The sequence below is a fragment of the Oncorhynchus clarkii genome, chromosome 1, assembly GCF_045791955.1.
Source record: "Oncorhynchus clarkii lewisi isolate Uvic-CL-2024 chromosome 1, UVic_Ocla_1.0, whole genome shotgun sequence".
NCBI lineage: Eukaryota > Metazoa > Chordata > Actinopteri > Salmoniformes > Salmonidae > Oncorhynchus > Oncorhynchus clarkii.
In genome coordinates this window covers 55177652-55321830 of record NC_092147.1, presented here as the reverse complement: position 1 = coordinate 55321830, position 144179 = coordinate 55177652, and the positions used below count along the sequence as shown (strand labels likewise).

General features: G+C 42.2%; 2 protein-coding genes across 5 annotated transcripts in view; one reads left to right on the top strand and one right to left on the bottom strand.

Annotated features, from left to right (window-relative positions):
- Positions 1-569, bottom strand: part of LOC139409036 (eukaryotic translation initiation factor 3, subunit 6 interacting protein) — a 10518-nt gene extending 9949 nt beyond the window's left edge. The window contains exon 1 of one of the 2 annotated variants that reach the window (XR_011634355.1): positions 130-498. Coding sequence is in view for 1 of the 2 variants with exons in the window: in XM_071153698.1 (XP_071009799.1) it covers positions 130-159 (30 nt within the window). In the remaining variant the exon portion in view is untranslated. Of the gene's footprint in view, positions 1-129 lie in introns of both variants that reach the window. The other variant, XM_071153698.1, reaches the window with a different exon arrangement.
- Positions 570-24130: 23561 nt separating this feature from the next.
- Positions 24131-111159, top strand: LOC139416612 (SPARC related modular calcium binding 2). Of its 3 annotated transcripts, none has more exons than XM_071165493.1 (14): positions 24131-24759; positions 46413-46575; positions 51154-51260; positions 56738-56837; positions 57797-57841; positions 63501-63551; positions 64206-64280; positions 70989-71175; positions 71322-71378; positions 72131-72213; positions 105973-106072; positions 106312-106559; positions 106780-106817; positions 108160-108919. In XM_071165493.1, exons 1-14 carry the CDS (start codon positions 24685-24687, stop codon positions 108181-108183), a joined length of 1353 nt encoding a protein of 450 aa, XP_071021594.1. In that variant the 5' UTR covers positions 24131-24684; the 3' UTR covers positions 108184-108919. The 3 variants fall into 3 exon arrangements, with proteins under 3 accessions (XP_071021594.1, XP_071021584.1, XP_071021602.1); XM_071165483.1 differs by having other exon boundaries at positions 24423-24759; positions 63468-63551; positions 108160-111159; XM_071165501.1 differs by lacking the exon at positions 71322-71378 and having other exon boundaries at positions 24427-24759; positions 108160-108909.
- Positions 111160-144179: the final 33020 nt, after the last annotated feature.

The following is a 144179-nucleotide window of genomic DNA, read 5'->3' as shown; positions in this document are numbered from 1 at the left end:
TAGCTAACTTAGCTATCTATGTATCGCTAACGTTACCTATCTAGCGTTTACGTTCCAATATGTCGGACCGCACTATGATCCCAAGATAAACTATAAGAAAAGAAAATAAGCAGTTAGCTAGCTACGTACTTCTTCGGTTTCATCGGTTGGGTAGGACATGATGTTATGATATGTTCAATCTCATACAAAACAGCTGCTATATAGAAATGTGTGCTTAACAAAACCGCGCTGGAAAGGAACCGGAAATCGATTTGTAGCTCGAGCAAATAGTAGACAGTCACGCTTCGAACACACCAACAGTTTTGGCATATAGTATGCAGCGTCATCTGGATATGTATTTAACAAAAATGCACCTTCTGCTGCTATTTCTGTCAAGCCATCAACGCATACAGTTTGACGCATACGTTCGATAAATCCTTCGTATGCACCACACCGAATGCACTGCAACTGCTTCTGCAACGCAATGCTGCAAGGCAAACGCAGCGTTTCATTTGACACAAATGTAATTCTGGTGAACCAAAATGAACACTGTTGGTGTCTTCGAAGCGTCAGCGCTCGGTGAGTTTATCGGCGGTTGGCATTCAATGTTATGGTGCATTAACGCCACCTACTGTACTGGAGTGTGGTCCAGAGACAGGGAGAAAATCCGATCTGATAACAAAGTATTTGAGACGATATCTAATGAAGTTCTACTCAATAGACTCTTTAAATGAATTTCCTGTATCCCTTCTTCCTCATATTAGATCTCAGCCTCTCGCTTCCCTATGATACTGCCCACACTGTAGCAATACATGCTCCACAGTCTGTTTCCTGGCAATAATCACACTTTCCTGTAGGATGCTTTCCTGTCACATTTCATGTTTTGTTCAACTGGCTGTGTCAACCTTTATTCTTGTAAAAATAGCATCCTCTCTTCTGTCCCTCCTGCCAGGACTTTCCTCTGTACTTCAAATAAATGCCTTCCCTTAGTATCTCTATTCCACTGCTCCTGCCATCTCTGCCCCGTCATAGTCCATATCAGGCTTTTTGCTCATTGAAACTACAACATCAACATCCCCACTACTAAGTGCTTGTTTAGCCAGTACATTAACTGCCTCGTTGCCCTCCACTCCCACATGGCTGGGACCCAAGTAAATCTTATCTGTATACTCATCTGTCTAATCCTGCAATGGGTTTGTAGTACCTCATAAAGCAGGTATTGTCTGCTACATGAGCTAAAGGACTGCAGACTAATCAACACTGCACATTCATCAGAGCAAATAACTACCTACTCTGTCTGGCTTGACTTCCTCCACCCACTGCAAGGCAAACAGTAAAGCTACGCCTTATATACAGATAGATGAGCTGTAATACATTTCCTGACTGCCACCCCACATTTCTCCACTACAAATGCTGACCCAGTACATCCTGTCATTGGATCTTTTGAACCATCTGTAAATGGCCACAAAATCCTGATACACATTATCCAGAGATATATTAAACAAATCAAATGGATCAACTATCTTTCTGTAGTCTCTACAACACTTCTAGATCAACTACTGGAGGCGGGAGTAGCCATTGTGGATTTACAGGAATAGCTACCGTTGGACTAAACTCCCTTACATACTGGATAAAGGATCTCATACTGGATAAAGGATCTCCCACGGGTGTCGCCCTTCCAATTGTATCACAGAACCGTCGCCAACATGACCTCTTGGCCTGACGGATAGTTCTCTTCACCAGGGCCTGGGCCTGCTTATACTGAATCAGATGTTGGAAGTTATGCGTACTTTTCAATACTCTAAATGCCCTGTTCCTACTCCTCACCACACTCCCCCATGGGACTGCTTTCCTCCTCCTCCGTGAAAGGTATAGCCTCAGTAGCTGCCCCAACTAAAGCTGTTTTCACCCAGTTATTCATACTATCCCCATCCCGCTTTTATCCACTGCCATCACCTGCTCACTCAGCTCCTGAAACTGATCCCACTTTGCCCTTCCAAACACCCACCTGCCTACTCCATCCACTGACCCCTCCTTCCTTCACCCCCTATCCTTGGGATATCCCCACCCGAAACCTTAACCATAAACATTACCTTAACCATTTTAAATGTCAACTTCAGTGGGGTGGGCACATCCCAAGAATCCCTGATAGCACAGACCAATAGTAGACAGCAGAATGCTGGGATTGTGGCGGAATGAAATGAGCATCAGATGAGCTGGAATCGATTGATCATATTAAAGTATTAAGATGATTGAATACACTAACAACTCCCCAAAGAACTCTGCACATGGCAAGTGAATTATGTTAAATAGTGTGTCACGCTGTATAATTATAGGAGATAGGCGCAGGAATATGTAATCTGAGGTTTTATTTCTCCACTCAAAATAAAGTACGTCATGAAAACATCAGGGACGAAGCATGAAATAAACAAGTATATATATATATAACACAGGGATGTAACCCAAACAAAAGAGCAAGGTGTAAACCTCTAAATAATACATGGGACGAGACCCGTAATAACAAGTGCACAATAACATGTAGCACAAAAGCCTATACAACAGAGCACATGTACTCACAAGACCAACGGACATGGGACAATAATCAACAAGGGCAATGGGGAACAGAGGGCATGCTAATCAGGGGAAATAGGAACCGGATCCGTGACAAAGTGGCTGATAGAAATATTTTCAAATGCAATAGTTTAGTGTTTTTATGTGACATTACAATGCCTTTTTTCAGTTACTTGTAGATTATTTTTAGACCTTTTTTGGAAGTACGTAGCTGGTGTGACTGAAGTACAGTGCCTTGCAAAAGTATTCATCCCCCTGGGTGTTTTTCCTATTTTGTTGCATTACGACCTGTAATTTAAATAGATTTTTATTTGGATTTCATGTAATGGACAGACACAAAATAGTCTAAATTGGTGAAGTGAAATGAAAAAAATAACCTGTTTCAAAAATGTATAAAAATAAAAATGGAAAAGTGGTGCGTGCATATGTATTCACCCCCTTTGCTTTGAAGTCTCTAAAAAAGATCTGGTGCAACCAATTACCTTCAGAAGTCACATAATTAGTTTGATTGCACACACGGGGACTTTATTTAAGTGTCACATGATCTCAGTATATATACACCTGTTCTGAAAGGCCCCAGAGTCTGCAACACCACTATGCAAGGGCACCACCAAGCAAGCGGCACCATAGAGCACTCCAAACAGGTCAGGGACAAAGTTCTGGAGAAGTACAGATCAGGGTTGAGTTATAAAAAAATATCAGAAACTTTGAACATCCCACGGGGCACCATTAAATCCATTATTAAAAGATGGAAAGAATATGGCACCACAACAAACCTGCCAAGAGAGGGCCGCCCACCAAAACTCACGGACCAGGCAAGGAGGGCATTAATCAGAGAGGCAACAAAGAGACTAAAGATAACCCTGAAGGAGCCGCAAAGCTCCACAGCAGAGATTGGAGGATCTGTCCATAGGACCACTTTAACCCTCACACTCCACAGAGCTGGCCTTTAATGAAGAGTGACCAGAAAAAAATCCATGCTTAAAGAAAAAATAAGCAAACAAATTTGGTGTTCGCCAAAAGGCATGTGGGAGACATATGGGAGACATTTCCAAACATATGGAAGAAGGTATTCTGGTCAGATGAGACTAAAATTGAGCTTTTTGGCCATAAAGGAAAATGTTATGTCTGGTGCAAACCCAACACCTCTCATCACCCCGAGAACAACATCCCCACAGTGAAGCATGGTGGTGGCAGCATCATGCTGTGAGGATGATTTTCATCAGCAGGGACTGGGAAACTGGTCAGAAATGAAGGGATGTGCTAAATACAGGCATATTCTTGAGGGAAACCTGTTTCAGTCTTCCAGAGATTTGAGACTAGGACAGAGGTTCACCTTCCAGCAAGACAATGACCCTAAGCATACTTAAACACTCGAGTGGTTTAAGGAGAAACATTTAAATGTCTTGGAATGGCCTAGTCAAAGCCCAGACCTCAATCCAATTGAGATAATCTGTGGTATGACTTAAAGATTTCTGTACACCAGTGGAACCCATCCAACTTGAAGGAGCTGAAGCAGTTTGAAGAATGGGCAAAAATCCCAGTGGCTCGATGTGGCAAGCTTATAGAGACATACCCCAAGCAACTTGCAGCTGTAATTGCAGAAAAAGGTGGCTCTGTTTTCATTTTTTTTTTGTCTTAGTTCTTGTGTGTAACGGTATTCGAGAGAAGAAGGTCAGGACTAAGGCGCAGCGTGGTACGTGTTCTTAATTATTTTAATAGAACACTGAAAAACACAAAAACAACAACGTGAACGAACAAAACCAAAACAGTTCTGTCTGGTACAGATACGAAACAGAAAACAACTACCCACACCCATAGTGGGAAAACAGGCTGCCTAAGTATGGTTCTCAATCAGAGACAACGATAACCAGCTGCCTCTGATTGGGAACCATACCAGGCCTAAACATAGAAACACAACATAGAATACCTACCCACATCACACCCTGACCAAACGAAAAATAGATACATACAAAGCAATCTACGGCCAGGGCGTGACAGTACCTCCTCAAAGGTGCGGACTCCTGCCGCAAAACCTGAACCTATAGTGGGAGGGTCTGGGTGGGAATCTGTCCGCGGTGGCGGCTCTGGCGCGGGACATGGACCCCACTCCACCATAGTCTTGGCCCACTTAAGTGGCGCCTTTGGAGCGGCGACCCTCGCTGCCGACCTCGGACTGGGGACCCTTGCAGCGGCCCCTGAATAGACGGGAGACTCCGGCAGCACTGGACAGGCGGGAGACTACGGCAGGGCCGGAGTGAAGGGCCACTCTGGCAGCTCCTGACTGACAGGCGGCTCTGGCAGCTCCTGACTGACGGGCAGCTCTGGCAGCTCCTGACAGGAGGGAGGCTCTGGAAGCGCTGGACAGGAGGGAGACTCTGGAAGCACTGGACAGGCGGGAGCACCTGGAGGGAGGAGACGGAGAGACAGCCTGGTGCGTGGGGCTGCCACAGGAGGCCTGGTGTGTGGAGGAGCCACCGGATGGACCGGACCGTGGAGGCGCACTGGAGGTCTTGAGCACCGAGCCGTCCAAGAAGACGCCGTTCTTCCCGAGGCAGCGCAGCCAAGCATTTTGCTACACTCGCATTAACATCTGCTAACCATGTGTATGTGACAAATAAAATTTGATTTGATTTTATTTGACCTGTCCTGGCTGGATACTCCCTGTAGCCCGGCAAGTGCGGCGCGGTGGAACAGACCCCACTGGGCTGTGCTGGCGAACCGGGGACACCGTGCGTAGGGCTGGTGCCATATAACCCGGGCCGAGGAGACGCACTGGAGACCAGATACGCTGAGCCGGCTTCATTACTCCTGGCTCAATGCCCACTCTTGCCCGGCCGATACGAGGAGCTGCGATGTAGCGCACCGGGCTATGCCTGCGCGGCATGCCTCACGGCATAACACGGTGCCCGCCTAGACATACAACATAGGATACCCACCCACATCACACCCTGACCAAACGAAAAATAGAAACATACAAAGCAATCTACGGTCAGGGCGTGACAGTTTGTTTCACAATAAAAAATATTTTGCATCTTCAAAGTGGAAAGGCATGTTGTGTAAATCAAATGATACAACCCCCCCCCAAAAAAACATTTTTATTCCAGGTTGTAGTAAGGCAACAAAAAAGGAAAAATGCCAAGGGGTGAATACTTTCGCAAGGCACTGTAAATGATGATATTTGCACAGTGAAACTCCATATTTGGTGAGTAATTATGTGGGTTGTGATAAGTGCCAGAATTAAGCCTCTTGAAGCTACTGATACCTCTCGCCAAGTCACCCAACGTCTTCCCAGCACCATAAAATACCGTCATAAATTAACGTAATAAAAATTAAATGACATGCAGTCGTGGGTGAATAGGGAGTACAGGAGGGGACTAAGAACCCCTGAGGGGCCCCAGTGTTGATGATCAGCATGGCAGATGTGTTGTTGCCTACCGTTATCACCTGGGGGTGGCCTGTAAGGAAGTCCAGGATCCATTTGCAGAGGGAGGTGTTTAGTCCCAGGGTTCTTAGCTTAGTGATGAGCCTTGTGGGAATTATGGTGTTGAACGCTGAGCTGTAGTCAATGAACAGCATTCTCACATAGGTGTTCCTTTTGTCCAGGTGGGAAAGGGCAGTGTGGAGTGCGATTGAGATTGCGTCATCTGTGGATCTGTTGGGGCAGAATGCGAATTGGAGTGGTCTACGGTTTCCGACATGATGGTGTTGATGTGATTCATGACCCTCCTTTCAAATCACTTCATGACTACCGACATGAGTACTATGAGGTGGTAATAATTTAGGCAGGTTACCTTCGGACTGTGGACTGTCAATGGAGACAAGTTTTTTTCTAAGGCGCCAAACTGTCGTTGAGGTAGACGAAAACAAACCGGTTCAACATGTCGCGAGAGAACATCATTAACCGGAGCCTGGAGCACAGTAGTGGTAAGGCCAAATGGCATGACCAGATACTGGTAGTGACCGATGACTCATCCCCTTCCCATATCCGCACCAGGTGGTAGGTGTTCCGTAGGTCCAGCTTGGAGAACACAGTGGCCCCCTGGAGTGGCTCGAAGGCCGAGGAGATGAGTGGTAGCGGTTCTTTACTGTGATGTTGTTGAGGCCCCGGTAGTCGATGCACGGGTGCAAGGTTTTGTCCTTCTTCTCCTCAAAGAAGGATCCTGTGCTGGCGTGGGAGGCAGAAGGATGGATGAACCCTGCAGCTAGGGAGTCCTTAATGTAGGTTTCAATAGCCTTGGTTTCCGGAGCCGACAGAGAGTACAGTCTTCCCCAGGGCGGAGTGGTAGCTGGGAGAATGTCAAACCCGGTGCGGCGGAAGAGAAATAGGGGTATGTGTGGCAGAAGCGAAGTGGACCGGGCCTTAATTTAACCTGTCTGGGACTGGGGTTGAAATTGCAGGGCGCCAAATACAAATCAACAGAAATCTCATTAATCAAATTTCTCAAACATACAAGTATTAGGCACCATTTTAAAGATATAATTCTCGTTAATCCAGCCACAGTGTCTGATTTCAAAAATGCTTTACAGCAAAAGCTCCACAAACGATTATGTTAGGTCACCACCAAGTCACAGAAAAACCCAGACATTTTTCCAGCCAAAGAGAGTCACAAAAAGCATAAATAGAGATAAAATGCATCACTAACCTTTGATGATCTTCATCAGATGACACTCATAGGACTTCATGTTACACAATACATGTACTTTTTGTTCAATAAAGTGCATATTTATATCCAAAAATCTAATTTTACATTGGCGTGTTATGTTCAGTAGTTTAGTAGTTCCAAAACATGCAGTGATTTTGCAGAGAGCCACATCTATTTACAGAAATACTCATTATAAATGTTGATGAAAATACAAGGGTTATGCATGGAACTTTAGATACACTTCTCCTTAACCTCTTGGAACTCCCCATACCGGATCCGGTATCAGGAATACAGACTCAAGCTCATTACCATAACGCAACGTTAACTATTCATGAAAATCGCAAATGAAATGAAATAAATATGCCATCTCTCAAGCTTAGCCTTTTGTAAACAACACTGTCATCTCAGATTTTCAAAATATGCTTCTCAACCATAGGAAAACAATAATTTGTGTAAAAGTAGCTAGCTAGCGTAGCATTTAGCGTTAGCATTAGCGTTAGCATCCAGCACGCAACATTTCAACAAAAACATAAAAGCCTTCAAATAAAATCATTTACCTTTGAAGAACTTCGGATGTTTTCAATGAGGAGACTCTCAGTTAGATAGCAGATGCTCAGTTTTTCCCAAAAAGATTCTTTGTGTATTAGAAATAGCTCCGTTTTGCACATCACATTTGGCTACCAAAAAAAAAACGAAAATTCAGTCCTCAAAACGCGAACTTTTTTCCAAATTAACTCCATAATATCGACTGAAAACATGGCAAACGTTGTTTAGAATCAATCCTCAAGGTGTTTTTCACATATCTCTTCAATTATATATCGTTCGTGGAAGCATGGTTTCTCCCCTCAATCAAATGGAAAAGTACAAGCAGCTGGCGTTTGCGCACCGAATTCCACGCAGGACACCAGGCGGACACTTGGAAAATGTAGTCTCTTATGGTCAATCTTCCAATGATATGCCTACAAATACGTCACAATGCTGTAAACACCTTGGGGAAACGACAGAAAGTGTAGGCTCATTCCTTGCGCAAATACAGCCATATAAGGAGACAATGGAAAACAGAGCTTCAGAGATTCTGCTCATTTCCTGCTTGACGCATCATCTTGGTTTCGCCTGTAGAATTAGTTCTGGGGCACTTACAGACAATATCTTTGCAAATTCTGAAACTTCAGAGTGTTTTCTTTCAAAAACTGTCAAGTATATGCATAGTCAGGTTAACCTCTTTGATCTCTAGGGGCGCTATTTCATTTTTGGATAAAAAACGTTCCCGTTTTAAGCGCAATATTTTGTCACGAAAAGATGCTCGACTATGCATATTCTTGACAGTTTTTGAAAGAAAACACTCTGAAGTTTCAGAATTTGCAAAGATATTGTCTGTAAGTGTCCATAAGAGACTACATTTTCCAAGTGTCCGCCTGGTGTCCCTGCGTCGAAATTGGAGCGTAAAGCCAGGTGCAATTATTTTTCCATTTGAGAGCAAGGAGAAACCAGGCTTCCACGAAGGATATATCAACACCTTGAGGATTGATTCTAAACCACGTTTGCCATGTTTCAGTCGATATTATGGAGTTAATTTGGAAAAAAGTTCGCGTTTTGAGGGCTGAATTTTCGTTTTTTTTTTTTTTTTTTTTTTTTTTTTTGGTAGCCAAATGTGATGTACAAAACGGAGCTATTTCTAATACACAAGGAATCTTTTTGGAAAAACTGAGCATCTGCTATCTAACTGAGAGTCTCCTCATTGAAAACATCAGAAGTTCTTCAAAGGTAAGTTATTTTATTTGAAGGCTTTACTTGTTTTTGTGATAGTTGCCTGCTAAATGCTAACGCTAATGCTAACGCTAAATGCTACGCTAGCTAGCTACTGTTACACAAATGATTGTTTTCCTATGGTTGAAAAGCATATTTTGAAAATCTGAGATGACAGTGTTGTTAACAAAAGGCAAGCTTGAGAGATAGCATATTTATTTCATTTCATTTGCGATTTTCATGAATAGTTAACGTTCCGTTATGGTAATGAGCTTAGATAAATAGAATCCCGGATCCGGGTTTGGTCGTCGCAACAGGTTATTGCAACCGCTGTGTCAGATTTTTTTTAAACTTTACGGAAAAAGCATAGCATGCAATAATCTCAGTACGGAGCTCAGAGCCCAAACCAACCAAAATAAATATCCGCCATGTTGCGCAGTCAACATTAGTCAGAAATGGCATTATAAATATTCACTTACCTTTGATGATCTTCATCAGAATGCACTCTCAGGAATCCCAGTTTCACAATAAATGTTTAATTGGTTCGATAAAGTTCATAATTTATGTCCATATACCTCCTTTTGCTAGGGCGTTTGAAATGCGCAAGCAACTTCAAGCGGAAAGGTCGGACGAAAATTCCAAAAAGTTAGATTACTGTTCGTAGAAACATATCAAACGTTGTATAGATTCAATCTTTAGGATGTTTTTATCATAAATGTTCAATAATGTTCCAACCGGAGAATTCCATTGTCTATAGAAAAGCCATGAACGAGACCTAACTCTCTCGTGACCGTGCGTCACGAGCCTGTGACACTCTGCCAGACCACTGACTCAAAGATCCCTCATTCCTCCCTCCTTTATAGTAGAAGCCTCAAACAAGTTTCTAAAGATGGTTGACATCTAGTGGAAGCTGTAGGAAGTGCAATTTGACCCAATGGACACTGTGTATTCGATAGGCCAAGCTTTGAAAAACTACAAACCTCAGATTTCCCACTTCCTGGTTGGATTGTTCTCAGGTTTTTGCCTGCCATATGAGTTCTGTTATACTCACAGACATTATTCAAACAGTTTTAAAATCAGAGTGTTTTCTATCCAAATCTACTAATGATCTGCATATCTTAGCTTCTGGGCCTGAGTAGCAGGCAGTTTACTTTGGGCACGCTTTTCATACGGACGTGAAAATACCGCCCCATATCCCAGAGAGTTTCAGCATGATCAGAGGTGAGAGGTCACTTGCTCGGGTCTACAGGAAGTATTATTAAAGAGATGCTTTACATTGAAATACAGATAGAGATGTAGCAGTCCCAGAGTTAGTGATCCAAGGTCAGTTTTGCATTTCACCTCCTGAATGAATCGCCACCTAACCCGCTTTTAAGATAATCTTCGGGCCAACTGGGGACCCAAGGCTGTTTAGGAGACACCACTAGAGACATTATTTTGTAATGGTGATGAACTGAGATAATATTAAGTTTTGCATTGTAATTCATTAATCATATGCTGTCTCCCCTGCTCCTCCTCCTTTTACACTCTCACACCTCTCTCTTCACCTCTTTCTTCCTCATTTTTTTTATGCACACCAGATGTGAATTGAAATACAGATTGAACTTGTATTTATAATATTACAAGTAATATTTGTAATGCATGTATTACATATTTATAACACTTGGATAATGAACTTCTTTAAATAAAGCATTTCACATTCTCTACTGGTTGAAATTAAGTCTCTTATTTGATGAAATAATACACCTATCCTGTGTCCTCAGATCAGTGCAGATGTAGGAAATTAGATATTGAGAGGAACTGGTTTTAGAGTATTTACATGATAGATAGGAAGAGTAGTGTACTGTTTTTTTGTATTGAGTTTCTGTATATATTAATTACAAATCAGCCTTTATTAATCAAATCAAAGTTTATGTGTCACAAGCGCCGAATACAACAAGTGTAGACCTTACAGTGAAATGCTTACAGGCTCTAACCAATAGTGCAAAAAAGGTATAAGGTGAACAATAGGCAAGTGAAGAAATAAAACAACAGTAAAAAGACAGAGTATATACAGTAGCGAGGCTATATAAGTTGTGAGGCTACATACAGACACCGGTTAGTCAGGCTGATTGAGATAGTATCTACATGTAGATATGGTTAAAGTGACTATTCATATCTCATGAACAGAGAGTAGCAGTAGCGTAAACGAGGGGTTGGCGGGTGGTGGATGGCGGGACACAATGCAGATAGCCCGGTTAGCCAATGTGCGGGAGCACTGGTTGGTCGGCCCAATTGAGGTAGTATGTACATGAATGTATAGTTAAAGTGACTATGCATATATGAAAAAGAGAGTAGCAGCAGCTAGTTAAACCATGTTTCTAGTCTATTGCTTAGTTACAATGTGTAACCATTGCTGTCCCAGGACCAGGATTGGTAAACACTGTGGGGAGTATAATTGCAATACATACATGCTGACACAGCATCATTCAAAGTCTGGAGTTTGATACACCTGGTATTGGACATGGCTGAAAAATAATGTCTCACTGACATTCATACCTGAACCGCACCATTATTTGCCAAAATAGAGTACATGATCAGTGAATACAGTATATTCAATGTGCAGGCTACAATGTAGGGATCGCATGCCTGGTAATAACTACATGTATATACTACTTGCATCCTTTGCACAATAAAGTTGTATTATATTCTACGTATTCCATTAGGTGTCATTAATGCCATTCAGACTGTTTTGAAATCGATACAACAGGCTATGATAGCTGAGGTTCACAGCTAGGTTCTGAACTAATATGTATACCAAATGTTTAAGATCGTCTACATAGCTAGCTACACATCCATAGGCATACAGGTATTTTTTATCCTCCACTACACATTAAGCAATAAAATAGTTAGCTAGCTATGTAACTTCAGCTGCAATGGATGTCAAATATCAGCAGAGAAAGATGAAACTTTCTTACATTCAATTTGCAGTAAATGCTTTAGCTAGCTAGATTCTTGACATCCACTATATCACAAAGACGACAGCCTGTTTTGCTGGTTTTCTCAGGAGTACCTAAAACATTAAACAACACAAATTACAATGTCAGACTCTGTCACGGATTCCCCCTGTACTGCTGCTCATTCCGTTCCCCAGCTCCGGAGGTCTACGTCACCGGCCTTCTATGCGTCACAGAACTGGATCATTACCACCAACCCCGGACTGTCTTGTCTCAATACGCACACCTGGTTCCCATTCCCCCTGACTCATGTCTATATATGTGCCCTCTGTTTCCCATTGTCCTTGTTGATTATTGTTCCATGTCCATGTGCTCTGTTGTATTGGATTGCGTGTTACCGTGTTAGTGTGCACTTGTTATTACGGGTCTCGTCCTGTGTATTTATTAGAAGTTTACACCTCGCTATTTGTTTGGGTTTACAGCCCTGTGTTATACAGTTTATATATATATATATATATATATATACAGTTGAAGTCGCAAGTTTACATACACCTTTGCCATATACATTCAAACTCAGTTTTCACAATTCCTGATATTTAACCCTATTAAAAATTGCTAGTCTTAGGTCAGTTAGGATCAGCACTTTATTTTAAGAATGTGAAAGGTCACAATAATAGTAGAGAGACTTATTTATTTCAGATTTTATGTCTTTCATCACATTCCCATTGGGTCAGAAGTTTACATACACTCAATTAATATTTGGAAGCATTGCCTTTAAATTGTTGCAGGAATTAAATTCCTCCGTTTTAATACCCAATTAAAATTAATCACTCTGTCAATTCATAAGAGTTTGTAAGACCCTTATTTGTATAAAATAGACAGAGACCAGCCTTTGAAATCAACCAGCTGCGTTTATTCTCGTGAGTACTGTTCATGATACATTTTACCACAGATTATAAACTGAAAATGACGTCAGAGTTTTCTAAATGTTCCATCTCTTCTTGACACTGGTAGAAAGGCTGTATAGTTCTCAAGCCTTCCCAGAAGGGCTAGAGCCAAGGCCAGCCTGTGTAGATAAGCATTCTAGCCAGTCTGGCGATATAGTTCATTCATTTCTACCAAGGAACAGACAGTCATTGTTCTAATTCTTGATTATATTTACACACATTATATTCAGTACTAGGATTAAAAATAACATTTATACATATACAGTAACATAATAGTATTCTGATTAGTCAGTCCTGATTGAAATGTATACATAATTAGTCATTATTGATAAAAATTCCCTTAACAATTGTTTAACTTGGGTCAAATGTTTCGGGTAGCCTTCCACAAGCTTCCCACAATAAGTTGGGTGAATTTTGTCCCATTCATCCTGACAGAGCTGGTGTAACTGAGTCAGGTTTGTAGGCCTCCTTGCTCACACACGCCTTTTCAGTTCTGCCTACATATTTGAGACCAAGCTTTACATCCTGACTGATGTCTTGAGATGTTGCTTCAATATAACCACATCATTTTCCCTCCTGCAGCAAATACCCCCACAACATGATGCTTCCACTCCCATGCTTCACGGTTGGGATGGTGTTCTTTGGCTTGCAAGCCTCCCCCTTTTTCCTCCAAACATAACGATGGGCATTATGGCCGAACAGTTCTATTTTTGTTTCATCAGACCAGAGGACATTTCTCCAAAAGTAAGATCTTTGTCCCCATGTGCCGTTGCAAACTGTAGTCTGGCTTTTTTTATGGTGGTTTTGGAGCAGTGGCTTCTTCCTTGCTGAGCAGCCTTTCAGGTTATGTCGATATAGGACTCGTTTTACTGTGGATATAGATACATTTGTAACTGTTTCCTCCAGCATCTTCACAAGGTCCTTTGCTGTTGTACTGGGATTGATTTGCATTTTTCGCACCAAAGTACGTTCATCTCTAGGAGACAGAACGTGCCTCCTTCCTGAGCGTTATGACGGCTGTGTGGTCCGATGGTGTTTATACTTGCGTACTATTGTTTGTACAGATGGACGTGGTACCTTCAGGCATTTGGAAATTGCTCCCTAAGATGAACCAGACTCGTGAAGGTCTACAATTTTTTTTAGAGGTCTTGGCTGATTTCTTTTGATTTTCCCATGATGTCAAGCAAAAAGACACTGAGTTTGAAGGTAGGCCTTAAAATACATCCACAGGTCACCTCCAAAGGACTTAAATGATGTAAATGAACCTATCAGAAGCTTCTAAAGCCATGACATAATGTTCTGGAAATTTCCAAGCTGTTTAAAGGCACAGTCAACTTCGTGAATGTAAACTTCTGACCCACTGGAATTGTGATACAGTGAATTAAAAATGAAGTAATCTGTCTGTAAACAATTGTTGGAAAAAGTACTTGTGTCATGCACAAAGTAGATGTCCTAACCAACTTGCCAAACTATAGTTTGTTAACAAGAAATTTGTGGAGTGGCTGAAAAACTAGTTTTAATGACTCCAACCTAAGTGTATGTAAACTTCTGACTTCACCTGTAAATAAGGAAGTGTCTTACTATTCTCAATGGTTGGTCCTCTTGCCTGTTCTTTGAAGGTGGAAGGAGCCACAGTTATACACCTGAGAATGTTTACTGCACAACACAATCCATCAATCAGATTGATACACAAGTGTAGGTGTGCGTTATAGGTTGTCTAATTGTTCCTTTTTTTCATTATGGGTGACACTTAATTAAAAGTGTCTGTTTTGTTTTTGTACAGACATCACCTTTACCTAAACAACACCTCACCTGAGAAGTAGAAATCAAAGGCAGAGAAACTAAGAATTGAATAACTGCAGTTATAGCAAGGAAATGGAAGGATACTTTCATGTGGATAGCTCTTAAAAGAGTCTTTGGTTGTGCATAGTGTAGTCTATGGTGTTGCCAGGGAACAGCACCCTCTTCGAAGAAGTAGTAGGTGAAGATCTCTTTCCTGCACAAAGATTGCCTCCCGTGCTGCTTTGTCGGCCCCGATCCTTGAAACATCCTGCAGAGCAGCAGACCTCCCCTCTAGCATCCCGCGGCGAGCTGCAGATCCCCTCCTGGTCCTCGTGTCCATCCTGATGAAGTTATGCAGGACACAGGTAGCCTTCACACACCTGAATTCCCCCAGGAGGCAGTCCCAGATGGCCCTGGTCACTCAACCTTGCAGTGCCCCTATATGGTAACTGTAGGCAATATGATTTCTCTTATCACAAATCATGATAACATTGGATAAATAGATGCATGTGCACACACATCTGCATGTGTAGCATGTAACAACAACAGGATCACATCAAGGACAGCTCATTTGAGTTAGCCTGCACTGTAGCTAGTTAGCTAATAATACACCATTTTTTGTACATTTTTGTTAAATGTATTTACTTACTTGAAAGGTTCTCTCAACCATGTGGACAATTGGAAACAGAGCAGTAAGGTTTGTTTGTCACCAGAGCGGTTTAGAGAATATTACTATTTACATGTGAATAAATTAATGAAATGGAGAATGGATGAACTATTTAACCATTTAATAACCAGACCTTCATACAAACTTGCTATGCTGAATTCTTGACACACAATCGAACCGCGCTGCTATATGCTGCCAGCACACCCACAAGCAAGCCACTTCTGGTGGCCGGAGTGGCACGTTGCAATTTACCACGTACTAATGTACACATACGGTAAGGATTTCAGGTTAGTCCCATGCACCTCAATAGTGCTGAGGCTGCGGCTGCCCCCCATAAATAGCTACCGCCGCACTACTTCCACCCTGTGTCCTTTTTCGAAGTGCCATGGATCACTGACAAAGACGATTGGAGCGAACCAATAGCTCACATAACCGTGTTTACATACATACAGTGCCTTGCGAAAGTATTCGGCCCCCTTGAACTTTGCGACCTTTTGCCACATTTCAGGCTTCAAACATAAAGATATAAAACTGTATTTTTTTGTGAAGAATCAACAACAAGTGGGACACAATCATGAAGTGGAACGACATTTACTGGATATTTCACACTTTTTTAACAAATCAAAAACTGAAAAATTGGGCGTGCAAAATTATTCAGCCCCTTTACTTTCAGTGCAGCAAACTCTCTCCAGAAGTTCAGTGAGGATCTCTGAATGATCCAATGTTGACCTAAATGACTAATGATGATAAATACAATCCACCTGTGTGTAATCAAGTCTCCGTATAAATGCACCTGCACTGTGATAGTCTCAGAGGTCCGTTAAAAGCGCAGAGAGCATCATGAAGAACAAGGAACACACCAGACAGGTCCGAGATACTGTTGTGAAGAAGTTTAAAGCCGGATTTGGATACAAAAAGATTTCCCAAGCTTTAAACATCCCAAGGAGCACTGTGCAAGCGATAATATTGAAATGGAAGGAGTATCAGACCACTGCAAATCTACCAAGACCTGGCCGTCCCTCTAAACTTTCAGCTCATACAAGGAGAAGACTGATCAGAGATGCAGCCAAGAGGCCCATGATCACTCTGGATGAACTGCAGAGATCTACAGCTGAGGTGGAAGACTCTGTCCATAGGACAACAATCAGTTGTATATTGCACAAATCTGGCCTTTATGGAAGAGTGGCAAGAAGAAAGCCATTTCTTAAAGATATCCATAAAAAGTGTCGTTTAAAGTTTGCCACAAGCCACCTGGGAGACACACCAAACATGTGGAAGAAGGTGCTCTGGTCAGATGAAACCAAAATTGAACTTTTTGGCAACAATGCAAAACGTTATGTTTGGCGTAAAAGCAACACCCTGAACACACCATCCCCACTGTCAAACATGGTGGTGGCAGCATCATGGTTTGGGCCTGCTTTTCTTCAGCAGGGACAGGGAAGATGGTTAAAATTGATGGGAAGATGGATGGAGCCAAATACAGGACCATTCTGGAAGAAAACCTGATGGAGTCTGCAAAAGACCTGAGACTGGGACGGAGATTTGTATTCCAACAAGACAATGATCCAAAACATAAAGCAAAATCTACAATGGAATGGTTCAAAAATAAACATATCCAGGTGTTAGAATGGCCAATTCAAAGTCCAGACCTGAATCCAATCGAGAATCTGTGGAAAGAACTGAAAACTGCTGTTCACAAATGCTCTCCATCCAACCTCACTGAGCTCGAGCTGTTTTGCAAGGAGGAATGGTAAAAAATGTCAGTCTCTCGATGTGCAAAACTGATAGAGACATACCCAAAGCGACTTACAGCTGTAATCGCAGCAAAAGGTGGCGCTACAAAGTATTAACTTAAGGGGGCTGAATAATTTTGCACGTCCAATTTTTCAGTTTTTGATTTGTTAAAAAAGTTTGAAATATCCAATAAATGTCGTTCCACTTCATGATTGTGTCCCACTTGTTGTTGATTCTTCACAAAAAAATACAGTTTTATATCTTTATGTTTGAAGCCTGAAATGTGTCAAAAGGTCGCAAAGTTCAAGGGGGCCGAATACTTTCGCAAGGCACTGTAACCTTCATTATGTAGCACTATATTGGATCACTCCAATATGGTATCACAATACCAGATGAATCGGTGAACTAGGTAAGGGCCAGACAGGGAGTAAAGTCCCGTAGGACTGAGTTTAGGGCAGTCATAGTTGCTGTGTTCCTCCGTCCCGACTCAGGGACGCGGAGGTAACTCCCAGAACAACCGTCCCGACCTCAATCGGCAGGGTCCCCATTTACTTGATAGTACCTAGAAAAGGTGCTAGACGATGCCCAACTGGCAGGGCCCATGATGTAGCGACTCCTCTAGTAGAATGCCTCACTACAGCAGACGGCAGAGGCCGATGTGAGAGTCTTTAAATCAATAGACTTATCCTAGAACTCTCTCACCATACCAAACGAATGGCTGATCAGACTGTCGTATTGCCTGTGTCTGTGTAATGTAAGTGTCCAAGAACCTCATCAGGCACAGAACACTTGGGAAAAAACAACCAGCTCACCCCCATCCACGGGAGGGGCATATACAGACAAATGTAAGGCCCGGTTCACATGTTTGTCAGACAGGACCTTCAGCAAGAATTAGGGGTTAAGATGGAGGGTGACACTCCTCCTGTCTGGACCCATTGTGAAAAACATTCAGTGCTCACTGAAAAAGCATGAGGTTCACTCACACTCGTAGTGGAGGTAATAGCCAACAGGAATGCCCAGCTTCATGGATAAGTGCTTCAAAGACATCGACTCTAGGGGCTTGAGGGGCTTGTGGCTTAGCAAGAGTGGCTTAGCAAGAGCTGACAGCACCACTTCAAGGTTCCAACTAGGCACCGAGCGAGCCTTTGCTGGACACAGACGTTGAACTCCCTTCATACATTTTGAGAGCAATGGGTAGCCACCCATGGGTCCGTCTTGGCTGTTTCATGGCATGCTGAGATAACGTCTAAACTGTAAAAATGTAAAACTGTTTGCATATGTGACTCCAGTGGAGGCTGCTGAGGGGAGAACAGGTCATAATAATGGCCGGAACGAAGCAAAGAGATGTATTGATACCATTTCATTGATTCCGTTCCAGTCATTACCACAGCCCATTCTCCCCAATTAAGATGCCACCAGCCCCCTGTGTATGACTCTCACACCAGGTACAGAATATGCCCCATCACATTTGATAGGATGCATTGGTGGAAGATGCCATGGCACTCCACAACGTGTTCACCACATTGTGCTGAAGGTCTAGATTGGTCCACTAGAGGCCAAGCCCGAAGCTGGAGGTGGTGCGGGTCCGGATACCACAGTGTCCCCCAAGCCTGAAAGAGCAGGTTGGGCCTTAGGGGCAGCTCCCATGGGGTCCCCGAGAGGATGGGCAACAGGATGCTGAACCATGGTGGTCTCGGCCAGCATGGAGCTATCTTGAACAGTTGGTGGCCCATCAAGACGACCAAGTCTAGCGTAGCTGTGATCAGGGGAAATGGTGGGAACGCGTAAAGTGTCATTGCCGGTCAATCGTGAGCGAGGGAGTCCAGACCCAGAGGGCCTGTAGGGTCCAACATTGAGAACCATCTGGGGCAATGAGTGTTCTCCTGAGATGCAAACAGATCCACCTGTGCTCTCCCGAACCTGTCCCAAAGCTGTTAGACCAAAGATCTAGTCCCCCTCCAGTGGGCCTTCTCTCAAAAGCATGTCTACTGCATTGTTCAGGACCTCTGGGATATGTGCTGCTCGCAGCGATGATAAGCGGGTCTAGGCCCACAGCAAGAGCTCCCGAACCATTGGACCAGAAACTGACCTACCAGGTAGGACTGGAACTGTTGGAGAGCTAGGCATACCCCCGAGCTCCTGCACATTGATGTGTTGACCATTCCATGGGAGGCTCCAGCGGACGCTGGCCGCCTGCCTCTTAACACGGCACCCCAACCCAGAGGCATCAGCTCACACAAGTTCTCTGAGGTGGACTCTGATCAGGCTCACCCCCTTTAACAGGAAGTAGCGAGATAGCCATTTCGATAGGGTCTTCAAACATGCACCCATCACCAACAGTTGATGGTGTATGTGTTGGTTTGGGTGCCGGCCGTGGGATTTGAACAGTGAAGCCACCATCAGTAGGATGAATAACTGTTGGCACTCTAACACCGACATGGCTCGTCCGAGCAGGAAACGGTTGAGATAGGATATAATTTTGTTTCTCTCATCTGAGGAGACGTGCCCTCATGAGAGCCGAGTCTATGGACACCCCGAGGTAGATCAGATGCTGTGAGGAGGTCAGGTGACTCTTCACCTCGTTTAGGTTGAGGCCCAGAACTCGAATGTGGTTAAATAGGGTCCTCATGTCTGTTTTGGCCTATTCCCTGGATGGGGCAGACTATCCAATCGTCCAGGTGAGGCAGTTTCACCGAAATACTGCAGTAGGTGTTCACCATGCAATGTGAGAGTCCAGTCAGGTGCCAGAACTATAGCGGTGGCCGGCATTGGAATTGGAGTTCGTTGCCTTCTATCACTGTGTTTAGTACCCATGGGGACTCCGCTTGCCTCTTTCAGTTTGGCCTTTGGGCCTATGAGAAGCTGCCAATGCTGGCAGCAAGCACTTCAGGATGACTGCCGAGTGCCACCTTTCATAGACACAGTCCTCTGCCTATGGGCAGGGACACCTTGCACATCTCAATGTGAAATGGCATTCTGGAAATGGTCATTTCTCTCTGTGGGAAGAAGAGAAGTGTAACAGAAAAATATGGCAACACTGTGAGACCAGCAGTGTAATCTAGTTATTATGAGAAAAAAATTAATCGAGCACCAACCCAGCTACCCACTGTTTGAAAAACAGCAGTGCAAATGCTGCTGGAATGTGAGTTTACAATGGAAACTAGTATAGTTAATGTCTGTACTGCAAAGTAGTGCAACATAACTATAGTAAATACAGATACACACTGAAACCCTCACTACAATAGAGCTGTAATGTTAGTTTCCAGGGGAAACTAGGATAGTTACGGTATTAACTGTAAATACAACAGAAAACTAGTAACCCCAGCTACACACTGTGCAAGACCGTTGTGTAATAGAGGAAAGGTGAGTTTCCAAGGGAAAACTAGGATAGTCACTGAAAACTGGTATGTAGCCTACCGTAAGTAGTGCAACAGAAAAACTATAGTAAACCCGGCTACACACTGCAAAAAAAAATGTTGTGTAATAGTGCTGTCAGTTTCCAATTAAGGGATAGTTAATGTCTGTACTGTAAAGTAGTGCAACATATCTACAGTTCACACAGCTACACACTGAAATAGAGCTGAGAGGTGAGTTTCCATGGGAAACTATGATAGTTACTGTCTGTACTGTAAACTAGTTTAAGAGAAAACTATTACAACCCAGCAACTGTGTGAAAAAACAACATTGTAATCTCACTATGGTGAACATAAACTCAGACCAATACTGGAAAATTAAGCCAACAGTGTAATTTACTGGGTATACAAAATATTAAGAACACCTGCTCTTTCAATGACAGACTGACCAGGTGAATCTAGATGAAAGCTACGATCCCTTATTGATGTCACTTATTAAATCCACTTCAATCAGCGTAGATGAAGGGGAGGAGAAGGATTTTTAAGCCTTCAGACAATTGAGACATGGATTGTGTATGTGTGCCATTCAGAGGGTGAATGGGCAAGACAAAATATTTAAATGCCTTTGAACGGTGTATGGTAGTAGGTGCCAGATGCACCGGTTTGTGTCAAGAACTGCAACTCTGCTGGGTTTTTCACTCTCAACAGTTTCCCGTGTGCATCAAGAATGGTCCACCACCCAAAAGACATCCAGCCAACTTGACACAACTGTGGAAAGCATTGGATTCAACATAGGCCAGCATCCCTGTGGAACACTTTCAACACCTTGCCCCAACAAATATTAGTAGGGTGTTCCCCATGTTTGGTAGACTCAGTGTGTTACTGTGCCTATATATACACTGCGCAATACTGTATGATAGAATAGAATGGGTCCTACAGTATCAGCCTTAGTCTCATACACTATTTGAAGGAGAGGAGATGGCTGTAGCTTTTCCTTCTGGAAAAACAATTAAGCCAACCATGTGATATACAATTTTTATAGTAAACACTGCACAGTACTGTACAATATGGACCTAAAATATCAGTTTAAGAGTATGAGACAATCTGAAGGAACAGACATTTAGTGTGAACTGCCTGACCGTGAAGTGGCAGGGCATTCTACATCACACGTTTATAGTTTATTTCTTGCTATATATGTGGGGGTTCAGGTTGGCAGTACTTAGTCCTGCAATGGTCACCTCTCATTAGATAGCTACTTTGCATAGCTCATTCACCATGGAACACACAAGAGTCCAGGCAAGATGGCTTGCGCCCTCTGAGTGAGATGAAAAAATGGTGCGCCTCGCAACACCTAGCTTACTCTCAGGGGAGAACTGCAAGTCCACCAGAGTGAAACATACACAGTCTCCCGATCTTGCGGGATAGGCATGGTCCCCGAACCTGAAGGCTTAAACCGTGAGGGTTCCTGAAGGCTTAAACCGTGAGGTGGACAGACAAGTCACACAGACAACTAAGACAAACCCTCTGCGCCACAATACTAGTCGGCCAAACCGAGTATCGCCCAGTTTAGAAAACTGTCAAAAGTAATAAAACGAGGACAAAACCCCCAAAAGATGGCATAAGTCAAACCGAATGGGGGAACAGCAGAGCACCGAGATGGAGAGGTTAGCTAGCTGCATCAAGCTAATGAATAGCTGTGGCTATACTTCTGCGCTTATACACTCTAATATAGAGCTCTTACCAAGAAAATCCTCTCGGAATGAGCCGAGAAAAGGAAAAAGATGGAAGTAGTGGGGCGGCAGCAATTTAAGGGGGTCACTACCCGATACAGGGGACTAATTTGAAATCCTTACTCGGAATGTATCCTGCCACACGGAAGAATACCATATTGGAGTGATCCCATATAGTGAGTGCTACATAACATATTTTGACATGTAACGCTGGCAGAGCTGTCTAAGAGGAAAATGAATGGTAGCTAACTGGACTAGAGGAGACTCATCATATTCATAGTCTCTTCTCTGCCCAGCTACTAGTTCAAGTGCATTACATTTGTATAGGCATTGATAGTATACATTCGTATTATTAGATATTAGTTTAAAAATATATATGTACATTTGAACTCATGTTGCAAGGGTCAGGAAGTCCTCTTTAAAATCAAGGTTGTACTGTGGATTGAATTACTTAACTTGCCACCAGGTGGCATGATTGCTTTGAATGTGCACTGACAGGGTAACATTGTTGACATTGTTGCACGGTGACTAGTAACCTATGCAGACATAGGGTTAGACATAGGGGCAGACATAGGGTTACATAGGGTAATGTGCAGACACATTACCCCTTTGGCCATAACCTCTTTTTTGTTATTATTTATTGTGAGTGGTGTAGATGTTTCAACTGGAATTTTAATTTGCATGACTCTTTCCTGTACTCTATGACAGGCCTGTCCACAAGTGGAGGCTGGTGCGAGAAGCAATAGGATGACGGGCTCATTGTAATGGCTGGAATGGAATAAATGGAACAGAGTGGAATGTGGTTTCCATATGTTTTATGTGTTTGATTCAGTTCCTTTTATTCCATTCCAGCCATTACAATGGGCCCGTCCTCCTATAGCTCCCCCCACCAGCCTCCATTGCTGTCAACACAAAAGCGCTCCTGAGCCTCGGTACTTTAATGGCCTTAAAACCCACAGTTTCAGATTTTATGGACAATGTTTTATGTTTTTTTTTGTATTAGGCTATTAAATTACATTTTTGCTTAGCATAATTTTAAAAAGTTTGCCTCAAATCTTACGTAGGCCTGTTAGGCCGAGCCTATTGGCCATAATATTCCATTCGAAATGATCGGTGCACACTGTGCACTGAGTGTTAAAACTTTGCAAATGTGTCTTTTGCCGAATGCCAACACTATAGGTTTGGGCCTACTCGACAGTACATTCTTTGACCGCCATATGACATTTTTTTGCACGCCCTCGGACACTGGCCTTCTAAGCCCAGCTAGTGAGATTCCACACCCAATTTCGCAGCCCACTGGACCGTTTGCGGTTTGGGTAAACTGTCAGTGAGCTTCCATCCATGGAATCTGGCATGATACTTCAATATTCCTCATACAAGGCAGCCCAGCTTGGTCTCATAGACTAGACGTAACATAGTAAATGTAAACCTGAGACACTCAAATGAATAGCTAACCCTAACCCTTTAACCTAACTCCTAATCTAAACCCTAACCTTCACACCCTAACCCCTAGCCTAGCTAACATTAGCCAGTATTCGTAATATATCATACATTTTGCGAATCTGTAACATATTGTACATTTTGAAAATGTGTAACATATTGTATGTTTTGCAAATTCGTAACATTAATACAAATTGTAATTCATAACATGTACTAAATGGGTGTCTCGGATTTACATACAGAATAATACAAATGCTCTGAGACCATGCTGGGCAGCCTGACCATCTTTTATTTGAGGTGTCAGAGGGCTCATGATGCGGGTGACCACAGAGCATCAAAGGGGTTTTCCATTCCTTTCGACATGTGGACCTATCCATATCCCTATCTTTTGCGTGTGCGTGTGCGTTAGAGTAGAGAGAGAAAGAGAGAGAAAGAGAGAGAGATTGAGTTTTCGAGAGGGAGTTCAAGACTGTACACGCGGCTCACTATATGTTCTGTCCTCTTTCATTACCTTTCATACGCATGCGCTAGTCGCTACTCCATACTCACTACGCCTTTACGCAGTCTGGTCCTCTCTTTACTGAGCGAGGCTCATAACACAGCAGAGGACAAAACAGAAAAGGATTCCCTGTTGTGGTTTAGAGGAAAAAAAGAAAAAGAGGGAGAAAGAAAGAAAGAAAATATAACTTTGTTTGCCTTTAGCTACCAGCAGCAGAAAGATAACTTCAAAACGTATAGGCTACCTACCGTCAAGGAACTGCCTGCATCCGATAAGGGAGGAGAGGGAGGGGGTGTGGAGAAAAGTCGAGAGAGAGACAGAGTGTGTGTGAGAGAGAGAGAGAGAGAGAGCACTGAGGGAGGGAAAAAGGTCAGGACACAGGGGGCATTTCGCACTGCGATAAATAAGGATAGTATCAGAAGGTTGCAGAAGTAACGGAATTGGCAGAGATAAAAACGTGTGATAAAATACACGTCTGCCCACAACTTCTTCACAAAGTCAATTGAAAGGAGTACCTTGGTAATTGAATTGAGCGCATTTTCTCAAGAAAAGTATTTGGATACTTAGGACACAGTTGGTTTTGCTGACGCCGAGACAGTAGGCTGGAGGATCACTTTGGATCGTGCGTAATTTTCATTGAGAGCCACCATCAGGATGCGCGTCTGCCTGCTCTTGGTCCTTCTCTGCCTCCTTTGCGCCGGGCACGCTCAGAAGTTCTCCGCTCTCACGGTAGGTATACTTTTGCCAGAATACTCTGACTTTTTGCAGTCGAGCATTTGTCATACTTGTGTATTGGTTTATTTTGGATGTAGCCTTCTTACGCGCAGAATGCACGCTTGGAGCAATGGCTTTATGTGATGGCAATTAAGAAAATACATTTTTTCACCAGTTTAGGATAACATATGGTTCGGATTCTCCACTTGCATATTTTTTAACCCATGAACATAGCCTATTGATTTAAGTGTTGTTTTATCTGGAACTAGATATTTTCTATCTTTTTTTATTTTTGTATTTCTTTATTTAGGCCTGTTAATATATCTATTTATTTATATGTAATCTTTTTAAACTTAAATGATAGGACCATTCATGTAAGGTCCCTCTTAATTTCCGTGCCAAATCATATCCAAATCATCATCCTAAAGTATGACAAAAATGACTGTGTAACTCAATGAAGTAACTTGTAGATAGATGACTTGGACATGATTTGGAAAATTCTAGTTTAGGTACTATTGACTTGCATTGGATTGATAAAATCAACAACTTACCTTGTTTCGTTAGATTGAGTTAGATCATGTAGATGAGACAGATAACATGTTTAGTTGAGCAAAGGAGGAACAAACTACATTGTAAAAATAGTTATTTTTGATACGAAAGAAGATTAGCTGGTTGTCTGATTACGCTAAATACCTGAACATTGCATATTGTATATACATTAAAACATAGTGTGGTGGTGGTTTTGATTATTATAATTTTTTTTACCAGAGCAGTGTTCTCAGGCTTTATGAATGTTAGAGGTACACCAAATATTGACTTGTCCACATGAGTCCATCATTCTAAAATCCGTTTTAGTGAAAAATATCTGGGTATAAGAGTCCATTCTGAAAGCTAGATTACTGCTAACACCTATAGCTAATTTAATGTTATGACTTTCAAAGGTCTGAAATAATTTAGAGAATACTTCAGTTTAGCCTTATTGAATCTTTGGGTGAATTTTGTCTGTAACAATATGCATTTTTCGAAGCATTTTTTTGTGCAAACGCTGCTCCTTCGTGGAACTCTGTCAGCGAAGTCTTTCGTCCTTGCGAGCCTGTGCGCTCTCATTGCGAGTGTAAACACATTGGCTAGGGAATAGCTGGCTGGTTGCTTGGCGGGGAAACTCGTTTAAACCTGTTTGAAGGATGATATAAAGTATGTAGGCTAAAAACAGCCTCATAGTCTTGTAGCCTTATTATAGTGATATTTCGCATGTGCTGCATTCGTTGCCTTTTAGATAGAATAAATAAAACAGGGTTGGGCAAATAAGTTGAAAAATGTCATCCATTAAAAAAACATGCATATATTCAATATAAGGAACAGACAAACTGAAAGAAAATGTATTTTAAGTATTTTAACCTTGTATTAATTAATTTTCTTTCAGTATGCTCCATAGAATCTAATTATCAATATAATACAACTAGGCCTATGATATTTTCTTGAAAATCAATTTAAAATCAATTTATGTTGATTATCTGCTATTGTCAGATTGATTTACAACAGGGTCTAGAAGATTTAACAGAGAAAGCATCAAGGTCTAGGCTACTGTGCCCAATTGCGTAGGATGGGCTGCATACTTTAATCATAGAGGCTATTGTTACTTTGTGTCTCTAAAATCACAATGTTTCCATTTCTATTTTCATGTGACAAAGAGTCTTCTTTAAATTGAAACGACCTTAGCCCTGCCTTTTACCTGATCCAATATTTTTGCATGAACTGTTTATTGTCATACATTTGGTAGCCTATGCTACAAAATATAATATTCTGCCCATATGAACAAATGTATTTTAGGCCACAGCCTAAGGAACAGCTACCTGATTGAATGAAAAGCAGCAAACAGACACAACATTGTTTCAAATTCTTTAATAAAAGACACATAAACAGCTTGCTTCACAGTTTCCTTGCCACATAGGCCTACAAGGAAACTCAATGTATCTCGACGAGTTCTTGGGGGTCTGTACGCAGCATTGTACCTTCCACCAAAAGTTTTGCTCCTCAAAAAGGAATTTTTGTGTGCATGTATTCCGTCTGGCTAAGTGGCTTGACAGAATCTCTGGGTGCATTCTTTCTGCCAAGCAGTGGCATCTTGGCGCATGGACTCTGTCTGACCTGATAGAATCTCTAGGTGCCATCTCCCTGGGTTTGTAGGGTCTGACAGCTCCAGATGGTAGGAGTGGAGTGATTATCTCTGCTGGCATGTCTCTGTGATGCTGATGTGCCTGTTAGCAGCCTGCTCATTGCTCCAGTGCCTGGTCTGCCCAGTGATCCTCTCCAGTTTTGTTGTGCTAGTCACCCAGACAGCAAGCTAGAAGCCAAATATGCAAACATGACTACATCCAACAGCACTGATGACAATGCACTCTTTGGGGATGCTGTCCATGCCTCTCTGCTTTGACTGCCTTACCAGTGCATTTACATTCACAAAGCACTTGTCATTGTTACCACAGGCGAAGCACAGGCCAATCTCAGTTCATCCCCCTCTAGATCTGAGTAATGGTCTGAAGCACCATGCACACAAGGCTTCTGGTGAACTCTAAAAACAACCTAATTGCTGTCCCCTCTTAGCGTGTAATGTTTAACATGTTCATTGCATCATAACCCAGCAGGGGAAACCCAACAACACTACAGTGCCCATTCCATATTACCCATCAGCCCTTGCATGCTTATGAAGAAAAGAGAGGCAAGAGCACATTTTTGGGTGGATGGAGTTTTTTTTTACGACCGTAATCAAGTGTGCTCACAGTGCTAATCTCTGCTCACTTCTGCTCAGGTAGGAATAATAGAAAGTTGTAGAGACTGGAGGCCGAAGTGGCTGCAGAGGAATGTGCAGTGTCAGAGTCTTGCCTCTGTGATTTAGAGGTTGATGTGGCAGCCGCCGCCCTTAGTGCCACTATTTATGGGCTGTGCGAGGATGCCTTAATATCCAATGGGAAACAAATGGCCATGGGTTGTTAACCTGGAGGTGAGGGGTCAGAGAAGCTCTCTCCTCTGCCTGCACATGGCATTTTGGAATGTGGGAGGAAGCATTGCATTGTGCAGATGCACCTCTCGCTCTGCATTCTCACACACACACTGTGATATACAGTTGAAGTCAAAAGTTTACATACACTTAGGTTGGAGTCATTAAAACTCATTTTTCAACCACTCCACAAATTTCATGTTAACAACTATAGCTTTGGCAAGTCGGTTAGGACATCTACTTTCTGCATGACACAAGTAATTTTTTCAAAATTGTTCATAGGCAGATTATTTCACTCATAATTCACTGTATCACAACTCCAGTGGGTCAGAAGTTTACATACACTATGATGACTGTGTCTTTAAACAGCTTGGAAAATTCCAGAAAAGAAGCTTCTGATAGGCTAAGTGACATAATTTGAGTCATTTGGAGGTGTACCTGTGGATGTATTTTAAGGCCTACCTTCAAACTCAGTGCATCACAGGAAAATCAAAAGAAATCAGCCAAGACCTCAAAAAAATGATGGACCTCCACATGTTGGGTTCATCATTGAGAGCAATTTCCAAAAGTCTGAAGGTAATTCAAAATTAGGCATTCGCACATCTGAGTAATCTTTTTTGCAGGTGCATGGCAACAGTTGAACAAGATGAAGGAAACAGGAAACTGTACACTGCTCTTGATAGTATCACTAATATTAATAAGCTTACTTATTGGCCTCACGGCTTTCGTCAGTGCTTTTGTGATTAAAAAAAAAATAGCACCCTTATGTAGACCTAGCCCCACCCACATTCGTTCCACACGTCGAAAGGGGTTGGAGGCAAAGGAAAAACACATAAGTGCTACCAAATATAAAAGCCTGAAGGTACCATGTTCATCTGGACAAACAATAGTACGCAACTATGGGACAACACCATGGGACAACGCAGCCGTCATACTGCTCAGGAAAGAGCCGTGTTCTGTCTCCTAGAGATGAACGTACTTTGGTGCGAAACGTGCAAATCAATCCCAGAACAACAGCAAAGGACCTTGTGAAAATGCTGGAGTAAACAGGTACAAAGGTATCTATATTCACAGTAAAACAAGTCCTATATTGACGTAGCCTGAAAGGCCGCTCAGCAAGGAAGAAGCCAGTGCTCCAAAACCGCCATAAAAAAGCCAGACTACGGTTTACAACTGCACATGGGGACAAAGATTGTACTTTTTGAAGAAATGTCCTCTGGTCTGATGAAACAAAAATAGAACTGTTTGGCCATAATGACCATTGTTTTGTTTGGAGGAAAAGGGGGAGGCTTGCAAGCCAAAGAACACCATCCCAACCGTGAAGCACGGGGGTGGCAGCATCATGTTGTGGGGGTGCTTTGCTGCAGGAGGCACTGGTGCACTTCACAAAATAGATGGCATCATGAGGAAGGAAAATGATGTGGATATATTGATGCAACATCTCAAGACATCAGTCAGGAAGTAAAAGCTTGGTCGCAAATGGATCTTCCAAATGGACAATGACCCCAAGCATACTTCCAAAGTTGTGGCAAAATGGCTTAAGGACAACAAAGTCAAGGTATTGGAGTGGTCATCACAAGCCCTAACATCAATCCTATAGATGATTTGTGGGCAGAACTGAAAAAACATGTGCGAGCAAGGAGGCCTACAAACCTGAATCAGTTACTCCAGCTCTGTCAGAAGGATGAGCCAAAATTCACCCAACTTATTGTGGGAAGCTTGTGGAAGGCTACCGGAAACGTTTGACCCAAGTTAAAGAATTTAAAGGCAATTCTACCAAATACTAATTGAGTGTATGTAAACATCTGACCCACTGGGAATGTAATGAAATAAATAATAGCTGAAAGAAATAATTATCATTTATTTTATTGTGACATTTCACATTCTTAAAATAAAGTGCTGATCCTAACTGACCTAATACAGGGAATTATTACTACGATTAAATGTCAGGAATTGTGAAAACTGAGTTTAAATATACTTGGCTAAGGTGCATATAAACTTCCGTCATCAACTGTTCTCAGAGACTAGCCGTGCACAAACACATACACACACACTGATATATGTGTGCACTCTGTCCTTGTGGAGGCAGAGGGATGGAGCAGTGTTTGGTGTATGTGTGTTTGTTTTAACATCTCAGCATTGAGGTAAAAAGTGTTGTGAGTGTTATATCTGACTTTTGATTCTAATGGAATGAACACCAGTGGGATTGAAATTGACGCCACCTGGGGTGAATAAATGAAGTGGGGTTTTTGTTACTCCACTGTGTTGAGGTAATTTCTCTGTCAGAGTGAAAAAAAACATGGAAGGGGCCTCATGATCATATTTCCCAGTATCCCTTGCTGCAGGTTGCTATTTATAATTGTTTGTTTTAATATCTATGTTTCTGCATGCATATTGATTGATTAATTGTTCTTATACTACCCAAAGATAACACATTTTTCTTAACATATCCGATCTGTAAGTGGTTGGACTTATTGCATCCATTATTGAGATGGTTGTTCCAGTGTAGATGGTTTAGGTAGTCTCATTTATCCCTTACAAGTTCCAATTGTTGGATATCCTAATATGATTTGCCGATGTGGCCTGCAAACCAAGTGTTTCAGACCACTGTGTTAGGGTAAAACTAGGCTGTCGAAGTATGATATTGTCAAAAAAAGTAATATATTGTCATAAATAATTACATCTTTATGATGAAATATTCACTTAGGCACTCACTTGCTGAAGGTTGCAGGACTGAAAGCTGTGAAATGCAACAATAATGTTTCTGTCACTAGTACCTCTAAAATTTACTTGAAAGGAACCCTGGGAAATAAATATACAAATAGGCCTTTACACCCTACAGTGTTAAAACAACACCCCAGAATGAGTTACTGTAACTCCACATGTATTCATTGCTAACCACAGTAAAATTTGGTAACTATTTGCATGAGCTTTCAGAGATCATATCTTATTATTTAACATTGTTTAAGGTTTTTGATCATTAGGCATTTTATCCCACTTTCACAGCCATTGTTGTGCACTGTGCTCAATCCACTAACAGTAGCCTAAGTGTCAGTCTCTCTCCTTGTTCGGGCGGTGTTCGGCGGTCGGCAGTCGACGTCACCGACTTTCTAGCCACCGCTGATCCACTTTTCATTTTCCATTTGTTCTGTCTTTGTCTTATCACACCTGGATTCACTCAAACAATTACTTGTTTATTATTTAGCCCTCTGTTCCCCATGTTGTATTTGTGAGTGATTGTTTATTGTTATTGTCAAGCGCTGCACTTTTGTTTTAGACCGTGTTTTGGCACTAGTATTTGTTATGTGCTGTCATTTGGTAACCGGTATTAAAGTGAGCCTTTTTATTATACTCCGCTCTCTTGCACCTGACTTCGCCTCCCATATACACGCCAACACTCTTGGGGTGTTAGTTTTTCAACACTTTGAAAAGTATTATTTTAACAACCTTTCTGTCAGTTACATTTACACACAAGAAAGTATTACAATTAACACTGTGGTTGTCAAAATTCTGAACTCAAATTTGCTGTGTGGGCACGGTGCAGGGGCATGCTCGGGATATGACTATAACAATGAGACAACTTCTACCATGTAGTAAACTATTGCAAACACAAAACTATTGCAACACAAAACATTCCCTGGTATTCCCTGGTATGCATATATAATCTACTGGACTCAAGTTGGTGGCTGAGTCTCAGAATTACACTTTATTGGTGAACCGTCATAATAGGACCTTTAGAAAACATAACTGATATTGTATTTAGGCTATATTTGGTCACACAAACAATAACTCATTCATTAAATTAAGCCTTCATAAACCCCCTAAGGCCTACATAGATGCTTCACATGGTTAATACATGTAAAGAACTTTGTGAGACAATAGATATAACATGGAATGTTGTGGGGTTAGGTTGTGGTCTGGTGAGACAGAGTGGCTTTAATGTTTTGCCTCAGGAGAAATTGATTAACCAGAAGACGTTTGTAGTTCCCTTTAAGTTAGTCAACTTCGGTCAAATACTATGGGGAGTCGCACACTCTCGAAATATGCACCTCGCTGGAAGCCCCTTCCACAGGTGATAAAGCTTGAGGCTCGAATTCATTCCTTCAATTATTCTGTTCTTCACCTCGGTGTGAAACGGAACGATTCACTTTACTAAACAAACAATTGTAACACGAAACTGTCTTACATTGTGTCAACTTAACTGTCCCTTAGTGGTAGAGCATACTATCAAGAACTTTGTTTGTTGAATTTGGCATGGTTCTCATAAGTTTCCTAATCACAAACAATTAGTTATTCTTTGAATAGTTTGGCCTGGCTATAGCAGTAAGTAAGATGGCTAACGCGTCCAAAACAACTAAGGCTAACAAGCTAGTTCGGGTTTGCGACCATGCACAAATTAATTAAAAGATACTCACGTTTGTTGTCTTGTATGTTTTGTCTCGATGAAGGCTCAAGGTCCCACCTCAGTGATTCGGTCCTAAGTAGATTTTTGAGATCAGGCTAGCTAACAAGCGCTGCATAGCATGCTAGCCAGGTTAGCTAACTTGCAGAGGCGAGCTAGCTACTGAAATCTATTCCGGCTTCCTAACGGTGGAATAGCTTGGGTAGCTCTCTTATTTAGTATATGTAGCTAGCGTTCAGTTTCTTGGTTATACTAAACGGATTGTGCTGCGGTCAAAGAGGCTAGCTAGACTAGAAGCCTCATCATGGTTAAAGTTGGTTAGCGTGCATAACTTCTGGCAAATTAAGCTTACTAGCTTTCCCTCAGCATTAAGGCAATCACATTCCTATTTCCAATTCCTGGAGTTGGAGGGAGTGGAGGAAGTGGGGCTTGCGGGCACCTCCGATGAGAAAGCAGCCTCCGAGCACTTGGCTCGGGTAATCCTCGGAGCGAGGGACCTTAGCACAGGTCTGAGTGACTGGTGAGCCCCTGGACAAAAACATTACTGTGACATCAGTGCCTCCACGTATGGTTACGGCCAAACAGGGTGCTACGTCAACCAATGCCGTAGCCCCTGTGTCCATAAGGGGCCGGGCTTTGTCCAGGCTATACAGTCTCATGGAAACACAACTTAGTTTTGAAGCTTGTCCGTGTTTAAAGCCCCCTGATACCCCCCCCGCCCCCGTTCCATGGTGTTCACCTGGTTCAAAGGGTATATCAATCTCCCAGGGTGAGTGTAATAAATTGGGAGATTCGCTCTCTGTCCACAAGAGGGCACTCTCCCCCATAGGTGGCTCATTACTGGGATTAATAGCTGATTCGTGCCTGTAGCTCACTAGTCCCTATTAGGTGCTTAGTGATACAGGTAATGGGTTTTATAGGCGATTGGTTTGATTCCTGGGAATTTATTTAGCTTTTTCAGAGCTGTATGACGGGAGGCTCACTGTCTGCTCCAATCAATAGCGCCCATGTGCAATATTTCTGTGGATCATGCGAACAGGAACATCGGGGTACAGGCTACAATTTTCTACGGCGTCATCACGTCCACTGTTCCCGAGGCCTTCGTGCCAATATTGAGGGACCATGTGTTGTTCCGCAAGGAGTGGAGACTTCACCCCTGGGTGTTTGCCCAGATATGGGAGAGGTTTGGCAGGGCCGATGTAGATCTTTACGCATCACGAGAAAACGTGCAGTGTAGTCTACTTTTCTTGATGAGGGACCCGAGTGCCCCATTTGGAATGGACGCTCTGGTGCACCAGTGGCTTTGGACCCTCCTTTACGCGTTTCCGCCAGTGGTTCTGATTCAGCCCACGTTTGAGAGAGTGCGCCGGAAGGGATTATCATTGATTCTTGTGTCTCCCCGTTGGTCCAGGCAGCCTTGGTTCGAGGAGATCATTTGCCCTTTAGGCGGGGACTCATGGCAACTCCTGTTGCGCAGTGACCTGTTGTCCCAGGCGCATGGGTTTGGCATGCAAGGCTGGAGATTAGGTTCCTATGTGCCTGGCCCTTGATGGCTAGAGGTTTACCTCCGAATGTTATTGCTACCATTCAATCCCCAAAGGCGTCCTCCACGAGAAGGCTGTATGCGTATAAGAGGCAAGCGTTTGAGCTCTGGTGCCATGATAAAGGGCTGGTTACTTTTGATTGCTCTGTGAGGGACATCCTTATGTTCCTAGAGGAGCTTTTTGAGCAGGGGCGGGCATTCTCCACCTTAAAAGTGTACATGGCCACTATCTTAGAGTGTCATGTGGGAATTGATTGAGCCACACCGGGGGCCCACCCCCTGGTTGTGTGGTTCCTAGACGGTGACGACGTATCAGACGGGTCTCTAAACCTATTTCGCCCACATGGTACTTGACGCTGGTTTTGGAGGCACTGTGTTCCCCTTTGAGCCTCTGGAGTCGGTGGATCTGAAGATCCTCTTCTAAAGAACTTCCTTGCTCATGGCTTTTAGCATCGGCTAAACGTGTTGGGGACCTCCATGCTTTATCTGTACACACTTCCTGTACTCAGTTTGACCCGGGTGACTCTAAGGTGATGTTGTCCATGACTATGAGCCCAGTTGTATAAAACATCTTAAGTTAATTTTCCCTTTATCTTTTCCCTTAAAGTTTCCTTTAACTTTAAAGGGGAACTGCACCCGCTGATTTGGCCTCATTTTTTAGCTTGCTCCTCAAGAAATGCTAGTGGCCATGACAGAAGCCAAACGTGAGTTGGCTTGTGGGTGTGGTTCGATGTGGGTGCTTCTTGGGTGTGCCACCAAGACACATCCATCTGTCAGCAGCCCGCAGCTGTTTCCCTCAACTTAATCACAACAAACTAACTTCATTCAGGTTGGGTTCAATAGCTTTGAATAGGTCAGTAGCCTACAGAGTAATATGAGAAGAATGCATTTGCTGAATTTATGTAGATAGTCTAAGTGTTTTGATCACTTTTAAATGTAGTAACAGGTCCATATATAATAAACAAGCCTTTACGTAATACCGTAGAAGCAGTGTTCTACTAATATAACAATGTCCACCATTCATCTTTCATTGCCATTCACAGCATTCTGTCTGGTGGTAATGGGGCTACCTTGGCAAACATGTCAGAGTGGTCATACCTTCGTGTGTGGTGTCCCATATACAACAGGAGTTCCCTGATCCTGGTGTAGAATACACAGGGTTTCTCCCTCCCGATATGGACTGATACCACTCAATTCAATAATAAAAAAGACAATACAAGTAAAAGTTGTGTCTAGTAAAAATGTTATGCCGAGTGCCAGGTCTCTCTCCATTCAGAGACATCAGTAAGCCTGTCTGTCAGTCTGGACTTCATCACCTCATCTTTCAAGTCTCCATGTGCTGGCTCCATACATGTTTATGTGAATACACACACATAGTGTATGTGTATTATTAGCAATGGCAGTTAGGATAGGAAATAGAGTATCTGACACACAAACAAGTACTATGTTAAAGATTGAACAGGTCAGATAAAACCTACCCAACTATCTGCAGAAATAGGCAGAGTTGAGGCAGATTTCATCAGCGACACATGGAATGAAAATAGTGTTACTGTTACTGGACATTTGTGCTGCAGTGTATTATTAGTAATCACCTCATTGTGAATGTGTTGAGTTGATGTGTTGAGTGCCTTGTCAGACTAAACCTACCTAATTCTGTTCTCCCCATTGATGACCATTGGTGAGCAGGCCAGAGGTGAGGTCTTTGCCAGAGCCCCATTGATGGGCATAGCAGCGTAGATCAGCTCCTGGCCACTCATCAAAGATACTGGTCGGTAGTGCTGAGCGATTAACCAGTGCACTGTTAATCTAGAGAGGAAATCAAATCATTCACAAAATAAATCAAATCAAGTACTATTTGGGATGCTGGTTTGAAGGGAGTCATAGTTTTAATTGAGCAAATATTCAACCTAGTTCAGCGCAGAAACATGGTAATTAACTACAATGACCATTTTTTTTACTATTGCGGCATTTTTCCCCAGCTTAGATGGATCAGAGAGTAAGAGGCGAGTGAGAGGTTTCACTCTTGCCAAAAATCTGTCCAAAACAAGCCCAATGCATTTCTGTGGGCTTATTTTGGACCTACGATTGTAACCTGCCTTCCCACCTTTATGACTCCCATTGTTAGGACAGAGACATGGGCGTCTTGTCATATACAGTATGCAGATTTCAGGATGGATACACTTTTACGGCTGCTACGTTAGGTTAGATACACACAGACCACATAGACCGCATGAGAGAGGAATGTACACAACACAAGAGGAGAGGGATAGAGACAGTTCGTGAAAGTATGCCTTATCTACTTTGAAGAACAAGTAAAATTATTTCATCAGACAGCTCTGCAGGCTAGCTAAATAAGATGACTAAAAACAGTACAGTAAGGGTAGGACATAATGTTCGATGGCCTGGCTGGCTGACTGCAATTGCCTGAGTAGAGATGAGATGATTACTTTATGAAATGAAAAATAATAAACTAATCAAATAAAAACTAAGTAATATACACAACTGAAATATTTTCAAATAAATATTTTGTTTAATATTCAAAATTCAATGTATTTGGCTTTGGAATTTCCATTAAAAAGCTTGGAAATCATTGTAAAGTCATAATTTCATAAGGCATTTAATGTTATTTGACACACACAAACACACAAAGCACTGATTACATTATCAATGGTGGTTCTGATTAGCCTGTGATACTATCAAGAGCAGTGTGCGGTTTCCTTCTTTTCTCTCATTGTATTCAACTGTTACCATGCACCTGCAAAAAAGACAGCTCAGATGTGCGAGTGCATTTGGAAATGTTGGTTCTGATTAGCCTGATGAAACCAACCTGATCTATGCTTTCACCTTTCTATTTCACTTCAGATATATCATGCCCTGGACATTATACAGTGGCTTGCGAAAGTATTCACCCCCCTTGGCATTTTTCCTATTTTGTTGTCTAACAACCTGGAATAATAAGTTGGGAAAAAAGTTTGTATAATTTAATTTACACAACATGCCTAACACTTTGAAGATGCAATATATATTTTTTATTGTTAAACAAACAAGAAATAAGACAGAAACACAGAAAACTTGAGTGTGCATAACTATTCACCCCGCTAAAGTCAATACTTTGTAGAGAGCCACCTTTTGCTGCAATTACAGCTGCAAGTCACTTGGGGTATGTCTCTATAAGCTTGGCACATCGAGCCACTGGAATTTTTGCCCATTCTTCAAGGTGAAACTGCTCCAGCTCCTTCAAGTTCGATGGGTTCCTCTGGTGTACAGCAATCTTTAAGTCATACCACAGATTCTCAATTGGATTGAGGTCTGGGCTTTGACTAGGCCATTCCAAGACATTTAAAGGTTTCCCCTTACACCGCTAGAGTGTAGCTTTAGCAGTATGCTTAGGGTCATTGTCCTGCTGGAAGGTGAACCTCTGTCCCAGTCTCAAATCTCTGGACAAACAGGTTTCCCTCAATAATTTCCATGTATTTAGCGCCATCCATCATTCCTTCAATTCTGACCAGTGTCCCAGGCCCTGCCGATGAAAAACATTGTCACAGCATGGTGCTGCCACTACCATGCTTCACTGTGGGGATGGTGTTCTTGGGGTGATGGGGGGTGTTGGGTTTGCGCCAGACATATTGTTTTCCTTAATGGCCAAAAAGCTACATTTTAGTCTCATCTGACCAGAATGTTTGGGGAGTCTCCAACATGCCTTTTGCCGATTTATTTAAGAGTGGCTTTCTTTCTGGCCACTCTTCCATAAAGCCAGCTCTGTGGAGTGTACTGCTTAAAGTGGTCCTATGGACAGATACTCCAATCTCTGCTGTGGAACTTTGCAGCTCCTTCAGGGTTATCTTTAGTCTCTTTGTTGCCTCTCTGATTAATGCCCTCCTGCCTGGTCTGTGAGTTTTGGTGGGTGGCCCTCTCTTGGCAGGTTTGTTGTGGTGCCATATTCTTTCCTTTTTTTAATAATAGATTGAATGGTGCTCTGTGGGATGTTCAAAGTTTCGGATATGTTTATATACCTCAACCCTGATCTGTACGTCTCCAAAACTTTGTCCCTGGCCTGTTTGTAGAGCTCCTTGGTCTTCATGGTGCCACTTGCTTGGTGGTGCCCCTTGCATAGTGGTGTTGCAGACTCTGGGGCCTTTCAGGACAGGTGTATATATACTGAGATCATGTGACACTTAAATAAGTTTTGTGCATTCTAACTAATTATGTCTTTTGAAGGTAATTGGTTGCACCATATCTTTTTTAGGGGCTTCATAGCAAAGGGATCAACACATATGCAATCACCACTTTTCCATTTTGTATCTTTTATAACTTTTTTTCATTTCCCTTCACCAATTTGGACTATTTTGTGTATGTCCATTACATTAAATCCAAATAAAAATCTAGTTAAATGACAGGTTGTAATGCAACAAAATAGGAAAAACACCAAGGGGGATGAATACTTTTGCAAGGCACTGTATGCATCTAAGAAGTAGAAAACAAGAAACAAATGTCAGTTACATAAATCATGTTTCATAATTGGGTTATCAAATGTGTCAAAGCAATGAAATGGGTCACCTTCTGTATTTGTACAAATGATGAGCCTTTGAAAGCTGTTGCCGCTGACAGGTGAAGGTTACTGGCCGGATACTTGCCAACATGTGGCTGACTGACATTTACTCCTGAGGTGCTGTCCTGTTGCACCCTCTACAACCACTGTGATTATTGTTATCTGACCATGCTGATCATCTATGAACGTTTGAACATCTTGTCCATGTTCTGTTATAATCTCCACCCAGCACAGCCAGAAGAGGACTGGTCACCCCTCAAAGCATGGTTTCGCTCTAGGTTTCTTCACTTTGTGGCATCGGCTGATGTAAAAAGGGCTTTATAAATACATTTGATTGATTGATTGACTGTTCAATTTATAGGAATTCTCACAGCGAGTGCATGTCTGCATGATATTGATGAGGGCTCCCTTGTTGGTATTTTCTATGCTGCATATTCGGTTGCAAACTGGACATATCTCGATCAACTGCAGCAGGCAATCTTATGAGGTGTTGTTGACTGGGAGGGACTGTGACATGGTGATATATTAGACAGCCAAGTGGTAAATTGCATTTTGTTATAAAGAAAGGACAAGGCTTTTTGCTAATATACTTCAGCCAAAATTACTGTACAGTTGGATCTGCTTGGCTGGGTAACTGGCCAATGATTTTATCAAGACGGGTATTTTTGAATACAACTCTTTATATAACACACCTCGCCTGTCATTGTTGATGAAGTCGCCTGTGTCATCAGGGTAGTAACTCGGCTCACTGTCAGAGGCCTGATGATGGCGTGTCCTTTTCGTAGGAGTCAAGGGAGACTCTGGAAACAATGGCAATCACATTACAGGACATGCTATGATACACACCTTTGCTCCTTCTGGTAGGTCCCGGCATGTATTCCTGACCATGGGATCTATCTGACACCCAACTGTGCACTTTGTCTAACAGGAAAACAGGGTCAACAATTGTCATCATCCCTCAGTTATTAACATAGCTTGAGAAATAACGTAATCTCATTTGGAAGCTAATTCTATGCTTTACAGATGTAGACTGACTGGCTCCAGATTGTATTAGATAAACACGTTACATTATGCAACCAACTGTGACATGTTTTGCTATGGCCCTGGGCTAGTTTGAGTTTGTTGCTGCTAGTTAGTATTCTGTTATAGTCAGACATGAGTTAGCTAGTACCACCATAGCTGCATTCAATATTTATTTGTGCCCTAGAGACAAAGGTTGCACCTCGGATGCTAATGTGACTGTTTTGTCTGAATTACACTAACTTAGAGTGGCATGGAAATACGATGGCATTGCTAAAGTAAGCAAATAATTAGTAGAAAAAAACGTTGCCAAATTGTGTTCTCGTCAAATTTACTTTAGAGAGATGGCAATGTTGTAACGATCTGGGTGTAGTGGGTGCGAAGTCAGGCACAGGAAGCAGAGAGTTCAGGGGAGTGCTATTTAATGCACTAATAAGCCACCCCACAAAACACACTGTCCCCCGGTACTCACTGCGGTGGCAGTCAGCACTCCTCTTCTGCCATCCACTGGCTTGTTTGAGGGATTCCTGGACAGCTCTCCAGGTCTCCTTGGAGCGCTGCACCCACTCCTCCACCACAGGAGCCTCGGTCTGATTCGGATGCCATGGTGCCAGGACCGGCTGGTAGCCCAACACACACTGAAATGGTGATAGGTTCATAGAAGACGGAGTGAGTTCTGGGCATACTCCGCCCATGGGATGTACCTAGACCACTCCCCTGGCCGGTCCTGGCAATACGACCGCAGAAACCTACCCACCTCCTGGTTCACTCTCTCCACCTGCCCATTACTCTCGGGGTGATAACCGGAGGTCAGGCTGACCGAGACCCCCAGACGCTCCATAAACGCCCTCCATACCCGAGACATCAACTGGGGACCTCGATCACACCATAGTGCCGGAAGACGTGGGTAAATAGCGCCTCCGCAGTCTGTAGGGCTGCAGGGAGACCGGGCAACGGGAGGAGACGGCAGGACTTAGAAAACCGATCCACAACAACCAGGACCGTAGTGTTCCCCTGAGACAGGGGAAGATCGTTCAGGAAATCCACTGACAAGTGAGACCATGGCCGTTGTGGAACGGGGAGGGGCTGTAACTTCCCTCTAGGAAGGTGCCTAGGAGCCTCTCTGGGCGAACACCGAACAGGAAGAGACACAGAACCTAACGTCCCTAGCCAAGGTGGGCCACCAATACTTCCCCCTGAGACCCCGCACTGTCCTCGCCACACCAGGATGACCCGAAGAGGGTAGGGTGTGAGCCCACCGAATCAGTTGATTGCGAACACCAAGCGGCATGTACTTGCGACCAGTCGGACACTGAGAAGGTGCAGGTTCCACCCGTAATGCCCGCTTGATGTCCGAGTCCACCTCCCATACCACTGGTGCCACCAGCCTAGAGGCTGGAAGGATGGGAGTAGGATCGGTGGGCCGATCCTCCGTGTCATGGAGACGAGACAGCGCGTCGGCCTTCGTGTTCAGGGAGCCTGGTCTATAAGACAGGGTGAACCTGAATTGGGTGAAGAACATGGCCCACCTTGCCTGACGCAGATTCAGTCTCCTAGCTGCCCGGATATACTCCAGATTCTGGTGGTCGGTCCAGATGAGAAAAGGGTGCCTAGCCCCCTCAAGCCAGTTTCTCCACACCCTCAGGGTCTTTACCACCGCTAACAAGTCCCGGTCCCCCACATAGTTACGCTCCGCCAGACCGAGGTTCCTCGAAAAGAAAGCGCAGGGGCGGAGTTTCGGTGGCGTACCCGAGAGCTGTGATAGCATGGCACCCACCCCAGCCTCCGACACGTCCACCTCCACTATGAATGCTAAAGAGGGGTCTGGGTGCACCAACACGGTGGCATCTGTGAATAGCGCCTTCAACCTATTGAAGGCTCTGTCAGCCTCTGCCGACCACCTCAAACGCACCGCACAGCCCCTCTTCAGAAGTGAGGTAATGGGGGCCGCTACTTGGCCAAAACCCCGGATAAACCTCCGGTAGTAATTGGCAAACCCTAAGAATCGCTGCACTTCCTTCACCGTGGTTGGAGTCGGCCAATTTACACACGGCCTTAACGCGGTCACACGCCACCCGAACAGGAAGGGGAGCCACCTTCGGTAGGAGTCGTGACAAATGTTGCCATTTCTGTTACGAGAAAAGTTTGTCAAAAATAGCTAGCAATACTAATGTTAGCTAGCTAAAATACAGTGGTCCCCTCAATCTTAGTTAGCTGGCTAAAGTTATACTGCATCTAAAGTCAATCTGGCGACATCACAATCATGACAAAAGGTTTTCCTACTAATTATTTCCCTTCTTTTTAAATGTTATGTTTCCAAGCCAAATCCAAGTTGTATTGAGGTAGGCTAATATTAACTAGCTAGCTGGCTAGAAAGTAATAGTTGAGAAAAAAGTAACTAAAAAGAGACGTGTTTTATTATCTTCTAATTAATTTGTCTACTAAGATAAATGTGATTTCTTTGAGATGTTTAGTCAGTGAATCAGGCCGTATCCATGGTAACCAGACCCTCTTTCTGCCATGCATGCCTTCAAACTACTGTAAAAACACTTAAGAATGCCACTTACCTAAGGAAAATGTTTGAGGGGCTCTATGCAACACCCTTAAGCAATTCCCTTAGGTAAGGTCAAATTATTCCTCAAGGTAAACCCTTAAGGGAATACTTAAGATGTTTTATGCAACCGGGCCCAGGTCCTTAGCTTTGGGCTATTTCCCATCTCACTGCCCCCTTTTTGTTACTGAAGAGCAACACTGCCCATTGTTTAAAGGGTTGACTATAGGAGATATTTGTGCTGCGGCGAGTTGGGTATCACCACACATTTTTGTGAGGTTTTATTGCTTGGATGTCACTGCTCCCAGTGTAGCCCACCGTGTCCTTAAGGCTTTGACAGGGGAAAGTCAATAAGCAGAGCACCTTGTGTGCAATACCCAGACTGACGCATCTGGCTGGGTCAGGAGTGGGTGGTCTGCCAAGGAACGTTTCATTTATAGTATTCATTGGGGTCGGCCTGGGGCATGATTATATTTCCCCATAGTATGTTGTACCGAGTTGAATGACTGAAAGGGAACGTAATGTTATGACTATAACTACTGTTACTTGAAGGAGGGAAACGAGGTACAACACCTGTTTGGCCCGGCGTCGCCCATTCCTGGGCTCCTTGAAGAGCTGTATAAAACATTTAAAGAATGAATCCTAGCCTCACGCTTATCACCTGTGGAGGGCAGGGCCTCCAGCAAGGCACGGATATCATTGGCCTAGTCAGGCAGGATTGTAGATCCTTCAATCAAAGTTGCGAGAGTATGACACCCCATAGTATATTGTACCTCGTTTCCCTCCTTCAGAGAACTATAGTTATAGTCATAACGTTATGTTCTCTGCCTAAAACATTTGTCGATGCCCTCTTGATGTTATTAGGCATCTGAACAATGTGCCACTTATGTTATTCCTGGGTAGGTTATGTTTTTGTAATTGTACTGTGAAAGGTGTTAGACCTGTCTAGAATTGTGTTCGGATAAGAACTTGTAGAACAATGCCTGCCTCTGGCACAAACCTATAAAGAGAAAAATCATGCTTTAACTTAACACATGGCCTCTATTGCCCCCTTGTCATTCACAAAACTTAGCACCTGCAAACATTTCTTTACTTAAAAAAAAACTCACATAAAAAACTACCAGCGGCCTTTCACAGATTTCTCTTTTCTTTTTCCCCTTCTTATTTTTTACATCTTTCACAGCAATTAAACGCCTTTGCCTTTGATTGAGTTAATAGCCTGGTTAAAAAGCTGTCAATTTCTTCCCTGTCCACCATTCTGGAAACTAATGATCTCCTTTGCATCCAAGCGGTGGTGCAGGAAACCCCCGCCAAGGCGATTTAACACATTTCTGACGGCTCTCAGCTGGGGCCCCCATTGACTGTACGGGGCCGTGGTGTGAGGGGCCTCTCGGGGCAGTAGAAGAGGGGGCACCCCAGCCCAGAAGGCCCTCATTGGGCTACAATGTGCTCTCTGCTGGAGCTTCGCCTCCAGACCACTCCATTCAATCCCAAAAAGCTGCAGAGCCAGGGGAGGTAATAGGATTTGATTTGTATGCTGGTTGGTCTAGAAAAGAAAAATCCTCTCTCTCACACCCACTCCCTTTCTCAATCCCGCCTCGTTATCTTCAAACCTCTTATGGCATTATTTTAGCAGATGCAAAAAGCTTCTTCCAACAGAGATTAAGAAAATAGCATAAAAAGGACACAGAGACTAGAAAGAGAGAGAAATGGGCACATCAAAAGGGTACATGAAAAGGACTCAAGCCACAACAAGTGGTCTGTCTTGCATGAATTCTCTTCTTCTCCTTCTATGAAGAAGTCGTAAGTCACAGTAGAGCGGAGGGCGGAGACATGCACTTAGCTGTAGCAGACCCACTGGGCACACATTGGTTGAATCAACATTGTTCCCACATAATAAAAAAAAAAATGTTAAACAACGTGGAATAGACATGGAATTGACATTTGTGCCCAGTGGGGATGCAGTGGACAATCCATCACATTGTGGCCCAGGCCCTGTTATGGTGTGTGATGGTTGCCATGAGGTTGGAGTGATATGGCAGGGGAGTGTCAGGCCCACTGGCAGTGGTGGAAAATGATGATCTGGTCTGGTTCTCGAGGTGGGCAGCAGCAGTAGCACTCTGGGCTGTGGTGGGGCTCTGGGGCTGCTAGCCTGCTGTGGTGGGCTGGGTCTGGGTTGAAGTCTGGAGGACACACAGACTGATCATTGTCAGAGCTGATCCTGGCCCGCTACGGCTGTGGTCTTGAAGAAAACCATTTTCTGCCCAGTCTTTCTTGCCTCCTGCCCTTTATGTGACGGGGAGCTGTGAAAGAGAGCGGCCGGGTGCATGGAGGTCACAGCTGCAGGGGAAAGCCCTAATGGGAGATGTTGTTTCTGTACGATGGGAAGGGAAGACAGTGAGGGAGGAGGGGGGGAAAGAAGGAGGGAGGGGGTGAGAGAGTTCTCTGACCCAAGACTGTGGGAGACTGTCAGTCAGAAGCAGTGGTGCAGACTATCCAAGAAACTGAGAGATGAGAGACATGGACGAAGAGAAGGGGGGTTAGGGATAGACCCCCAACACACTCAGAAATGGGCATCAAGCCCTCCTCTTTTCTTCTCGAGATGATATTCATAAATTGGATGAACATTCACATGGATGTTTTGCATAGATCAGTAAAAGAAAACCAAGACAGAGGAAGTGGGCTTAAAAGATTCACTGACAATCATTTATCTCCCAATCCAGAAGATAGTATCCCAAGTGGGTAAGAGAGGGGAGAAGGAGGAGGGAAGAAAGAAAGGCTGCAAAGACTGTAGTCGTCACTCAGACACAGGGTGTGTTTGTGAAAACAGACGTCGGGCCCCTGTAGCACGTGCAAACATTTTATTCCACCGTCTCATCTCCTCTACTCCCTTTAGCTTTCCAGATCAATGATTTTTTAAAGAATGACAACGCATCAGTTTAAAGGCAGCGAGGGAAGAAAAGCAAGACAGACAGAAAAACAGGGGCTTGTAAAAATATATATATTTTTTTATTTAATCCAAGTCTTCCCTCGTGGCTCCTCTCTCTTTCTCAATGTGTTTCAACTGGCCTCTCTCTTCTGATTCCTCCCTGGGAGATTTATGATCAGAGATGACAGAGGGGGTTGTCTCCCCCGGCCATGGGCGATGCCGTGATCCAGGCTAGCGCTCTTCCAGGTGCAGTGCAGCCCCTCCAGCTCTCCTCTTCTGAGCAGTGTTAGAGGCCCATCTGCTAACAACCCTAAACCCTCGGCACGTCAAGTCTCTCTTCATTTGTTACATGTCAGACAAAGCTAATTTATTTTATTAGTGATCATCCCGTCCACCTATATGGATGATGTTTCCTTTTTCATCTTTCTAGGCCCACTGCCCTGTCATTTCATCGCTAACAATGGATTTATTTGCTGTGGGTAACTTGTAGGTGTGTGTGTGTGGGTGGGTGGGTGTGTATGTGTTGGAGGTTACAGCTGTTCAGGAGTGTGTATACTGCATGTGCATGTGTGCGTACCTACAATGACAACTTAAACAAAAACTGTTTGTGTTTATTTTGAGTGGTCCAATATTTACATGACTTCAGATACAATAGAATTCAAGTGTCAGGAGAGGACAGTTAAGTCCACAAACAGGCATTTACTATTGGATTGAAATGAAAACAACACCTGTGTGTGTTCTGGAGACAGGAGAGGGCACAAAACAGTGTGTTTTCACCGTTCAATCCACACAAAACCCTCAAGACTTCTATTTTATTTAGCCACTTTCTCATTCAGTGTCTTTCCATTCATTGTAGCAGTCACAGCCTGTTGCCTGCTCCTTTGTGTGGACCAGCGAGGGGGTTTCAGTTTGCGGTGGGCAGACACAATGGTGGCATTGACACAGGTGATCTGATGCGTTCAGCCAGGAGGCTGCATCCTTGTTGCTCTCTTTTCATGCCTCAGTCAAACATCCATCGGGAATCTGGAGGGATTTCAGGTGAATTCCTGCGCAGGTGTTGGCACGAAAAAAAGGCAAGCAGGAAGCGTCACTCAAGTCTGATCCAGCTCCCCTCCCCCTCAACCCCCTCACCCCCGGGACAAGACAAGGCATGGCTACTCCTTGTGACTGACAGCTTCTCCTCAGTCCTGTGATAGAGACGGTTTCATCAGGGTGTCTGTGTGGTTGAATATCAATGAGAGGATGTTATGCTTGTTTTCTTTTTACCACCAGTAACGACTAGAAAAGACTGCTAAAAAGGAACTTTCAATTACGATATTTGGTTTAGGCAATGAATGGACAGCTGTACCTTGTTGGCATAAGAGTCTCACAATATGGTTCTGCAAGGCATATGCCTATACACAGGCCCCAATTACACCGTGTATTTAGGCTACATACTGTGCATCCCTTTGAAATCACACCTGCTGCTTGAGAAGATTAAACTGTTTTTTCAGAGAGGTCAATGATATTATTCAGTGTAATGATTTTCAACATGTTTAACACTCTCTTATTTCTGTCCATTTCTCCACTCTATCTTGCTCTCTGTCTCTCTGTCTCCTTTTCTCTTTACTCTCATCTTCCTTTCTGTCCATATCTCCCTCTTGCCTCTCCCTCCCTCTCTTTCCTTTCTCTCTCAGTTTCTGCGGGTGGAGCAGGATAAGGAGTGTAACATGGAGTGTACTGGTGGTCCCAGGAAGCCCCTGTGCGCGTCGGACGGCAGGACCTTCTCATCGCGCTGCGAGTTCCTCCGTGCCAAGTGCCGAGACCCCCAGCTGGAGGTCATCCGAGGGCCATGCAAAGGTCAGGCCATGAGTCACGCTTCAGCCCCACGGAGCCTCGCAAATGAGCCCCGGGTCACAGCAGAAACTTAATTTCAGCATAATTGATTCTTTGAGCACTGGGATGACAACTGGAGTTGACACAGGCAGGCCTATAGAGAGTATAATGTAAAGTGAATTCCGCTGGTTTGGTCTTATAGGTTTGTGTGTAGCTACTAGTCATGCATTATACAGGACAAGTTCCCAACTCCCCATCAATGTTTTAACCTGTTATGTGTTATGTTTTTTTGTGGTATAATAAGTCTAACTTGAGGGATGATGAAAGGATAATTGGCAGGTAAAAGTGTAGACAGTCGACGTGTAGAAGAATGAACACATTCTAGTTTATTGCGTTGATGAAGTTCTTGAATGATTTGTATTAGATGTGTATATGTGTTGGAGGGTGTGTATCCTGCAACATTGTTCCCCCTTTGCTTTATGTTTCTTTTTACATTATTTCCTTTCCTTTCTATCCAATCACAATGTCAAACTATGGGTGAAGCATCCCCATCGATTAGAAACAGATTTTTTTATCCTCCGTCTGATGGAACAGAATAAATGATGTGCCTGGTGTCTGAATGAAATGCCTTGACAAGAGTTAATGGGGTTGTTTTCATTATATAGATTATATATGCATGCTAGCATAGACATATATGGGACCGATGGCAGATTTGAGATGAAAAGCGTAATGCAATCAGAACCCAACAAGGTCAGGCAGCTCACAGACCCACTCATTGTGCGAGTGGTGGTCGGAAGACCCCATAGAATCCTAGCACCCCCAATTCTGCACCTCCTACTCCTCTGCTGCACTCACTAGAAAGTAACAGGGGAGGATTGCGGGCAGGGGCGGACTTGGACAAAAATTCGGCCCTGACATATTATCCACACCTGCCCACACTTATCCACACCTGTTTGCCTCGCTGTCGTGCTCTCTATCTATCTTGGCATCTTCTATCCTGTCACATTGTGCCTCTTTTTGAATGTCTGCTTAAGCTGTATACGTTATAAATGCCAAGCTAACGACTTAGGCTATATTGCAAATTAGTGCGCTGTTATCTGTTCCCCTGAATCAACACCTACCTTAAGTTTTAATTACTATTACAGGGCTCCAGACTAATATTTTCCCCTGGTGTTACTGGTGCCACTATCTTCTACAGTTGGTGGCACCAGCCCCATGATTTTGTCGGACTCAAGTCATGAGTAATCATCTTATAAAATAATTAATAGTGCTTTATTTGGAAGTGTAATAAATGGACTACTAATGTATTCAAGACATAAGTTGTTCAATCTAACACGTCCAAGCAGGAATGCATGATTCCATTTATTTTGATGTGCTACCTAATAAGGTGATTGTCATGAATTTTGGGTTGACAATTAGACTATAGTTGCTATATTTTACTGTCAAAATAGGACTCCAGAATTTCAAGATTTATTTTGTGTTCAATAGAGATGAATTACGTACATCTTTATGTACACTAATATCAGGATATTAACATTTGGGGTTCAACACCTGAGGAAGTGAAAGCGCAAACGACGTTAAATATGCACTCTGGGATCTTAAGCACAACAAATTCATAACATATTGCACAGATTGGATTTGTAACATATCACATGAATTGCAAAATTCATGATCCACCAGTAAATGTAATGTCCTAAAAAAAAAACACACAGCTGTAGGCTATTACCCATGAGACCTATATATGCCTATGACCGCGCGGAACTCCAAATCTCAAAGCCATATCATGTATCTTGGTTGTAAAATAGATGCTATTGAGTGGAATATTGAGAGTTGAGAAATGTAAATGATTCCTACAGAAAGCGGAGACCCTCCTCTCTGACAGGGACAAAGCATCCAAAGCTGTGTTTTTCCTGCAATTGCATTTTGAAATGTTATACGACCAGAACACATTTTTCACTCGAGCTCATGGAGGGAGAGAGTGGCTCCCTCATCACAGCAGCAGGCTCCAGTGAAACAAGCACAGCGGCAATTCATCTCTATTGAACACAAAATAAATCTTGAAATTCTGGAGTCCTATTTTGACAGTAAAATATAGCAACTATAGTCTAATTGGCACTTTCATTACAGAAATTATGAAGATAATGCACTTTACTGTTTGACCAATTCATGGTTTTAGCCGCCCAAAAAAACAGGACGTTTTGAGTGAGTTGACGATGTATAATGTGCTCTTTCTGCATTTATAGGTACCTTTTAAAAATGTTTTATGATCCATGATCTTGGCTGTCTAATTGATGACAGAGTCGGAGCAGATCTCTTTGCTGATGCCGCGTTTTACTTTGAATGTGAGTTTGCGTGACCTCAGCTCAGTCAGAGAACCGAACCGGCCGTTGCCCACTAAGCAGGCTCATTATAGATTAAGGCTCATTATAGATTAGTATAACAAAGAAATTGTGCAAAAAATTGTAATAAAAAAAAAAAATCACAGGCTTATGGGCCATGTCACCTTTTATATAAAAATATATATTTTAGGGGTGTCAATTCCGACAAACCCACCCCCAAAAATAATTGTCCAGCCCATCTGGCATTTGTCAGAATTGCCAGATGGCCAATCTGCCCTGCTGCAAAAAAAGAAAATACGTAACATGACAAAAAACTATTTTTCACATTTATGCTTGTGCTGGGTTGCCACGGCAACTGCTTTGAGCGGGACATCTGGATGTGGCCAACAAAGAAAGGCAGGAGAGAGAATGGAGGATTCCAGCTAGGAGGGCTGAAAGGGACAAGGGTCCATGAAAGTCCTATTGTATGAGAAAATAACATAGATGCTGGGGAGTCTAAAACCCCATACATTCCTTGGGGCAAGACACACAAAGTGACTTTTCCAGACTGAATCCCAGGCCAGTCGGGACCAGAAATAACCCAGAGGTCAGCAGAGACTAGGCGGCATTGGAAGCACAGAGTTGTGTTTGTGCATTTGGGATGGCGGGTAAGGCGAGACTGGCACCACATTTGTTTTCTATCACAAAGCAGAGCTCAGATGATTCAACTGTCCTGTCATTTTTTCCAGTCGTCGGGTATTTGGTTGGAGCCCCCTAGTAAAGGACGAGAGGTTTGGGTTTTTTCCACTGAAGCTAACTTTAAGTCCCTGTTTCCCTCCCTCTGGAACATTGTCTTGCCTTGCCCCCTCTTCCACGCCTGTGACAGTGGTGCACACACACACACAAACACTCAGGCTGAAATAAACCAGCACGCTTTCTCTCCTTCTCCCTCTAATGGACGAGCAACAAAGAGCCAGGGACAAAGAGCCTCCTCACCAGACTGGAGACAACTTTTAAACGTTTTAGCATGCGTCATTGTTTTCACTTGATTCAAACCAGCCAGCAAGGTTTGCATTATGGGTAATGTGTCACACATAGTAATAGTCAGCTGTGGCATCAACACACCATCCACTATAGCTCCTGACAGGGCAATCTGATCTGAGGCCATTACCATAAGAGAAGAAAAATAGGACCCATTTTTACATCCAAGAACCCTTAAAGGCCAGGAGAGAAAAAAGAAGTGACCAGAATCTAAACTGTTTTGGAGTGGGGTTTAAAGAGAGGGAGGGAAAGAGAATGAGAGAGATGGAGTGGGGTCTAGAGAATGGGGTTGAGAGAGATAGAGAGATAGAGAGAGAGAGAGAGAGAGAGAGAGAGAGGATGCTGTGGGGTTTAGAGTGTGAAGAGATGGAGTGGGGTTTAGAGAGAAAGGAAGAGGTGGACATCCCAACGTTCCGACCTTCCAGAATTTTTTTTCCCGTGCATCAGCCCTTTTCTGAGCTAGGCCAAGACTGGAATGTACTCCAGGAGAAAGAGGGAAAGTGATCTGTCCAGCCCCGTAATGGCTTTACCACTTGGCCATTGGACTGGCTGGTGCAGAGGCCTGTCTGCTACTAATAGATGGCAATGTTGGTTCGATTCCCAGCCACACAAGAATCTGCCACTTCCGAAACAGATTTAATTATTTCCCCTCTGTCTTAGTCTTTCTTTCTCTTTCCTCTCTTCATAATATGAAATGTGATTCAACGTCTCCCTCTGTCTTTTAACCATATTTATTGTCTTGGCTTTTTAGTGAATGTCATAAAACTCACAAGTTTTTCAACTAGTGGATTTTAACAGAGTATTTGAAGCCTAAATGTAGATATGACTAGTTGGATTCTTGTTGAGGTTGAGTGTGTCCGCTCTTGCTGGACATGCAATGATTGTTATGGTATCTGTTGCCCAGACAGTAGGGCTGCAATTCAATTCATAGCGCAGTGCACTGAACAGCCAACAATGATGCTTTTAAAGGCATTTTCCCCAATGTTCGTGTGTATCACATTCATGGTAAGCGCTGCAAATGTGGGCTCAATCGGAAATTACCCTAAGTCAATTACCTTACCTTATGTCAAGCATGGATTGGATTGAATTCCAGCCTAGTTGTTTTTATAAACGGTGTTTTATAGACATATGATTGGTTGAGATATTATATTGTTTATTATATGATTGGTTGGATTATTATTTAGTTTAGTATATGATTGGTTGGATTATTGGACGTGTGATGATTATGATGTCTGTGCTGCAGATACATCCAGATGTGTGGCAGAGAAGAAGTACACGGAACAGCAGGCAAAGAAGCTCTTCCCTCAGGTGTTTGTACCTGTCTGCAACCCAGACGGAACATACAGTGAGGTAAGATAGAGTGCAATTATAGGAGCTAGATCAGCATTTCTCAATCCTCTCCTCGAGTACCCCCAGCCATTTCAAGTGTTTTATATATTTTAACATTCACTTTTTAGTCATTTTTAGACACTCTTTTCCAAAGTGACTTACATGAGCAATTTGGGTTTAGTGCATTGCTCAAGGGAACATCAACAGATTTTTCCACCTAGGGGATTTGAACCAGCAACCTTTTGCTTACTGGTACAGCATGCTTACCTGCTAGGCTATAAATTCCAGAACTTAATCAAATCAAATAAAAAAAAATCAAATCAAAATCAAATCAAATTTGATTTGTCACATACACATGGTTAGCAGATGTTAATGCGAGTGTAGCGAAATGCTTGTGCTTCTAGTTCCGACAATGCAGTAATAACAAGTAATCTAACTAACAATTCCAAAACTACTGTCTTGTACACAGTGTAAGGGGATAAAGAATATGTACATAAGGATATATGAATGAGTGATGGTACAGAGCAGCATAGGCAAGATACAGTAGATGGTATCGAGTACAGTATGTACAAATGAGATGAGTATGTAAACAAAGTGGCATAGTTTAAAGTGGCTAGTGATACATGTATTACATAAGGATACAGTCGATGATATAGAGTACAGTATATACGTATGCATATGAGATGAATAATGTAGGGTAAGTAACATTATATAAGGTAGCATTGTTTAAAGTGGCTAGTGATATATTTACATCATTTCCCATCAATTCCCATTATTAAAGTGGCTGGAGTTGAGTCAGTGTCAGTGTGTTGGCAGCAGCCACTCAGTGTTAGTGGTGGCTGTTTAACAGTCTGATGGCCTTGAGATAGAAGCTGTTTTTCAGTCTCTCGGCCCCAGCTTTGATGCACCTGTACTGACCTCGCCTTCTGGATGATAGCGGGGTGAACAGGCAGTGGCTCGGGTGGTTGATGTCCTTGATGATCTTTATGGCCTTCCTGTGACATCGGGTGGTGTAGGTGTCCTGGAGGGCAGGTAGTTTGCCCCCGGTGATGCGTTGTGCAGACCTCACTACCCTCTGAAGAGCCTTACGGTTGAGGGCGGTGCAGTTGCCATACCATACCATAATCAGGTGTGTTAGTTCTGTTTATCAAATATGTAGAATCACTGGGGACACTCGATGACAGGTTTGGGAAACACTGATAATGTAGATTGGATTTGAATTATTTGGTATTTTTGACAAGGCCGTCAGTCACATTGTGCACTTAAAGGCTTAAGAAATTAATTGAGAATAAAACTTGAGTTATTGTGAAAAAAGCAATATAAAACAAAACAGATTAGCAGTTCAAAGATTCTAAAAACAACCTCACATGTTTCAAGAACATAACTGTTTTACACTTCGAGTTGAGCAACTAACTATTTAGGTACACTTGGAGTGTGACCTGCCATGCAAATCTTTACCAATCTCAATTAACACACAGTTGAAACAATTAACCAAACAATTAACTGCATGAGGTGATACTTATTGAAAGTTGTCTCATGTCAATCAAACAAGTCCCCAGGCTATGTGCGCTAATTACTCAATTTGGTAGTTCTGCTGTCTGTAAAGAAATTGACAGGCTGTTGGTTGATTCTGCTGCTACAATTGGTAGTGTGCAGCATGCTCCTATCATTTGTGCTGCAAGGCAGCTGTCCCGAGTTAGCGGGCATGATTGAATTCCAAACCCAACCCTCAAATATCCCAGGAAATCAGCAACGTCATTTTCACAAAATCTTTGTTTTGGAAAAGACTTAGTGACCAAATTTATCCCACTACTTACAGTTGTTAGTCAATTTTGGGACTATAATTGATATTTATGACAGTTAATTTATCTATCTTTTTTATTGTTCAGACGTTCTAAATATGGAAGGATTTGAATGAATCAATACAAAACAAACACACTTGCTCTTAAATAACTTGCATACTTTAAGAGTACAGGGGCTCTAGTACCGGAGCCTTTCCTTCACTTCTGAAATGTTTTGTTTTAAGAGCATCTTAAAGAGTATTGCTGTAAAAGTGATACAAATTAAATCTGTACACAGGCAGTCCAATGCTGATATGTTGCCATTAATTGGTCTTTCGACCCATCAGATCAGAAAATTGGACAAATTATCAGGCTGCCTGTGTAAACACAGCTAGGGAGTCTGCTGCCAATACAGTTAAGTTTTGAAGGCCTTGAAATCATCCAGTACACAGCCAATAAACACATCTCTTTGCAGTTCCCCATTTAGCCTCAAGAGGACAGCCCCCTGACTTTATCTGAGTCCTCTTGTAGTTCCCCTTTTGGTATATCGGCAACTGCGGGAGTGCCTCCACCGCACTCCCAGAACACTGCAGCCTAGGCACTAAGGGCAGCAGGTAGCCCTTAAGAGTGGTGGGCCAGTAATCAAAAGTTCACTGGTTTGAATCTCCAAGCCAACTAGGTGAAAAATCTGTCGATATGCCCTTGAGCAAGGCACTAAACCCTAATTGCGCCTGTAATTCGCTCTGGATAAGAGAGTCTGCTAAATGTCTGAAATGTAAAATGGAACGGCTGTACTCCTCAGCAGGAGCAGAACCGCTTCCCCTTCTCACGGGTCTTCCATGCTGGTCCTCCAGAGGATACACACCAGTTGCCACCCGCCCACATCCTGTTGAATTATGGCTTGGTGCTGGTAGACGATGGCCTTGACATTGCTTGCTCTTGCAAAAACATCTCAGTTTAAAGCCTTCTACAAAAAAAGCCCCCAAAACCTCTAGGGGTAAATATCCAACCACTGCCTCCATACGTGACAAGGCTTGCCATCCCCTCAAAATAAACTGAGAAAACTTTTTTTAAAGTGTTTGAGCAAGCTAAAACCAGATTGCCGGTAAAAAAAAAAAAAGAACCCCACTTTTCAGAACATACTGAATATACCTGTAATATGCTCTGGTTTGAGCAATTATCTAATTGGGTACACCTGGAATGTGACCTGCCATGCAAAACTAGCCAATCTGCTCATTTAAAACACAATTGAAACAATTAACTACATGAGGTGATACTGATAGAAAGCACTTAAATATGGAAGTATTTGAATGACGAATTAATGAATCAATTCAAAATATACGAACGACCTGGGCCCGGTTTCCTGATAGCGATGGAACTTAGGCTTGCAAGTGTTTTAACGATGCACCTTTCCTACAATGGCTGACAATGTAACATGCGTTTCCCAAAACACCATGCAGAGAGAACGGCTGTTAAGTGGAGCATGTGTCGATACCGATAGGATCGAAAGAAAGACAGTTAAAATCCATTAAAATCTTACCTTAACATTATAATTATTTCACAATACTGACGATGGATAAGCTCCTAGAGAGATATTACCACCTACGGGTGCAAATATTGAGGCGGCTTATTCTAACGCATACCCAATCAAAATACTCAATCACCGATTTGGCACATTATTGCGCACCTGTTACGATACACATCATGAAATTACAGACAGCAGCCTACAAGCATTGGAACTCAATTGATTGAACATGAAATGTATTTCAATATTATTTCCTACTGTTTATATTTTAATGCAGTCATCTCAGTTTTCACTTGAATCCTCTTTCTATACATCGCTTGCTTGTATCAATAAACGGTCATACGAAAATGTATCACCTTTTAGCCAGGTACATTTCTATGGCAATGAATCCTTCAGGACTAACCTGCTGCGGGGCAGGCTAACTCACAGTTAACTCCACTTACCCTGAATGAAATGACTGAACCAATAGTTGAGCACCAATGAAATAACTTGCCCATGGATTGATTTTTCATCATTGTCTCAATGAAGAGTTTCGCGTTCGACTAGCATGTGCGACATGCATGCATAGTTACAAGCCTGCTAGAGGCTTGTAACTATACGAGCAATATCCACAGTTGTAGTATGGATGAAGCCGGAGCTGGAATGTGAAGTTAACTGAAGCTGATCAGCTTTAGAAAACCCTAAGTAGATCTAGATTGCTTCGTAGGATACCCCTATGAAGTTATCAGTGGTCACAGAGAGATGTGATTCTATGTGGTTCTATGTTTAGCTGAGATCTTCTTTGTATACATTTAACGTAAATTCACTCACTTTTGTACATCGCCTTGGTCCGTACAATTGACCGTATTTTAGCGCCCCAAAAACGTAATACTTCCAGATCAACTGTAATGTCAATACCATTGTAAAGCACACTTTCTCCCCTTTCCAACAAAATAAATGACATGACCTAAATGCTGCCCGTTTCTGCATAATTCAAGACGGCAATGAGCCCCGTCGGGTCTTTTTAAAAATGGAGGGTGGGGAAGCGAAACTAATAGTGAGAAGGAGAGATGTTGTGAGGGAAAATTGCTTTTTTTCACTCAATCTGTCCAATTTATCACCTTATCGCCTCTAAAATGTAAATACAACACTATAAAGAGTTTATATAATGTGTGATTACATACCTATTTGAAGGTTTGTGTTGAATTTGAATTAGGTTTTTAGGACGTTGCTAAAGTGATCTTCAGAAGTAAACCGTTTTTTTGAGAGTCGTGATCGCTGACAGTGATGACGCAAAATATGACTAGGTATCCCCCCTTACCCCCGTCACTGTCCATTTCTTGTTTTTAAACGATGAGAGAAGTGCTACACCTGGTGGAGAGAGATTGTAAGACAGAAATAGTAGCTTTATGCGTGCTGTACGAAACGATGTAACGGAGGGTCAGTTTTTTCAACTTTTCTCCAATACTATAGAGTCATTACCATGTCGATCAACACTTAAATAGAAACATAGTTCATACCCCAGATTTTGAAGTCAACACAGTCGCTACAGTCCCATTAGTTTTCTTTGCGGCCTCGTTTGAATGTCGCGGTAGCTCACATTTGTACGGAATGGTTTATGTTATGCTGCAAGGCGAAAATGTATCTAACGACACACTTAGCTGTTCTACGAGCAGTCTGAGGCAGGCGTTAGATTACGAGAATTTCCAAGTGCAACGTTAATAACATTGGTATTGGGAAACAGTTTGGAGATTTAACGATGCTCCTGCGAAGGTTCTAACGATGAACTTAGTCTTAAGATGCCTTTGGGAAACCAGCCCTGCTCTTAATGCGATACTTTGGGATTTAAGGTCTCTGTGTCCAGTATGAAGGGAGTTAGAGGTAGTTTCGCAAGCCAATGCTAACTAGCGTTAGCGCAATGAGATAACCATAGACTTCGAGTCACTGCACTAATATTAGTTAGCAATTGTGCTAACTAGTTAGCAACTTCCTTCAAACTGCAAGTAGAGACATACATTTTTTATTCACAAGTTCAACTGACTGGGGAAGTAGATAAAGGGCCTCATTGCCAAAATCCCAAAGTATCCCTTTAAATAACTATACTTTAAAATACTCCAATGTCTCTAGTGAAGGAGTTTTTCCTTCAGCGTTATCTTGTCTATGTGACATGTTATCCTGTGCTGAGCTCTTATGCCATGCTGTTTTGGTTACAGGTGCAGTGTCATAGTTACACAGGCTACTGTTGGTGTGTCACGCCCAATGGCCGTCCTATCAGTGGCTCAGCCGTGGCCAATAAGAAGCCCCGTTGCCAAGGTAGGTACACTCCTCCCAACCTGGGTCCTTTTTAATATTTTTTGTTTGTTAGAAACCATCTAGTTGTTACTGTAGCTGTATATTCTGTGTGTACATGTCTGTGTACGTGTTTACTTGCACAATTGTGTATGTGTTAATGTGTTAATTTTCGGGCACTTTTTGGTTACAATGTTGTCGCAATGTTGTTGTTGATTGATCAGTTGCTGACAGTGGAGAACCACATCCAAATATTACAGTAATGATGTGTATTGTAATTTAGCTTTAGCAGCATGTAGCTGAGTAACAATGACAATGCTTGCTCAATCCACTTACATAGGGAAACAACTTGACATTCTTTTGATTATGAGACATATTTGTGTGGACCACCATGTATGCCCTTCCCTATGGGAAAGTCAGGATCCAGCAGACCTTGGGCTTTGAGGGTTAGGTGTGCATCCCAAATGTCACTCTATTCCCTATGGAGCACAGTTATTTTGACCAGGGTCCATAAGGGCTATTCAGCATAATGGGAATAATGTGCCATTTAGGACGCAACCTAGGAGTCCGAGGATGTTGCTCAATTCATGGGCTACATGGTGTAAATAGGCCCAGCAGAAAATCATGTAGTGGAGTTGAGCAACAAAGTTAAACTGTATGGAATGTGAGCGTTCCTGGATAAAAGAGTCACAATGCCACATGTCCCTATATTTTCCCTCTTTGGAGCTCAATTGGAAGTCAGTGTGATTTCAGTTGTGAGGCAACTACAGAGATCTCAGGGTGTGGGTTTGGGTTTGCAGTCCATGTTGGTGTCACAGTATGAGGCCAATGATTGAAAGCATGGCGGATATAGGAGCCACTGGTTGATGTACTAGGACTCTTGGGTCATGTTCATTAGGCACCAAATGAAGAAAACGGACTGAAACAGAGAGTGACTACCTGGACTTGTCCAATAAGAAAAGCTAACTGCTTTCCATTTTCAGGGTCAAAACATGAGAGAGCTAGCACAAGAGAACCCGGAAAAGCAGGTAAGTACTTAGTACATTAGTACCTTGACAATAACAAGATCAAACTGTTGTTTTTGGTATATTTTATGTGTGTCTATAGTGGGTGTGCATTCATCCGTGCCTAAGGGAGTGTTTGAGTGAGTGCATGTGTGTGCTTGTGTGCATGCACCTGTGTGTATTTGAATCTGTAATATATGTACATCATACAGGATGGTCACCTGTTATAGCTTGCCTTTCCAATATTTTGACAATTGAAAGAGTGCGAGAGAGCAGCCTCAGGGCTGGAATAAAAGACAGCTTGTTACACAGTAACTAGGCCAGAGAAGAGAGGCTGTGTTTGGCTTGTATAAAGTTTACTCCCAACAGCTAGACCAGGGGTGTCAAACTCAAATACCCAGTGGGCCAAAATGTAAAACCTGAACAAAGTCACGGGCCAACATTGAACAAATTAACCTTTTAATATGGACCCAAACAAGTTTTGCTTTAACATTGAATATGGAACAAGCATCGCTTATTACCATACAATATATAATTTAATAGTGGAGACATGCAAAATCGAATTTCAAATGAAAAAACACATCAATGACATTCATTTATTAAATAAATAAAATTTAAATAAAAATTGTATGCCTCTTTTCTATTTGCAGCCTTCTGATTTAAATACCAAAATAAACTTTTTCCACTGGCTAATAATTTTACAAATAAAATGATAATAAATCAATCAACCATTCAAGCCCATGCCTTGTAGCAAGAAAAAGTGCATAAAGAAAACGTTAATTATTGCACACTGGTCTAATCTGATGTGCCCAAGCCAGATACCTGGCATCTCTTCTTGGATGCTAGTTTATCAATGTCTGGGCTCAAGCTCTGAGCTGAAGAAATCCTCAGTATCGAGCGAAGATGTTCATCAGTCAGACGTCTCCTGTGAGTTGTTTTGGTCATCTTCATCGAGGAGAAAAGTTGCTCGCATAGATAAGTGCTGCCGAACATGGAGAGCATCTGAGCAGCTTGGGTGCGGAGCTGAGGCATTGTGTCAGGGATGAACCGTGGAAACTGTGCGGCGCCCACAGCATCATACTTTGACTTCAGCGTGTCGTTGCACTGGAGTTCAATCAGCTCCATTTGGATGTTGGTTGGTGCATTTTCCACATCAACTGCGAAGGGATTACTAAGCAGTTCAAACTTGCATTTCTGGGCATCGAAGTCGGCAAATCGCCGGCTAAACTCAGCGGCGAGAACACTGAGTTTTTCAGCAAACTGTGCGCATGGGAACACGGCGGTAGAGATCTGCGCTTTTATGGATTGGCAGCAGGGAAAATGGCAAGGGTTTCCTTGCAGCATCTGATTCTCCCACAGGCACAGTTTAGTTTTGAAGGCCCTCACAGCAGCGTACATGTCTGTGATGATGCGCCCCCGCCCCTGAAGCTGCAGGTTCAGCGCATCGAGATGGCTCGAGATGTCACAGAGAAAGGCCAGCTCACACAGGAACTTTTGCTCCCGGAGCTCTGCTGTATCCTTCCCTTTGGTTTCCAGGAATTGACATATTTCCTCACGCAGCTCGAAACATCTGTTCAGTACTTTTCCTCTGCTTAGCCATCTCACCTCTGTGTGATACGGCACGTCTGCGTATTCCGAACCACACTCCTCCAGAAAAGATTTAAACTGGCGGTGATTTAGACCTTTGGCTCTTATAAAGTTAACTACCTGTGTTACTGTGGTCATAACATGTTCCATCTTTAGGGCTTTGGCACACAGTGCTTCCTGATGTATGATGCAGTGGTAAACAGTTAGCTCACCTGCACAGTTCTCTTCCCGCATCTTCTCCCGAACCATGCCCACCAGTCCACTCTTTTTACCGCACATCGCTGGCACACCATCTGTCGTTAATCCAACGAGTTTATCCCACGGCAGCTTTATTTCAGTTACACATTTGGAAACCTCCTCAAAGATTTCCTTTCCTGTGGTTGTGCCATGCATTGATTTGAATCCTAATAGCTCCTCCGTAACACACAGATTTGAGTCCACTCCACGGATGAAGACTGACAGCTGAGCAGTATCAGATGCGTCGCAGCTCTCATCCACAGCGAGGGAGAACGCAACAAAATCTTTTCCCTTTTCCATCAGCTGGTCATACAGATTGGTGGCAAGATCACATGTGCGATCAGCTACTGTGTTCCTGCTCAGGCTCACGTTTGAAAATGCTTGTTTTTTTTCTGGGCATACGAGGTCACAAACCTTCATCATGCACTTTTTTTGCAATCTCTGCTGCCACTATATAACTAGCCTTTACAGCAGCCTCGCTTTGTGATGTGGCTTTTTTAAACATATTCTGTTGTGAAACCAAACTTATTTTCATCTCCTCTACTTTCTGGCTCCTTTGAGTCATGTCCAGGTCCTTGTATTTGTCATGGTGTTTCGTTTCATAGTGTCGTCTAATGTTGTACTCCTTACTTACAGCCACGTTGACTCCACAAACAAGACAAACAGGTTTGTCTTTTACATATGTAAACAGATATTCTGCCTCCCACTTGTCCAGAAAGCTCCTGTTTTCTGCCTTTCTTTTCGGCATTTTTGGGAAGGGTTAGCTCGCTGACAGTTGTAGCGTCTATGTTGCTATGACTACTGTCACAGAGGAGAGAGCGTTTCTGGGTCCTGTCCTGATTGGCGCGCGAAAACAGCAGAGCATTATGGGATTCGTAGTATTAGTGGTGAATGCGCTGTATAATACCGGCGGGCCAGCTCTAGTAGTAATTTGGTATTGTCTCGCGGGCCAAATATAATTACCCCGCGGGCCAAATTTGGCCCACGGGCCAGAGTTTGACACCCATGAGCTAGACTAAAGGGATTTTCACACTACTGAGCCAAACCAGGTCAAGCCAAATCAAACTGTACTGAGCTGGGCTGGTTACGCATCCACCATAGTTGCTGGAACCATAATGAAAAAGACAATGTGGAAAGAAATATCAAGCCTTTAAACTTTGATTCGGGGTCGGCACAATATTGTGAAAAGGGCATCAGACCCCATTGCCTTTTTGCTTGTCTTTACCAGAAACCAGACAGAGATATTGAAGGGCCCTCAGAGTGGCAGAACTCACCAACTTAACTCACCAACACAAATAATTGTATTTCCTTTCAGCAGCAGTGTCCTCAGAAACAACAGATACAATAATCTTCTCAGTCCTCCCTAACATTTTACCTCCTTTATCCTCTGATTCTCTCTCTCTCTACCTCACAACTGAGTTTCATTTTAAGGGCATGCTGATTTGAAATCCTGTGAATCCTGTGAAGGATGTTGTTAATTGGGGGGAGGTTTCCAATTGATTCCAGAACGCGGTGTCGTGATATTCTTTGCTGTGTGACATTTATGTCTGCACCTCTTTTCAGTTAACAGCTTAAACCTAGAGCATGTATGTTGTTTGAGACCAGCCAAGTCATTACCCATACTGTAGGTCAGCTGTTATTAGAGTCAGAGAAAATGTAAATGCAGAGGCCAGAGAAAGAGAGTGCATCCTAAATGGCACCATTTTCTCTATGTAGTGCACTACTTTTGGTCAAAGTAGTGCACTACATAAGGAATAGGGTGCCATTTAGGGTGCACACAGAGAGTATAGTTCAGCTTGATTAGGTTGGATAAACAGGATGGTTGAAACCAGAATAAACCATAGATTTGTGGTATCCCGACACTGAAAATAGCTTTGATTGCGTCAATATTTTGATTCGGCAAGAGATCCATCGATATCTACGCCTCCTTAGACGGCCTCATCAACTGTCTGTTATTAGAAACAAACATCAAAGTGGGAACCAGATATCTTCCATAATTAACACCGTCCACATTTATCAATGGACTTGCGGACTTAATTTAAAGGTCCAATGCAGCTGTTTTAAAAAAAAATCTCAAATAACATCTGGGTAACAATTAAGTACCTCACTGTGATTGTTTTAGATTAAAAAGGTAAAAAGAAACAGAAATAGCTTATTAACAAAGAGCGATATCTCAAGCAAGAACTTAGCTAGGACTGTCTGGCGTTGGGGAGGGGAAAACGAGCTATTTGCAGAGAGGTTTGGATCTCTTTTTCTTATTGGTCTATTAACTAGACTGAACAAAAATATAAATGCCAATTGCACTCTGCCTCCAAACTTGAGACATCCGTGGCATTGTGTTTTGTGACAAAATTGCACATTTTAGAGTGTCTTTTTCTTGTCCCCTGCACGAGGTGCACCTGTGTAATGATCACTCTGTTTAATCAGCTTCTTGATATCCCACACCTGTCAGGTGGATGGATTATCTTGGCAAAGGAGAAATGCTCACTAACAGGGATGTAAACACATTTGTGCACAACGTGAGAGAAATACACCTTTTGGGCATATGGAAAATTACAAGGATCTTTTATTTCAGCTCATGAAGCACTTTACATGTTGCGTTTATATTTTTGTTCAGTATAAAACACAGCAAATCTAGTTTTTGACTGCATTCATACACATTCTGAAAAAATTGGTCACTGAAGACTGACAGTAACTAATGCTGTGTAACAACAAATGGCATGTGATTGTCCTACTGCACATGAAAAAAGGAATTACAGCCATAAAAACCTTACAAAATAATGTTTATTAGAGGTTTATGTTAAATCCAAGTCATAAATATGACTTCCTTTTTAGAATCTCATTTCCTGTGTAGTGCTATGACTTCCTGTGCATTTCTGAATTAATTTGTAACTGAAGGCTGACAGGGTTCAAGTGAATTCAATCCCAAAAGCTTTATTGTCCATTGAATGAACATACGATGGAACATTCTTCAATCTCTCTAGTTCCCTCTAGTCCCCAGTCAGTCCCCACAGTGGTTGAGCCCTCCTCTGTGACCTGCTGTGAGGTTACCCACACCTGCGCTTTACACTAACGAGCCAGAACTCATCTAGCCCCCTTTCCCAGTCCTCCCTTCCCACCTCCCTTCCACCCCACTCAAAATCAAACAAACAAACAGAGCCTAAATGAACACCAAGCCCAACCCTAACCCTCCTGTTAATTGATTCATCTGGAACATGTGTGCGCCTGGATGTTGCATATTTCTCTGGTTGGGCCTTGCACGCCTTCTCCTCTCCTTTCTCCTGTTCTTCAGCTGGCGGTACACACATGCACGTACGCACATGAACGTATGCACGCACACAAACTCATGCATTCCCCACATGCAGATCCACAGAGGGATGGAGAAGTGTATACCACAGAGTAGTGTCAGCCTTTAGCAACGTTCAGATCCCTTCTCATTAACTTTGGGTTAGGTCCTCAATAAGTGTACAGTATGTAGGGCTGCATCCTAGCTTGAGATGTACTATATACATCTGTAACTTTCCCTTACATTTTCCATTGATCAAAGGGGATGGTGTGGGTGTCTGAAGTTAGATATGGGTATTATGTGTCTTTGAATAGCCACTAACATTTTTTAATGATGATGAGTATTATTGAAGCTCTGCAATCTTGATGTCCAACTATGACCACTATATGTACTGTACATCCACTGACACCTTGAGTGCATCTCTTCTTCTCTATCACCCCTCTCACTCTTTCTCTCTCTACCTCTCTTGGCCGGGCAATGTGCAAATCTGTAATGGTTGATTTAGTGTTGTAAAAATCTAGCGTACACTCTCAATTGTAGTTTCCTTGCAAATCTTTTCCATTCTAAACACAGATGAGTCAACTGGCCTAGTGGGGGAGCCGAATTCCCCGACAGACGAGGAAGGTGAGCTCTTCTTCTTCCTTTCTGGGCCCTATTCGATTAGTTCAGAAATGCGTCCTTCGTACTCACCTTCAAGTAAAAACATATCTGAATTGGTTGGGCACTTTAAATAATTCCACTTTAATACTGTTTATGTATCTTACATTACTCATATCACATGTATATACTTTATTTTATACCATCTACAGCACCTTGCCTAGGTAGTTGTTGGGGAATTGTTAGATTACTTGTTAGATATTACTGCACTGTCGGAACTACAAGCACAAGCATTTCGCTACACTCGCATTAACATCTGCTAACCAATCAAATTTGATTTGATAAAATAAATAAATGAGTAACCTTGTTTTCACCTCAACAATACAAGAAAGGACATTTCTTCAGTTTTCGAAAAGGGTCAAGATAGTTTCTGAACTGGGCGCAGCAGGTTGCGTAGTGGTCAGAGTGTTGGACTAGTAATTGAAAGGTTGCAATATCAATTCCCTGAGCTGACAAGGTAAAAATCTGTTGTTCTGCCCCCGAACAACATGTTCCTAGGCTGTCATTGAAAATAAGAATTGGTTCATAACTGACTTGCCTAGTTAAATAAAGGTAAAAAAAAAAATGTTTTACTCGTGATGGATAATGTGTGTTTGATTGAATTCTGTAATCTTCTTTCAGACATAATTTCTCAGTACCCCACCCTCTGGACAGAGCAGGTCCGCAGCCGGCAGAACAACAGGACCAGAACACAATGTGAGTTCAAGAGGCATTTCTACCTATCCAATGATTGTTTTTTAGATTGCATTGTGAACTGAATTGATGAAGCTCTTTCTCTTTAGTTTATTTTAAAAATAGCAATAGAGTTTTGTGAGAATATCTTAGTAGAAGAAAGACTTTCATTATGATTAAGTATTTTATAAGAGTATTGAATGGGATACACCAATCTATATGATATTAGTATATGGGATGAGTATGCTGCATTCACAATTGATGATGGTTTAGAGCTCTGTCTCTGTCTTTTTTCTTTATGCCATGTGCCTGTAATTGTCAGCACATTGCAGTATCCTCTCCATTCCCCTGGCTCAATCTATCCTCTAACACGCATTGTATATAAACTTTATTTTTTCTACTGTGTCATTGATTTGTTTATTGTGTTATTGGCTTGTTTATTGTTTACTCCATGTGTAACTCTGTGTTGTTTTCTGTGTCACACTGCTTTGCTTTATCTTGGCCAGGTCGCAATTGCAAATGAGAACTTGTTCTCAACTAGCCTACCTGGTTAAATAAAGGTGAAAAATGGCATTTTATTTATTCCCATCTACTCATTTGGGGAAAATTACTGCTTGCTGTATGAAACAATGTTATTTTTGGTGTCTATGTCATGATACATGTGTGTGTGCATGTGCATGCATGTGTGTGTGTGTGTGTGTGAATCACTCAGTCTTGATTTTCGACCAATGAAAACGTTGCAAACGCAGTTGATGGTTTTGATTACCCAATGAACTCCCATGAGCTCCTTGTGGGGTATTGGATTTCTATCTATTAAAAAATTATCAAAAGAGAGACACACAGAGAGAAACATAGTAAAGAGAGAGAGGAAGAGAGAGTTAAGAGAGCAAATGAGGTATTTAGGGTCTTTTGTGTGGCTAAAGCACTTGTAAAATGAAAACAAACAAAGACAAAGGGGATATGCATTATCTTACTGTTGATTCCGTGCCAAGAAGGAAGCCACAATGAAGAAGTAGAGGAAAGAAAGAATAAGTGTTGAAAGCCCCAATGGCCCACAGGAGCTCTTTAAAAAATGTGTTGGCATAGAAGTTTAATGCTTTTAAGCTTTGCTGAAGAGCTGTGTGGCATAGGGAAAATTCTGCTACAGGGAGTGATCTGATTGATTTCTGGTGGGACTCTTGGAAAGATATCTTTCTTCGGTGGAGCCAAAGTAAGTCCCTACTACTGTGTTTGGGAATGTTTAAGGAAAAATATGCAGACATAAAAGCTAGTTGCTTTAGATACAGTAGATGTAGCATTTTTCTCTCTGGGAAAATGTGTGTGTGTGTGTAAATATTTACTTAACTTGAGCACAGGGAACTCTGTTCAGTCATTAGCCCTTTAATGCCAGTAAACAGTGCAGTGGGGGGCTGATAAAGCAGTCTGCACACACTGTCTCCGAACACTCATCCTCCTCCTCCTCCATTGCTTATTTTCCTCTCCTTTAAAAAAATAAAAATAAAATTGTATTGGTCACATACACATATTTTGCAGGTGAAGCAAAATGCTTGTGTTCCTAGCGCCAAGAGTGCAGTAATACCTTACAATACAAAACAATACACGTAAATCGCCAAAATTAAGACATATTAGATGAGCAATGTCAGAGTCTGGAGAGCCTTTCGATTCCGGATGCTGCAATTGCAGTACCAGGTGGTGATACAGCCTGACAGGATGCTCTCAATGGTGCATTTGTAGAAGTTTGTGAGGGCCTAAGGTGCCAAGCCAAATTTATTCAGCCTCCTGAGGTTGAAGAGGTGCTGTCGTGCCTTCTTCACTGCACTGTCTGTGTGGATGGACCATTTCAGGTTGTCAGTGATGTGCACACCGAGGAACTTGAAGCTTTTCACCTTATCCACTAAAACCTTGTTGATGTAGAGGGGGTGTGCTCCCTCTGCTGTCTCCCAAATTCCAGGCTCAACTCCTTTGTTTTGTTGATATTCAGGGAGAGGTTATTTTCTTGGCACCACTCTGACAGGGCCCTCACCTCCTCCCTTTAGGCTGTCTCATCCTTGTTGGTAATCAGGCTTACCACTGTTATCGTCTGCAGACTTTATGATTGTGTTGGAGACATGCGTGGCCAAGCAGCCATGGGTGAACAGGCAGTACAGGAGGGGGCTGAGCACACACCCTTGTGGGGCCCCCGTGTTGAGGATCAGCATAGCTGAGGTGTTGTAGCCTCCACCCGGTGTCGACCTGTCAGGAAGTCCAGGACCCAGTAGCACAGGGTGGGGTTCCGACCCAGGGCCCCAAGGTTAGTGATGAGCTTGGAGGACACTATGATGTTGAAGGCTGAGCTGTAGTCAATGAACAGAATTCTTACATAGGTATTCCTCTTGTCCTGATGGGATAGGGCAGTGTACAGTACAATGGTTATTGCATCAGCCGTGGATCTGTTGGGGTGTTTTGCTAATTGTAGTGGGTCTAGGTTGTTGGGTAAGGTGGAGGTGTGCGTGGATCCTTATATCCTTAACGAGCCTCTTAAAGCTCTTCATGATGACAGAAGTGTGTGCTACGGGTCGATTTGTAATTTAGTTTAGTTGCCTGTGCTTTCTTAGGTACAGGAACAATGTAGGGAAGGGCATGAGTAAGTACTTGAGTACTCGAACTGACCTCAACTCGATCTGTAACCAGAGATTTTTTTTTCTAATACTGTAAAACTATTTGGTCTAAATGTTGTCTTGAAGACAAGGTTAATTTGCTTTGACTCTAGTGTTCCATTTGTACATGTGCATTTCAGGGACACAACAACAAAATAAACCAAGCCAAGCATCACACAGTTCTGCTCACTTAATTCCCTTTCCCCTCCATGTCTCACTACTCACTCAATTGTGTTCCGACTGCTCCCTGTACGCCTACAGAAATAACAGCCTATAAAAACGTATCCAACTGATGGGAAACACAAGCTACATTCCTTGCCAAATGATGACAATTTTATCACAAATTCTAAATGGACTGGTTGACTGAAGTATGGATATATGTGTTTCCAACAATGAACTGTAGATTTGGAACATTTGTCATTAGTTGTTTAGGGTACTGGTCCTAGTCAAAATGTTCAAAGTCAAAATTGGCTATATCATAAAAATACATGAACATTTTTTTTTGCTTTTTGGTCTTAATTTAAGGTTAGGCATAAGGCTAACAGTGTGGTTCAGGTCAGGGTTAGGTTTAAATCAGATTTTTAAGAAGCAAACTTGTAGAAACAGGCAGGGTTTATGACTTTGTGTTTGTGGTAACTAATGTTCGTAGGATCGTCACTAACTGCTAGCGGCATTTAGAATTGGTTAGCCCAAACTATTACCCGACTAAACATAGACAGGTTCCACACTGAAAATATGGAAAAAGATATTAGTTTGATGAAGACAAAGAGCGTATTTTCATCAGAATCATTAAGCCTAGGCCTACTCCCCAAACTGATGTCTTGGCCATAATTAATCCCCATGCAGTGTTCAATGTAGAAGGAACAGGCATAATAAACTCAATCTGCTTATCAAAAGGAAGACTTTCGTTTGATTTTGGTTTGTAACCCTTGCCAAATTGAGCCTATTTCACATTATCACTCTAAGAGTAACTGTTCCAGACACGAGACACGAATGGCTTTGCACTATTCTGTTCTATTTTATTTTGATATATTACATGTTTTTTTTACTAGAAAATAGGTGTCTTTACAGTGATCAGGGCTCGGGAAATAAGGGGTCTTGTCTGCAAAATTAACAAAACAAGGCTATTCCATTGCACAGCGAAAGCTTCTACAAGTAAGCGCCACACTGCTGAGGTTACTACCTTTTTGAAGACTGTGTTCCACAATGTTAACCAGTTGATTTTACAGTTTTCAATAAATACATCTTAAATGGCACTTGTTTTATAAATTGACTGAATATATATATATATGGGTCAATTTAGCAATTAGTATGTGTTTTCTGTAATGGTTATGATAAATTAGGCATTGTTGCTCGCTGTTGGCATATTGATAAATGTGCAATTTAGCTTGCTGAAGATAGCTTTTTATTCTATTTTATTTTATTTGAGTGCTCGAGTACTCTAAAAAAGCATGCAAGTACTCGAACAGTCAAAAAAGGTAAAATGCCCATCCCTAAAAGAATGGTGGACATCTTGAAGCAAGTGAGGTCAACAGACTGGGATAGGGAGAGATTGAAAATGTCCATAAACAGTCCAGCCAGCAGGTCTGCGCATGCTCTGAGGACACGGTTAGGAATGCCATCTGGGCCTGCAGCCTTTGCAAGGGTTAACACGCCTTTTGGTTTTGGGTAAGTTCTTTCTTAACAGTGGGAACAACATCCTCTATGCACTTCCTGATGATCTCAGCCACCGAGTCAGTGTATACGTCAATGTCAATCTCAGTGGCAACCCGGAACATATCCCAGTCCGTGTGATCAAAACAATCTTGAAACATAGATTCCGATTGGTCAGACCGACGTTACCACGAGTACTTACTGTTTAAGTTTCTGTCTATAGAAAAGGAGGCGCAATGGAGGTGTGATCTGATTTGCTGAAGGGAGGTCAGGGGAGGGCCTTGTAGCCACCCCGGAAGGGGGAGTAGCAATGGTCAATCATTTTTATTGAGTGAGTAGGGCAGGCGATGTGTTGGAAATACTTTGGTAGTGGTTCTTCAGATATGCTTTATTAAATTTCCCAGCTACAATAACTGCGACCTAAAGATATGCAGTTCCCAGTTGGCACAAAGTCCAATGTAGTTCCTTGAGAGCCATTGTGGTGTCGGCTTGAGGGGGAATATACACGGCCATGACGATGACCAAAAATAATGATCTCAGGAGGTAATGTGGTCGGCATTTGATTGTGAGGTATTCCAGATCGAGAGAACAAAAGGACTTGAGTTCCTGTATCTTATCACAATCACACCATGAGTAGTTAATCATGAAATACACCTCCGTCTTTCTTCCTGTCCGCTCGATGTACGGAGAACCCAGCTGGCTGTATGGACGGGGGTAGTATATCCGTTGAGAGCTATGATTCCGCGAAACTGAGTACGTTATAGTCCCTAATGCCTCTCTGGAAAAAGATCCTCGCCCTGAGCTCGTCTACTTTATTGTCCAGAGACTGAACATCAGCAAGTAATATACTCGGAAGCGGTGGATAGCATACACGCCTCCTGAGTTGGAATAAAAGCCCACTCCATTATTCCTCTTCTCCGTCGCCGGCGTCTTGCAGCAGCCCCTAGGATGAGTGGAAATGCCTCGGGTGGTACAAATAAAGGTTCCAATTCAGAAAGTCAGATTTCCGGTTTAAATGCTGGTGAGTGACTGTTGATCTAATATCCAAAAGTTATTTTTGGCAGTATGTAATAATGTGAGAAATAACAACAATACAAATCAAAATACTGCATGTACTCTTTATTTACAACTGCTACCTTCTGGTTCATCCTCTGTGTGGGTCTAGGGTCTGATGCAGAATATGGATAGGGATGGGAAGGTATGTCAAGAGAAAAGAAACCATGCGTTTGTTTTATAAGTCCAAACTTCAGTTATATCGGGTCAGGGCTTAAATACAACAAGGGTGTGTTTAACCTTTCTGGCACAGGCGTTCCGCTAGCGACCAACCTCGACAACATCCGGTGAAATTGCAGAGCGCCAAATTCAAAATACAGAAATAGTCATAATAAACATTCATAAAAAATACAAGTGTTACACATCGGCTTAAAGATGAACTTCTTGCCGCCTTGTCAGATTTCAAAAAGGCTTTACGGCGAACGCATACCATGTGACTATCTAAGGACAGCCCCCCGCTTACAAAAGCATACAAACATTTTACAACCAAGTAAAGGAATTACTAAAGTCAGAAATAGTGATAAAATGAATCACTTACCCTTGAAGATCTTCATATGGTTGCAATCAAAAGAGTCCCAGCTACACAATAAATTGTTGTTTTGTTCGATAAAGTCCCTCTTTTTATCCCAAAAACTCTGTTTTGTTGGCATGTTCTGTTCAGTAATCCACAGGCTCAAAGGCGGTCAAAACATGCAGACGAATACATCCTAATAGTACCGGTAAAGTTCGTAGAGACATGTCAAATGATGTTTAGAATGACTCCTCAGTTTGTCAATTGTCTAAATAATCGATAACATTTCAACCGGACAATAGCGTATTCAATAGAAAGGAAAAACAACGGCACCCCGGCACACTCGGTCACGCGAGCAAACCAGCACTGCATGATTCTACAGTCCACTGACAGAAAGGTCTCATTCTTTTTCATTTTTCGGGAAAACAAGTCTGAAACAATGTCTAAAGACTGTTGACATCTAGTGGAAGCCATAGGAACTGCAATCTGGGTCCTAACCCATTAGACACTCTATAGGTATTCAATTGAAAATACCCACATCAAAAAAATCCCACTTCTGGGATGGATTTTCCTCAGGTTTTCAGCTGCCATATCAGTTCTGTTATACTCACAGACATTATTTTAACAGTGTTTTCTATCCACATCTACCAATTATATGCATATACTAGCTTCTGGGCCTGAGTAACAGGCAGTTTACTATGGGCACGCTTCTCATCCAGACGTCGAAATACTGCCCCCAAGCCATTAGAAGTTAAATGAATCTTCTCCAGGTGTACTGTGTTTGAGTGTCTATATACCAAGGTGGACCATCTTCACTGCGCTGACTTGAGATGTTCTGATCTGTTCTCGCTGCTCATCCTCTTACCCCTGACCCCTCAGCCTCGTCATGTGACCAGGAGCAGCAGTCGGCCCAGGAGGAAGCACGGCAGCACAAGAACGAGGCGGTGTTCGTGCCCGACTGTGCCCAAGGGGGCCTCTACAAACCTGTCCAGTGTCACCCGTCCACTGGGTACTGCTGGTGTGTGCTGGTGGACACAGGGCGGCCCATTCCTGGCACCTCCACCAGGTGAGAGACTGGCACTGCCCACTTTGACAGTACAGCTACAATACACCTGACTGGGGGCTGGAGATGGAAGTTTTCAACCTGTATTACAGTAGGATATCGATATATCGTCTTATTGGGTACCCTGCTTTGTGTCCTGCTTTGTATAGTGTACGTCCTGAAGCTTCCAAGTGTACAGATGCAACTACATACCAACGTACATGCAGGTACATACAGAATGCCCTCACATCCACATTTCCTATAGAGTCCAATCACACATTAAACTGAGTGCCAGTCACCAGTAGCTAAGCGGTCCATCACGGGCACTGCTGTGTGTGTGATTGAGCGGTTGGTGAGGTTGAGTGTGGGGTTCAGGGGTCGGCGAGGCTGGCAAAGAAGGGGCATGCGTGCGGGTACAGTTATAATGAGCGGGGGGAATGATGCAGAGCTAGGTATCGGATTAACAAGGCCCCAGGCAGGGCCCCAGGCAGGGCGCCAGACAGCGCATTAGTCTGTTCTTGGCCAGGACGCATGGCACAGCAGTGGCAATCGGGGCTTCGCTCTCTAGCGTTTTCCAAGGGAGGGCATGAAAGACATCCCTGTGTCCCACGCTCTCTGTTCCCTCTATCTCACACACAATTTCCTTTCTCTTTCACTCTTTTTCTCCCATCTCACTATCACTGTTTCTCTCTCTCTCTCTCTCTGCTCTCTCTCTCTCTCTGCTGTCTCTACTCTCTCTGCTCTCTCTGCTCTCTCTCTCTCTCACACACACTATCCCTTCCTGTTTTGGGAGCAGCTTCTCACCCTCTCTCCAAGTTGCAGGGAAAGTATTTAGCCACAGTAATATTTCTAGATTAAGTGGGACTTTAAACTGCTGACATTTGATTGCATGGGGAGATGGGGGATGAATTATAGCATTGTTAATTTAACCATAAGAGTGAACTGAACAACATTAATAGTTCTTTACATTGTGTCACAGATATGAGCAACCAAAGTGTGATGGCAACGCCAGAGCCCATCCCACCAAACCGAAGGACCATTACAGAAGCAGACATCTTCAAGGTGGGTCTGGGTAGATGAAGTCTACATGGTCTCTTTCCTCTTTCCTCTCCGGAACACATTGTGGAATCTTAATCCTAACCAACTTGTCTCTGACCCTAACTATGCTATGTGACCTATAACTAATATATTTTATTCTATATGATATTTTATTGTGTTAGAAAATAAGATAAACATTTATTTAATTGTATTTTTTTGTTAACAATCTACACGAAAAGACTATGTGAAAGTGTAAGAAGATTAATAGAAATTAAATAACTTAAATATAGTTGTTGCGTAAGTATTCAGCTCCCTGAGTCAATAGATGTTAGAAACAGCTTTGGCATTGATTACTGCTGAAAGTCTTCTTGGGTGTCTATAAGCTTTGAACAACTGGATTATGTAATATTATTTTCAAAATTCTTTAAGCTATGTCAATATGTTGGGGATCATGGATAGACAGCAATTGTCAAGTCTTGCCATAGATTTTCAAGCAGATTTAAGTCAAGACTGTAATTTGGCAACTCAACATTCACTGTCTTCTTGGTAAGCAACTCCAGTGTAGATTTGGCTTTGTGTTGTAGTTTATTGTCCTACTGAAAGGTGAATTCCTCTCCCAGTCTCTGGTGTAAAGCAGACTGAAGCAGGTTTTTCTCTAGGATTTTGCCTGTGCTTAGCTTCATACCATTTATTTTGATCCTGAAAAACTCCCCAGTATTTGCAGATAACAAGGATACCCATACCATGACGCAGGGACCACCATGTTTGAAAATAAGGAGGCAATTACTCAGTGATGTGTTGTGTTGGATTTGTTCCAAACATAAGGCTTTGCATTAGGCCAAAAAGTGTATTCCTTTGCTGTGTTTTTGTTTCTTCAGTATTCATTTAGAACCTTGTTGCATACAAGATGCATGTTTTGGAATATTTTAATTCTGTATATTTGTATTCTTCTTTTCACTCTGTCATTTAGGTCATTATTGTGGAGTAACTACAATATTGTTGATCCATCCTCAGTTTTCTCCCATCACAGTCATTGAATGTTTTAAAATCACCAATTGCCTCATGCTAACACACCCTAAGCAGTTGAATTCCTGTCCTGCAGGTCAGTTCAGAAGGATGACTGTATCTTTGATGTGTCTGGGTGATTTAACCCTTGTGTGGAGTTCATGTTTTTGTTATTCACCCAATGTTTGCGGGTATGATGGACGTCAACATGATTGGGTTTTTAAAACAATACAGCCGTAACAATTTACATAAAAATACTTAATACTTAGATGTTGTTTTATATCAATTACGAGGAATATAGACAACATACATGATTCATATTAGCTATTTACCTCATCTAGATCACAAGTATAAATAAAATTGCTATTAGTTTAAAACAAAATCCAGACATGTGTGGATTAAATCACATTTATCTTGAACAATTATAAATTAAACAAGATTTATCATCACTATTAATGTTTATTGCTATGAACTGAACAAATCGGATTGACCCATTCTACATTAGGTATTTTATGGAAATGATAAATGAGACCCATTGAATACAAATGAAGGCTGGTCTACACACCACAGAGTTTTAATGTGTGTGTGTTGCAAATGTATTTCTTGCACTTGATGCATGTGTACTGTGTCTCCCTGTCCTTCATGGGTCCACACACTTCTTGTTGCTTAGTTCAGGAATTTTATTAACATCTCACTCACTCACATATATAGTTACAGCAGGCCAAGGTAGGAGAGTCAGACACACACACACACACACATGCAACAACATCGCTCACACTTACTTCTGGTATTGAAGTTGTTGGTTCTGTGCGTCGGGCGGATGTGGCACCAGCATCCTCCTCCTGAATCCCCCTCACGATGGCTGCACAATCTGGGGTCCTTGGGATATGTTACCTCCTCTGGATTTGAGGTCTTACCAATACCTTTTCCAGCTCCACTATGAAAGAGCTATCTCCTCTGGAGCTTCCCTCTGTTCCAATCTGGGTTCAACGCCATCCAGATGACAAACGCATTTTATGCCGAGATGTCCAAGATGTTGAAGAATATCACAAGTGGCCAGTGTGGGGTTCTTATTTTACAGCTGTAGCCAGTCACCAGCTTGTCTAAATTGTCCACCTCTCCTTTTCTGGCTTTTGATGTTCCTAGCTACAGATTCTCCCATTCCTATGGAGCGTACTCATGAGTACCACATTTTTGTCTTTCTTTGGCATGTAGGACACTAGGGACGTGTCAGCCATGAACACAAACTTAGAGGAATTGATAGGCCTGTTCCGTGTATTCAACAGCTGAGGTGGGAGCTCTGGCTTGTTTTTTCGTACTGTTCCTGCCATCGTCAGCTTCCTCTTAAGGAGTTGCAGTCCCAGCTTGTGCGAAGTAAAAAAGTGTAATGTATTGTCATACAAATCATGTATTGTAATAACATTGTGCAGGTTCACACACTACAAAGGGTAAAGAGTGTGTGAAAAGCTGGAGACAGGCAGACAGGCAGGGAGACAGACAGGTTCTTGGTGCTATGTTGAAACAGCAAACCCAGAGAGGAGGAAGACAGACTGAAGGCACACAGCAAACCTTTTTGTTTAATTTTTACTTGTTTTCACCTACACACACACACTTTTATTACCCTCGGGACCAGTGGACCCGAACACGACATGTCATGTAAATGTGTAGGGGGGTGCACAGTGTGCATTCAATGAAAACGTTTTCTTTTACATGTTCTTCACAGAAAATGAGCCAAGGCCAATGAGTCTCAGGTTGAAAAAATTATGAATTGTATAATTTTTATTTTAGTAAACATTGAAAATGGGTCCCAAACAACCCACAGCAAAATTATTAACTTGGCCATGCTTAAAGAGATATTCTGTGTCTGATTTGCTATTGTTACCGATCTACCAATCTTTATGAGGCTTTAGAATCTGTGCTTGAAATTCAATACTTGACTGAGGGACCTTACAGATGTTCTATCTATGGGGGACAGAGGAAGGGTTAGTCATTCGAAAATCACGTGATCCCCTATTATTTCACACAGAGTGAGTCCAGCTTATTACGTGATTCGTTAAGCCAAATGTTATTCTGGAACTAATTTAGGCTTGCCTAAACAAAAAGGGGCTGAATACTTATGCAACAACTACATTTTAGTAATAAAAAAAAAAAATCCACTTTGACCTATTTTGTGTAAATTGTTGACCAAAAAATGGCAATTAAACCATTTGAATCTCACTTTGAAACACAACAAAATGTGAAGAAATCCAAGAGGTCTGAATACTTTTGCAAGGCACTGTAAATAAAATGTCACTAAGTAAAATATAATGAATATGTCACTATAAGGTTTAAAGATGATCACTAGCTAGGTTTCCATACAATTGGCGAAAGATTTTCATGCAAATGTTCTAAAGTCCATAAGAAATGATATGTGCATTATCCCACCAGATTTCCCGCTGATAAAAAGTTGTGTGATGACGTAGTGCACATGAAAGCACTTTTGCGCTTAAAGTTTCTGTGTACCGAATAAAAAAACTGAAGTTCAATATGTTTCCATCCCATTTTACTCTACCGATGTAATTGTGCATGAAGCTAATCACTGTGCACTTAACCACCATAAGTTATAAACTTATGAAATAAATTATGAAGTTTATCATAACTTATTTCATCTGCCTTTAAATGCTTTTCCACATTGTGGTTGTGGTAGAACGTAATATATCATCTCGTGACTCCAGGTTTAATTCGACATGATGCGTTTCAACCTCAATTATGACTTTCTATTTAACCAACAAAAAAATTATCGTCTAGAGTATTCTGTTTTGTCAACATTTGGGAAATTTCACAGCCAAAATTGCTGTTTTTTTGCATTAGGTAATTGATCTGCTAGAAAATGGTTGGATAGAAACCTGGTTACTATAAGTAACATGTAAGTAATATAAGTAATATGTCAGTTTAGGTGACATATTACAACATAATGGTTAGATATGACTATTTTGACATTCTAATGAGACCATGTTGGTTTCACAGCAGTTTACCCTGTCTGCTGATCCCAACACAAGGGGCAGAAACACAGTGCCTGTGTGTGTCTTTGTTGACATCATTAGTGTTTATCCATGAAATGCTTGACGCAGGCTGGCTTGATATTTCCCACAACCCCTCACATTGTGTGTGTGTTTGTGTGTGATAGAGAGGAGACAGATGCTAATTAGTGAGGTATGTAATCAGGGACTAACAGGGAGAGATGTGAAATAGGCCTGTGACAGGAATCGCCAGTTGAGGATGGAAGTGAAACCGTATGTGTGAGAGAGGGAAAGATAATGAAGGACAGGAAGTATGGGGGATACCATGGATAGTTAGTGGAAGATGGATGGACGACAGGGATAGATAGGTGTGGGCAGGGGAAATCCCAAGAGGGACTCCTGGTTGTTTTTTAGTTTTTTTTTTAGTACAGGAATGCCATTCAGTACAGATTATATTGAAGTTAAAGTATCTGCGGTGAAAATATTCAGTGTTTCCCATATGAAATTGTTACCAAAAGTAAGTTGAGTTGGCTACAGGAAAATATTGTTGATACTTGACAGGAAATTACACCAATCACATATTGGTTACCTTACTCTGTAAGTAGTCTTTGGATAAATATATGCTTTAGTTGTCACCTTTAGTTTCAGTCACCTTCAGCATTTTAGTCTAAAAACCAAAGTTAGCATTTGACGAGAGCAGCCAGGTAAACAAAACCAAATCATGGATTGCTGTCACTTCTTGTCTAAAGACTGCTTAAAGGGTAAGGAAAAACATATTCAATGTTTTGAATTTGGGTGAACTATCCCTTCAATTCATCTGTAAACCCAGCCTCTAATGGGATGACAGCCATTTTAATAGTGTGTAAGATTCAGACCAAGGGATCTTGGTCAGTAGTGTGTTTAGCGTTGGGCAGCTTTAGGTATACAATGAAGCAGGAAAAATGGCATAATCTACTGATCTGGTTTAATAAGGCGCTTTTAGGAAAGCCGATTGACACTGCTTTCACAACTGTGTTAAAAGACGTCTGCCTTGAAAACAGCTTTCATTCTTATTCACACTCCAGGCAGCAGGCAGAAACAAATAAAAAATAATAAATATAATATTCTCAAAACCAGACAGCCTCTGATACATGGGCTACATATAGACAGAGGGGCCCTGTTTCACTCACTCGGATGCTTTCTGCTTTCTCAGGTGAGATAGTTTCAGCAGAGAGGTAGAGGCGAAGTGAGAGGGCTCACTCACACCAAAATGTTCGGATGCTGGCTTGCCCTAAAGTAAATTGCTGTTTTTCCAAAGTTATATAATTACTTCAGTCGAAATGCAATTATTCAAAATATTTCACCAGAGAGCATGACTTAATCATTAGCTTATTTAAAAAATTAGCTGTGGAATATTTAAAATCACAGTCATGTAGGCCTATGCCTATTTGGGAAGCCTGCAATCGGCAATTTGGCAGCACACATGGCAAAAGACCTAGCTGAGTATTGAGTTGCGGCTGTCAGTGAAAAGCATCTAAAATATGTGTGAAGATAATGTGTCTTGAGTATAATTTAAAATGTTGAGACAAGAATGGGAGGGGTGTGTAGCTAAAATATGGCAAATCTCTCTCCAGAATGCATACACTCAGCTGTCCAGAATGCGCTCAGCTGTCTCCCTCTAATTCTTGCACCTTCATTGTGTGAATTATTTGCCCTCTGATTGTTTATTTTTGTAAATTCTCCATTACGTGTCAAAAGTAGGCCTGGTAAATGTACCATTAATCCCCATCATTTAGTTACGTTTTTTACATTTTATTTATTTCACCTTTATTTAACCAGGTAGGCTAGTTGAGAACACATTCTCATTTACAACGGTGACCTGGCCAAGATAAAGCATAGCAGTGCGACACAAACACCAACCCAGAGTTACACATGGAATAAACAAACATACAGTCAATAACACAATATAAAAGGCTATATACAGTGTGTGCAAATGAGGTAAGATAAGAGGGTAAGGCAATAAATAGGCTATAGTGGCAAAATAATTACAATATAGCAATTAAACACTGGAGTGATAGATGTGCAGAATGTGAATGTGCAAGTAGAGATACTGGGGTGAAAAAGAAGAAGAAAAAAAAAACAGTATGGGGATGAGGTAGATGGATGGGCTATTTACAGATGGGCTATGTACAGGCTATGTGCAGGATCTGTGAGCAGCTCTGACAGCTGGTGCTTAAAGTTAGTGAGGGAGATATGAGTCTCCAGCTTCAGTGATTTTTGCAATTTGTTCCAGTCATTGGCAATAGAGAACTGGAAGGAAAGGTGGCCAAATGAGGAATTGGCTTTGGGGATGACCAGTGAAATATACCTGCTGGTTGGTGCTGCTATAGTGACCAGTGAGCTGAGATAAGGCGGGGCTTTACATAGCAAAAACTTATAGATGACCTGGAGCCAGTGGGTTTGGCAACAAAATGAAGTGAGGGCTAGCCAATGAGAGCATACACGTCGTAAATGTGGGTAGTATATGTGGCTTTGGTGACAAAACGGATGGCACTGTGATAGACTGCATCCAATTTGCTGAGTAGAGTGTTGGAGGCTATTTTGTAAATGACATAGCCGAAGTCAAGAATCGGTTTTACGAGGGTATGTTTGGCAGCATGAGTGAAGGATGCTTTATTGCGAAATAGGAAGTTGATTCTAGATTTAATTTTGGATTGGAGATGCTTAATGTGAGTCTGCAAGGAGAGTTTACAGTCTAACCAGACACCTAGGTATTTGTAGTTGTCCACAAGTCATTGGCATTGAAGCTCGTCTGGAGATTTGTTAACACAGTGTCCAAAGAATGGCCAGAAGTATACAGAATGGTGTTGTCTGCGTAGAGGTGGATCAGAGGATCAGAGGAGGAGTAGGATAAGGGTATGGCTAAAGACTATAAGAACTGGTCATCTTGTGCGTTCGGAACAGAGAGTAAAATGAGCAGGTTTCTCGGCACAGAAGAATAGATTCAAGGCATAATGTACAGACAAGGGTATGGTAGGATGTGAATACAGTAGAGGTAAACCTAGGCATTGAGTGACGATGAGAGAGGTATTGTCTCTAGAGACATCATTTAAACCAGGTGAGGTCACCGCATGTGTGGGAGGTGGAACAAAAGGGTTAGCTAAGGCATATTGAGCAGGGCTGGAGGCTCTACAGTGAAATAAGACAATAATCAATAACCAAAACAACAATGGACAAGGCATATTGACATTAGGGAGAGGCATGCGTAGCCGAGTGATCATGGAGTCTTGTGAGTAGCTAGGCGGGCTGGAGACACGGCAATTCAGACAGCTAGCGGGCCGGGCTAGCAGGCTATCAGAAGGTCCTTAGGGGGACGTCGTGATGGAAGAGTCAGTTGTAGCCCCCTCGGGCAGTTACGTCGTCAGACCAGTTGTGATGGACCAGCAGGGCTCCGTGTAGTAAAAGGGTCCAGGCCAATTGGCAAAATAGGTATTGTAGCCCAAGAAAATTGGCTGATGGACCTCTTCAGCTGACAGTCCGATATGCTCTAGACAGCTAGCAGGCCGCAGGTAGCAGGCTAGCAGATGGGCATTCAGGGGACGTCGATGGAGGAGCTTGTTGAAAACCCCCTCAGGCGGTTTACATCTGTAGCCCAGTCGGGAAGGATCGGCGGGGCTGCGTATCGGCAGTAAGAGGGGTCCAGGCCAATTGGCAAAATAGGTATTGTTATTGTAGCCCAGGGAGTGGCTGATGGACCTCTTCAGCTAGCCGGGAGATGGGCCTAGCATAGGCTAGCTCCAGGCTAATTGGCTCTTACTTCGGGGCAGAGACATCAGCCAGGAGTAGCCACTCGGGTAGCAGCTAGCTAGCTGCGATGATCCAGGTGAAAAGGTTCAGAGCTCTGGGTTGAATTGCGCTGGTATGCTATGGGTTGAATCGCGCTGTACAGAGTCCGGTATGCTCTGGGTTGAATCGCGTTGCGCTGACTGGCAGGAGTTGTCCGGGCTAAAGGTTAGCTGATGACCGCTAGCAGTGGCTAGTAGCTAGTTAGCTGACTAGCTTCTGTTGGGGGTTCCAGTTCTAAAGTAAAGAAAATAGCAGATCCATACCACATTGGGGAGGCATGTTGCAGGAGAGTATGTTGGAGTTGAGGGTAAAAAATATTTTTAAAACATATACAAAATATATGCGAGGAAAAAAGATATATACACGGGACACTACAAGACGAAGACAAAGACGCCTAACTGCTACGCCATCTTGGATTGTTTTCGTTAATTAACGCATGTAATAATTAGCCTACAGTAATTTACCGTTCTCCTTCTTTGAGTGGAAACTTTGTTTACAGAGTTCACAACATGCTACACTTCTAAAAACAAGTTTTGGTTTATTTCATAACCATCATTTACGAGTTTAGTACATTTTTTCATGTTCTTTTGTTTGGAATCAGAGCCGGCTCTAGCATTTTGGGGGCCCTAAGGAAGATATGGTTAGTGGGCGCCCCACCTCACGGGCAAACATTTTATTGGCCCCCCTCTTAATGGTGTGGAGATTTTAGTTTAGAGTTCATTTTCTGCAATTCTACACATTTTGTCATGGGGACTAAAGAAAAGGTTACAGTTTTAAAGACCCAGTGCAGTCAAAAACATGATTTCTCTGTTTTTAAATATACAGTGCCTTAAGAAAGTATTCACACCCCTTGACTTTTTCCGCATTTTGTTGTGTTACAGCCTGAATTTAAAACGGATAACATTTCAAAAAAAAAAATGTCACTTGTCTACACACAATACCCCGTAATGTCAAAATGGAAATATGTGTTTTGAAATATTTACAAATAAATAAAAATGAAAAGTGTTGAGTCAATAAGTATTCAACCCCTTTGTTAAGCAAGCATAAATAAATTCAGGAATAAAAACTTGCTTAACTTATGGCTTGGGGGCAGTATTTCGACATCTGGATGAGAAGCGTGCCCAAAGTAAACTGCCTGTTACTCAGGCCCAGAAGCTAGGATATGCATATAATTGGTAGATGTGGAAACACTAAAGTTTCCAAAACTGTTAAAATATTGTCTGTGAGTATAACAGAACTGATATGGCAGGCGAAGACCTGAGGAAAATCCATCCAGGACGTGGGATCTGGAGAGCCTTGCAGTTGAGGGCGTTGTAGTTGTCATACCAGGCTGTGATACAGCCCGACAGGATGCTCTCGATTGTGCATCTGTAAAAGTTTGTCAGGGTTTTCGGTGACAGGCCAAATTTCTTCAGCCTCCTGAGGTTGAAGAGGCACTGTTGCACCTTCTTCACTACACTATCTGTGTGGGTGGACCATTTCAGTTTGTCTGTGATGTGTACACCCAGGAACTTAAAACTGTCCATCTTCTTCACTGCTGTTCCTTTGGTGTGGATAGGGAGGTGCTCCCTCTGCTGTTTCCTGAAGTCCACGATCATCTCCTTTGTTTTGTTGACGTTGAGTGAGAGGTTGTTTTCCTGACACCACACTACGAGGGCCCTCACCTCCTTCTGGTAGGCTGTCTCGTCGATGTTGGTAATCAAGCCCACTACTGTTGTATCGTCTGCAAATTTGATGATTGAATTGGAGGCGTGCATGGCCACTCAGTCATGGGTGAACAGGGAGTACAGGAGAGGGCTGAGCACACACCCAGTGTTGAGGTCAGTGAAGTGGAGATGTTGTTTCCTACCTTCATCTTTGTTAGCGATCCGCGACGGTGGCACTGTATTATCCTCAAAGCGGGCAAAGAAGGTGTTGAATTTGTCTAGAAGCATGACATTGGTATGCATGACGTAGCTGTTTTTGTTTTAGTAGTCCATGATTTCCTGTAGACCCTGCCACATACGTCTTGTGTCTAAACTGTTGAATTGCGACTCTACCTTGTCCCGGTACTGGCATTTCACTTGTTTGATTGCCTTGCGGAGCGAATAACTACACTGTTTATATTCAACCATATCTTCAGACCTCTTTCCATGGTTAAATGCGGTGGATCGCGCTTTCAGTTTTACGCGAATGCCGCCATCCATTCATGGTTTCTGGTTAGGGTAGGTTTTAATGGTCACAGTGGGTACGACATCTCCAATGCAATTATTTATAAACGCACTCACCAAGTCAGCATAAACAGTGGGCCAAAAAAGTATTTAGTCAGCCACCAATTGTGCAAGTTCTCCCACTTAAAAATATGAGAGAGTGTAACGGTTTTCTTGACTTGAAGGAGAGGCGGACCAAACTGCAGCGTGGTTTCTATTCATGGTTCTTTAATTAAGACTCTACACATGAACAGACTAACAAAACAAGAAATGTGGAAAAACAAAACAGCCCTATCTGGTGCAAACACAGAGACAGGAACAATCACCCACAAAACCCAACACCAAACAGGCTACCTAAATATGGTTCCCAATCAGATGACTAACACCTGCCTCTGATTGAGAACCATATCAGGGCAAACATAGAAATAGACAAACTAGACATGTAACATAGAATGCCCACTCAGATCACACCCTAACCAAACAAAACATAGAAACATACAAAGCAAACTATGGTCAGAGAGGCCTGTAATTTTCATCATAGGTACACTTCAACTATGACAGACAAAATGAGGAAAAAATCCAGAAAATCACACTGTATGATTTTTTTATGAATTTATTTGCAAATTATGGTGGAAAATAAAAAAGTTTATCTCAAAACTTTGTTATATAACCTTTGTTGGCAATGACAGAGGTCAAACGTTTTCTGTAAGTCTTCACAAGGTTTTCACACACTGTTGCTGGTATTTTGGCCCATTCCTCCATGCAGTTCTCCTCTAGAGCAGTGATGTTTTGGGGCTGTTGCTGGGCAACACGGACTTTCAACTCTCTCCATAGATTTTCTATGGGGTTGAGATCTGGAAACTGGCTAGGCCACTCCAGGAACTTGAAATGCTTCTTACGAAGCCACTCCTTCTTGCCAGGGTGATGTGTTGGGCTCATTGTCATGCTGAAAGACCCAGCCACGTTTCATCTTCAATGCCCTTGCTGATGGAAGGAGGTTTTCACTCAAAATCTCATGATACATGGCCCCATTCTTTTCTTTACACGGATCAGTCGTCCTGGTCCCTTTGCAGAAAAACAGCCCCAAGCATGATGTTTCCACCCCCATGCTTCACAGTAGGTATGGTGTTCTTTGGATGCAACTCAGCATTCTTTGTCCTCCAAACACGACGAGTTGAGTTTTTACCAAAAAGTTATATTTTGGTTTCATCTGACCATATGCCATTCTCCCAATCTTCTTCTGGATCATCCAAATGCTCTCTAGCAAACTTCAGACGGGCCTGGACATGTACTGGCTTAAGCAGGGGGACACGTCTGACACTGCAGGATTTGAGTCCCTGGCGGCGTAGTGTGTTACTGATGGTAGACTTTGTTACTTTGGTCCCAGCTCTCTGCAAGTCATTCACTAGGTCCCCCTGTGTGGTTCTGGGATTTTTGCTCACCGTTCTTGTGATCATTTTGACCCCACGGGGTGAGATCTTGCGTGGAGCCCCAGATCGAGGGAGATTATCAGTGGTCTTGTATGTCTTCCATTTCCTAATAATTGCTCCCACAGTTGATTTCTTCAAACCAAGCTGCTTACCTATTGCAGATTCAAATCAAATCAAATCAAATTTATTTATATAGCCCTTCGTACATCAGCTGATATCTCAAAGTGTTGACAGAAACCCAGCCTAAAACCCCAAACAGCAAGCAATGCAGGTGTAGAAGCACGGTGGCTAGGAAAAACTCCCTAGAAAGGCCAAAACCTAGGAAGAAACCTAGAGAGGAACCAGGCTATGTGGGGTGGCCAGTCCTCTTCTGGCTGTGCCGGGTGGAGATTATAACAAAACATGGTCAAGATGTTCAAATGTTCATAAATGACCAGCATGGTCGAATAATAATAAGGCAGAATAGTTGAAACTGGAGCAGCAGCACAGTCAGGTGGACTGGGGACAGCAAGGAGTCATCATGTCAGGTATTCCTGGGGCATGGTCCTATGGCTCAGGTCCTCCGAGAGAGAGAAAGAAAGAGAGAATTAGAGAGAGCATATGTGGGATGGCCAGTCCTTTTCTGGCTGTGCCGGGTGGAGATTATAACAGAACATGGCCAAGATGTTCAAATGTTCATAAATGACCAGCCTGGTCGAATAATAATAAGGCAGAATAGTTGAAACTGGAGCAGCAGCACAGCCAGGTGGACTGGGGACAGCAAGGAGTCATCATGTCAGGTAGTCCTGGGGCATGGTCCTAGGGCTCAGGTCCTCCGAGAGAGAGAAAGAGAGAAGGAGAGAATTAGAGAACGCACACTTAGATTCACACAGGACACCGAATAGGACAGGAGAAGTACTCCAGATATAACAAACTGACCCTAGCCCCCCGACACATAAACTACTGCAGCATAAATACTGGAGGCTGAGACAGGAGGGGTCAGGAGACACTGTGGCCCCATCCGAGGACACCCCCGGACAGGGCCAAACAGGAAGGATATAACCCCACCCACTTTGCCAAAGCACAGCCCCCACAACACTAGAGGGATATCTTCAACCACCAACTTACCATCCTGAGACAAGGCTGAGTATAGCCCACAAAGACCTCCGCCACGGCACAACCCAAGGGGGGGGGGGGGGGGGGGGGGGGGGGGGGGGGGGGGGGGGGGGGGGGGGCACCAACCCAGACAGGATGACCACATCAGTGACTCAACCCACTCAGGTGACGCATCCCCTCCAGGGACGGCATGAGAGAGCCCCAGTAAAGCCAGTGACTCAGCCCCTGTAATAGGGTTAGAGGCAGAGAATCCCAGTGGAAAGAGGGGAACCGGCCAGGCAGAGACAGCAAGGGCGGTTCGTTGCTCCAGAGCCTTTCCGTTCACCCTCCAACTCCTGGGCCAGACTACACTCAATCATATGACCCACTGAAGAGATGAGTCTTCAGTAGAGACTTAAAGGTTGAGACCGAGTTTGCGTCTCTGACATGGGTAGGCAGACCGTTCCATAAAAATGGAGCTCTATAGGAGAAAGCCCTGCCTCCAGCTGTTTGCTTAAAAATTCTAGGGACAATTAGGAGGCCTGCGTCTTGTGACCGTAGCGTACGTGTAGGTATGTACGGCAGGACCAAATCAGAGAGATAGGTAGGAGCAAGCCCATGTAATGCTTTGTAGGTTAGCAGTAAAACCTTGAAATCAGCCCTTGCTTTGACAGGAAGCCAGTGTAGAGAGGCTAGCACTGGAGTAATATGATCAAATTTTTTGGTTCTAGTCAGGATTCTAGCAGCCGTATTTAGCACTAACTGAAGTTTATTTAGTGCTTTATCCGGGTAGCCGGAAAGTAGAGCATTGCAGTAGTCTAACCTGGAAGTGACAAAAGCATGGATTAATTTTTCTGCATCATTTTTGGACAGAAAGTTTCTGATTTTTGCAATGTTACGTAGATGGAAAAAAGCTGTCCTTGAAATGGTCTTGATATGTTCTTCAAAAGAGAGATCAGGGTCCAGAGTAACGCCGAGGTCCTTCACAGTTTTATTTGAGACGACTGTACAACCATTAAGATTAATTGTCAGATTCAACAGAAGATCTCTTTGTTTCTTGGGACCTAGAACAAGCATCTCTGTTTTGTCCGAGTTTAAAAGTAGAAAGTTTGCAGCCATCCACTTCCTTATGTCTGAAACACATTCTTCTAGCAAGGGCAATTTTGGGGCTTCACCATGTTTAATTGAAATGTACAGCTGTGTGTCATCCGCATAGCAGTGAAAGTTAACATTATGTTTTCGAATGACATCCCCAAGAGGTAAAATATATAGTGAAAACAATAGTGGTCCTAAAACGGAACCTTGAGGAACACCGAAATTTACAGTTGATTTGTCAGAGGACAAACCATTCACAGAGACATATATATTCAGTCTTCCCAGCCTGGTGCAGGTCTACAATTTTGTTTATGGTGTCCTTTGACAGCTCTTTGGTCTTTACCATAGTGGAGTTTGGAGTGTGACTGTTTGAGGTTGTGGACAGGTGTCTTTTATACTGATAACAAGTTCCACCATAATTTGCAAATACATGTATTACAAATCCTACAATGTGATTTTCTACATTTTTTTTCCCTCATTTTGTCTGTCATAGTTGAAGTGTACCTATGATGAAAATTACAGGCCTCTCTCATCTTTTTAAGTGGAAGAACTTGCACAATTGGTGGCTGACTAAATACGTTTTTGCCCCACTGTAGGTCAATATTGTCCTCTGAGGCTGATCGTGGCTTCCCGATCGGCTTCCAATTGGTCAAACCAGCGTTGAATGGTTCTCGTCACTGGTACATCCTGTTTGAGTGTCTGCCTATTAGCCAGGATGAGCAAGATGGTTTTGTGGTCGGATTTGCCGAAGGGAGGGCGGGGGAGGGCTTTGTATTAGAGGTCGACCGATTAATCGGAATGGCCGATTAATTAGGGCCGATTTCAAGTTTTCATAGCAATCGGAAATATGTATTTTTGGATGCCGATATATTTTTTTTACAACTTTATTTAACGAGGCATGTCAGTTAAGAACACATTCCTATTTTCAATGACGGCCTAGGAACTGTGGGTTAACTGCCTTTTTCAGGGGTAGAACAGCAGATTTTACCTTGTCAGCTCGGGGATTCAATCTTGCAACCTTAACTAGTCCAACGCTCTAACCACCTGCCTCTCATTGCACTCCACGAGGAGTTACGCAAATGCAGTAAGCAGCCAAGGTAAGTTGCTAGCTAGCATTAAACTTATCTTATAAAATCAATAAATCAATCTAATCACTAGTTCACTATAAGTACACATGGTTGATGATATTACTAGTTTATCTAGCGTGTCCTGCATTGCTTATAATCGATGCGGTGCACATTCGCGGAAAAGGACTGTCGTTACTCCAACGTGAACCTAGCCATAAACATCAATGCCTTTCTTAAAATCAATACACAGAAGTACATATTTTTACACCTGCATATTTAGCTAAAAGAAAGGTTAACAGACAATATTAACCAGGTGAAATTGTGTCACTTCTCTTGCGTTCATTGCACGCAGAGTCAGGGTATCACGACTGTCTTGGTGTGTTTGGAACATGATAGATCGTTGGTGATGTGGACACAAAGGAACTTGACACTCTCGACCCGCTCCTCTACACCCCCATCGATGTTAATGGGAGCCTGTTTGGCCCGCCTTTTCCTGTAGTCCACTATCAGCTCCTTTGTCTTGCTATCACTGAGGGAGAGGTTGTTGTCCTGGCACCACACTGCCAGTTCTCTGACCTCCTCCCTATAGGCTGTCTCATCGTTGTCGGTGATCAGGCCTACTACTGTTGTGTCGTCAGCAAACTTAATGATGGTATTGGAGTTGTGTTTGGCCACACAGTCCTGGGTGAATAGGGAGTACAGGAGGGGACTAAGTACACACCCCTGAGGGGCTCCAGTGTTGAGGATCAGCGTGGCAGACGTGTTGTTGCCTACCCTTACCACCTGGGGGCGGCCAGTCAGGAAGTCCGAGTTCCAAATGCAGAGAGAGGTGTATAGTCCCAGGGTCCTTAGCTTAGTAAAGAGCTTTGTGGGCGCAATGGTGTTGAATGCTGAGCTGTGGTCAATGAACAGCATTCTCACATAAGTGTTCCTTTTGTCCAGGTGGGAAAGGGCAGTGTGGAGTGTGATTGAGATTGCGTCATCTGACGATCTGTTGGGGCGGTATGCGAATAGGAGTGGGTCTACGGTATCCGGGAAGATACCCTGTGTGTCATTAAGAGGGTGCATGGGCAAGACAAATAATAGAAGTGCCTTTGAACAGGGTATGGTAGTAGGTAACACAACTGTGTGAAGCATTGGAGTCAACATGGGCCACCATCTCAGTGGAAAGCATCGCTGTGGAACGCTTTTGACACCTTGTTGAGTCCATTCCCCTGACAATTTGAGGCTGTTATGAGGCAAAGTGGGTGCAACTCAATATTAGGACGGTTTTCTTAATGTTTTGTACACCCAGTGTAGATGCCATATGTCAAGGTTCATACAGATCTGCCCAGTGGTTCCGGAGGAGATTTCTTAATACTTTTTAATTTTTTAAAACTAAATTTAAATCAATCATGGCGGACCTAGTTCATATGGGTGAGGGGCGTGACCTTTCAATGTTTGCAATTTCAATCACCCGTTATAGCACCACCTTCTGTTCAATTGTCATGCATTGCATGAAAGAGTGTGGACTATGGGCCTTTACCACTAATAATAATAACAATAATGAACTGGAACAAATACAATTGGGTTTCACCAGCTTTACTGCTGAACCCCTAATTAAAGCTGCAAGCAGCATTTCCGGGCTTCAACTGTGGGCCCACTGATTCAACTTCAGGTCAAATTGGATGCTACAGACAACAAACACTATTGCGTTTTATCAATGGCAATTTGAATGCAGAGATACCGTGACGAGATCCTGATGCCCATTGTCGTGCCATTCATCCGCCGCCGTCACCTCATGTTTCAGGATGATAATGCATGGCCCCATGTTGCAAGAATCTGGACACGATTCCTGGAAGCTGAAAATGTCCCAGTTCTTCCACGGCCTGCATACTCATCAGACATGTCACCCATTGAGGATGTTTGGGATGCTCTGTATCGACGTGTACGACAGCGTGTTCCAGTTCCCGCCAATATCCAGCAACTTCGCACAGCCATTGAAGAGGATTGGGACAACATTTCACAATCAACAGCCTGATCAACTTTATGCGAAGGAGACATGTTGCTTGAGGCAAATGGTGGTCACACCAGATACTGACTGTTTTTCTGATCCACAGCCCTACCTTTTTTCAGTTATCTGTGACCAACAGATGCATATCTGTATTCTAAGTCATTTGAAATGCATAGATTAGGGCCTAATGAATTTATTTCAGTTGACTGATTTCCTTATATGAACTGTACCTAAGTTGTTGCATGCTGCGTTTATATTTTTTCCCAGGTCTCAAAAGACTTCCCCTGATGTTGTTTAAGCATTGTTTAGGCAAAAAAACAGAATTAGGCAAAAACTTCAAACTTATTTTTAAAGGTCCTACCAATGTTTTTTGCTGTGCATGACTGCACTTCACAGTGTGTCATCCTGCAGCATAAACCTTTTTTTGTTCTATTTGTCCGAAGTAGAGATCCTGTGTGGTTTATTGTGACTTACCTAAAAGCACCAACCACAATAGCAATTCACACTCCCAATCCAATCAGATGAACACATGAAAAAGACAAAAGAGAGACGTTAGCCAATGTCCACTAAACATTTCACAGTATATTATCCAATACCGAACATGTAATTATGTCGTAGATTGTTACATTGTGTCAGTTAGGGTTGTGTGATTTGGCAACAAAATAAATATGTCAAGCCCTGTGTGGTAGGAATATGTTAATTACCCGGAATGTCACTAGTATGCTTCCCTTCTATGAACCACCCTACTCAATTCTTTACTGTCCAATTTTCAATAGGTCTACTCATTGCTGAAGAATGAATCCTTATCCGACAAGTACTAGATGGTAGATGATTGTGGCTATAACATGCTGGCCTATAGTGCCTCTTTCTAAACCATTGTTAACCTGTTGCGACGACCAAACCCGGATCCGGGATTCTATTTATAGACCTAAGCTCATTACCATAACGCAACGTTAACTATTCATGAAAATCGCAAATGAAATGAAATAAATATGCTAGCTCTCAAGCTTAGCCTTTTGTTAACAACACTGTCATCTCAGATTTTCAAAATATGCTTTTCAACCATAGGAAAACAATCATTTGTGTAACAGTATCTAGCTAGCGTAGCATTTAGCGTTAGCATTAGCGTTAGCATTAGCGTTAGCATTTAGCAGGCAACTATCACAAAAACAAGTAAAGCCTTCAAATAAAATAACTTACCTTTGAAGAACTTCTGATGTTTTCAATGAGGAGACTCTCAGTTAGATAGCAGATGCTCCGTTTTTCCAAAAAGATTCTTTGTGTATTAGAAATAGCTCCGTTTTGTACATCACATTTGGCTACCAAAAAAAAAAAAAAAAAAAAAAAAAAAAAACGAAAATTCAGCCCTCAAAACGCGAACTTTTTTCCAAATTAACTCCATAATATCGACTGAAACATGGCAAACGTGGTTTAGAATCAATCCTCAAGGTGTTTTTCCACATATCTCTTCAATGATATATCCTTCGTGGAAGCCTGGTTTCTCCTTGCTCTCAAATGGAAAAATAATTGCACCTGGCTTTACGCTCCAATTTCGACGCAGGGACACCAGGCGGACACTTGGAAAATGTAGTCTCTTATGGTCAATCTTCCAATGATATGCCTACAAATACGTCACAATGCTGCTAACACTTTGGGGGAACGACAGAAAGTGTAGGCTCATTCCTTGCGCAATCACAGCCATATAAGGAGACAATGGAAAACAGAGCTTCAGAAATTCTGCTCATTTCCTGGTTGATGCATCATCTTGGTTTCGCCTGTAGAATGAGTTCTGGGGCACTTACAGACAATATCTTTGCAGATTCTGAAACTTCAGAGTGTTTTCTTTCAAAAACTGTCAAGAATATGCATAGTCGAGCATCTTTTCGTGACAAAATATCGCGCTTAAAACGGGAACGTTTTTTATCCAAAAATGAAATAGCGCCCCTAGAGATCAAAGAGGTTAACTTTCATGACTGGAATTAATCAAATTGTACAGACGATAAAAGCTCATATAGTGTAGAAGCAACAAGTCTATATATCTAAATATTTGAAAATGTACCTATTCCACCAGATAGGTACAGTTGAAGTCGGAAGTTTACATACACCTTCGCCAAATACATTTAAACTCAGTTTTTCACAATTCCTGACATTTAATCCAAGTAAGAATTCCATTTTAGGTCAGTTAGGATCACCACTTTATTTTAAGATTGGGAAAAGTCAGAATAATAGTAGAGAGAATGATTTCTTCCAGCTTTTATTTCTTTCATCACATTCCCAGTGGGTCAGAAGTTTACATACACTCAATTAGTATATGGTAGAATTTCCTTTAAATTGTTTAACTTGGGTCAAACTTTTCAGGTAGCCTTCCACAAGCTTCCCACAATAAGTTAGGTGAATTTTGGCCCATTCCTCCTGACAGAGCTGGTGTAACTGAGTCAGGTTTGTAGGATCCTTGCTTGCACAAGCTTTTTCAGTTCTGCCTACAGATTTTCTAAAGCATTGAGGTCAGGACTTTGTGATGGCCACTCCAATACCTTGACTTTGTTGTCCTTAAGCCATTTGCTACAACTTTGGAAGTATGCCTGGGGTCATTGTCCATTTGGAAGACGTATTTGCAACAAATCTTTAACTTCCTTACTGATGTCTTGAGATGTATATATCCACATAATTTTCGTGCCCCATGATGCCATCCATTTCGTGAAGCACACCAGTCCCTCCGGCAGCAAATCACCCCCACAACATGATGCTGCCACCCCCGTGCCTCACGGTTGGGATGGTGTTCTTCAGCTTGCAAGCCTCCCCCTTTTTCCTCCAAACATAACGATGGTCATTATGGCCAAACAGTTCTATTTTTGTTTCATCAGACAATAGGACATTTCTCAAAATCTTTGTCCCCATGTGCAGTTGCAAACCGTAGTCTGGCTTTTTTATGGCGGTTTTGGAGCACTGGCTTCTTCCTTGCTGAGCGGCCTTTCAGCTTATATCGATATAGGACACGTTTTACTGTGGATATAGATATCTTTGTATCTGATTCCTTCGGCATTTTCACAATGTCCTTTGCTGTTGTTCTGGGATTGATTTGCTCTTCTCGCACCAAAGTACGTTTATCTCTAGGAAACAGAACGCGCCTCCTTCCTGAGCGGTATGACGGCTGCGTGGTCCCATGGTGTTTATACTTGCGTACTATTGTTTGTACAGATGAACGTGGTACCTTCAGGCATTTGGAAATTGCTCCCAAGGATGAACTAGACTTGTGGAGGTCTCCACTTTTTTTCTGAGGTTTTGGCTGATTTTCCCATGATGTCAAGGTAAGATGGAAGTATGCCTGAGGCACTGAGTTTGAAGGTAGGCCTTGAAATATATCCACAGGTACACCTCCAAATGACTCAAATGATGTCAATTAGCCTATTAGATGCTTCTAAAGCCATGGTATCATTTTCTAGAATTTTCCAAGCTGTTTAAAGGCACAGTCACCTTATTGTATGTAAACTTCTGACCCACTGGAATTGTGATACAGTTAATTATAAGTGAAATAATCTGTCTGTAAACAATTGTTGGAAAAGTTACCTGTGTCATGTACAAAATAGATGTCCTAACCAACTTGCCAAAACTATAGTTTGTGAACAAGAAATTTGTGGAGTGGTTGAAAAACGAGTTTTAATGACTCCAACCTAAGTGTATGTAAACTTCCGACTTCAACTGTAAATCATAAATCAGACAGTGATATGATAACATAAAAATAACCTAACTTTTCAAAACACATTTCCACCACTGTTATTGTTGGAAAAGGTAGCTAGCGTTTATACATTTATCGAGAGCCCTGAAAAGTTAATCATGACGCTGTCACTGACTGACTTTGAGGAGAAGGCAGTCAAACCACATGGGGACAATTTGTACAAAGTGAGAATTCAGTGGAGAGAATGCATCTGTGATCAGTTTTACCATTTTACCAGCTTCCCCCCTTATAGGCCTTAGCTAGGTGGCTAACACGTTAGCTACCTGCCATTAGCTTTTTAGCCTCATGTCTATTCTAGTATTCTAATGGAGACCAATAGTAATGGTGTCTTTGTTGCCATCTTTTTGTAGGCACTAAATCTGCCATTGGTGTGTTGAGCAAAGCTATTGGAAAATTAATGGAGTTTTTAAAGGTTTTTGGATAAGCGCTGAAAATAAGGTCTGTGGTAAACACAGGCTTATGAGATCTGATATGTTTTGTTCTATGTGATAATTTTCATCTGCTAACATCATGTTGGGATTTTTATTTTATTTTAGGTAATAAAAAACAACAATGCACAAAAGGCTTCATAATTCATAAAAGTCATGTTATCTGACTGATATTATCTCATAGAACAAAACGTATAAGATCTCATAAGCACTGGCGCCGACAGAGATGGCCGCCTCGCTTCGCGTTCCTAGGAAACTATGCAGTTTTTTGTTTTTTTACGTGTTATTTCTTACATTAGTACCCCAGGTCATCTTAGGTTTCATTACATACAGTCGAGAAGAACTACTGAATATAAGATCAGCATCAACTCACCATCAAAACGACTCCGAAAGAGAGGGAAACGAGGCGGTCTTCTGGTCAGACTCCGGAGACGGGCACAGCGCACACCACTCCCTAGCATTCTTCTTGCCAATGTCCAGTCTCTTGACAACAAGGTTGATGAAATCCGAGCAAGGGTAGCATTCCAGAGGGACATCAGAGAGTGTAACGTTCTTTGCTTCACGGAAACGTGGCTTACTGGAGAGACGCTATCCGAAGCGGTGCAGCCAACAGGTTTCTCCACGCATCGCGCAGACAGGAAAAAACATCTTTCTGGTAAAAAGAGGGGCGGGGGCGTATGCCTTATGACTAACGTGACATGGTGCGATGAAAGAAACATACAGGAACTCAAATCCTTCTGTTCACCTGATTTAGAATTCCTCACAATCAAATGTAGACCGCATTATCTACCAAGAGAATTCTCTTCGATTATAATCACAGCCGTATATATCCCCCCCCAAGCAGACACATCGATGGCTCTGAACGAACTTTATTTAACTCTCTGCAAACTGGAAACAATTTATCCGGAGGCTGCATTCATTGTAGCTGGGGATTTTAACAAGGCTAATCTGAAAACAAGACTCCCCAAATTTTATCAGCATATCGATTGCGCAACCAGGGGAGGAAAGACCTTGGACCATTGTTACTCTAACTTCCGCGACGCATATAAGGCCCTGCCCCGCCCCCCTTTCGGAAAAGCTGACCACGACTCCATTTTGTTGATCCCTGCCTACAGACAGAAACTAAAACAAGAGGCTCCCACGCTGAGGTCTGTCCAACGCTGGTCCGACCAAGCTGACTCCACACTCCAAGACTGCTTCCATCACGTGGACTGGGAGATGTTTCGTATTGCGTCAGATAACAACATTGACGAATACGCTGATTCGGTGTGCGAGTTCATTAGAACGTGCGTTGAAGATGTCGTTCCCATAGCAACGATTAAAACATTCCCTAACCAGAAACCGTGGATTGATGGCAGCATTCGTGTGAAACTGAAAGCGCGAACCACTGCTTTTAATCAGGGCAAGGTGTCTGGTAACATGACCGAATACAAACAGTGCAGCTATTCCCTCCGCAAGGCTATCAAACAAGCTAAGCGCCAGTACAGAGACAAAGTAGAATCTCAATTCAACGGCTCAGACACAAGAGGCATGTGGCAGGGTCTACAGTCAATCACGGACTACAGGAAGAAACCCAGCCCAGTCACGGACCAGGATGTCCTGCTCCCAGGCAGACTAAATAACTTTTTTGCCCGCTTTGAGGACAATACAGTGCCACTGACACGGCCTGCAACGAAAACATGCGGTCTCTCCTTCACTGCAGCCGAGGTGAGTAAGACATTTAAACGTGTTAACCCTCGCAAGGCTGCAGGCCCAGATGGCATCCCCAGCCGCGCCCTCAGAGCATGCGCAGACCAGCTGGCCGGTGTGTTTACGGACATATTCAATCAATCCCTATACCAGTCTGCTGTTCCCACATGCTTCAAGAGGGCCACCATTGTTCCTGTTCCCAAGAAAGCTAAGGTAACTGAGCTAAATGACTACCGCCCCGTAGCACTCACATCCGTCATCATGAAGTGCTTTGAGAGACTAGTCAAGGACCATATCACCTCCACCCTACCTGACACCCTAGACCCACTCCAATTTGCTTACCGCCCAAATAGGTCCACAGACGATGCAATCTCAACCACACTGCACACTGCCCTAACCCATCTGGACAAGAGGAATACCTATGTGAGAATGCTGTTCATCGACTACAGCTCGGCATTCAACACCATAGTACCCTCCAAGCTCGTCATCAAGCTCGAGACCCTGGGTCTCGACCCCGCCCTGTGCAACTGGGTACTGGACTTCCTGACGGGCCGCCCCCAGGTGGTGAGGGTAGGCAACAACATCTCCTCCCCGCTGATCCTCAACACTGGGGCCCCACAAGGTTGCGTTCTGAGCCCTCTCCTGTACTCCCTGTTCACCCACGACTGCGTGGCCACGCACGCCTCCAACTCAATCATCAAGTTTGCGGACGACACAACAGTGGTAGGCTTGATTACCAACAACGATGAGACGGCCTACAGGGAGGAGGTGAGGGCCCTCGGAGTGTGGTGTCAGGAAAACAACCTCACACTCAACGTCAACAAAACTAAGGAGATGATTGTGGACTTCAGGAAACAGCAGAGGGAACACCCCCCTATCCACATCGATGGAACAGTAGTGGAGAGGGTAGCAAAATTTAAGTTCCTCGGCATACACATCACAGACAAACTGAATTGGTCCACTCACACAGACAGCATCGTGAAGAAGGCGCAGCAGCGCCTCTTCAACCTCAGGAGGCTGAAGAAATTCGGCTTGTCACCAAAAGCACTCACAAACTTCTACAGATGCACAATCGAGAGCATCCTGGCGGGCTGTATCACCGCCTGGTATGGCAACTGCACCGCCCTCAACCGTAAGGCTCTCCAGAGGGTAGTGAGGTCTGCACAACGCATCACCGGGGGCAAACTACCTGCCCTCCAGGACACCTACACCACCCGATGTCACAGGAAGGCCATAAAGATCATCAAGGACATCAACCACCCGAGCCACTGCCTGTTCACCCCGCTATCATCCAGAAGGCGAGGTCAGTACAGGTGCATCAAAGCTGGGACCGAGAGACTGAAAAACAGCTTCTATCTCAAGGCCATCAGACTGTTAAACAGCCACCACTAACACTGAGTGGCTGCTGCCAACACACTGACACTGACTCAACTCCAGCCACTTTAATAATGGGAATTGATGGGAAATGATGTAAATATATCACTAGCCACTTTAAACAATGCTACCTTATATAAATGTTACTTACCCTACATTATTCATCTCATATGCATACGTATATACTGTACTCTATATCATCGACGGTATCCTTATGTAATACATGTATCACTAGCCACTTTATACTATACTATGCCACTTTGTTTACATACTCATCTCATTTGTACATACTGTACCCGATACCATCTACTGTATCTTGCCTATGCTGCTCTGTACCATCACTCATTCATATATCCTTATGTACATATTCTTTATCCCCTTACACTGTGTACAAGACAGTAGCTTTGGAATTGTTAGTTAGATTACTTGTTATTACTGCATTGTCGGAACTAGAAGCACAAGCATTTCGCTACACTCGCATTAACATCTGCTAACCATGTGTATGTGACAAATCAAATTTGATTTGATTTGATTTGATTTAACCCTATTTTCCCCCCATTCAATTTACCCATAGGAACGGCTGAATGAACCAGAGGTAACTCATTTCCTGGGTTTTAGGGCAACAAGCTGGCGAGCTCTATTACTAATTCATTCTATGAAGAGCGTCTTTTTTCAACTGAACACAACATGAGTCATGTGGAGTGGCTAATGGCTAGATTGCTACTGAAATGTAGCACTGTCAAAGCTTCCGCCAGACAGGCTATTGAAATGTTGATAACGTTACTATCGAAGTCTGACACTATCCACTAACAACCCTCTCAATGATATAAAACTGCTTACAAAAACACCAATCAATCATTTGTTATTTTGTTACTAACTAACATTAGCTTGATATCCATCTCCTGTTCATTGTTCATCAGAGATAATACTGCTACAAATACCAACAAACCCATTTGATTGAAATCCTTACTTTGAACACAAACACGTTAACTGACACAACTTTCACATGCTTACCTTGATACCCACTTTGCTCACCATGCAAATGTCAGATTTTCGGTTGTCTGATAAACTTTCACTGGGCAACATACTGTGCAGGCGTCAGCACTGTTTTTACTGTGACACTGTTAGAAAAACACTTTAATTTATTGAATGTGGCCGTTGAAGATGTTCACTAAATTATCTATAACAGACACTTACAAATATAAAAATATGTAACTTTTTCTCATTGTGATAAAATTTGAGTGGATATAGGCAAATGCCAAACATGTTTTAAGCATCATAACATGCACAAGTGGCTGAAATAATTCCCATGGATCCAATAGCATACTTTCTTTTGTTTGTGCTTTAGAAACCTCCTGCCTCATGTTAATGACCCTGTTTCACTCAGTTTAACTGCATCCATTTATGTCACTCTGTAGCAGAAATATCCAATCAGGACAAGTTGCCACAATTAATACACAACCAGAAATTGAATGTAGGTTATTAGTTCATGTACATACTTTTTGCCATATTTTGACCATTATAAAATCATTCACTAAATCTAAAACCAAGGATTAACAACTCTCTAACTTTCTTTTTCCTGAGCTCTTTAAACCTCCCTACTTTCAACCTGCTGTCTTGCCTTCCGATGACCATGTACTGTATATCTAATACCTTTTCCATCTTGCAATCTACAGCAATGAGTTGTAATACAGCAAATCTTTATAGCGCTTGTTGATTTAATGAATAAGTCCTGCCCTTTTTCAATTAAATTCCAATGTGTGTGTGTATGTGTGTGTTTATGTTTATGAGGGACTGTGTGTGTCTGTGTGCCTACATCTGTATTTTTTACTATTTTTAATGATGTTGACTACTTTAAACATCTTCTTCCTCAGAACCGCTGGACTGATCAGAACCAAATGTGGTATTTGCACAATTTTCCAAAACTCTAGCTGAAACAATATGTCCGCTATGAGCCAATAAGCTTGCATGAATGTTTTTTCCTGACCAACAGCGCAACAACGTTGCCAAACTCAACCATATTTGACAGGTTATTGAGACTCATATCCTTGAGCATGTGTGCCAAATTACATCACTCTGAGTCAAACAAATCAAGAGCTATAAACATGTGCCTGTTATAGCGTCACCGTGCGGTCTATATGAATGTGCTTGCATATGTTGAGGCTTCACATTATTTGGAACATGTGTACCAAGTTTCGTTACAATACAAATATCCGTGACTGATTTATATTAATTTGTGACAGACCACTCCCACTTGAGTGTTTATTGGTCAGTTACAGCCATGTTGTTTGACATACAAGCCTGGATTGTAGTGCCTTTACAGACCTTGGTCCATAGATGCTATTTATCAGGTTTTGTGACAATCGGTAATTCGGTGCCAGCGGAATAGCGTTTGAAGTGTTTTTGACAAAATTCTAAATGGTGGAAAATCCATCATGGCGGACTTTATGGATTTTGAGGCAAATTTGTTCCATGTGAGGAAAGGGACATATGGACTACATCTCATGGTCATACGGGGTGCATGGGCTGACCTTTCAAAGTTTGCATTTTCAATCGCTTGTTATCGTGCCACCATATGGCCAATTGTCATGGTATTGCAGGAGAGAGTGTGGCCCTTGGGCCTTTACCATATTGCTAAGTTGCACAGTCCTGAGCCTTTTGATCTCACAGGATTTTGACATTTTTCACCAAAATGTCAGAAAACGGGACATAAAAATAATAACAATAATGAACTGGAACAAATACAATAGAGTTTTACCAGCTTTGCTGCTGAACCCATAATAATAATAATAATAATCAACGGCAACAAATAAAATAGTGTTTCACCAGCTTCGCAGATGGAACCCCTAAATATAGTTGCAAGCAGCAATGCCAGGGTTCAAGCTGTGGGCCCATTGCGCCACCATCAGGACAAATTGGACACGTTTCCCTAGGAGGAGGCTACTTCTGTACTCCTTACCACACGTGTCCAATATCACAACAAAAAATTGAACAGATCACATATTACGCACATTTTGGAAAATATTTTATGATGTTAACCTCTTTAAAATGGCTTCTACTCCACAACCACAAATACCAAATTTGGTATATAACATCTATGGATGCACATCTTCAAGACTCTTGTTCAAACAAAACAGCCCCAATAATCAAATTATCTCATATTAATGATTTTTCCTGTCCAAGAGCGAACTGAGCCATATACAGATCAGCTCAACTTTTATCCCAGCTTCGCTGCTGAACTCCTAATAATCCCCCCAAAAAACAATCGGGTTTGACCAGCTTTGCTGCTGAACCCGTAATAATGAACGCCAACACATAGAGTAGGGTTTCACCAGCTTCGCTGCTGAACCCTTAATGATCAACGGAAACAAATACAATAGTGTTTCACCAGCTTTGCTGCTAAACTCCTAATGAATAACAGACAAATGTTTATAACACGTGGCTATGGATTTAAATTTATCGAAATCTGTTCAAAAAACATTTTGAAACATCAAATGTGACCATAAATGTGTGAAAATTTGCTTATTTTAGGGAATTTAAACAATTTACTTGTGTTACTAAAGGTTAATACAATTAAAAAGTTGTACTGTTTGACGCAAAGTGTTTGTTTTTTTTGCCAGAGAGAGAGAGAGAATATCTTGGTTAAATGTATACAACAGATCAAGAGGGGATGGGGGGGGTCAACATGTTAATAATCCAGGCCATGCAGGAGCCATGAACAGAGTTTCCACTGTTTCACGACCGTTCTACTGCTGTTTATGTAACACCGTGCCAGGCCAGAGCTGTGTTAGCAAGTGGAGTTTACTGAACAGAACAGCTCCATTGTGGAGCAGCCCACGGTCCGAAAAACATTCAAAGGCCATTTTCTCAAAAGTGGGTTTACAAGTTTATCAACTATCAAAGAAGAATTACTTTCTCATTGTTCCTCAACTGCAGTTTATGACGACACACCATTTTCTAGCTCTGAGTCTCTACATTAATCCACTGTAAAAAACACAATTTCAAATTTTGCTACACAACACCAAATTGAGGCATTGGGATACATTCTTTTGAGGCCTGTACAGGGACAGGTGCAGGGTTAATATCATCACACACTGAAAACACTCTCTGCTATTGATGTAGCCTGTTTCAACCTGACCGATCTGTTGCTGACTAATCTGGTTAAAATGCTACATTTTGTGGCACTGCTAGAGCCTGTTGAGCATTTGTGAAATATTGGTTATTACAAGCTGGAGAGAAACTAATGAAGTTATGTGTTGTTAACCAAGTGCTCTTTGCTTGAGTAGGTGACAATGGGGTGGGGAACAACTACAACCATCCCATGAGAGAGACCTCAACCACAGAACATGAAATCCTTCAGAAACAGTAGTAGAGTACTGTATAGCGAGGCTCGTTTGGAAAGATTTACAGTGTGAGATTGCAGCCACACTCTCACACAAACAAACATGCATACAGCATCTATCATGGCACCCTGTTCTATATAACTCTCGTCTCTCGTTGTAAAATGTGTCAGGACAGAGCGTCAAGAAAAAGCTGCAGCTTGTTTTTTTATGAGCTATTGCTTCAATGGCCGTAAACTCGGTTAGTGTATAAAACTGGGAAGGATAATTATAAATGTTGCCTTCACATCACGGCAGCATATTTGCACTTGAACTTCTGGTGTTGAAAGGTTTATGGGGTGAAAAGGGAGAAAGGGACAACATGCGCTGAAAGGTGTGAAGGGATGGGGGTGTTTGGCCAGTAAGAGGGACTGAGGGATGCCATGGGGGCTGGTCCTGGTAGCTGCTGCACTGAGTGCTGACAGGGCTTTGCCCCATGTGGGTTTATTAATTAACCAGGCAGATCACTCAATAGTGACTTCGAAATTGGACGTCTATCCATGCCCTGAGGATGTCAGGAAATTATTTTGAAACAGGCCACTAGGGGCAGCAGTGAGCGTTATTACCATCAAGTAAGCTTGGATTTTACTAGGGCATTGTGGACAGGGATGGTGGATGGGTATAATCCCATGACTCTGGATCAGAAGGTTGCGTGTTTGATGGTTCGAAGGTTGCGGAATTCCATTACTCTGGATCAGAAGGTTGCGTGTTTGATCACAGTGGTGGACACTCGTTTTTTATAAAAAATTTTAACCCTTAACATTTGACATCTGGAGAAACGTGGATAGACGTCTAATTATGGTTGGAATTAAGTAATTATAATCATTAACCGATTCCGGCTGCAACCATTTAATGCTTCAGCCTGGGCCTGATTTGAAAATGTCCAAACTCAATTTCATTTGAATGACAGCAAGAACATTTGCGTCCTGAATGCCCCTACACACACTGTCTGCTGCCAAGAGGGAATGTCTAGCTGGATCTGGATCCTTACCGGAACGCTTAACATTTGTATCAACTGGAAGGACATTTGAAATCCTGGAGGACTACTGAAATTCCACACACAGTTGAAGTCGGAAGTTTACATACACTTAGGTTGGAGTCAATAAAACTCGTTTTTATACCACTTCACAAATCTCTTGTTAACAAACTATAGTTTTGACAAGTCGGTTAGACATCTACTTTGTGCATGACACAAGTCATTTTTCCAACAATTGTTTACAGACAGATTATTTTCACATTGTGATACAGATTATTCACTGTATCACAATTCCAGTGGGTCAGAAGTTTACACACACTAAGTTGAATGTGCCTTTAAACAGCTTGGAAAAATCCAGAAAATTATATGACTTTAGAAGCTTCTGATAGGCTAATCGACAAAATTTTAGTCATTTGGAGGTGTACCTGTGGATGTATTTCAAGGCCTACCTTCAAACTCATTGCCTCTTTGCTTGACATCATGGGAAAATCAAAAGAATTCAGCCAAGACCCCCAAAAAATTAATGTTTTGACCTTCACAAGTCTGGTTCATCCTAGGGAGCAATTTCCAAATGCCTGAAGGTACCACGTTCATCTGTACAGACAATAGTAAGCAAGTATAAACACCATGGGACCACGCATCCGTCATACAGCTCAGGAAGGAAGCATGTTCTGATTCCTAGAGACGAACATACTTTGGTGTGAGAAGTGCAAATCAATCCCAGAACAACAGCAACGGACCTTGGGAAGATGCTGGAGGAAACAGGTACAAAGATATCTATATCCACAGTCAAACGAGACCTATATCGACATAATCTGAAAGGCCACTTAGCAAGGAAGCCAGTGCTCCAAAACCGCCATAAAAAAGCCAGACTACGGTTTGCAACTGCACATGGGGACAAAGATTTTGAGAAATGTCCTCTTTTCTGATGAAACAAAAATAGAACTGTTTGGCCATAATGACCATCGTTATGTTTGGAGGAAAAAGGGGGGGCTTGCAAGCTGAAGAATACCATCCCAACCGCGAAGCACGTGGGTGGCAGCATCATGTTGTGGGGGTGCTTTGCTGCAGGAGGGACTGGTGCACTTCACAAAATAGATGGCATCATGAGGCACGGAAATTATGTGGATATATTGAAGCAACATCTCAAGACATCAGTCAGGAAGTTAAAGCTTGGTTGCAAATGAGTCTTCCAAATGGACAATGACCCCAGGCATACTTCCAAAGTTGTGGCAAAATGGCTTAAGGACAACAAAGTCAAGGTATTGGAGTGGCCAACACAAAGTCCTGACCTCAATCCTTTAGAAAATGTGTAGGCAGAACTGAAAAAGCGTGTGTGAGCATGGAGGCCAACAAACCTGACTCAGTTACACCTCCTCTGTCAGGAGGAATGGGCCAATATTCAGTATTTTCATTTTTGGATTAACAGAACTGATGTTGCAGGCGAAAGCCTAAGAAAAATCCAATCTGTAAATGCCCCATGTTTTGAAAACGCTGCGTTCCAATGAGTCCCTATTGAGCAGTGAATGGGCTATCAACCAGGTTATGCTTTCTACATATTCCCCAAGGTGTCTACAGCATTGTGACGTAGTTTTACGCATTTATGTTGAAGAATAGCCGTAGGCGGCTACATTGCGCAAGTGGTCACCTGATGCCCCCAGAGAGATTCTCGCGTAGAATACAGAGGTAGCCATTACTCCAATCGGTCCTACTGAAAAACAAATTGTCCCGATGGATATATTATCGAATAGATATTTGAAAAACACCTTGAGGATTGATTATAAACAACGTTTGCCATGAGGAAGGAAACCCCTCAGCGATTTCACAATGAGGCCAATGGTGGCTATAAAACAATTTCAGAGTTTAATGGATGTGATAGGAGAAAACTGGGGATGGATCAACAACATTGTAGTTACTCCACAATATTAACCTAATTGACCAAGTGACAAGAACAAAGCCTGTATAGAATAAGAAATAGGCAAATTCAGGTTGAAACACACAAAGAAGTTAAGGGGTTTAAATACTTTCTGAAGGCACTTTAGCTATTGGGAAGAGGCATCTAGAGTCTAGATATTTTAGTGGTTCTGGGTCATTGAGGGTCTACTCAAATGTAAATGCAAGTCTCAGAGCAGAAACAGCCACCGCTGAATTGTAGAGTGCCAAATTCAAATTAAATCACTAAAAATATTTAATTTTCATGAAATCACAAGTGCAATATAGCAAAACACAGCTTAGCTTGATGTTAATCCACCTGGCGTGTCAGATTTCAATAAAGCTTTTCGGGGAAAGCATACCAAGCGTTTATGTAAGCACATCTCTCTCAGTAGGCAAAACATTACAAACAGCTAGCAGCCAAGTAGATTGGTCACGAAAGTCAGAAAAGCAATAAATTAAATTGCTTACCTTTGATGATCTTTGGATGTTGGCACTCATGAGACTCCCAGTTACACAATAAATGATCCTTTTGTTCCATAAAGATAATTTTTATATCCAAAATACCTCCATTTGGTTGGCGCGTTATGTTCAGAAATCAACAGGCTCGAGCAGTCACGACATCGCAGATGAAAATTTCAAATATTATCCGTAATGATCAAGGAAACAGGTAAAACATGTCAAACAAATCAATCCTCAGGTTGTTTTTACAATATATAATCGATAATATATCAACCGGGAATGTAGCTTCTTCAGAGAGAGAGAGAGAGAAAATGGATGCTCCATGCTATTGCGCATACAGCTGGCACCCAGCCATACCCAGCCATACTCTAATTTTCCAAAATAAAAGCCTGAAACTATGTCTAAAGAATGTTCACACCATGGGGAAGCCGTAGGAAAAGGAATCTGGTTGACATCCGTTTAAATGGAGCGAAGGCAGGCTATGGAACATAGCTTTCAAAATAGAAGCCACTTCCTGGTTTGATTTTCTTCAGGTTTTCGCCTGCAATATCAGTATTGTTGTGCAATAATATTGTGCAATATTTTGACAGTTTTGGAAACTTTAGAGTGTTTTCTATCCTAATCTGACAATTATATGCATATTCTAGAATCTGGGCCTGAGAAATAGGCAGTTTAATATGGGTACGTTTTTCATCCAAACATCAAAATACTGCCCCCTACACTCAAGAGGTTAAAACGTTAGAGTCAGTCGAGTCGTCAACACTCGGTTCAGCTGCTGATAAACCTTTGCTTTGCTCTGTCGTCAATCCTCTATTACGCTGCTCATACACCTTTGCTTTTCTCTTGTGTCTTTACCTGGGAAAGGAGGAAATGAGGCTGGGTGCTGGGTGTTTACCTCTGCGCTGGACGCCACCTGTTTGAGATGGGCCAAGCATGCTATTATCTCCTGTGCAGGAGAATATGGCCCCGTAGGCCTGGGTCATAAGAAGAGAAGAAACCCTGGATAATGTTCTCCTTTTCCTCCCGCAGGCGGCAAGTTGGGTTGGGGGAAAGGGGGATGGAGGGGGGTGACTGTGAGAAAACCTAAAAACCCCTGGAGGAAGAGTCCATGAATCTATCGGGCCTCCATGGCCTTCAGCTCTTCCAGAACAACGTTGGCCCCTTATTCTTAAAACATTATGGCCGAACACAGAACTACTGTCATTAGGTTAATTTGCTTCAGTTGCCCCCTCATGTACGTACGTACATATTGGAGAGGTTCTTTCCTGACTGTTCTGCATGTGATGATTGGCTAAGGTTAGGTGGAGGTGTCTGTTGGATGTAATTGTTTAACTTGTTTCAATGGTGGACGAGACTCCAATTTACACAGTGACACATATAGGGCACATACCAGCTGTGTATTTCTTAAATTATTTATTTTTTCAAAGTTCAAATACTCAGTCCATCAAACACATGTTTTATTTAACCTTTTTTAACTAGGCAAGTCAGTTAAGAACAAATTCTTATTTTCAATGATGGCCTAGGAACAATGGGTTAACTGCCTTGTTCAGGGGCAGAACGACCTTTCGGTTACAAGTCCAACGCTCTAACCACTAGGCTACCTGATTATATTATCAGATAATGTTGTAGAAAGAGACCAAAAGGATGGGAATATTTAGATTCTTATAGTCAATAATATCTACAGTTTGTCCTATGAAATGGCACCAGGCGTTGGTTAGTCGCGTCGGGGGATACGGGGCCAGGGCCCCTGGTCTGTAGCCCACAGTTGTGAAAACTGTGATAGGTTTGCTCTGGGAGCCTCCATATACATTATCCTTCTCCATGATTGGGGAGTTCTGACACTTATTGAAAGGGATTAAAAAGAAAACTGTGTCACAGTCTCATTGGGTTTTATTTCCCCCTCTGTCATCTTTATGTGCTACTCATGTTCAAACTACAGTCTCAGTTATTTTACTTCCCTTCCCAAAGGGGTTTTATGGTGGCAACCACCTTTGAGAAATTGAATGGCATGACATGGAATGGAAAGTCATTGTTCTGTGTCATTACTCGCCGATGTTGAAATTCTTTTGTAAATAAAACACATAATAGGTGCATATGCACTTATTCAGCTACCTTTGTTTTCCTTTCCAGGGTGTCCCGGGGCAAAGAAAACTGAATTTCTGACGAGTGTTCTCGACGCGCTGTCAACAGACATGGTGCATGCTGTCACAGATCCAGCGTCTGCCGGCAGGTTAGAATGTCACTGATTGATTTATTCATAGCTCCTTATTTAGAAAAATAAACAAAATGGCAGCCAAGTCACTTTAAAGCTGAGTGATATTCTTTTGCTATGAAGCTGAGTGATATTCTTTAATATCATACAATATAATGAATTTAAATTATGTTAAATTGATGTAAATATCACAGAGTGGGCCTTTAACAGATTAATTCCCTGATTGATTGATTAATCGAACAATCATGGATCCACAGGATGTTGGAGCCAGACCCAAGTCACACACTAGAGGAGAGAGTGGTCCACTGGTACTTTAGTCAGCTAGATAAAAACTCCAGCGGCGACATTGGCAAGAAGGAGATCAAACCTTTCAAACGTTTCCTGCGCAAGAAGTCCAAGCCCAAGAAGTGTGTGAAGAAGTTTGTGGAGTACTGTGACATCAGCAATGACAAGGCTCTGTCCCTGCAGGAGCTGATGGGATGCCTGGGCGTCACCAAGGAAGAAGGTGAGATACCAAATTCTCATTCCCAGAGAATTCCCAACCAGGAATGCTGCCTGACACAAATGGGATTGGTACACCTCATGAATACTAACGTTGTAATAAGCTGCTAAACGATTAATCGAAAATGACTATGAAGTGATTTCATAAATGAAAACTGCTGGTAAAGTTTTACACTGCTCTCATCATGTAAGGCTGATTATATTGTGACACTGTTTTACTCTAGGGACCAAACCAGGTGAAGGTACATCCTCCAGTAAACTGGTAAGTAAACCCTGGCAATTACTTGGGTGAGTATTATATGATGCACTTATAAGGTCAGCAAATATCAGAGTGACAATAAGGAGAGTTGAGATCCAAGCAGTGAAATAATGGGAACCCGTCTGCCCTCTTTTAGGTCCTTAATATCAAATAGTCCAACAGGTGCATTGTTTAAATATTTTTTTATATTAATAAAAAGATAGAGACTGTACTCCGTTGAGATTTTGGAATAATCGAAACCGGAGGCTCAAATGCAACAATATAAATAATTTATTAGGACATCATAATGTCCTAAAAGTGCAAGGTGCATACTGAAATGCACACTGAGGACACTGATGATGGTTTGAAATTGTAACCTTTTATTTATGCATTTTTCTGCACCTTGCACTTTTTGGGCAGTATGATGCCCTAATAAATTATACATATTTTTGCATTTGAACATCCAGTTTGGGGTTCTTGCAAATTTTACCATAATATACAAGCAGCTAGTGGCAAGTAGGTTACTGTGAATATCAGATCAACGACACACAGTACAATAATGTAAAATGTATAATACTACTGTAGTCGTAATAAATGAATGAATGAATGGATGAATTCATTAAATTAATTGATGGGAGATGGGGGTGGATATTACAGTATTTTACTCGGATTGGTGCAAGCAGGTTGGCTGTTAGGTAAAGTGTTTTCACATTACAGCATCTATTAATATTTGTATTTTATATCACTTGCACTTTTAAAGGCCATAGTTAAGGCTTCAAACTGGCAGTGACTACAGTTAAAAGCAGACCAAAAGAACATGCCAAAATGCTCAACCTTTAAAGGTTTAAGACTTGCTCCCACTCCAATCTGTATCCTATACATTTTAGATTGATAGTTGACTACCACACATCAGTTAAATTGGTACAGCAGTCTCAGAAACGGATGCAACAAAATTAATATAGAGACACGCAAAAATATGATAATGAGTCAGAAACAACAATACAATGCACCAATTGGTGGTAAAAAAAAAAAGATGTTGGCGCTCCAAAAATATGGCAGAATAATCTATTCTGTAGGGTGGAAATACAGCAATTATTTTACCTCTCACAACATTTTCCAATACTGCACCTTAATTTACAGTATTATGCAGTATAATGCTTCTACAGTATTTTACTGTTGATACATATATACATTTACCGTATAAATTACAGTTTTCTGTTACAGTGCAGTATGATCTCTTTTTATAAGATCCCAGCAGTGCTAACACTGCCTTTGAAAAGCAGTTTATAATGACTTTGGAGAAAGATGTGTGAGATATGTATCACAGATATAGTTTGCTATAGTGCTTGGTTCTCCCTCTTCGCAGAATCCCTCAAAGAAGCAAGGCTAAGCCAACAACTGAGATTTCCCCTCCCCTTTTGGAGCTTCTGCCAATCGGCAATGGAAACCATAGTATTTGCACTTTGTACTTTAAGAAATGTAAATTCCCTTTGTAGAAATTAGGTATTTAAACAGACTGCTGAATCTGTGAATGATGTAGTTTTTTTTTTATGTCTTTACAAAAAAATATTTAACACATACAGTGTATGTGTCTTTTGTGTCTAAAGAAAGTATACTTTTCGGAGTTGTACAAGTTTTGTGATAATGCATTTTGTGTCCGCTTTGAATTGTTACGTTTTACTGTTGTTGATGTTAACACAGATAGATGTATGTATGGTTTGTTATATGGCTAAAACATTAACTTAGGCCCCTCCGCATTTTTTTTATGTACTTACTGAGCTCTGTACAGCAGTTTGTATTATTAAACATGGATCGTCACACAATTAATTTTGTTCAAAATGTATACATGTTTATTAGAAATAAAGAACTATTTTATGACCCATTTGGGTCCCGCTTTAAATGACATGCTGCTTATAAAGGCTTCATAAAGGGCGGCAGGTAGCATAGTGGTTAGAGCGTTGGGTTACCTAGTAACCGAAAGATTGCTAGGTCGAATCCCGATCTGACAAGGTAAAAATCTGTTATTCTGCCCCTGCCACTGTTCCTAGGCCATCATTGTAAATAACAATTTGTTCTTAACTGACTTGCCTGGTTAAATAAAGCCTCCATATAGCGTTCATAAACACTACAAGTGTAATTTATAACTATGTCTTGTATAAAGTGTTTATTCATGTGGCATAACTGTGTGACATAACCACCAATGCCAGATGCGACATAATCCACTATGTCAAATGTGACCCAATTCAGGAAACTAGGTGAACCGTTTGAACCTAAAAAATATTTTTTTATCAAAATGTGTTTTTTGACAGATCTGCCTTCTCAAACATGTGAACTTCCATGTGCCTTTATAACAAGCTTGTATGCCATCTGTAAATACAAATACAGTGCCTTGCGAAAGTATTCGGCCCCCTTGAACTTTGCGACCTTTTGCCACATTTCAGGCTTCAAACATAAAGATATAAAACTGTATTTTTTTGTGAAGAATCAACAACAAGTGGGACACAATCATGAAGTGGAAAGACATTTATTGGATATTTCAAACTTTTTTAACAAATCAAAACTGAAAAATTGGGCGTGCAAAATTATTCAGCCCCTTCACTTTCAGTGCAGCAAACTCTCTCCAGAAGTTCAGTGAGGATCTCTGAATGATCCAATGTTGACCTAAATGACTAATGATGATAAATACAATCCACCTGTGTGTAATCAAGTCTCCGTATAAATGCACCTGCACTGTGATAGTCTCAGAGGTCCGTTAAAAGCGCAGAGAGCATCATGAAGAACAAGGAACACACCAGGCAGGTCCGAGATACTGTTGTGAAGAAGTTTAAAGCCGGATTTGGATACAAAAAGATTTCCCAAGCTTTAAACATCCCAAGGAGCACTGTGCAAGCGATAATATTGAAATGGAAGGAGTATCAGACCACTGCAAATCTACCAAGACCTGGCCGTCCCTCTAAACTTTCAGCTCATACAAGGAGAAGACTGATCAGAGATGCAGCCAAGAGGCCCATGATCACTCTGGATGAACTGCAGAGATCTACAGCTGAGGTGGGAGACTCTGTCCATAGGACAACAATCAGTCGTATATTGCACAAATCTGGCCTTTATGGAAGAGTGGCAAGAAGAAAGCCATTTCTTAAAGATATCCATAAAAAGTGTTGTTTAAAGTTTGCCACAAGCCACCTGGGAGACACACCAAACATGTGGAAGAAGGTGCTCTGGTCAGATGAAACCAAAATTGAACTTTTTGGCAACAATGTAAAACGTTATGTTTGGCGTAAAAGCAACACAGCTGAACACACCATCCCCAATGTCAAACATGGTGGTGGCAGCATCATGGTTTGGTTCTGCTTTTCTTCAGCAGGGACAGGGAAGATGGTTAAAATTGATGGGAATATGGATGGAGCCAAATACAGGACCATTCTGGAAGAAAACCTGATGGAGTCTGCAAAAGACCTGAGACTGGGACGGAGATTTGTCTTCCAACAAGACAATGATCCAAAACATAAAGCAAAATCTACAATGGAATGGTTCAAAAATAAACATATCCAGGTGTTAGAATGGCCAAGTCAAAGTCCAGACCTGAATCCAATCGAGAATCTGTGGAAAGAACTGAAAACTGCTGTTCACAAATGCTCTCCATCCAACCTCACTGAGCTCGAGCTGTTTTGCAAGGAGGAATGGGAAAACATTTCAGTCTCTCGATGTGCAAAACTGATAGAGACATACCCCAAGCGACTTACAGCTGTAATCGCAGCAAAAGGTGGCACTACAAAGTATTAACTTAAGGGGGCTGAATAATTTGCACGCCCAATTTTTCCGTTTTTGATTTGTTAAAAAAGTTTGAAATATCCAATAAATGTCGTTCCACTTCATGATTGTGCCCCACTTGTTGTTGATTCTTCACAAAAAAATACAATTTTATATCTTTATGTTTGAAACCTGAAATGTGGCAAAAGGTCGCAAAGTTCAAGGGGGCCGAATACTTTCGCAAGGCACTGTACAATTTCTAAATTGCAAGCCAGAGTTGTACCTGACCGGCCTCCCGGGTGGCACAGTGGTTAAGGGCGCTGTACTGCAGCGCCAGCTGTGCCACCAGATACTCTGGGTTCGCGCCGAGGCTCTGTCGTAACCGGCCGCGACCCGGAGGTCCGTGACTTTCAACCATGACTTTCAACCTTCGTCTCTCCCGAGCCCATACGGGAGTTGTAGCGATGAGACAAGATAGTAGCTACTAAAACTATTGGATACCACGAAATTGGGGAGAAAAAGGGGTACAATAAAAATAAAAAATAAAAATGTAAAAAATAGTTGGACCTGACCTAAACTTTCCCCAAAGTAAAAAAAAATAAAAAAAATAAAAAAAGTTGTTAGGGCCTTTTAAAATCAGTTGAAAACAATTGCCTAATTTTCCCAAATTCCATTTGCTTGGTTTTGTTTTTCCAGGTTTTGATTTTCCCTCCTTTTTTTCTGCTTTACCCCAGTTTAATAGAAATACGACCATATTTTGATGTTCTGTGTTCACAGCAATGCTTAACATCAGGGGCTAACTTTTGAGGTCTGGTAAAAAAAAAAACTTTGATTTTTGGATGAGCATGCCATGCCATAATTGGTTAGTGTTTTTTTGTAGTGCAGTAAGCACACGTCATGTGTTTCGGCCGGCAATGGAATGGGTGGAATAAAAGGCCAGTAACACTTCAAAGCCCCATGAAACAACATCATATACAATATACATTCATACTGAGTATTCCCTACAATACTTTTACTGCGGCACCTAGAATAATTATTGCTCTAAGCTAACATGTATTCCATATATAGTGATTTGCATTGGGGGCATTTATTTGACCTTGGAACATGTTTTCAAATCCACATTTATGCAAATGTCACTTAAACATGAAGACATATGAATCTTTGTTTTATTTAGACAATTATTTGTCATATATCATGAATGGTTATTGACACTTTTCTACTATTCCGTGGGGGACTTTTTTTTTCTCAAAAATGTCAGAAATTATGTGACCCTAAAGTACTTTTTTAATGTTGCTGACGAGACGCTGATCATGTGATGAGTTTGCAAATTAAAGGCACACTTGTGCTGCCACTGGACAGCAAAAAACAAGTAAGTTAATCTTTATTTATTGTCGTTTAAATTAGTTTGTAGAAGTTAAGTGATGAGATGGATTACATACCGTAGCTATCTCGATCATTATTTCAAATAATGTTGCTAGCTAGCAGGCTCAGCTAAATAAAAATCCCCCTACATACAGCCACGTCTCATAGTCACATCATGAGATGTGTAAATTACAGAGGAACATAACAATATGAATTCCCATTTAGAGTTTCTTGGGCAGCATAGAAATGCCCTTATCCAGATGGTGTGACAAAGGCATTTCCTAACAGACCTGCTAACTTTCTTTGTTGTTACTTTTAAGGTTGGAACCAACATGCAGTATCTCCAGCAGGAGGAGAGACCATTTCCTCTGCCAGTTCAGGGACAATCTGCTGTTCAATGTAATTGCATTTCTGGACTTTTTGAAACTTCATGTATTCATGTTAGTGATAATTCCCTAAGTGTTATTAACACATTTGTGTTTATATCATTAAGCCTTTTTGTGTGTGTTATAAATGACCAAATATGCCTGACTTTATAGTAAGTACAGCATCTTATGATACAAGGCATTTATGTATGTGTTAAAAATGAGGGGTCTGACTTTAAATGAAGTACGGCGTCATGCGATATAGAGTCTTTATGGATGTGTTATGAATGACTGAAGGTTTCTCACTTCGAACTAAGTATTACAGGACACTACATAAAGTGTCAATAAATAGGTTATTAAAGTTTTGCTGATTTAGGAAGGTTCTCTCATTATCCACAGGTTACTATAGGGTGAGAGGTATTTAAATGGATTGACGAACCTGCATATAGCTTCCGTTTGTATGTGTGTGTGTCAGAACCAAGATGATTTGGAGTAGTCCAACCTGAGACTACCGCACCAGGTATTCCTCTTCTGTTCCCATGCTGGAGACAAGGGAGTGATTACAACCTGTTACAATGGTGCCAACATTTTGTGGCTCATCTTTCAGTGGGGGAGTGGGTGAATGTACTGAGGAACATGTAACTTGGTTCCAGAAGGCAGACACTTAACATTTCTTTAGGTTGGAGGCTTTCATCAACTTAAGTGGTTCTTGGTGTAAAGTCATCCCCAGGCAATTGCACACACAGCATATATAAGCCTGGGATATTAACCATTCAAAGTGGGCCTTAGTGGGAGTGCCTATAGAATTATATAGGAGTAACCTTACTGAGTAAAGTTTTTGTCATCGTCACTAGTTAACACAGTCAAAAAGTCATAATTCTGGCTAAACCCTGCCCATTTCCACAATTTATCTTAAAATTAGATTTTAAACCTTTGTGTAATGTGACTAACATGCCATAACTTTAAAGAGTATGCCATCCTTCAGTACAACATGTCACCCTTTATAAAGCACATGTTTATATCATTTTTAACATAGTGGGTTATGTCACATTTGACATTGGTTATGTCACACAGTTATGCCACATTTATGAACCCTTTATAAAGCATGACTTAAGGTTTTCTAGATGCTTTAACACATTTATGTAGTGCTTATGAAGGCATTATGAAGGCTTTATGAGGCCTTCATAAGCTGAACTTCATTTAAGCTGGACCCATATTTGCATTGCATGTGTCTATCAGTCATACAAGGGTACGATTAAATAATAAGGCCCGAGGAGGTGTGATATATGGCCAATATACCATGGCTAAGGGCTATTCTTAGTACGCCGCAACCCGGAGTGCCTGGACACAGCCCTTAGCCGTGGTATATACCACAAAACCCAGAGGTGCCTTATTGCTATTATAAACTGGTTACCAATGTAATTAGAGCAATAAAAAAATATATGTTTTGTCGTACCCATGGTATACTGTCTGATATACCATGGCTGTCAGTCAATTAGCATTCAGGGCTTGAATCACCCAGTTTATAATGGGAAATATTGCATGATCTAAAAACTATTACTACAACTACCTGTTTTCCTCTGTATTCCACTTACTTCTCCTCGTATTTACCTCTTCTGTCTATGAACTCCGTAATATTTTTTCTGTTTTGTATTCTCGATAACACTTTCTATGATGACCATACATATAACGCTTTAAAACATGCTTTATAATGTGTTATGACATTGACTTTAAACATCCATAATAACTCATAGGCGTTTATCAAACTTGATATGATGTTTTATAGATCATGAACTACAGTAAAATGACTTAAAAGACTAATGTATTATAGCCATACTGGTTTGAAATCACAATATAGTGATTACACACATTAGGCCCCATGATACACTAAAACAAAAACTCTTAATGTAGTATAAAGCTTTCTAATAACCATTATTGTGTTTTTGTTTCCTTTGAGTAAAGTGATTCCCTTTAATTATAAAACACTACTCAGCTACCTGGCTAAATTGCTTGCTCGCTAGCCTAACTTCCATTCTTGGGCAAAGTTGTAACGGAATTCTTCCTCCTCTTCTGAGGAGGAGTAGCGAGAAGGATCGGAGGACCAATGCGCACCGTGGTAGGTGTCCATACCGTTTATTTTAAGACATAAACTTAACACTGTGAAATACAAAACAATAAACGTGAACATGAACGAAACCGAAACAGTACCATGTGGTAACAAACACTCACACGGAAACAAACACCCACAACTAAAAAGTGAAACCCAGGCTACCTAAGTATGATTCTCAATCAGAGACAACTAATGACACCTGCCTCTGATTGAGAACCATACTAGGCTGAACTCAAAACCCCAACATAGAAAAACACATATAGACTGCCCACCCCAACTCACGCCCTGACCATACTAAATAAAGACAAAACAAAGGAAATGAAGGTCAGAACGTGACAAACGTTTAGCTAGTTAACTTTAGCCTTCTACATCTAGCAACATATTGAACTTACATCTTCTCAGGCCAGGGGCACAAACAATGTATGAATTAATGGTTGGATCAGAATTGCCGTTATAATCATTGACCAGCATGGAGAATTAAGTCAAACCACAAGCCCAAATCCCTATCTCCATCCATGGCTAATTTAGGAACGGGCCAATTTTAGCTAGCCGCTAGAGGACAACAACACAATGAGATGCAAGATTCAATTTTTTTCTGTCAATGACGTATGCTCTCAATGGCATTTGATAGGAGTTGCGCCAAATCCAAGCTGGCTTCCCTTGACACTTTTTTTTGGTGCGCCAGGACCATTCACAGTTGAGCTCACTCAGTTTTGCTCAACGCTGATTGGTACATTTTTTAATACTTTGTTTGTCAAGGGAGACCAGATGCTTCCCGGTTTCCCTTGCCTTCAATGCTACAGGCAGCAACAATGTCATACTCGTTTGGATCAGACAGAATCAGATAAATGGCCTACACGTAGAGAGACAGAGGAGCGCTGTTTCGCTCACTCGGATGCTTTCTCCTGTGAGATACATTCAGCCTCTTGCAAATTGAATGAAAATGATGAAACACAGAATGATGAAAGATAAACAATTGTATGTTTTTTAATTGGTATTTTTTGGGTACTTCCCTGGCTTCTATTGGCATCCATGAATACATTCCACTGCCTGAACATACATTAGCAATCATGCCTGGATTAAATGAAATTGCTTATGAGAAAACATTACAGGGATGTTCTGCTAATGTTGAGGATGACAGCATCCAAAACACCCATAACAACTAAGCAGGAAACATTCCCGCAAGACTCTCATAAAGTCACAGGGTGATGTTCCAATGTTCAGCAATTATGTGGTTCTAGGAAAACATTACTCGAACATTCTGCTTATGTTGATGAAGATGTCATCCAAGTAGGGTTGCAAAATTCCAGGAACTTTCAATAAATCCTGGTTGGAGGATTCGGGATTTCCTACTTATTCCCTCCTGATTCTGGGATACCTCTAACTGGGATTTCAGGAAAACCAGGGACATTTCACAACCCAACATCAAAGACACCTATAACAACAAACGCAGAACATTCCCATAATAGCCTCATAACAGACATATACTAGACATACAAGTCCTCAATTGGCAGCTTCATTAAATTGTACCCGCAAACACCAGTCTCAATGTCAACAGTGAAGAGGCGACTCCAGGATGCTGGCCTTCTAGGCAGAGTTGTAAAGAAAAAGCCATATCTTAGACTGGCCAATAAAAATAAAAGATTAAGATGAGCAATAGAACACAGACAATGGACAGAGGAACTCTGCCTAGAAGGCCAGCATCTCCACTGTTGACTTTGAGACTGGTGTTTTGAGGGAAGTATTTAATGAAGCTGCCAGTTGAGGACTTGTGAGGCATCTGTTTCTCAAACTAGACACTCTAATGTACTTCTCATCTTTCTCAGTTGTGCACCGGGGCCTCGCACTTCTCTTTCTATTCTGTTTAGAGCCAATTTGCGCTGATATGTGAAGGGAGTAGTACACAGCGTTGTACGAGATCTTCAGTTTCTTGGCAATTTCTCGCTTGGAATAGCCTTAATTTCTCAAAACCAGAATAGACTGACGAGTTTCATAAAAAAGGCCTTTGTTTCTGGCTATTTTGAGCCTGTAATAGAACCCACAAATGCTGATGCTCCAGATACTCAAATAATCTAAAGAAGGCCAGTTTTAATCCTTCTTTAATCAGAACAACAGTTTTCAGCTGTGCGCATAATCAATTTGATGATATTTTAATGGACAAAAAATGTGCTTTTCTTTCAAAAACAAGGACATCTCTAAGTGACCCCAAACTTTTGAACGGTACTGTATATTACTGCCTTAATTTTTGCTGGTCTGCAGGAAGAGTAGCTGCTGCCTTTTCTGGTATTTTATTAGGCTCCCCATTAGCTGCAAAAGCAGCAGCTACTCTTCCTGCTGTCCACATAAAACATGACATAATGCAGGAGATTAATAAACAAGAACAGCTCAAGGACAAAACTACATAAATAAAAAGAAAGGCACATGTAGCCTACATATTAATACACACTGTCACGCTCTGACCATAGAGAGCCATTGGATTCTCTATAGTGGTGTAGGTCAGAGTGTGACTAGGGGGGTATTCTAGTATGTGTATTTATATGTTGGTGGTTTTGTATGGTTCCCAATTAGAGGCAGCTGGTAATCGTTGCCTCTAATTGGGGATCATATTTAGGAAGCCCTATCTCCCACCTGCTTTGTGGGATATTGTTTTGTGTTAGTGTGTTGAGCACTATGACTTCACCATAATTGTATGTTTATTGTTTTTCTTAGTTTCACTTTAAGAAAATATGTGGAACTTAAATCACGCTGCGCCTTGGTCCGACACACACATAAACTATCCAGGTCAAAGAGGGGAGAGACGTTGTGTCGTGAGATGTTGCTTTATCTGTTTTTTGAAACCATGTTTGCTGTTCATGTGAGAAATATGCAATAATGGCTCTATATAATAATGTAAACTTTCTTGAATTTTTTCTGGATTTGGGGACTGTGAAAAGACCCCTGGTGGCATGTCTGATGGGGTAAGTGTGTGTTTCAGAGCTGTGTGTAAGTTGACAATGGAAACTATTAAGGATTTTTAAAATGTGTCATATAAAAGAAGAAGTAATGCAGTCAGTTTCTCCTCAACTCTTAGCCAAGAGAGCCTAGCATGCATAGTATTTACAGTACCAGTCAAATTTTGGATACACCTACTCATTCAATGGTTTTTCTACATTGTAGAATAATAGGGAATACATCAAAACCATGAAACAACACATATAGAATCATGTAGTAACCAAAAAAGTGTTAAACAAATACAAGTAAATTCTATATTTGAGATTTGTAGCCACCCTTTGCCTTGATGACAGCTTTGCACAGTCTTGGCATTCTCTCAACCAGCTTCACCTGGAATGCTTTTCCAACAGTCTTGAAGGAGATCCCACATATGATTAGCAATTGTTGGTTGCTTTTCCTTCACTCTGTGGTCCAACTCATCCCAAACCACCTCAATTGGGTTGAGGTCGGGTGGTTGTGGAGGCCAGGTCATCTGATGTAGCACTCCATCACTCTCGTTCTTGGTCAAATAGCCCTTTCACAGCCTGGAGGTGTGTTTGGTCATTGTCCTGTCGAAAAACAAATATAGTCCCATTAACCGCAAACCAGATGGGATGGCGTATTGCTGCAGAATGCTGTGGTAGCCATGCTGGTTAAGTGTGCATTGAATTCTAAATAAATCACCAGCAAAGCACCCCCACACCATCACACCTCCTCCTCCAAGCTTCATGTTGGGAACGACACATGCGGAGATCATCCCTTCACCTACTCTGCGTCTCACAAAGACATGGCGGTTGGAACCAAAAATCTCAAATTTGGACTCATCACACCAAAGGACAAATGTCCATTGCTCATGTTTCTTGGCTCAAGCAAGTCTTTTCTTCTTATTGGTGTCCTTTAATCATGGTTTCTTTGTAGCAATTTGACCATGATGGCCTGATTTCACGCAGTCTCCCCTGGATGTTGAGATGTGTCTGTTACTTGAACTCTGTGAAGCATTTATTTGGGCTGCAATCTGAGGTGCAGTTAACTCTAATGAACATTGCTCTGCAGCAGACGAAACTCTGGATCTTATTTTCCTGTGGCATTCCTCATGAGAGACAGTTTCATCATAGCGCTTGATGGTTTTTGCGATTGCACTTGAAGAAACTTCAAAAGTTCTTGAAATGTTCCATATTGACTGACCTTCATTTCTTAAAGTACTGATGGACTGTCTTTTATCTTTGGTTATTTGAGGTGTTCTTAGAAATTCCACAAATTAGTTTTTAACAAGGCACACCTGTTAATTGAAATGCAAACCTTATGAAGATGGTTTAAATAATGCCAAAAGTGTGCAAAGCTGTCTCCAAGGCAAAGGGTGGATACTTTTAAGAATGTCAAATATAACATATATTTTGATTTGTTTAACACGTTCTTGGTTACTACATGATTCCATATGTGTTATTTCATAGTTTGATGTCTTCACTATTATTCTACAGTGTAGAAAATAGTAAAAATAAAGAAAAACTCTAAAATGAGTAGGTGTGTCCAAACTTTTGACTGGTACTGTATATCAGTCCTCTGATTACAATGAAGAGCAAGACTTGGCAGCAGCTAATGGGGATCCATAATAAAAACAAATACAAACATATTGTCTCCAAACTGTTCCCATAACCTAATTAAATGTTTTGGGAATCTTAAAGAACAGGTAAAAACGTTTCTGTAAATATTATTGCAACATCAGAGGAATGTTTTTGGCACCCTACTATAAATATTGTATAATTATCTACACAACTGGACAGATTTAGTGTTTTGGGGAACCAATCTCTTGTAATGTCCCCACACTGTTCACAAATGCGGGACAATGGACAGGGCTACATCTTGATTACATTTGACTAAATGTGATTGGCTGGTGACATGTCTTTTTTTATGTTGCTGTGCACAGAATATCAGATAGTACAAGGATTGGAGAAGAGTTTAATCTCAACAGCAAAACATACATATGATATATACACTTCATGACCGAAAGTATGTGGACACCTGCTCGTCGAACATCTCATTCCAAAATCCTGAGCATTAATATTATGACGTTGGTCTCCCATTTGCTGCTTTAACAGCCTCCACTCTTCTCTGAATGCTTTCCACTGGATGTTGGAACATTGCTGCGAGGACTTGCTTCCATTCAGCCACAAAAGCGTTATTGAGGTCGGGAACTAATGTTGGGCGATTAGGCCTTGCTCACAGTTGGCACTCGGCATTCCAAATCATCCCAATGGTGTTCAATGGGGTTGAGGTCAGGGCTCTGTGCAGGCCAGTCAAGTTCTTCCACACTGATCTCAACAAACCATTTCTGTATGGACCTCGCTTTGTACACTGGGGCATTGTCATGCTGAAACAGGAAAGGGTCTTCCCCAAACTGTTGTCTTAAAGTTGGAAGCACAAAATCTTCAATAATGTCATTGTATGCTGTAGTTTTTTCTCCACTGGATCTAAGGGGCCTAGCCTGAATCATGAAAAACAGCCCCAGACCACTATTCCTCCTACACCAAACTTTACAGTTGGCACTATACATTGGGGCAGGTACGGTTCTCTTGGCTTCCGCCAAACCCAGATTCAACCGTCGGACTGCCAGATGGTGAAGCGTGATTCGTCACTCCAGAGAACGCTTTTCTAATAATGCTCCATAGTCCAATGTCGGCTAGCTTTACACCACCCTAGCCTATGCTTGGCATTGTGCATGGAGACTTAGGCTTGTGTGTGGCTACTCGGTCATGGAAACCCATTTCATGGAACTCCCGACAAACAGATATTGAGCTGACTTTGCTTCCAGAGGCAGTTTGGCACTCGGTAGTGAGTGTTGCAAGCAAGGACAGACTATTTTTACACGGTACGCGCTTCAGCTCTCTGTGAACTTGTGTGACCTACCACTTCGCGGCTGAGCTGTTGCTCTTATACATTTACAGTTCACCGGAGCAGCTCTAGCAGGGCAGAAGTTTGATGAACTGACATGTTGGATAGGTGGCATCCTATGACGTTGCCGCATTGATAGTCATTGAGCTCTACAGCCATTCTATTGCCAATGTTTGTCTAATGCAATTGCATGGCTGTGTGCTCGATTTGATATGCCGTTCAACAACAAGTGTGGCTGAAATAGCTGAAACCACTCATTTGAAGGGTCCACATACTTTTGTATACACAGTGCATTCGTAAAGTATGCGGACCCTTTGACTTTCCTACATTTTGTTATGTTACAGCCTTGTTCTAAAATGTATTAAATTATTTTTCCCCTCATCAATCTACACACAATAACCCATAATGATAAAGCAAAAACTGTTTATTTTTTTATTTTTGCAAAAGTATTAAATGTAAAACAACTGAAATATTACAATTACATAAGTATTCAGAGCCTTAACTCAGTACTTTGTTGGAGCACATTTGGCAGCAATTACAGCCTTAAGTCTTCTTGGTATGACGCTACAAGCTTGGCACACCTGCAGTTTCTTCCATTATTCTCTGCAGATCCTCTAAAGCTCTGTCAGGTTGGATGGGGAGTGTCAGTGCACAGCTATTTTCAGGTCTCTCCGGAGATTTTTGATTGGGTTCAAGTCTGGGCTCTGGCTGGGCCACGCAAGGACTTTCAGAGACTTGTCCTGAAGCCACTCCTGCATTGTCTTGGCTGTGTGCTTAGGGTTGTCCTGTTGGAAGGTGAACTTTCACTCCAGTCTGAGGTCCTGAGCACTCTGGAGCAAATTTTCATCAAGGAATTCTCTGTACTTTGCTCGGTTCATCTTTCTTTCGATTCTGACTAGTCTCCCAGTCCCTGCTGCTGAAAAACATCCCCACGCATGATGCTGCCACCACCATGCTTCACCGTAGGGAGGGTGCCAGGTTTCCTCCAGACGTGATGCTTGTCATTCAGGCCAAAGAGTTCAATCTTGGTTTCATCAGACCAGAGAATCTTTCTCAAGGTCTGAGAGTCGTTTAAGTACCTTTAGGCAAACTCCAAGCGGGTTGTCATGTGCTTTTCACTGAGGAGTGGTTTCCATTTGGCAACTCTACCATAAAGGCCTGATTGGAGGAGTACTGCAGAGATGGTTGTCCTTCTGGAAGGATGATGGAGGCCACTGTGTTCAATGCTGCAGAAATACGTGCCTCGACACAATCCTGACTTGGACCTCTACGGACAATTCCTTCGACCTCATGACTTGGTTTTTGCTCTGACATGCACTGTCAACTGTGGAACCTTATATAGACAGCTGTTTACCTTTCCAAATCGTGTCCAATCAATTGAATTTACCATGGGTGGACCCAAATCAAGTTGTAGAATCATCTCAAGGATGATCAATGGAAACATGATGCATTTGAGCTCAATTTCAAGTCTCACAGTAACGGGTCTGAATACTTATGTAAATAAGGTATTTCAGAGTTCAATTTTTAATACATTTTCAGATATTTCTAAAAACCTGTATTTTACTTTCATTATGTGTACATTATTTTAGAACAAGGCTACAACGTAACAAAATTTGTAAAAAGGGAAGGGGACTTAATCATTTCCGAATGCACTGTATAGTGTTTTTAACTAAGTACTATATTTCACTGCTTCTCTTAAGTAAAACATTTTAAACTGCTTCCACTATCACGAAAATACTTTCAAAGAGCTGAAGCAAGTCACATAAGGTTTCTTCATGGAATATTGACATCTGGTTATTAGTGTAGGTTGCAAAGCAACACCTGTTGAAATGTTAGATTTCAGTGCAGCCTTTGACATTATTGACCATAACCTGTTGTTGAAAAAACTTAAGTGCTATAGCTTTTCAACCTCTGCCATATCGTGGATTCAGAGCTATCTATCTAATTGAACTCAAGGCAGCTCTCTAGGCCCTCTACTCTTTTCTATTTTTACCAATGACCCACCACTGGCATTGAACAAAGCATGTGTGTCCATGTATGCTGATGATTCAACCATATCCGTATCAGCAATAGCTAATGAAGTCACTGAAACACTTAACAAAAAGTTGCAGTCTGTTTTGGAATGGTTGGGTAGTAATAAACTGGTCCTGAACATCTCTAAAACTAAGAGAATTTTATTTGATACAAATCATTCCTTATATGCTAAACCGCAGCTGAATCTGGTAATGAATTGTGTGGCTGTTGAACAAGTTGAGGAGACTAAATTACTTGGCGTTACCTTAGATTATAAATTGTGACGGTCAAAACATATAGATTCAATGTTTGGAAAGATGGGGAGAGGTCTAGTCGTAATAAAGAGAGGCTAAGCTTTTTTGACACCACACTCCAAAAAGTTCTGCAGGCTCTAGTTTTGTTTTATCTTGATTGTTGTCCAGTTGTGTGGCAAGGAAAGACCTAGTTAAGCTGCAGCTGGCCCAGAACAGAGCGGCACGCTTTGCTCTTAATTGTAATCAGAGGGCTAATATAAATACTATGCATGACAGTCTCTCTTGGCTAAGAATTGAGGAGAGACTGACAGCATCACTTCTTCTTTTTATAAGAAATATTAATGTTTTGAAAATACCCAATCGTTTGCATTGTCAACTTACACACAGCTCTGACACACACACTTATCCCACCAGACATGCCACCAGGGGTCTTTTCATAGTTCCCAAATCCAGAACAAGAAAACATACAGTATTATATACAGTAGAGCCCTTATTGCATGGAACTTCTTTCCATCTCATATTGCTCAAATAAACAACAAACCTGGTTTCAAAAAACAGATAAAGCGGCACAACGCCTCTCCCCTATTTGACCTGTTTGTGTGTATGCATTGATATGTAGGCTACGTGTGCCTTTTTAAAAATGTATGTCATTCTGTCCTTGAGCTGTTCTTGTCTAATGATGTTCCGTATTATGCAATTCTGTATTATGTTTCATGTTTTGTGGACCCCAGGAAGAGTTGCTACTGCTTTTGCAACAACTAATGGGGATCCTAATAAAATACCAAACACCAAACCTTAGACATACTTCTGACATTTAATATAATGGGGCCAGAGGGGATGGCTGCCGTTTTATGGGCTCTAACCAACTGTGCTATTTTGTTTGTTTTTTCATGTTGTTTGTAATTTATTTCGTACATAAAGTTGCTGCTATGACCGAAGAGCTTTGGACATCAGAACAGCAATTATTCACCTCGAACTGGATGAAGATTTTTTCATTAATGAGTCCGACGCGAATGAGACCAAGCCCAAATCCCCATCATTCGCGTGAAGAAAAGGCAGAGATAAAGAGGGAGAAGGTTGGGGTGCCTTGTGAGGATTCAGAGGCGAATGAGTAAATCGCCACTACCATCAGTTCTATTGGCCAACGTACAATCACTGGAAAACACGGTCGAGACTATCCTACCAACGGGACATTAAATCTGTAATATCTTATGATTCACTGAGACATGGCTGCATGACGACACAGATAATATAGAGCTGGCTGTGTTTTCAGTGCATCGGCAGGACAGAGCAGCTACATCTGGTAAGACGAGGGGTTATTTGTCAATAACAGCTAGTATGCGATGTCTAATATTAAAGAAGTCTCGAGGTATTGCTCGTCTGAGGTAGAGTACCTCATGATAAGCTGTAGACCACACTCTCTACCAAGAGAATTATCATGGATATTATTTGTAGCCATCTATTTACCACCACAAACCGATGCTGGCACTAAGACCATAATCAACGAGCAAGGCCAAAAGCAAACAAGAAAATGCTCATTCAGTTGCGGCGCTCCTAGTGACCGGGGACTTTAATACAGGCAAAGTTAAATTTCTACCAACATGTCACATGTGCAATCAGAGGAAAAAAACTCTAGACTACCTTTACTCCACACACAGAGATGCATACAAAGCTCTCCCTCACCCTCCATTTAGCAAATCTGACCATAATTATATACTCCATATTCCTGCTTACATGCAAAAACTAAAGCAGGAAGTACCAGTGACTCGCTCAATACAGAAGTGGTCAGATGATGAGGATGCTACGTTATAGAACTGTTTTGCTAGCACAGACTGGAGTATGTTCTGTTCAGGAGTTTACCACCTCAGTCACAGGCTTCATCAATAAGTACATTGATGATGTACATATCCCAACCAGAAGCCATGGCAACTTCCTCACCGAAGCTGCCGCTTTCAAGGAGGACACTAATCTGGATGCTTACAAGAAATCCTGCTATGCCCTCAAACAAACCATCAAACAGGCTAAGTGTCAGTACAGGACTACGATTGAATCCTACTACACCGGCTCTGATGCTCGTCGCATGTGGCAGGGCTTGCAAACTATTAAGGACTACAAAGGGAAACCCAGTCATGAGCTTCCCAGTGACGGAAGCCTACCAGCAGAGCTAAATGCCCTTTTTGCTCTCTTTGAGGCAAGCAACACGGAAGCACAAATGAGAGCACCAGCTGTTCCGAATGACTGCGTGATCACGCTCTCCGTAGCCGATGTGAGCATTACCTTCAAAAAGGTCAACCTTCACAAGGCCATGGGGCCAGACAGATTACCAGGGCGTGTAATCAGAGCATGCGCGGACCAACTGGCAAGTGATTTCACTGACATTTTGAACCTCTCCCTGACTGAGTCTGTAATACCTACATGTTTCAAGCAGATCACCACAGTCCCTGTACCCAAAACTGCAAATGTACCTTCCTAAATGACTACTTCCCCGTAGCATTCACGTTGGCAGCCATGAAGTGCTTTGAAAGGCTGGTCATGACTCACCCTCATCCCGGAAACCCTAAACCCACTCCAATTCACATACCACCCCAACAGATCCACAGATGACGCAATCTCAATTGCACTCCACACTGCCCTTTTCACACCTGGACAAAAGGAACACTTATTAACCTCTCTGCGCACCGAACCCGTTAGCGGGATTAAATTCGCTACATAAATAGTTATATTAAACATTCATGAAAATACAGTGTCTCACATGTTTCGAAAGCCTAGAATCTTGCTAATCCAACTGCGTTGTCAGATTTAAAAAAGGATTTACTGCGAAAGAATACGATGTGATTATCTGAGGATAGAGCCACATAAAAAAAAATATTTCAACCAGCACAGGGGTAACAAAATCACAAATTTCAATAAAATAAATAGTTTACCTTTGGCAATCTTCCTCTGTTTGCAATCCCAATGCTCATTTTTACACAATGAATGGTCTTTTGTTTGATAAAATCCATTTTTATATCCTAACATGAAACATTTTGTGAACCGCTTGTGTCGTGAATTCCGTCTCATTCAATTTTCGACGACACATTCTGTAACGGTTTTCTTGATGAGAAGGAGAGTCGGACCAAAATGCAGCGTGTCGATTGCGATCCATGTTTTAATAAACAAACGTAAAACACGAATCAATACAAACACTACAAAATAAAGAACGTAATGAACGTAACGAAAACCTAAACAGCCTATCTGGTGAAAACACATAGACAGGAACAATCACCCACAAACACACAGTGAAACCCAGGCTACCTAAATATGGTTCCCAATCAGAGACAATGACGAACACCTGCCTCTGATTGAGAACCATATCAGGCCGAACATAGAACTAGACAAACTAGACATGTAACATAGAATGCCCACTCAGATCACACCCTGACCAACCACAACATAGAAATATACAAAATAAACTATGGTCAGGGTGTGACAGTACCCCCCCCCAAGGTGCGGACTCCGGCCGCAAAACCTGAACCTATAGGGGAGGGTCTGGGTGGGCATCTGTCCGCGGTGGCGGCTCTGGCGCTGGACGTGGACCCCACTCCATAATCGTTTTAGTCCACCTCCTTAGCGTCCCTAGATAGGTTACCCTCCTTAATGACCGCTCGGGACAGAGGGACAGCTCGGGACAGAGGTAGCTCGGGACTGATGGGTAGCTCAGCACTGAGAGGAAGCTCAGCACTGAGAGGAAGCTCAGCACTGAGAGGAAGCCCAGGCAGATTGTTGGATCTAGCAGATCCTGGCTGACTGGAGAATCTGGAAGAGTCTGGTCGACTGGCAGATCTGGAAGAGTCTGGTCGACTGGCAGATCTAGAAGAGTCTGGTCGACTGGCAGATCTGGAAGAGTCTGGTCGACTGGCAGATCTGGAAGAGTCTGGTCGACTGGCAGATCTGGAAGAGTCTGGTCGACTGGCAGATCTGGAAGAGTCTGGTCGCCTGGCAGATCTGGAAGAGTCTGGTTGACTGGCAGCTCTGGCTGCTCCATGCTGATTGGCTGCCCCATGCTGACTGGCAGCTCTGGCTGCTCCATGCTGACTGGCTGCTCCATGCTGACTGACAGCTCTGGCTGCTCCATGCTGACTGGCAGCTCTGGCTGCTCCATGCTGACTGGCTGCTCTGGCGGCTCCATGCAGACTGGCAGCTCTGGCGGCTCCTTGCAAACTGGCAGCTCTGGCGGTTCCTTGCAAACTGGCAGCTTTGGCGGCATCCTGCAGACTGGCGGCCCTGGCTGCTCCATGCTGACTGGCGGCCCTGGCTGCTCCATGCTAACTGGCGGCCCTGGCTGCTCCATGCTAACTGGCGGCCCTGGCTGCTCCATGCTAACTGGCGGCTCTGGCTGCTCCATGCAGACTGGCAGCTCTGGCGGCTCCATGCAGACTGGCAGCTCTGGCGGCTCCTTGCAAACTGGCAGCTCTGGCGGTTCCTTGCAAACTGGCAGCTTTGGCGGCATCCTGCAGACTGGCAGCTCTGGCGGCTCCTTGCAGACTGGCAGCTCCGTGCAGACTGGCAGCTCTATGCAGACTGGCAGCTCTATGCAGACTGGCAGCTCTATGCAGACTGGCAGCTCAATGCAGACTGGCAGCTCAATGCAGACTGGCAGCTCCTTGCAAACTGGCAGCTCCTTGCAAACTGGCAGCTCCTTGCAAACTGGCAGCTCCTTGCAAACTGGCAGCTCCTTGCAAACTGGCAGTTCTGAACAGGCGGGAGACTCCGGCAGCGCTGTAGAGAAGGAAGGCTCTAACAGCGCTAAACAGGCGGGAGACTCCGACAGCGCTGAAGAGGAGGAAGGCTCTGGCAGCGCTGGACAGGCGAGGCGCACTGTAGGCCTGATGCGTGGTGCTGGCACTGGTGGTACTGGGCCGAGGACACGCACAGGAAGCCTGGTGCGGGGAGCTGCTACCGGAGGGCTGGGGTGTGGAGGTGGTACTGGAAAAACCGGACCGTGCAGGCGCACTGGAGCTCTTGAGCACCGAGCCTGCCCAACCTTACCTGGTTGAATGCTCACGGTCGCCCTGCCAGTGCGGCGAGGTGGAATAGCCCGCACTGGGCTATGCAGGCGAACCGGAGACACCGAGCGCAAGGCTGGTGCCATGTAAGCCGGCCCAAGGAGACGCACTGGGGACCAGCTGCGTAGAGCCGGCTTCATGGCATTAGGCTCGACGCTCAATCTAGCCCGGCCGACACGCGGAGCTGGAATATACCGCACCGGGCTATGCACCCGCACTGGAGACAACGTGTGCACCACTGCATAACACGGTGCCTGTCCGGTCTCTCTAGCCCCCCGGTAAGCACAGGGAGTTTGCGCAGGTCTCCCACCTGGCGTAGCCATACTCCCTGTTAGCCCCCCCCCCAATAAATTTTTGGGGCTGCCTCTCGGGCTTCCTTGCCAGCCGTGTTCCCTCATATCGCCGGCTCCTCTCTCCGGCTGCCTCTGCTCTCCTAAGTGCCTCCACCTGTTCCCATGGGAGGCGATCTCTTCCAGCCAGTATCTCCTCCCAAGTGTAACAGCCCTTGCCATCCAAAACGTCCTCCCATTCCTCTTTACGCTGCTGTTGCTGCCTGTTGACACGCTGCTTGGTCCGTTGGTGGTGGGTGATTCTGTAACGGTTTTCTTGATGAGAAGGAGAGTCGGACCAAAATGCAGCGTGTCGATTGCGATCCATGTTTTAATAAACAAACGTAAAACACGAATCAATACAAACACTACAAAATAAAGAACGTAATGAACGTAACGAAAACCTAAACAGCCTATCTGGTGAAAACACATAGACAGGAACAATCACCCACAAACACACAGTGAAACCCAGGCTACCTAAATATGGTTCCCAATCAGAGACAATGACGAACACCTGCCTCTGATTGAGAACCATATCAGGCCGAACATAGAACTAGACAAACTAGACATGTAACATAGAATGCCCACTCAGATCACACCCTGACCAACCACAACATAGAAATATACAAAGTAAACTATGGTCAGGGTGTGACACATTCGATGTAAATACACACACTAAACGTGACTTTTCCAGTCATGTTTGGTTTCATTGCAATCAACTGTTTGTTTTGTAACACAACCAAACTTGACGGGTCATTTTGACGGGTCATATTGACTGAAAGAAACCGATTTGAAGACAACAAGTAATGACATCATTGTGCACCAATGATATGACCGCTGTTTCGTTGATTGACTGTATTTTAACCCAATGACCACTGATCGTCTTGAAATCTATCTGGGTAGATAGCCAATGAGCTGAGGTAAACGACAATATGTAATGTTTATGTGTTGGAAGACCAACCCATGTAGTAAACTCCTGCGTAAAGATGGTCATTTGCCATTGAAGATTCATACTGGAAGGAGCCAAGCTTGTGACGCACAACACTTTTTCGGTAACACGCATCTTCAGCTGTTTATATATCGAACATCATGGCGAATAAGTCAGGGAAAGCTAAATCTAAGACTAGATATACGAATGTAGACAAAATTATAGATTGTGATAGTGAAATAGATCTTATTTTGGAAGACGATTCAGCTAGCGACCATAGCTATGACTCCAAAATGGAAGCATATTTTTTTGAACGGAGAGGACATTGTTTTGGACTGGTAAGTTCTTCTCATGCTTATGCCGTTGTTTGAAATTAATAATATAAAATATTATTTGTGATTTTTTTTTACATTTTATTTGCAATGTATAAAAATGTAATGAAATGTGTAAAGTGGCTATGCTATGTGGGTGGGGGTATGTTTGTATGTATGTGAATGACCCATAGCCTATGTTTGTGTGTGTGTTTATACGTGTATATATATAAAAATGGAATGGAGTAGAATGTAACAGCAAACCCACACATCGCAACACAGCGACCATGCTTCCTCCTCTCAGTCTACATATTATGGATTAGAGGGAGCATGGTCGAGATGCGTGTGTCTGCCGCTTCACCCCACCCACACATGAATTAGCCTATTTGAGGCAGACCCACAACAATGGCCAAAGTGAAATGGAACAGCACTTTATGTTCCCTGTACTCTATATATCGGTTTATTATACCTGTTGATACAGGGCTCATATGTGAAACTATTATACCTGAACATTTTCGTTCACAGTGACACTGACTCCGAATGGGAGCCCCCAGTGCCAAGGTGTCCATCCCCCACTGAAGCTGGTTCATCCAGCCGGACACCTGTTGTCTCCGGCTCCACACCCCAAGAGCCATCTAGAGGTGTGAAGGCACTGACAAAGAAGAGGAGGAGGGAAAGTGTGCCACCTGCTAACGAAGGGACAGAAGGGCGTTGGCACACTGTCCTAGAAGATGATGTGGAGCCACCTCAACCAACATTTAGGCCCGAAAAGGAAACCAGGACCTCAGGTGAACATGACTGCAACTTACAGCCCACCTTCAGCTTTTTCGGCTGTTTTTCACCCAATCCGTTGTCGATTCGCCCGTGTCTAACACAAATAAGTATGGGGAGAAGAAGCAAGCAGGCAAAAAGGTAGCATGGAAGCCCATATCCATGTCAGACTTTTTCTGCTACCTTTCACTGGTCATCTACATGGGGCTGGTGAAGCTGAAAAGCCTGTGGGACTACTGGTAAACATCATCTCTCTACCAACTGTCTTTCCCCATGACTGTTATGTCTTGCAAAAGGTTTCTGGTTATCTCACAGGCGCTTCACATCAGTGACCCAAAGGTTGATGAAGCGAATGACAAGAAGAGAGGCACAGCAACGTTTGATAGACTGTGCAAAATAAAACCTCTCTACTACAGCATTGTTGAGGCCTGAAAAACCTACTTTCAGCCAGCCCAGAATGTGTCAATAGATGAGAGGATGGTAGCCTCAAAGGCCAGAATTGCCCTCAAACAGTACATTAGAAACAAACCAACCAAGTGGGGTTACAAGCTGTTTGTGTTGGCTGATTCTGTGTGTGCCTACACATGCAATTTTTTTTGTCTATGAGGGGGAAGAAAAGTTTTGCTACCGGTAAGGGAGCTACGACTCTGTAATGGAGATATTGGATTTTCAACTGCTAGGGAAGGGCTACAAACTGTTTGTGGATAACCACTGTGATTATTAGTGTCTGACCCTGCTGGTCATCTATGAACGTTTGAAAATCTCGGCCATGTTCTGTTATAATCTCCACCCGGCACAGCCAGAAGAGGACTGGCCACCCCTCATAGCCTGGTTCCTCTCTAGGTTTCTTCCTAGGTTTTGGCCTTTCTAGGGAGTTTTTCCTAGCCACCGTGCTTCTACATCTGCATTGCTGTTTGGGGTTTTAGGCTGGGTTTCTGTACAGCACTTTGAGATATTAGCTGTGGTACGAAGGGCTATATAAATACATTTGATTTGATAGAGGACTGAGGGTCTTCCAAATATTGAAAGTGTGTAAATAGTTACCCATGTTATTTTGTAAATATATATTTTTTTTTTCTTCATTTTTTTTTCCATTTATTTTTCTCTACATTTTTGGGGGGGTGTGTTAGAATACCATTTTGGTATTTTGTATATAGTTATTTGTTTCAAAATGTATACCTTCACCAATTTGGCCACTTGGTTACATTTGGGCTACTTGTGTGGGACACCTGGGTGACTTCATGATAAATGTCATGTAGCACACTCATTTTGGAAGTTATCATACTGAAACTTTGCACAAGTACTGTTGCCCTCTTATGTCTTTCACCTAAATTGTCCCCATCATCCTATCTGAATGTTTGTTTTATCTTGTTCATTTTAAAGATGATGATACAACAATAAATATTTAAAAAATTATGTTTTTTTTCATTGTATTATCTAAACCAGATCTATTGTGTTATATTATCCTACATTCAATTTACATTTACACGAACTTCAGAGTGTTTTCTTTCAAATGGTACCAATAATATGCACATCCTTGGTTCAGATTTGGGTATGTCTTCAATTGCACGCCCAATTTTTCAGTTTTTGATTTGTTAAAAAAGTTTGAAATATCCAATAAATGTTGTTCCACTTCATGATTGTGTCCCACTTGTTCTTGATTCTTCACAAAAAAATACAGTTTTATATCTTTATGTTTGAAGCCTGAAATGTGGCAAAAGGTCGCAAAGTTCAAGGGGGCCGAATACTTTCGCAAGGCACTGTACACTAAATTGAATGTGCCTTTAAACAGCTTGGACAATTCCAGAAAATGATGTCATGGCTTTAGAAAATTCTGATAGGCAAATTGACATAATTTGAGTCAATTGGAGGTGTACCTGTGGATGTATATCAAGGCCTACCTTTAAACGCAGTGCCTCTTTGCTTGACATCATAGGAAAATCAAAAGAAATCAGCCAAGACCTCAGAAAAACATTGTAGACCTCCACAAGTCTGGTTCATCCTTGGGAGCAATTTCCATGTGCCTGAAGTTACCACGTCCATCTGTACAAACAATACATGTGACCATGTAGCTGTCATCCTGCTCAGGAAAGAGATGCGTTCTGTCTCCTAGAGATGAATGTACTTTGATGAGAAAAGTGCAAATCAATCCAAGAACAACAGCAAAGGACCTTGTGAAGATTCTGGAGTAAACAGGTACAAAAGTATCTATATCAATAGTAAAACGAGTCCTATATCGACATAATCTGAAAGGCCAGCAAGGAAGAAGCAAATGCTCCAAAACCACCTTAAAAAGCCAGACTATGGTTTTCAACTGAACATGGGGACAAAGATTGTACTTTTTGGAGAAATGTCCTCTGGTCTGATGAAACAAAAATATAACTGTTTGGCCATAATGACCATCGTTATGTTTGGAGGAAAAAGGGGGAGGCTTGCAAGCCAAAGACACCATCCCAACCAAGAAGCTCTGGGGTGGCAGCATCATGTTGTGGTGTTTTTTTTGCTGCAGGAGGGACTGATGCACTTCACAAAATAGATGGCGGCATGAGGAAGGAAAATTATGTGGAAGCAACATCTCAAGACATCCGTCAGGAAGTTAAAGCTTTGTCGCAAATGGATCTTCCAAATGAACAATGACCCCAAGCATACTTCCAAAGTTGTGGCAATATGGCTTCAGGACAACAAAGTCAAGGTATTGGAGTGGTCATCACAAGCCCTGACCTCAATCCTGCAGAAAATGTGTGGGCAGAACTGAAAAAGCATGTGGGAGCAAGGAGCCTACAAACCTGACTCAGTTACACCAGCTCTGTCAGGAGGAATTGGCCAGAATTCACCCAATTTATTGTGGAAGGCTACCCGAAAATTTTGACCCAAGTTAAACCATTTAAAGGCAATGCTATCAAATACTAATTGATTGTATGTAAACTTCTGACCCACTGGGAACGTGATTTAGAAATAAAATCTGAAAGAAATCATTTTCTTTACTATTATTCTGACATTTCACATTCTTAAAATAAAGTGATCCTAACTAACCTAAGACAGGGAATTTTAACTAGGATTAAATGTCAGAAATTGTGAAAAATAAGTTTAAATGTATATTCCTTAGGTGCATGTAAACTTCCGACTTCAACTGTATTTTCCCCCTCTTGAATCGAACTTACACTTTTGGGTTCACAATATGTGAGGTCACCCTACCAATCTTCCCTGCTACAACATACTGTAGGTCTGTCTGCTGCCTTTTCGTCATGACAGCCTCAATGCCAATACCAAACGAGGGGACTAAAACATGTGTGGATTAATTCAGCTATAATACATGCTGTCAAAAGGCTGTATTCTGCAGCAGGGATGGGAGTAACAGCAACCGAATTTTGTTGACATCATTGTACATAAAACAGTGCAACCGTGCTGCTCTTTTAAAATACTGTACGGTCTCTCTAATCTTGAGTGCGCTTCTTTGTACATTCAACCCCCTTGATCCCTTACACAACTAGACCAATCATATGCTTCAATGAGCAGCGGTTAATAGTGCAATAGAGGTTCTGCTGGTGAAGTAAACAAATTTTTACCACTAGGTGAATAATCTTTGCCACTAGGTGAAAAATCTTTAAATGTGTCTTAATTGCGTCTGCTAAATGACTAAAATGTCAAATGTACAGTACCGGTCAAAAGTTTGGACTCACCTGCTCATCAGGGTTTTTCTTTATTTTTACTATTTTCTACATTGTAGAATAATAGTGAAGACATCAAAACAATGATTTACACATATGGAATCATGTAGTAAACAAAAAACAGTTTTTACAATATTTACAAATGTAGATTCTTCAAAGTAGCCACTGTTTATGACCCCCCCTCCCCTCCCCTCCCCTCCCCTCCCCTCCCCTCCCCTCCCCTCCCCTCCCTCCATAAATACCTTTACCCCATTTCTCTCCACTCTACAGAATGGACTCTTGGAAAGCTCTTTGTTACCACAGAGAATGTCTGGTAACATCAAAAATGATGGGGAATGGAACAATAATTCCCTTTCTCAACCGGTTGAAAGTGTCCGTTGGTACTTAAAGAATATGATGTCAGATCAGTTGTTGTCTGGGACATTATATCTGATGATAAGACGACATAAATTGTATCATGGAAAGTCTACACATCAGATTCCGATGACTGCTGTCCATACGTTTAAAAGGGTTAATTTCAAATACAACCTAATAATATTTACATGAGACAAGATAATGTGGAGGTGACGATCGCCATGTTAAAATTGTGAATTTCGACTAGACCAGCCAAAATACAGCGCCTATATACATTTTACAAACCTTGTATGTCTTACATTGGTTATCTTGTTATTAGTCCCACCCTTCAGCTCCATTCAATGCCTCCCATCTATCTCTTAACACCATCCATTTTGGATTTCAATTTGCCAAACACTACTTTTCAAAAGTTTGGGGTCACTAAGAAATGTCCTCGTTTTTGAAAGAAAAGCACATTTTTTTTGTCATCAAATTGATTACATGGTAGGAATGGTTAATGTTGTAAATGGCTATTGTAGTTGTAAACGGCAGATTTTTTAAATGTAATATCTACATAGGCATACAGAGGCCCATTATCAAAATCGAGGACATTTCTAAGTGACCCCAAACTATTGATTGTTGGTGTACTGTATCAGTTTAATTGGCTCTTAAATCTTTACATAGTGGTGACGCAGTGCCCCTCTTATTTGGGGAGAAGTCTGGCATAGTGACAATATTTTGGTTTTAAACGCTTTAACTGGTCACTTCCAATTTTTACGGACTCTCGCTCATAAATGTGAAATATTCCCAGTATTGAAACTTGGTAGATTTAAGGAAAATATTTATCTCTAGAGTAGAGGTAGCTTAATCCTGTCTTTACCCTTTTTCTTATTCCACAAACCAATAACCAATACCCTCAACCCAAACCACCATTTATACCACTACAACACTGCCAACATTTCAAATTCCACCCCAATACAATACAAGGTTAAAGTGTTGACACATGTATAATTTGTATTCCCAAGGGCCAAGACCCACCTAAACACCTTTTTACAGGCGGACTTCAATGCAGGATTTTTTTTTATTAATTCCAAATGGTTGGAGAGAGAGTGAGTGGTGGAGAAAAACAAGCAACACGACTAAGCGTTTTGGCTTTGACCACTGACAGGCCCCTCAGGCTGTAAACTACTGCCAGAACCCATCAAGGGCTTAAATTTTTTATTTTTTTATTTAACCTTTATTTAAATAAGCAAGTCAGTTAAGAACAAATTCTTATTTACAGTGACAGCCTATCAATCAATAAATCAATCACTCAAATGTATTTATTAAGCCCTTCTTACATCAGCTGATGTCACAAAGTGCTGTACAGAAACCCAGCCTAAAACCCTAAACAGCAAGTAATGTAGGTGCAGAAGCACGGTGGCTAGGAAAAAAATCCCTAGAAAAGCAGAACCTAGGAAGAAACCTAGAGAAGAACCAGGCTATGAGGAGTGGCCAGTCTTCTTCTAGCTGTGCCGGGTGGGGATTATAACAGAACATGGCCAAGATGTTCAAACGTTCATAGATGAATAGCAGGGTCAAATAATAATAATCACAGTGGTTGTCGAGGGTGCAACAGGTCAGCACCTCAGGAGTAAATGTCAGTTGGCTTTTCATAGATGATGATTCAGAGTATCTCAACTGCTCCTGCTGTCTCTAGAGACTTGGAAACAGCAGGTCTGGGACAGGTAGCACACCCGGTGAACAGGTCAGGGTTCCATAGCCGCAGACAGAACAGTTGAAACTGAAGCAGCAGTATGACCAGGTGGACTGGGGACAGACAGCAAGGAGTCATCAGGCCAGGTAGTCCTGAAGCATGGTCCTAGGGCTCAGGTCCTCCAAGAGAAAGAAAGAATTAGAGAGAGCATACTTAAATTCACACAGTACACCGGATAAGACAGGAGAAATACTCCAGATAAAACAGACTGACCCTAGCCCCCAATACAAACTATTGCAGCATAAATACTGGAGGCTGAGACAGGAGGGGTCGGGAGACACTGTGGCCCTGTCCGACTACACCCTGTGGCCCCGTCCAACTAGGGCCAAACAGGCAGGATATAACCCCACCCACTTTGCCAAAGCACAGCCCCCACACCACTAGAGGGATATCTCCAACCACCAACTTAACATCCTGAGACAAGGCCGAGTATAGCCCACGAAGATCTCCCCCACGACACAACCCAAGGGGGGACACCAACCTGGACAGGAAGATCACATCAGTGACTCAACCCATTCAAGTGATGCACCTCTCTTAGGGATGGCATGGAAGAGCACCAGTAAGCCAGTGACTCAGCCCCTGTAATAGGGTTTGAGGCAGAGAATCCCAGTGGAGAGAGGGGAACCAGCCAGGCAGAGACAGCAAGGGCGGTTCGTTGCTCCAGTGCATATCCGTTAACCTTCACACTTCTGGGCCAGACTACACTCAATCATAGGACCTACTGAAGAGATGAGTCTTCAATAAAGACCTAAGGGTTGAGACTGAGTCTCCGTCTCTCACATGGATAGGCAGACCATTCCATAAATATTTCGTTTTATAGGAGAAAGCTCTGCCTCCAGCTGTTTGCTTAGAAATTCTAGGGACAATAAGGAGGCCTGTGTCTTGTGACCGTACAGGACCAGATCGGAAAGATCTAGAAGATCGGAAAGTAAAGGGGCTGAATAATTTTGCACGCCCAATTTTTCAGTTTTTGATTTGTTAAAAAAGTTTTAAATATCCAATAAATGTCGTTCCACTTCATGATTGTGTCCCACTTGTTGTTGATTCTTCACAAAAAAATACAGTTTTATATCTTTATGTTTGAAGCCTGAAATGTGGCAAAAGGTCGCAAAGTTCAAGGGGGCCGAATACTTTCGCAAGGCACTGTAGATAGCAATAAGATGTCCTTGAAACAATCTTGATATGTTCATCAAAAGAGAGATCAGGGTCCAGAGTACAACCATCAAGATGGTTCTTGGGACCTAGAACTAGCATCTCTGTTTTGTCCTAGTTTAAAAGTTGAACATTTGCTGCCATCCACTTCCTTATGTCTGAAACACAGCCTACCAGGGAACAGTGGGTTAACTGCCTTGTTCAGGGGTGGAACAACATATTTTTACCTTGTCAGGTCAGGGATTCCATCCAGCAACCTTTCGGTTACTGGCCCAACACTCTTAAGCACTAGGTTACTTGTCGCTTCAAAGACCTAAGCAGGGTTTCCTCCTTCTCTCTTCGCCATGAGAGGCACTCCTCTGTGGGTAAACAGTCTGAGGATGGCTGTGTCTTGGAAGTGTGGCAGGAGCCTTTCTCACAGCTTCACTTGGTTGGATCACTGGGCCACTCAGCCCAATTCACTACATCGCCCCTGGACACTGCCACAATCATTACTCTCTAGCAGATGAATTGCTGAGGTGTGAGTTTTTACGAGGGCGGCGAAAAAGAAAAACATTCAACTGCAAAGTGTTTGCTATGAAATGAACTGCGACTTTCACAAGGACTCCTTTCACTCGGTCAGCCCGTCTCTCTCAAGTTCTGTTTTCTTAAGGTGACTTCATGCAAAAACATGACTTTGCCATTAAACCAGTAGGTAGTATTACAACATGATCGATGGTCTCCTCCACAACAGCCATAGACTGTGGGGATCACTGAGGAGGGCATTCACTGTACCTCTCAGATAAAGAGAGCTGGTCAAGAATCAGTGTCAGCTTTTAGATCATAATGAACATGGACAGGGTGGACCTGATCCTAGATCAGCACTCCTACTCTGAGATGCTTTTGGAATACGGGCCCTGGTCCCTCGAATTATACAGGTACTTCCAGGAATGTCTACATTTATTCCTCACATCTGGTCTCTCAGATTATTCTCCTAAAATGACCTAAGAGATCCTTTTCAGAAAATCGCTAAGACTTCAGCACATCAGACAGACAGCTCTCGATTTTACAGTCCCACTGTGAGGCCAGCAAGTTTTTGGCATTGTGTGTTTGAGCTATGGACTTCTGGGTTGTACCATTACATGCAGCAAATCGAGATGATTTAAATCCTGCTAGTTTTTAATTAAATTGCCCTTTTCATCCTCATGCTAGATAGCTAATGTTAAAGCTACTCACCCCAACGTTAGACATCATATTTTCATGGAATCCAATGGACTGCTTGAGCATTAGTGAGCCTAGCATGATGGGATAATAGGATAATTAGGAGTACAGCGACACCTTCCATCCCTGGATTAAGATACATTTTCAAACCATTTCCGTTCTCGTTCACTGATGTGAAAACATATTGAAATATGACCCTTTCTACTTGAAGGAAGGATTACTAAACTTCAAGTCGAAACCTTTTGGCTAGGGTACTGTGAAGCATATAGTTTGACCCCTAGACCTTTCTGCAATATAGAAACAGTATGAAAGTCTACAAACACGGCACCTTTAACATTTTAACGTGTGAGTTCCAAATATCTCTAAAGGTCGCCCCAGCATGAGATTTTTTTATGTGCTTGCAGATTGCACTCACTGTTCCAAAATATGATTGTTATGCAACAGGAGAGTTAACCCACACTGCCCTCAAACGCTGCCTGCTAATTATCTATAGGCCATGTTATAATTGTTCAAGTTCAAATTATTTTCGAACAAGTTTTATTTTTGAGGTGTATTCCGCCTCCTCATTAATTCACATAGATTTATGTTTGAAGCCTGAAATGTGGCAAAAGGTCGCAAAGTTCAAGGGGGCCGAATACTTTCGCAAGGCACTGTAGTACTGAGGTGTACCACACTGGTCGTAAAGTCCAGTGGACTTGTCCACCTCCCCAAAAAATGGCAACAATAATCATTCTTGCCATGTTTAGTATTCACTACAACAACTAGTAAAATGCTCTAATCATGTATTCCTGTAGGATAACATTTCTGAATAATTCAGTAGGACAACTGGACCCCTTGAGTACCAGTACCAATACCACAGTCAGTCAAGCAACACTCAGTAAGAGGATTAGTAACCTCACAAGTTAAATTGCTTTTGATAACAGCGACATAGGAGTCACTCAGAGTGCATCACGGGGAAGGGAATCTCCATTGCACTTTTCCAATGGTTACACACGCCACTAATAAATAGAACCCTCCGTTCAGGAGAAAAGTTATTAGAGTCATGAACCACGATCACACCACGTACGACTGGTCTAGTACTTAAAGAGTACTTCCGTCATGAGGTTAGCTCCTCCATGGATAACATAGCTATGAAGTATACTTCTTCATACGTACCTACCGCCACTACAATAGTGGAAGACTGTAGTGGTTTTACTACCAGTCACTGACTCCCTCGACACCAATTCTGACTGACCTCCAGGCATTGACCTGAAAATTACCTGACTCCGTCAGACTCATTCTTCATTCTGAAGTTGTAATCTGCCAGGATGCTTGGTTTCCTTCCCTTGACATGTGTGCTTGCGTAAGCATGAACGCACATGCACAACGGAACATCCAATTAGGATTTATGCTAGGATCACTTAAGTGTCCGAGCAAAATACCAGCCTTAGTAAAGTTGAACATTTATTTTGAGGCCTTTAACTTCTTATTGTGTAGAGGACGGTTGCGTCCCACTTGGGAAAAAAACAGGGAAAATGCAGCGCGGCTAACTCAAAAAAATTATATAAACATCAAACTTTCATTAAATCACACATGCAAGATACTTAATTAAAGCTACACTCGTTGTGAATCCAGCCAACGTGTCAGATTTTAAAAAGGCTTTTCGGCGAAAGCATAAGAAGCTATTATCTGATAATAGCCCAATAGTAAACAAAGAGGGTAGCAGGCGCTACACAAAACGCAGAAATAAAATATAAAACATGCATTACCTTTGACTAGCTTCTTTTGTTGGCACTCCAATATGTCCAATAAACATCACAATTGGACCTTTTGTTCGATTAAAGGGGCATAACTATATTTTGTTTGGTTTATGCTTTCATTCATTTTGTTTCATTTTCTTCGGCACATAGAAAGTGATAGAGCCATAAACAACTTCCCCATACAACCATCAGGTAGTTCCACAACGCCACTCATTTGGGAGGAAATGTAATGATATATTTCATGAGTGTGTGTGCGTGCGTGCGTGTGTTGTTGAATCTAGGGGTCATTTTTTTTTATTTTGGGAAAAATAACGTTCCCAAAGTAAACGGGCTATTTTTCAGGACCAGAAAATAGAATATGCATATAATTGACAGCTTATGATAGAAAACACTCTAAAGTTTCCAAAACTGTAAAGATATTGTCTGTGAGTATAACAGAACTGATATTGCAGGCAAAAGAATGAGAAAAATCCAATCAGGAACGCAGAGGTTTCTAAATAAGAGTCCCTTCCTATGCTTCCCTATTGAGCAGTGAATGGGATATCAACGAGATTCCTTGTTCTATGGCTTCCATAACAACTTCTACCCCCAAGCCTTAAGACTTCTGAACAGTTAACCAAATGGCTACCCAGACTTTTTGCATTGACCCCCTTTTTTAGTCTGCTGCTATTCGCTTTTTATTATCTATGCATAGTTACTTTACACCTACCTACATTTACATATGACCTTAAATACTACACTGGGACTCATTTGAATACTCATTTGAATACTCCCACATCTGTTGGCCTTGTCTCCACTCCAAATGTAACTCGACTGACAAGAGTGCACCTGAGGTCACTTCCATTTGAAACTGAGACCTCCTAGGTTTTGGAGAACAGTTGAACTGGAAGGTGATATGGAACAATGATTTCTCATCATATTTGTATTTATTTATTTGAAATGTATTCGCAAATGTTATTATACACCATGTTGCCGTTTCCAGATGAAACTCGATGACGATATTCTCTGCAACGGTTGCACTATTGGTTCAGTCAGGACCTATGTAGATCAAGTGCATTCAGAAAGAATTCAGACACCTTGACATTTTCCACATTTTGTTACGTTACAGTCTTATTCTAAAATGGATTAGGATGTTAGGATGAAACAGTCAGAGGTCACCAAGCGCAACATAGCTTCAGAGTGTAAATCTAGAAAGAATGTGTCGGCATTGAGTAATTGTCTCTGGCCCCCTCCCAGTTAGAGGGAGTGATGAGCTCTACAGCAGAGTCTCACAACTCAATTGCTGGTTGAAAACTGTTTTCTGCCCCTCCCAATCGATAGAATTTGTAGATAATTGGCCCTCTTTCTGGAACACCCACAAACAGGACCAAGCCTGGCCTGTTGAGGAGTGACGGACTGCATCCTAGCTGGAGGGGTGCTCTCATCTTATCTATGAACATAGACATGGCTCAAACTCTCCTAGCCCCACAATGAGATAGGGTGCAGGCCAGGCAGCAGGCTGTTAGCCTGCCAGCTTAGTGGAATCTGCCACTAGCACAGTCAATGTAGTCAGCTCAGCTATCCCCATTGAGACTGTGTCTGTGCCTCGACCTAGGTTGAGCAAAACTAAACATAGCGGTGTTCGCCTTAGCAATCTCACTGGAATAAAGACCTCCTCCATTCCTGCCATTATTGAAAGAAATTGTGATACCTCACATCTCTCAAAATAGGGCTACCTAATGTTAGAATCCTCACTTCCAAGGCAGTTATAGTCAATGAACTAATCACTGATCATAATCTTGATGTGATTGGCCTGACTGAAACATTGCTTAAGCTTGATGAATTTACTATGTTAAATGAGGCCTCACCTCTTGGTTACACTAGTGACCATATCCCCCGCGCATCCCGCAAAGGCAGAGATGTTGCTAACATTTATGATAGCAAATTTCAATTTACAAAAAAAAAAAAAACGTTTGTGTCTTTTGAGCTTCTAGTCATGAAATCTATGCAGCCTACTCCAACACTTTATAAAGCTACTGTTTTACAGGCCTCCTGGGCCATATACAGCATTCCTCACGGAGTTCCCTGAATTCCTATCGGACCTTGTAGTCATGGGAGATAATATTCACATTTTTGGCTTATATATTCACATGGAAAAGTAGTTTTGTTCCGTGGAATAAATGTTGTGGATCTTAATGTTTTTCCTCCTAATCCTGGACTATCAGACCACTATTTTATTACATTTGCAATCGCAACAAATAATCTGCTCAGACCCCAACCAAGGATCATTAAAAGTCATGCTATATATTCTCGGACAACCCAAAGATTCCTAGATGCCCTTCCAGACTCCCTCCGCCTACCCAAGGACGTGAGAGTACAAAAATCAGTTAACAACCTAACTGAGGAACTCAATTTAACCTTGCGCAATACCCTAGATGCAGTCACACCCCTAAAAACCAAAAACATTTGTCATAAGAAACTAGCTCTCTGGTATACAGAAATTCCCGCGCTCTGAAGCAAGCTTCCAGAAAATTGGAAAGGAAATGGCGCCACACCAAACTGGAAGTCTTCCAACTAGCTTGGAAAGACAGTTCCGTGCTGTATTAAAGAGCCCCCACTGATGCTCGATCATCCTATTTTTCCAACTTAATTGAGGAAAATAAAAACAATACAAAATGTATTTTTGATACTGTCACAAAGCTAACTAAAAAGCAGCAATCCCCAACAGAGGATGGCTTTCACTTCAGCATGATAAATTCATGAACTTCTTTGGGGAAAAGATCATGATCATTAGAAAGCAAATTACAGACTCCTCTTTAAATCTGCGTATTCCACCAAAGCTCAGTTTTCCTGAGTCTGCACAACTCTGCCAGGACCTAAGGATCAAGGGAGACACTCAAGTTTTTTAGTACTATATCTCTTGACACATTGATGAAAATAATCATGGCCTCTAAACCTTCAAGCTGCATACTGGACCCTATTCCAACTAAACTACTGAAAGAGCTGCTTCCTATGCTTGCACCTCCTATGTTGAACATACTAAACGGCTCTCTATCCACCAGATGTGTACCAAACTCACTAAAAGTGGCAGTAATAAAGCCTCTCTTGAAAAAGCCAAACCGTGACCCAGAAAATATAAAAAACTATCGGCCGATATCAAATCTCCCATTCCTCTCAACATTTTTAGAAAAAGCTGTTGAGTAGCAACTCACTGCCTTCCTGTAGACAAACAACGTATACGAAATGTTTCAGTCTGGTTTTAGACCCCATCATAGCACCGAGACTGCACTTGTGAAGGTGGTAAATGACATTTTAATGGCGTCAGACTGAGGCTCTGCATCTGTCCTCGTGCTCCTAGACCTTAGTGCTGCTTTTGATACCATCGATCACCACATTCTTTTGGAGAGATTGGAAATTGGTCTACAAAGACAAGTTCTGGCCTGGTTTAGTTCTTATCTGTCGGAAAAATATCAGTTTGTCTGTCACGTCCTGACTTTAGTTCTTTTTTTATGTATCTATTTTAGTTTGGTCAGGGCGTGAGTTGGGGTGGGCATTCTATGATTGTTCTGTGTGTTATAGTTCTGTGTTTGGCCTGGTATGGTTCCCAATCAGAGGCAGCTGTCAACCGTTGTCTCTGATTGAGAACCATACTTAGGTAGCCTGTTCCCACCTGGTGTTTGTGGGTAGTTGTTTTCTGTGTCTGTGTTTTCACCATACAGAACTGGTTCGATTTTCATTTCTTTCCTGCACTTTGTTATTTTTTATTTTCTCGTGTTCTGATTTAATAAAGTTAACATGGACATGTACCACGCTGCATTTTGGTCTGATCCTTCCTACTCATCATCAGACGTAGAAGAAGTTCATTACATTGTCTCTGTGGATGGTTTGTCCTCTGACAAATCAACTGTAAATTTCGGTGTTCTTCGAGGTTCCTTTTTAGGACCACTATTGTTTTCACTATATGTTTTACCTCTTGGTGATGTCATTCGGAAACATAATGTTAACTTTCACTGCTATGCGGATGACACACAGCTGTACATTTCGATGAAACATTGCCCTCCCTGGAAGCCTGTTTTCAGATATAAGGAAGTGGATGGCTGCAAATGATTATAAACTCGGGAAAAACAGAGATGCTTGTTCTAGGTCCCAAGAAACAACGAGATCTTCTGTTGAATCTGACAATTAATCTTGATGGTTGTACAGTCGTCTCATATTAAACTGTGAAGGACCTCGGCCTTACTCTGGACCCTGATCTCTCTTTTGATGAACATATCAAGACTGTTTCAAGGACAGCTTTTTTCCATCTACGTAACATTGCAAAAATAAGAAACTTTCTGTCCAAAAATTATGCAGAAAAATTAATCCATGATTTTGTGACTTCCAGATTAGACTACACTAATTCTCTACTTTCCGGCTACCCGGATAAAGCACTAAATAAACTTCAGTTAGTGCTAAACACGGC

What these genes read in the sequence shown, in the direction of transcription:
- LOC139416612 (XM_071165483.1), top strand. Translation starts at nt 24,685, where the DNA reads ATGCGCGTCTGCCTGCTCTTGGTCCTTCTCTGCCTCCTTTGCGCCGGG. An exon ending in CAACAGGACCAGAACACAAT is followed by an intron (nt 64,281 to 70,988) that starts GTGAGTTCAAGA and finishes CTGACCCCTCAG; the next exon opens with CCTCGTCATGTGACCAGGAG. An exon ending in GTACATCCTCCAGTAAACTG is followed by an intron (nt 106,818 to 108,159) that starts GTAAGTAAACCC and finishes CCCTCTTCGCAG; the next exon opens with AATCCCTCAAAGAAGCAAGG.